The sequence below is a fragment of the Trichogramma pretiosum genome, unplaced genomic scaffold (genome assembly GCF_000599845.2).
Source record: "Trichogramma pretiosum strain Unisexual culture from Peru unplaced genomic scaffold, Tpre_2.0 scaffold103, whole genome shotgun sequence".
In the NCBI taxonomy this organism is placed as follows: Eukaryota; Metazoa; Arthropoda; class Insecta; order Hymenoptera; family Trichogrammatidae; genus Trichogramma; species Trichogramma pretiosum.
Window position 1 is genome coordinate 725 of NW_019640788.1, and position 138,791 is coordinate 139,515.

Below are 138,791 nucleotides of genomic sequence, written 5' to 3' on the forward strand. Positions count from 1 at the left end.
GATAAACGTACGAACCATTTGTCTGCAACAATTACCAAGTTAATTCATAAATGTATAAAAGAATCATTTGATTCCGGCTGTGTATATTTGTAATTTTATTTGTTTCGAACTTTTCCTGTAAAAAAAACCGCTGCCAATTTATTGGCAAAGAGCTTCCTCTTAAAAAATAATGTTAACAAAAGGCATCGGTTATTACACTACACTTCTATGTTAGCCAAAAGGCCGAGAAAAAAAAACTCATACAGACATTTGTTGGTAATTCAATGTAGTTTCCAAATATATAAACCAAATTGTTCTATGAGGTCTGGTTCAAAATCTCGTTTTCGAGCCTATCACAGAGCTCCCTCTACGAGGAAGCAAAAAAACAATTTTTCATTTCGAGTCGTTAATTTTGAAAATATTCGGTGAATTTCTATTTTTTTGGTCTTAAATTAAAGTTTGACGGCTCTGCTTATATTCTACCGTAAAAAAAATAAAAATTCTTTCATTTATACATGAAAAATCGAAAAAAAATTTTTTTTCAAAAAAAACCATTTTTCATCCCGATACAATGAAGCATAACTCTTTAACTACTCGGTGGATCCTAAAATAAGTTTTTGACGCTTCTTACGACACACAGATCCTTCAAAACGAGCCGAACAACTTCGCGCTGCGTGTCTCCGTTCAAAAGTTACACTGCACGGAGAAATATGTACACCAGTTAAGGGCTCTCTATACACACTCAGTCGATAAGAAGTGCGTAATTATTTTGTACCCATTTTTTTTATCCTCTGGTTAACCATGGAACTTGAAACTTCGTGGGAGTGATTATGAAACTTATAAAAATGTGCCTATGAAGCCAGTTTTCAATTAAATGACTGGTACTCTCAAACAAACTTGATTTTCTATTATCCCCCTTTCATAACCTAAAAAGTAACGCATTCTCAAACAATTAGTTAAAATGAATCCATTGAACATTTTATTGAAAACTAACTCCATAGGCACATTTTTATCAGTTTCATAATCACTTCCAGGAAGTTTCAAGTTCAACGGTTGTCTAGAGAATAAAAAAAATGGGTACAAAATAATATCGTATGTCGGTATTTGTCCCTCTGTATAGAGGAGCCTTAACGCGATGCACACCAGCACCCGACAATATGATGCGCCATCTACTCATAAAAGAGCGCCACTACATCAGAAAAAGCGGTGAGCGCCTCACGTAAATCGATGCCGCTGCTCTGCGTTTCTCAGCGCGTCCATGCTTTGCGTTTTAGCGTGCGTGCATCGCCTTTTTCGATGCACGCAGCTCGTACTACGATCAATTTATCGACATCGAGTCGTGTCAGATCTACGTAAAGTAAATATGGCCACGCGCGTACGGCTTGTTTAATCGATCGCGGCTTTTCTAACTCGCTAGCACTAGCACCACTGACGTTGGAAAAATATTTCGTATATGCAAATCGATAGATTTTTGCCTGCTCTTTCCGATGGTTACATGAATTTTCCCGAAAAATGTATTTTTCACCCGGAAAAGCGGTCTCAAAGTCAGACGTGTTTTCCACAATGTTCTTCCAAAATATTCCTTACTTATAATTTACATCGAAATGAAGAAAATCTATTCAGGAGTATTGCGTAAAAATGTCATGTTGGGGAAACCATGGACTCAAAAATGCCGAGCGCGAATGTGTCGAAAAACGTGGTTTGGTGGCCGCGCGCGGATAAGACGGGTACGACGATCATTCAGAAGACTCGCACGACGTACAGTTGTGAGGTGCGCACGCCGAAGCTTGTTTATATTATGATGTTGCACCGCGATTTCCGATGCACGCACGTGAATACGCCGCCCTGAACGCTTCACAATACGTGAAGCATACCCGCATCGTGTTTCGACGTGCTCGCCTTAAAACTTAACGCGCGCGCCCGCCCTCTCGCGTCGCCGCATCTTGTTTTGTAGTGAGAATATTTCTCCGTGCAGGTCACCGCAAAAATACGAGACTGAAATAATTTTTTTTTCATAAACGGTTCACAGGATTGAGTCACGCCCATAAGAACCAGAAATAATTTTTAATCAACTTTGGCTGGGACCCGCGGTGCCATGTTAACTTCCCAGGGTCCTTTGCAAATTTATTCAGCAATTACAAAAATGAAGTCGACAGAATTTCTGAATTTGGTACATCATCAGGAGATTAATAATTACGCTTTAATTGCGGTGACACGATCAAGTAAGTTTCACGTGAATTTTCAAAGAGCAAAACCAATAAAAAAGTGTCTGTAGCGCCCTGACGCAGAAAAGTCTTATAATAATATTCAAATGACAAGTGATTTATCATTCTAGATCGATACAGCCGATACACGTTCAATTTGGATACGATAACAGTAAAAAAGTACCGTCACCAGCAATGGTTATTCGAAATTATTTGAAAGTCGAAGCAAAATTTTACTCATAGACAATTTACAATGATTTAAAAAAACCGTATTTATGTAATCGAGCAATTTGTCAATTTTCAAAATTTGATACGTCGAGCGAAATCGCTATTGATAATTAAAACGGGCGGGCGCATCTATCGCAATTTTGCGTACACACAAATGCACCGAGGAGTAAGCTCCGCTCGACTGTTGCGATGCAGCGCCGAGCTTTGCTCGTGCATGCACGTTCGCGTTTATACATATACGTGTATGAATTATCGTTTACCACCCACTCTGCGAATGCAGCGCAAAAGAAAAGGTGCACATACAGGTGATCGCACGTATATGCAGTGTCGGAGGTGTATAAGTGGGTTTCCAAGCAACCTCTTGCCTTGCCTGTACGCCCGGCGGGGGTGCGAGTGCGCGTTCATACCCGCCGTAGCTGCTGGCACAATGGAGCGCGAGCCCTTTCGCGTACCAGCGCGCCGACTCGTGTGTTTTCCTCTTTCTTTCTCGGCAGAGCCGAGAGAAGGCGAATTTTCTGTACACAAGCCTGCGCGTGTGTTGGTGGTTGCGACCACGAACATGTCTGCTGCTGCAGCCGCGACGACTGCTTCTGGCAACATTTGTCGACAGGTACCGGTTCCGTCAACGTCGTCGCTTCTAGACAGTGGTAGTGCACCCCCGATATCATGAGTGCCCTCGCACGTGAGTATTGACCCTGCAATTTTCATTGAAAAATATTTGCTGTTTCTTTTGATTCGATCGCCGTTCGTTACTGCAATGCATTTTTTAGACATTCAGCGTACAACGTTTTGTTTCATGCTTGTGCATAATTGTCTTAACTTTAAATGATTATTATATATTTTATTAATTGAAAAATCTTACTGAGGAATGATCACGTTTGTTGTTTGTCAAAAAATTTAGAAAAAAGAGTATTAATAATTATAAAAAATTATATTTTTTATAATAAATTTACAAGTTCTAGTAAGATATGTTATTTAAAGAACGAGCTCATGCACTAAATAGTTGGAAATTTTCACGCTATCATTCACCCATGTTGTCAAACATTTTTATTAGAAAAAAATTTGTATTGATGTTTTTTAATTGACGAATTTTCATTAATTTACTAATTATATATTGTCATGGCAATTTGAATGAGGTCAACATTTTTTTTTCAAAACGCAAATCACAGTTTACTTTTTTACTCGATTATTGTTATTGCTGCAAATTAATAAATTCTTGTAATAAAATGATTTTAACGAAGACTATTACTAAAAAGATCGTTTTAAACAATAGCTGTAATTGCTTTTGCATCATTCGGGTTTCAATCATTCACTCTTTTGTAAAATAAAACCGATTAAAAAAATTGAAGGTTGTAAAAAAAAAATTTTCGTTACTTTACATTAGTTCAATTTTTTAGTTCAAACTTTACATGAAAAAAGCATTGCACTACAATTACCGATCGATCATCGTTAATTAGTTTTTTTACAAACGAGGATTTAACAAGTCATTTACATCTATGTTTAATATAATTGTTATCTCACTTAATGATAAAAATAATTGGCTTTTCACTTGTCGATATTTTCATACGACCGATTTTTTGTAGAAAGTATAGCGACAGGTACATTTCCGTATATTATCTAGGGTAAACATGAGCTGGAGCTAATTGGGTTATACGTTTCGATTTTGAACCACGAGTCGCATGAATGACGCGCGTTGCTAACAAATTTCATTCAAGTCCAGATGGCGTCAAAAATTATGCTTCCCAAAAAGCATTCAATGATTACACGAAACGTGCAGGTTTCACCGAAAATCATCGTTACATTGCACGAAAAGGTGTTCTCCGTCTTACTATCTTTTGCTACCAAGCGCAAAGTTGGAAAGCTGCCAAAGTTAAAGTTCTCTTTCAAGGAAATTCTGCAAAGTTAAAGTTCACTCGGGTTCATCAGATAGATTGGAAACTCGACGCTCTCTCTCTCTCTCTCTCTTTCTTCGGTGCACCTATTATATATGTGTACGTTTAATATACTTTCTGACTTGCCATCAGTTCACTTGGCTTGGTATTATATATGGATATGATATTGTACGAGCAGCAGCAGCAGCAGCAGCAACTGCACGAGGAGCACCTATCACACATGATACCAATAACCTATATATCCTCGAAAAGACTACGCTCGCGATGAGAAAGCAATTTTCTGTTTTGCATATATATGCATGCATATATCGTAAGTAAATTACATTGATTAGTACACATTCCTTGTGCTCTTACTGGCACACACATACATGCACACATACCTGCAAGACATGCATAAAATTGATGAGCTCCATTGTACACGAGGGTGAAAGGGGGAAAAATCGTTCATTACACATTTTCATTAAATGTAAAACATGTCTCAATTTTTTTTATTTATTCAGATACACACATACACACACACACACACACACGCGCACACACACACACACACACACACACACACACACACACACACTCAATCTTGCGCATAAATATGTGTAAGTAATCGCGATTTTGAAACAAGTATTATATAACGATTTTCAGTCATCGCCAGCCCAGAAACTCCTCTCGTGCGAGCGGCGATCGTGACACGTGAGAGAGTATGTGCATATGTACACACACGTGCCCATATGTGCATATACTACTTTCACACGTATGTACGAAGGAGAAAAGTTCGTTGCCTCGGTGCTCGCGAGCGCGTATGCACCCACACGTTACACATACGCATACACATACACTCTCACGATTTTATAAATCCAAACAGTAGCCGCAATTTTTTTACAACCTGTGAGCACGACTAATTTACATTTTCAGTATAATTACCCGGCTCGTGAAAAACGGTTTCCACCCTCCTTCTCCCCCCTTCCCTTGCGTACGCAAGAAGAAGGAAAAGGAGTCGGGGAAAATTAATTCATGCAGCAACGTTTGCTGTGCCAGAGACAGGAGAGAGAGAGAGAGAGAGAGCCTATAAATAAGCTCGAAAGAACATTAAAGAGCTTTTATTTTGTCGCTCAGAGACAAAGTGAATTCAGCACTATTCGTTTGAAAGTTCATTCGTGTGCAATGCCATTGTAAAACACTTATCTCTAGGCTGGTATAAGTATACGTTTTATGCGCATTCGCGAATCTTGAACTTGCCGTCTTTAATGTCATTTATACTATCTCTACGCGTACGTCACGAATATGTATAGGTCGAGCAAAATATCACCTATGTTACCCTGCAAAGTGCGGTGTTTTTATTTCTGACAATGACCCATAAATGCGCAAGGAAAGAAGACGAAAACGTTAATTACAAATCGTAACCGAGATTTTTCAATTTACGATGAACGGTACTAAGTACAGGGAAATATTTTTTACGACCCTTTAAGGGGCTCACTATGTATAGCGTGACAGCTGATATAGAGGCACGCGCGCGCCAGCAAATTGTTTGAAAAAGGGGAGAGGAGTAAGAGAGAGAGAGAGAGAGAGAGAGAGACAGAGTCTTCCACTTTTTGAACATAGGTAGACTTGAAATGAGAAACTAGATCATCGGGTCTGAACGCGGCCGGCGTCAAATCGTTATAAATTAGCTGGGCTTCTTTCTTTCTCTCTCTCTCTCTCTCTCTTTCCCTCGACACCCTGCATGTATGCGCGCCTTTGTGAAGGTGTGCGCGAGTTGCAAGGCACAAAGAGGAGTCGACGATTCATGCACGAATCGATTCTTTTCTCCGCTGTGTTACATATCGCTTATTCAGTGCGTGCAGACATTTTTTTGATTGACGCGACACGTCGGAAATTCGTGACGCTAAAAAATGTAGAATCGACTCTGGAATATAAAAACTTGAAGCGCTAAGTAATTGTTTTCGTTGTTTCATTTTTCATTACCATTATTACTTTTATTTTTTTCAAGAAGTAAGTAACGACGATGAAATGGTTTTAAGGAAATGACGATATTTATTTATTTATAATGCGCAAGTGATGTAACTACGAAACTAGGTCAAGTTTAAGCAAGACTGAAATCGATAAAAAATGACCATGCCATGTATGAGTAACGATTTTATACCCCGAGTCCGATAAATAACCTAAAAGTTATGATTTATCAAGTTCACAGACACTTGTAAGTCATATGCGTCGGCAGTAGTTACGGTAAAAGTGCAGTCAGACAAACGCGATACAACTCGAGAGTCAACCTTGTCGCTCGTACCAAGAACATATCGTTCGTTCGATTTGGCTATGTACCGATCTCGTGCTACGATGTATGCATGCATCGTATACAGCAAAGAGGCAGGAATCTAGGCGGGGGGGAGTGAGGCGGCACTCAAATCAGATGTAAATATACAAGCGAATAAATTAAGCCGATGCTCTAATAGAGAGGGAGGGTATTATGTAGGAGAGACAATTCATCGTGTGTCGTCGAGTCAAGGACGCCTTTAAGAATGGACTTGCGCCCGAGCTCGTGTTTTGGCGCGGTCAGCGTTGCCATGATAACAGCTGCTTCTAGCCGTGTAGCCCTCGCCTATAGATGTGTACAACGTGCACGTATGTATATCGTCTTAGCGGGTGGCCGAGTGAAGTCGAAAGTGTAATCTTTGAACGGCCACGTGCTCGAGCGCGCGGCACGCGGGACTCGTTTTCTATATACAATGTCGAGTATCGAGATCACAAAAAATTGCTCTTTTTTGCCGAGGTGGAACAGCAAAAAAAATAACAGCGCAAAACACCGAAACGACGAGCGAGGAGTAATGAGAAATCATTATGGTCGAATAAATTCGCTCCGCATTAACGATACGGTAATGTTCGCTAAGATCAGTCTGGCGACTAGCAACGATAAGCTCGAAAAATTTCGAAGAATATGTATACGTATATTAGTCGCCGCGGTCGGTATATCTACAGTAGAATCTTTTTCCGGCCAATCCCCAAGATCGCGAATTAAAATTCAAGGCCAGAAATAATACGCGTACGTAATAACGGGCAGGTGTGCTTTTTTTTTATTTCATCCATAATCTTCCGAAAATACCCCGTCGTATAAATGTGGGTCTATGCAGCACCCGTTTGTATAATAGTACTCGCGGGTTAATGGAGCTAGACATGAAATTTTACTAGACGCGGAGAGGTATAAAACGAAGGTCACACAAAGCACAACACATAAGATACCGATCGGTGTAGATATTGTGCGCGGTCCAAGAAAAAAAAAATTTTTCACTTCGATTAGGAGCACGAGTATGGGCGGTGCAAGATGATTTATAAAAGATGACGACGACGACGACGACGATGATAATGATGATGCACGTCCGATAATAAATCTTGAATAAAACATCAGTTTTCACCCGAATGCAAAGTGTGCGCCGCGCCGCGTGAAACAACCTTGAGCCGGTAATTTAAATTCGCTTTCTCTGCCTACAGGCCTACATTCGATATTTGTCTCTTTATCAGCTTAAAAAGAAAAAAAAAAATAAAACCTCACACCCTTTCGCCGTTCGTTCGTAGCCAGCCGGAGTTCGTGATCGGTGGTATTTTTCGTCGGTACCCGCGCGCGAGTCCACCGCCAGCGAGTGTGTAAAGCTTTTGAGCGAACCGAGGGATGTGTATACGCCCACACACACACACTCCTTGTCAGCTGCACTCTCACAGGCTTGCTTGCATTGAAATATCCGTAGCGATAAGGCCACGTATATACGTATATGAATGTGCCGACGAGCGATCGTTGTCCTACATCTCGGGAGAGCGAAAAAACGAAAGAAAAAAAAAGAGGAGAAAGAAAAAGAAAGATGGAGCACACGTGTATTTTGCTTTTGCTAAACAGGTCAGAGCAGTTGGCGGCCCACCTGCGAGTCCGAGTGAGAAACGTTTGGCCCGCATCTTCGACGACTACTACCGCTGCGACTGATATTTCGGGCACGACTGCGATCGAGCAATAGACGCGTACACGATGCGACGGTTCAGGCGAGGACTTCGAAGACGTCCAGGACGCTTGAGGCATCGCAGCTCTCTTCGCGGAAACTCGATCACGGTAATTTATGAGTCACGTCGCATCTAATTTTATGTTTAAAACGTGAATTTTCTTTAATGTTAGAAATGTCCAGGCCCGATGACTGGAGCAGTAGCGGCTGCTCGCAGTAGCTAAGCTCGCGGCTACCGATCGAGGGCATGGACGCTAGGGCACCGCCTATCATTGGCTCGACGAGATCAACGACGCAGGAGCAGAGATACCAGCAAAAATCCGGAGCAGGAGGAGGAAAGGCGACGAGCTTGGACGAGGGCGTGACGCTGCCGCCTTTGCCTCGCAGCTCGGGCCAGAGGACGAAATTCGCGCCGGTGCCCAACTGGCGTAGCACGGGTGGCAGCGCGGCCAACTCGGTGCCGCCCGGCATCGTCAAGCAGCAGGATCTGCAGCGACGCCGACCCTACAAGTGAGTAAAAGCTCACTAGATATCTCGCATAAAAGCGCCTATATATTCCCTCTCTCCTCGCTTATATATCTATACACAATTTCATTCGCCCCCTTATTATAAACACGCGCGCGTACTAACGCCGGTTACCATCGATATGACGATATACAGAGTCCTGGCGCTCGGAGCGACGCCGCTGATGCACGCCTGCCAGCAAGCCGATCGCGGCCGCGTACTGCGCCTGCTGCGCGACCAGGAGGAGACGATCGGCTACCGGGATCGAGGCCTCAGGAGCGCCCTGCACTACTGCATGGACGCGGGCACGGGCGGGGCCGTGGCCCAGGCGGCCCCGGAGCTCGTCAACGCGCCCGACGCCGAGGGCCACACGGCCCTGCATCTGGCCGTGATCGCCGGCGACGCCCAGCTGGTGGCGGTGCTGCTGGCCCACGGCGCCGACGTCGACGCCAAGGACCTCGAGGGACACAGCGTGCTGCACTGGGCTACCGGTGAGTCCGTGCACAGATATAATTGTTTCAGCGATGTATTTTCGTTATGATTTTCTTGGTCGCGAGAAAGCCGAGAGCTTCCGAGAAATCGCGTACTTGGAGAGGTTAGGAGGGTGTCTTTGCTGTGCTAGCTTACATTATGGAGCCGCAGGGATTGTGTTGCAGCCATGGCGTATATAAAACGCTTGCGTGCCGCTGCGTGCTTTAATAAAAAGTCGATAAATACATGGTAACAGACACTACTGTTACGAGTGTATATGAGCGCGTCCAGCATAAGTCGGCCACCCCGCGCGATTACGGCATTTTTGGCCGAAAGTGTCGTATGTTTAGCTCGCTCGGAAACGTTTACCAAGGGTCAAAAAAAAAATCCAAACCCATGGATCGATAGATTTTTTCCTCCTCTTTCTAGTGGTGTAACTCAAAAAATTCTTAAAAATTGATTTTGAGGTTAAAACTCGACTTGAATGTTTAAGTCGATTTATCCAAAAAATGTATCCTCCGATTTCAATTTAAACTGCACCAATCGAAAGAGGAGGCAAAAATCTATCGAAAACCATGTTTTCCAGGATGGAGAAATGATAAGAAGTATTAAAGATATCGAGATGAATAGCGCGGGACGGCGCGCGCGGACCTGTTTTCCGTGCGCCAGCGGCGGCACACACGCGGCGCCGTGTCTTTGTTTTTTCGACTCCCTCGTAATCGCTTAAAAAGGGCTGGAAAAATAATGTTAACACGTAAATCGATAGATTTTTTTCTCTTCTTTCTGATGGTGTTATTGAAAAAATTCCCAAAAATTTTTTTCATAGTCAAAACTTGACTTGAATTTTTAAGTCAATATTTCTTCTAGTATTCCAATTTTGACCTCAAAATTAACATTACCAATCGAAAGAAGAGGAAAAAATCTATCGATTTACATGTTTAAATTATTTTTCCAGCATTTTTTTAGCGAGTCGAAAAGACATAGGCAGGAAAAGAGGTCCACGCGCGCCGTCCCGCGCTATTCATCTCGATATCTTTAATAGTTCTTATCATTTCTCCATCCTGGAAAACATGGTTTTCGATAGATTTTTGCCTCCTCTTTCGATTGGTGCAGTTTAAATTGCAATCGGAGGATACATTTTTTGGGAAAATGGACTTAAACATTCAAGTCGAGTTTTAACCTCAAAATCAATTTTTAAGAATTTTTTGAGTTACACCACTAGAAAGAGGAGGAAAAAATCTATTGATCCATGGGTTTGGATTTTTTTTCTGACCCTTGCTAAACGTTTCCGAGCGAGCTAAACATACGACACTTTCGGCCAAAAATGCCGTAATCGCGCGGGGTGGCCGACTTATGCTGGACGCGCTCATATATGCTCAAAGCTGTATACAACGTTAACGTTCGCTTTTACGCTTGCAATGCGTAACTCGAAGGAATTCTTTGGTTTCTAAAAATATACATTTAAATAATGGTTTGACATAATTATTTTGTGCAACAAGCGCATAAAAATCGACACCTTTCGCTCGAATGTTCGCGTTGGATTATACGACAATGTGTGTCAAGCGCGACTCGATATATGAGCCACCTTCCCCGCCAAAATGTATAAAACACGTTGCCGAATCGAGATTCAATGTTAACACCTCGTAATAACAATATTACATTATGCACGAGCTCACGATATTATAATAGAAAGATCGCATGTTCGGATGATATATAAGAGCACAAATGACTTGCCATTCATGCACATCCTACAACTTATGTACACGATCACATGTACACGCACACACACATACACACGAACAGCAGCAGACACAAATATTTGATGTATTTATTCGCACGATCATTGCGTGTACTTGGGCGCCGATTTACATTCAATCTATTTTCCATCGCTCGATAATTACACCGATCGAGAAGGGAAAAAATAGGGGCGATTAAATTTTGAAATCGGTATGCTGTACACACATACATGTAACATAAATAGATATATACGGGCCGGTTCGACCTAGATTGCTGCACGACATGTTGCGCGCTGCCGCCACCAACACGACAATTACAAGTGCACCCCTTATTACTCGTGGCAGTGCAGTGTGACAAAATTAAAAGCCATCCTCCGTCATAATCAAAATTATCGTCGTCATTCATTCGGACCATATCTAGTCTTGCGAGACCTGCCGGTGCTCGTGCGCGTGCGTATGTGTGCACGATTATCGCGATCGCTCATAATCGCCTAATGTAAGAGTCGAGAGTCGCTTCGAGGAGAGAAGGAAGTAAATCGCCCGTTTCGTGAGTTAACTCGGTCTATGTGTGCATTAGGTAAGCGTGTGGTATGCATACATGCACATGCTCGCGAATGTACACGATGACGGTAGGTCAGTGGGTCACATCAAGATGACGTAATTCCAGGACGTTCGGACTCGAGGGTGGGCTAAGACTGGACACAAGCACGCGATCTTTTATAATTTATACATATAATAATATCGTGCGCACAGCTGTATACGTCCCAGTGTGAGTGTATGCGTGTGTGTGTTTACATACGGACGTCGGGGATTCGCGAAGAGGCAGAGATTATACTCATATAAAACATAAAGCAAACGAGAGCGTGGGGATTTATAGTAATTTTATAGTAATAATTAGTAATAATTTTATAGTAGTTCCTTAAAAAAGTCATACACGTAAAACGCGCGTATCAAAGCGACCGCTATACGCACCCAATTCGTCGTGCAAGTCTGCTTTTTATGTCTAGTTCCAATAATTCCACGCGATGTTATCCACGTATATTTCCGTAATTTTTCCTTATGCCGTTTCATTTTTCTACCTGCTTATGTAGAGTGTAACGCATTCTTCACTTGCGATACACTTACGGCTATAATTCTCAACGTTTTTATCCGCCGAGCAATCTTGAAAGTCCCATTCATATATTGGCTAGCGTTAGGCACGATGTTGTGCTGGCCGCGACGACCTATTTCCATGCCATTATTGTTTATTATATACATGTACAGAAGTCGTAAAGATTTCTCGCTCGTAGATTAACTCGAGTGGGTCCTGAATTTTCCGTTATTAAGAAAAAGATTGTCACGTTAATTCAACTTGATTGCGATAGTTCATGTCTTTTTGACAGGATAAAGTACAAATTACGAATATGAACTTGCATTTTGAACAAATGTTTTGGATTACTCATACGTACATATTGGTATTACCTTATTTTATACTATCTTCAGCAAGTAATAGCAGATTTTACGATATTTTTTATAATTCATGCACTTTAATTTTGAAAAAATTATTTTTGCAGATTGCGATGTATTTAGTTGTGTACTAGAACACATTAAAATAGATTTTTATTTCACGCAGAAAGGGATTAAGGGGACACATCTGTGTTTATGCCTATAAATGCAAAACATGAAAATTGAGGATTAATATTAAATATTTTTGTTTCTTATGTTAAAATATATTTTTACATGTCGTTTTATAACAAAAAATATGCCTGTAGTTCCTTTTATTATTCAAATTCATCCAGAATGCATATCTATTGATTTGTGTTTTTTAAGTCCTTGACCGCATGATTTTGAATGCAAAATTTAATTAATTGTATTCCTTTGGGTCTCAAAAGTTTTGCTATTAAATTCTTTTCCACTTAAGTGTAGCAGAATTTCAAGGAAAGGCTTGAAAAATTTTTTCATATGAAAGTACAAAGAAAATGACAAAAATAGCTATATTAATAACGCTTATTGCTATATTTGTAGATCAGTAGATTAAAAAAATTACTAAATCAAAATTCTGCTTAATGATGCCTCTCTCTATACATGTTTATACCTTAGGGGCCTGATAAAAACTTTTATCAATACAAAAAATCGATCTCTTTCTCACATACTGCCATTACGAGTCCGATAGTATTGGAAATTATTCTAAGAAAATCGTAGTTTCCTGAGGCTTTAACAAAATTTTATTATAAGACTTTGAATTATTTTTTTTTTAATTTTATAGAAAAATATTTTATAAATATTCACTTTTTTTTCGCCATCTTTTTAAACGAAGAACCTATTTTAAATAGTAAACTTAACGAGATAGTTGATCAAATGATAATGATTTTTCATATGATTGTTATTGGCAACAGTAAATAAAATTTATCTCAAAAACCAACAAAATATTTTTTGTTAATAATATCAATTTTACCTCAAGTAAATTATCTAAATTTTATCAATCGAATTAGGTTTTATTGTTTTGATAGTTCGCTGGAATACAAGAAAATGATAAAACAATAACAAATTCATAAATTTAATAGAAAAGTGAAAATTTTACGTTAGTATTAACAGTTGCCTTTACGCCTTGAGTCCTGTGAAGATACTGTCGAGACTTCGCATGGAGACAACATATCGTGAACTGCAGGTAGTTTAATTCACGAGCACGACGCCAAGATACGAGAGAAATGGTTCGGCACGCGATCTTATGCGCTCGTAGAGTAAAGTTAAAATATATGTCAGAATGACTTACATTTTTTCTAGTACCCCGAGCTTTGAAGTTCACATTAGCAAAAGCGTGACACTTTTAAGTCTTCAAGTGAAGAGAATTATTCCTTAACCAATCTTAATCAATTGCAGTCAACTTTTTTTGAGATAATGGAAGGGTACATTTTTTAGCACCTTTCAAAGCTTTTGTTTAATTTTGAAGCCTGAGATCAGGTTTGCTGCTAAAGCCCACTGGCAAACAATGTCCTCATTCACTCGTGCAGCCACGACAAGATTGGAAGAAGTAGAAAACGAACAAAAATAACCTTTTAGACGTTTTATGTGTTTCTTTTCCTTTTCTCGTTCTTTTGGCTATGATAAAATCCCAAAAATGAACATGATTATTATTTAGGAGAGCGAAGCCATGACAACTATGATCATTCATATGAAATGGCTAAAATTGAAGTTAAAACTAACTGTTTTTTCAGAGTGTTAATTGTAAAAAGCTTGCGTCTGGGTACAACATAAATTCTACCGTTTTTCAAATGCTTGAAAAAAATGAATCATTTAAGCTTGTTTTATGTTTCCTAAAAAATACCAAAAATCAATAAAAAGGTTATCTACTTATTATTTAATTGCACAGTCATTTATTTTCAATTTTTCAGCAAAAAAGTTCCTACAGTATTAGCTCTCACTCGCGATCCTTTTCTTGATATAAAGCATATAATGATCGAAAAGCTGTAATAAATGATATCGATCGTTTCATGACCTGTAAAAATAAATATTATAAGAACAACTAGTTTCAAGATTTTTTACAATAGAATTATCAATAAACTTACATTGCTGAATGATTGAAAATTCATATCTAACAGTGGTCCAGCTCGTATTACTAGAGTTTTCATTGCTTTCATCATAATCAATATCAAGATAATCCTAGATTTTGGAGGATGATTGTACCAATCAATACAATAACTATGTCAAATATTAATAAATTATAAGCAATTGCTTTTAAAATCATTTAGTAATTGATGTTGCAACTCATTTAACCTCTGATTAAATAAATCATTGCTAGCATTACTAATTAATTGACTTGGAATACACATACAAAGGAATGCAACCATCGAAGCAGAATAAGCAGTAAACATTCTCGCAGCTCCATATTTATCGTAGTCGAATAAAATTACCATCTTTATTAACAGTGAAAATAAATCGATGGAAAATGAGTCTATACACGAAATTAACGTTAAAATAATACGGGTTAAGGATAAAAATAAAACATATATTTATTGAGAAATGTATGGTTGATTTTCTTGAAAATTTGGAAACATAAATTTTTAACGTTTCAGTACAAAGCTTTTTATTCGGCGTATTAATTATTTTTATTTTGATATTTACCGCTGCCCCATCAAAAACGAAGTGAATCATGATAACCGCGGTTCCGCAAAAAAATATTACATTTCCTATGGAATTCATATCCTCATGCAGCCTACAACCGAAATAAAGAAATTCTCAGGTAAAACATCAAAACGATCAAAATCATATTTTATTGTAGATTGTAGAATTAAGTCTATAAAGATATATTGTTATTATCATTATTACTAATATTATTAGACAAGTGATTATATTTAATCAAATAAAAATATTATATCGAGATTTTTTGGTAAAAATTAACTTACTGAATACAAATTTGGTTTTGACGAACTATTACTTTTAATTTTTTACAAAGTGAATGGTTTTGTGGTTTTTTGACCATGGCAATACTCAATTTATATCGAATATCAATTTCTTGTAAGCTGTATCTAAATCAAATATAAAAATTAAATTAATAAATTTATTTAAATTTAAAAAATCAAGATTCGTCGGGCCTTAGTTGAAAAAATACAAAATATGTCAAGTTACTATTCAATGCATGAGGGCAGGGCATCTGAGTGTTGGAGAATTTGAGCGTCATCTAATTTATATGATGAAAGTCAAGTCTATTTGAGTGAAATATAAGCAGAAAATATTGTGAGAATGTGCGTTTGAAATGGTCGAGTTTGTTGGTTTTTACACATAAAAAAGTGATGTGAAGTCGTTTTATTCGTGCTGTGCTTGAATGCTCGATCAGAAATAATAAAACGTGTACGAGTGCACGAAATTGATCTGATAAATTTGAAAAAAATTGAATTTCTGTAATAGTTTAACAAAATTACAAATGAAAGATGATTTAACTGAACCAATCTGGGCAATCGAATGATGCATTTGTATATTCTTATTTTTTATTTAATACGCACCATAATAAATATATCTAACATCAACTGTTTCATTAAGATTTATGTAAATGGATTACAAAATGAAGAATTTGGGTGAATAGGTGTTTATATAAAAAATAATTAAAAATACTTGAAATACCTCAAACAACGAAGTTGACCAAAAATTAATCCAATAACCACACACTGAAAAAAATGAAATGATGCTAAGAACAAGGAAAGAAGTATTATCAGTAAACACTGATACGTGAAAATAAAATAAAAGTATTCATTTTCGTCAACGAAAAATTCCAATTTGAGAGGTAGAAATTTAGGAAAAATTTTATTTTCGGGTGATATCCAACTTAAAAGGATTGGAAAAACTACTGGAGTTAAAGTATAGCAACCAACGAACGTAAAAAAAGCCACTGTAAAAAATTCATCAAGTTTATTTTTAAAAAAATTTTTCAAAAAATTAAAATTGTTACCTTTTGGATAGTGTGTAATTTCAAAAGCTGCTGCAATTACTTTTGTAATTATTTTTTGTCTTTTTATATCAGCGTTATCGTATGCCTGCATGATTATCATCATAATTTTTGACACCTAAAAAAATCAGATAAAAGTGGTCTATCCTTTCCAAGTAATGATTGAATTTTCAGAAACAAAAATTAACCTTATCTGAATTTATGATTATATAAATATAAGTAACTATAAAGAATATTATCTGTGTCATTTGAATGATACATTGTCCCAAGCAGTTGATGTTGATGTTAACATTTTTAATTTCTTGAAACATCTTTATGCCCTGATAATAAAATCTATGATTAAAACAATCATTCACAGTTTTTTACCTATACTCACTGTACAAACGAAAGCTATGAAAAACAAAAGCAAAATTGTTAATCTCTTTATCCAATGAATCAATTTATTTTCACCCGGTAAGATGGAAAAAAATTGCATTATTATAAGATCGAGAGGAAATTTATATAATTTCAATTTTTTTATAATATTCGAAGTCAGCTCGTCTTTATCAACGTTTTTTATTCGCACCATGCTTATGACTGAAAAATTAAAAGCAACGGCTTCTTTATACTGATGTACGTAATATTACAATTATACACATTGGTATATTAAAAATACTTGAATATGAATGCTGAATAAAGAATTTATTATTTTCAAACAAATGCTTTTGTTTTTAAATCATTGTTGCTTTGATGCAGAGAAATTTTTTTGAAAGGGACATTATGCGTCTAAATTTAAAAAAAGTTTTTACTTTTACTCCATTGACCTTCATTACGTAAATAATTTTTTTCGATAACTTCAGTATGCATGATTAAAAGAAGAGTATTTGTCAGATTATTTCGCAATTTCAACTCAATAATTTAACATTTTACTTGTCCAAGAGAATTTTCAGGAAACGTTCTTGTTAAAAAACAAAAAGCGATGATCGATGAAAATTGAAATTCGTTTATTGTTTAAACAATATAATTGAGTAAGACTAAAACTTTTGTAGATAATCGTGCGGTGTGGGTTCTCAGACTTTTCGAATACTATAGTACATAGAAAAAGGTAGTTCGTATCTCTCCACACTCTGTATCGACGTCTATTTCGATTGTGAAATCGTTTTTGACCTAAACAATCTGAAAAAATTCATGAAAGAATATTTTAATAATGCGGAAAACTTTGAAATTGTGTGCACTCATTTTCGTCATGAAAATACACAACCTCGACGTTTTTCAATTTTTTTTAGAGAGGACGCGAAGTCTAAAATTGAAAAATCCCTTCTTGAAAAAATTTCTTGGAAGATATATCCAAATAAATTGACGGGGCAGATAATGGCAAAACGTAACGTACCACAAACTTGAGAATTGAAAGAAAAAAAACAAATTATTGATTAAGTAAATCATATAAATTAAATAGTTAAATTAAAAACTGACATAATATGCATATCTTCAACCTAGTTATGATTCTCGCTATGCAGAAGGCTGACCTTCAATGGCAAGCCCACTGTACGTTGTGTTATCGTATGTGATTTTTCGAAAACATTAATTCTTAATGTGGACAGATTATAAATAATAAAGCAGAAAAAAAATCTGTATAATTAAATATTACGTTCTTTAGTATACATGCTTGCTTATATGCACCCCCCTATGACCGAAAACCACATTCGGTACACTTATTTATTAGTAAGGATTTGAAAAAAACAAGGTAACTTTTTAAAGTAATAAAATAAGTTAAAATAATTGTAACTCTATCAAACATCATAGTAAAATACATCAGATACAGTTTATTACACAGTTGATTTGGAAACTATAATTTGAAAATGTAGGCACGGCATCTATTATTGTGTCAAAATTTGATTCAATAATAATTTATTCGTGTGTTTTAAGATTTTTAAGGTTTTTCGTTCTATGGTGAACCCTATGGGGCTTGGACTATTAGATACATTTGTTTTCATTTTAATAGGAACTTGGGTAAGCGTTAAAAGATAATGGTGATAATCTTAACAAATTCACTTCGATATAAATTCAGATGGTAATTTCACTGGCAAATTCGGACTTGACGGAAGTTGGAAAAATGTTTTTTGTATTTAATGCTGTTCTGGTTGTTATTATTGAAATATGTATTCTAAGTCAATTGGTGAGCAATGCCAGCTATAAATTTCTTCTTAAAAGGTAAAAATCAAAGAAATTATGCTCTATTCAAAAAGTAATTTGTATAATTTTCTCTCAGCTATGCATAAACTGGTATAGCTATCCGTTAAAAGCTCGAAAGATGTTAAAACTGATTATGGCAAGGTCAATGATATCTCTCACATTGACAGCTGGTCTGACAATCGTGTTGAATTTTTTCACTTGCAGTGCTGTAAACTGATACATTGTTTCATTGAAAATCAAAATGAGTAAAATCTATGTCATAGGTAATAAAAGAAACGATTTCGTACGTAGCAACTTTCTCAGCAAGTGGCACGTGGCAAGTTTCTCTCGTTTATTGTAATATTTTATGAATTGATATTATAAATTTAATTTTAATTTCATCATTTAAGGTATCAACGAGTAAACTGCTTGTTTTATTACAAAACATTGAAGGCTTGAAAAATTTTGCTGGATATCCAAAAACTTTTCAAAAAATTGTATTATTGCTGAAAAAAGATTTACATCGATGATTCACTACTACACTCTGTTTTCCCTTCCACAAGACACTTATTTATTGTCATAAATAAGTTCCACATTATTTATTTCTTAAATATAATTCTTATGACGATTATTAAAAGTTTTTGAACTCTTTTGCTATTTATTAAGAGGTACAGTCCCTTCAAGGTCAAAGTCATGCATTCTGCATTTTCATAAACGTACACAACAGCAATAAAGTTATACAGTTTGATCGGTACATAGTCTATCGAGCATATTCGAGCATATTACATTCCGTACCTATATTAAAGAGCCCGAAGAACAATTAGGTGGTATGCAAGTTGCGGTTAGTATGCGTTAGCGCGACGATGTGTGAAGTTGTGTGTGTGTGTGTGTGTGGCGCGGTCGTGTTGAGTATAAGAGTTGCTTGGTTTGAACGTCAGGCCCATGAATAAGAACGTAAACATATGACTGAAATAAGTTATTGCATATAAGGACAGTTCGAATCACACATCATCGTGACAGGGGAAGAGAACACTGTTTCATAATATATTTTGAAAGAGATAATAAGTCAAAATTTTGGACAAGACGCAAATGGATTGCGTGCCTATGTAATTTTCAGTCGAGACGAAACCGAAGTTTGATAATTGTTTAATGGAACTATATTCTATGACAAAATTGGTAAAAAAAGTGAAAACTATTTTTTCACTTCCAAGTGAATGAGTAAGTGTGATATTGTGGTGAGTCAACGTACTCTGAGTGCTCTGATTGGTTTTGGTAATAATTCAAATTATTCCTTATAATACTTGAATTTTGTGATCTTCGCAATTTCGACCCACTCGTGCGCCAATAATTGGGGATTAAACCATAGTCAGCGCCCTCTGTAAATTCAATGCGGCCGTCCCATAAGAACCGTAGGACCGCCTGTGATACAGCTGAAACAGTTTACAGGCGGTCCTAAGGTTCTTATGGGACGGCCGCATTGAATTTACAGAGGGCGCTGACTATCGTTTAATCCCCAATGATTGCTGAAAAAAGATAGAAATGAAACGTTATACAGTTTGTTATGAATAGAACTTACGTCGAACGAAGCTGCTTATTAAGCACAGCTAACATTAAAAGACAGAGCTTCTTTACATCATGGTAAATTGTAAAATAGAGTTTTCAGTATCGTGATAGGCTCCACTAGCACAGCACTATTGGGAAGTAATGCGAGTGCCCTAGAGGGGGAAAAAATCCAATATGTCCGCTATAGCCATGAGGTTTAACATAGGAGTGTATGGGAGGTTTACAGTTTTTCGCTCATATTTCAAAAAATATGCAAATTTTCGGAAAACTGAGGACATCAATCGATTCCTCGTCAAATTTTACATCGGAAATGATTGTCGACTGCAAAAGTGTTAGTGTAAAATTATTCACAATATCGAGTTAAACAGAGAAATTCGACTATGAAACGGGGCTCTCGCTTCGCTTTGACGTGATTTTTATTTGTTTAACTCGATATTGTGAATAATTTTACACTAACACTTTTGCAGTCGACAATCATTTCTGATGTAAAATTTGACGAGGAATCGATTGATGTCCTCAGTTTTCCGAAAATTTGCATATTTTTTGAAATATGAGCGAAAAACTGTAAACCTCCCATACACTCCTATGTTAAACCTCATGGCTATAGCGGACATATTGGATTTTTTCCCCCTCCAGGGCACTCGCATTACTTCCCAATACCTTCTCAATAATCTGTTATTCGCTCAACAGATGCAGTAAAAAAAGAATTTTAAAGAAAATTAAAGTCAATAATATTTTAAATGAAATTATTCAAATAAAGTGAAGTGGATTGAATTGTTTTTTTTTTCGTTCACAGTATGCGGCGAAGTCGAGTGCGTGCGCCTGGTGCTGGCCGCCGGGGCTAGTCCGTCGAGCGCCGATTTGCGGGGTGGCTCGCCGCTCCACTACGCGGCTCAGTGCTGCGGGGCGGCCGCCACCTCGGAACTCAGCGTGCCGAAGAAAATCGGCCTCAAAGTCCTGAATACTCTGCTGGAGTTCGGCGCAGACGTCAACGCTCGCGACGAGGACGGCCGACAGCCGATTTTATGGGCCGCCAGCGCTGGAAGCGTAGAAGCCGTCCTGGCTCTCGTCAGGTGAGAGGCATATCGCGATAACTTATGTCGCGCGTCGAACGTGTGTGTCCTTGTATCGCTGACCAAATTGGTGTGACAAAAATTATCGATACCGCAGTGACCTCTATTCCCAATAGCACACATAATAATCGTCTTACTCGCGCCCCGTGTAAAATGCGCAGGGCTGGAGGCTCGGCGGTCGCCGGTGCGTCGGACAAAGACGGCCTCACGGCGCTGCACTGCGCCGCCTCGAGGGGCCACGTCGCCTGCATCGAGGCGCTCATCAATCTCTGCAATGCTCAGCCCGATCACGTGGACGACAACGGCTGCTCAGCCCTGCATTACGCGGCCACACTCGGCCACGCCGAAGCCACGGCTCTGCTGCTGAAACTTGGCGCCGATCCCAATCGGCAGGATCGAAAGGGCCGAACGTGAGCATTCACTCTGTCTTATGCACGTGTGCGAGAGTACAAGCTAATTATATTTTGCATTGCGCCCGCAGGCCGGTACTGTGCGCGGCGGCCAAGGGTCAGCTGGAGACGCTGAAAATCCTGGCGCACGAGGGCGCCTTCCTGCACACGCGCACCGTCCGGGGCACGGGGGTGGCTCACGAGGCCGTCTCGTCGGGCCGGCTCGAGCTGCTCAAGTGGCTGCTCAAGCGCAAACCGGGACTGTTCGACGTGGTGACGCAGGAGGGCAAGACGCCGCTGCACGTGGCGGCTCTGCACGGCCACCTGGACGCGGCCAAGCTGCTCCTCGACAACGGGGCGAGAATCAACGCGCTGCTCAGATCGAGCAAGGGCGGCCTCATGACTGCGCTGGACGCGGCTCTCTATAAGGGTCATCGGGACTGCGCGAAATTGATACAGATGCACGGAGGATTGACGGCGATGCATCTGAGGAATCAGAAGAGCGGCCCGGCCAAAGGTATATCTGATTTTATGACCATGTTCTTTATGTTCTCTCATCTGTTATGAACTCGCTACTCCGTTTCGACTGTCATAGAATCAAGTACGTAAACAAGTTTGATTCTAGTTAAAAGTCAATAAACAACTGTTAAATAAAAAAAAAGCAGTCAGAAGTAAAAATTCAACAAAATCCTACACTAACTTTTAAATGCAAATAAATGAACAATTTTAAGTTAATGGTCTTGGATTAAAAAAGTACAACGTTGAGGGTATCAATAAAGCCTGAAAATATTTACAAATTTAATTCGTTTATAGCCGAAGCTCATGAGTAGGAAGAGACTGTGTTTTAATTCGTAAATGATTTAATTTTACTTTGATAATTACACATTTGGAGATACCTCTTACTTACAATAAAAAGGCATCGTACATTGAACTTGAAATTAAAATTCGATACGATGAACGCGTATTTAAAAGCATATGAGGAAATCTTCAGTTTATTTTGTTCTTTGTAAACTTGTTCATTGTCGTTGAAAATTGATGATTGAACGTAATTAATATTCTAAACAAATCATTTCTAAGATTTAATTTAAATAAAATTGAGCATCTTATCGATACATCGACATTAAAGCTGTTGTATATGATAACGATGTTTTCATGATCTAAGTCATCATTATAATTAGTTGACAAATGAATAATAAGTATAATATATTTAACTTACATTTCCGTACGTCTCGAAGTTTAGATCAGCTAGTGGTCCAGCCGGAACGACCAAAGTTTTGGATAGTCTCAAAATAAACATTAGAAAGAGTTTTTTTGCTTTTATTGGATAATCATGACAATTGCAACCATAACTAAATTTTTTTCACTGTTAAAAATGAATATTAAGTTCTGCACAATTAAATATAAAAACTTTACCATGAGTTGTATACGTAAGTGTTGCTATCCACTACAATTTGGCTTGGTAAACAGATAAAAAATAAAGAAATTGTTAATAGCAAAAATGCACAAAACATTCTGAAAGCGTCAGCTTTGTCTGTTTTTAATAAGATCACCATCTAATCAAAAATTACAGAAAAATGAGAGTTTAACAATATTGCTTCATAAAAATAAATTTCATTCCATACCCAAAAAGCTGATATAACAAGACACGTTGATGACAGCAGCATTATTATGATCATAAGTGGACTAGCAATTTGGTTAAATAATTCCATTATTCTAAAACATTTAGTAATAAGCTCTTTTAAATATTTTAATTTGAATAATATGTATAAAAAGTAATGCAATTAATACATATCCAACATATAATCGTGCTGACTAGAAAATCAATTTTATGCGGATAAACAATTGTTTTAGTTGTGTGATACTCAACTCTATAACATGCTGATGATTTTTAATCATATCAGTTACTGCTTTGGATATCATTTCAGATATTTCATTTTCAATCATCAGATCGCGATTAAGAAAATAAAAGTATTTTAACTCCTTCATTTGATACCTAAATCGATTAAATTGTTAAAATTTAGATTAATTATTTTAATGCATAGATAATAACACGATTTGTTGTGAAATTATAAATTTTCAAATGATTTTTATTAGATTTTTTTATGAATGATTTTAAAAAACCTGCTTAATTAGTAAATTTGAATAATATTAAATATTAGGTCACTTAAAATTCTTATAAAAATCATTCATTAGATAAAAAAAAACATTTAAAAATTTTCAACTATACACTCAATAACGTACACCAGGCATCTTAATAATGTTATAATGTAAGCTACACCACACCATTGGAAAACATTCAAGGCGTTCACTACCAATGAAAAATTAAGTAATGTAAAAAGTTGAACCAAGAAAAGAGTCACAAAATATTGATTTTCATTTAAGAAAAACTCTGTTTGAATTGGCAAATGTTGGGTATAAGTCTGATTTCCAGCCAATATATGATTCAAAATAGAAGGAATAACAACTGGAGCAAAACAGAAAGCAACTAAAAGTAAAGCCACCAGAACTGTTGGAATCAAAACACGTCGTTTATATTATATTATTCATTATATAAATTAGATTCAAATGTATTTCTTTCAATTGAAATTTAAATGTTTGAAGTTGATACTTACTAGATTGAAAAAGTGCAAATAAATAAACGTATCTTATCACTTTGAATAGTAAGGCTTTCTCATCAGGCTTTAATTCATCTACTTTAAAAAGTTGAGAATATATTATTTGTTTCACCTGCCAAACAATTCAAAAACGTTTAAAATCGTATTACAATTTATTAGTTTATTTTTCCAATAACCTGTTTTTCCTTGATTATCATGATGAAGTAGGTTGCCAATAATGCAGCCGATGATAAAATTTGAAAAATAATATCAACTAGAATATTTTGATTTAAATCTGTCTGAGAAAACGACACTGTGAGAAACTTGAAGACCTAAATTATAAAATGTGAGAAAAAATTTAGTTTATAAAAAGACTATGGTACAAATTGAAAGGTTCTAAGATTACTGAGCCTCCCAAAATGATTCCCAGCGACGAAGATATAAGTAATCGACCAATTGTTTTTCCATAAATATTCATAAATGGCCATATACAAGCGCACCGTAGAATTTGTTTGGTCCAATAAAAGTGACAATTACTAAATTCATTTGCACTGTTGTATAAAATTTTCACAGTTGCTTTATCAAAATTAAAATCAGCATGCATGATTTCTGATCAACAAAAATATTTATTCTATCTAGAGAACTGAAACAACCAAAACTGTTTACTGCGAAAAATTGCCCTTGAACACATATTCTACTGTATTCATTGTTCGCACAAAACGCCTCGGGCGAAAAAATATTCAATACCTTTTTCAATAATTCATGTGTCTAAATCACACTGAAGGTCATAATTTCAAGTTATAAAGTATCCATTTTTGTGGATTATTTAAAAATCTACTAGCTTTACTTTTACTTGGAACTTTTTCAGATCGATGTTAAAAACAAAAAATTCATTCAAAATGTTTCACTTTTAAATGCAGTCCTCAAACAGCTGTTTGTTTATTTTTCATGATAGTGTTTTCCTCAAAACTTCGAGTGCGTCACACCGACTCGGAATCGTCGGACTCGGAGCAATACGGCGATCGGCAAGACGCGAGCGAGAAAAAACGCGACGATCCGGGAGTCTACTACGAGGAGCGATGGATCGAGAAACGCTCGAGGCGCACGCGGGCCCATCAACGCGGGGACCACGAGCTGCAGCGGACGGCGATCGGATCGCGCCAGGACAGCAGTCGCAGCTACAGCGAGGAGGAGCTGCGCGTGGCCAAGTCGACGTCGCGAGACCGCGCGAGGCACAACAACGCCACCTCGTCGTCGTCCGTCCAGAGGCAGAGGCGAGCTCGCAGCGAGAACGCCCGCTACGACGAGGACGAGGATATTCTTGATTCTAGAGGTACAAAGGTATTTGTGTCATTGTGTTGAGTTTAATGCAAAGTAGATGGCTTTCTTTCTTTTTTTTTCCTCGAGTATCGCGCGTGTTTTAACGAAGCACGAGCACCTCTGCGCAACGCAAGCTCGTTTAACGCTAAAACCGACGGGTGTAATTGTATTCAAGGCAGGAGACGACGAAGGAGGAGCGCGAGGCCGTCGAAGAAGAAGAGAAAAGCCGAGGAGGCAGCATCAGCAGCAGCAGCGAGTCGTCACGGCGATCGCGAGGCTGCCCCTGACGCAGATCGCGGCCTACTCGTGCAGTCATCCAACGCGAGCTCGGAGTACGTCGCGCCCGCGTCGAGCAAAGCCAGCGACGACGAAACGAGTTCGTGTGTATCTGACGACAGTCTCGAGGTTGTAGTGGTCCGGCGCTCGCTGGAAAAGAAGACCGAGAAGATAGTCTCGGGTAGTAGAGAGTCCAAAATCGTGCGCGAAATGTCCAAGGACACGTCGACGGAGTCGCGCAAGATATGCAAGAAGAAGAGGCAGTCGTCCAAGAGCAAGTCGTCGAGTCACGAGGCGCAAAAGAGCCTGGAGGACGACAGCACCAGTCAAGAGAACGTCGAACGAGTCGTGGTGGAAGCCGATGTGCACGGTGACCAGCCGACGACGGAAACCGACGACGCCAAAGATCAGCCGCAGGTCTCGGACGAGCAGATGAGGAACAAGATGAATGACATTTTAGAGAAGGCCGACGAGCTGCAAAACTCCTTGCTCATCAAGGCAGCGGATCTGCGAAAAGATATGGAAGATATTAGGCAGCAAATGACTCAAAAAGTCGACGAGGTAAAGGACAAGAGAGAAGAAGAGGAGCAAGTAGATACCGATAAAAGAGACAGTTCGGTGGAAAAAGATCGGCAAGAATCGGTGGAACTCACTGACGAATCAAATGAAAAATCTGGGAATGCCCATGAAGATACTAACGAGCTAGCAAGTAAAGGAAAAAATGACGGAGTGGTTGTCAAAGATGAGGATAAAAGATCAGTTGATACAACAAAACATCTAGCGAATGAAGTAGGAAAAGTGGAAAAAGCTGCGGACGAGTCTCAATCGCCGAAAGACGAAGTCAAGGTTGAAAACGAAACGCAAGCGCAAGACAAGGCTCAAGCTCAAGAGAATGTACAAGCTCAAACTCCAGGTACAATTAATCAAAGGCAAAAGTGTCAAGTATGATTTAATATAAATTTTTTTTCTTTCAATAATCTTACAGGCTCAGAAAATGTCCACTTAGTCGACGAAAGCTCCTCGAGCTCGCCACCACATCCGAAAGCGTCACGTCGTCCGAGCAAAAAGCAACGTCAGAAACAAAAGCAGCAGCAACAGCAGCGTCAAAGCGACGACAAGGCCGAGAGTTCGAATGAACATTTTTCACCGGATCACAGTGCGATCGTCGCCGTTATCGACAACTCGAGCTGGGATGTGGTCAACGAAGACGACGAGGAGATCGACAAAGAGATCCAAAACGTCGTCGGCGAGCGCAACGAAGACGACGAAGAGGAAGACGCGGATGATTTGGGAAGCGACGACGGGGCGATCGTCAGGGTTTTACCGAGTACGAGCGAGGAGGAAACTGGCCAATCCGCCGGTGATTCTTTGCCGCAGCTTCGATCGCACGCGATCAAATCGTCGCAGCAGCAACATCAGCAGCAACAGCAGCAGCAAAAAGAAGTGCGGCTTCGTCAGCGTCGAGACAGCGGCGGTCGTGACAGCGGCATCGAGCCCAGCCCGCGGGTCTCTCGGATACCGCGTCGCAGCCTCCGATGCTGCCCCAACAGCGAGCGCCAGCAGGCCCTCAACATGGACACGATAACGCGCGACGTCCAGATCAATCTGCGACGCTACCATCTCGAGCGCAAGATCTTCTTCCAGCTGATGGAGCTCAAGAGGCTGCAGATACGGCACGGGCGCGCCAACGAGCAGGTCCTGGTGAAACGCCAGGTCGAGGCTTTTCACAGAGCCGGCATGAGCGGACCTGCCCTCGGGGTGGCCAGATACGATCAATCGTACACGTTCAGGTAGCTTGCGCACCATAATTATCAACGCTACTGATTTTTCACTACTGATTTCGATAATCCATTTTTATTTTTTTACTCAGGAGTTTCGAGTCATTTTTGTACGAGCAGCTGAGGCGATTACAGAAGCGACCGGCGTCACCCGACTGGTGCACCGAGGCCAAGCAATGCACCCAAAAGACTCACCGCTGTCATCACGCAACAAGTGCCTACACTTCGCTACCCATTTATACGTATTGTAAGAAAGGGCACAAATTTCATGACGCCTACTTTGATTAAAGCGATGAAGTTTGAATTTTACATATCATTATGTATGAATTAATGATGGATTAAAATTAACGTAGGTGGATCAGGCCACGAGAGACCGACTAGTCTTCTACCGAAGATCGATGGTCGAGGCAAAGGGCAGATGACGGTGAGTAATTATTAAAAAAGGAACCCTGATATAAATGCTTAATTTCAATGATGGCTTCTTGACCTAAAAATGACCATTCAAAATAATTTTTTGCAATATATAATCATTAATTGGCTTGTTGTTGGCGATTATTCTGTTACAATTATTTCAAAAATGTTAAGCGTGCTAAAGTTAAATGACAATTTAACTGTTTCAAAAAATTTAGACGAGTTTTCAACCACTTTAAATACAGTAATATTGCTTTAACTCTTCGCCGCTAGATGTCAAGTACCTTTATCTGTAAATCTGCAAGTAGTACAGTTAACATAATTGTATAAGTCTAATAAGTGTAAGCTGTTAATTAAAAGAATTCCATTGGTCGAAAACTAGGCACAAAATGTTGAGCTTTTCTGTCTGGGAAACAATCCATAAAAAACCGCAAACGTGCATGTGTGTATGGATAGTGAATAGGGCAGGGTCAATCCAGTCTGTGAGCTTTGTTTTTCTCATACCATCAAATTGATCGAGCTCTAATTTAATACTTAACCGTAAAATTGCGTAGCAAGAAATTTATTCGCCACATTCATTTGCATGTTTGAAGAGGGCTGGCTCTCGGACAGCTTTTTCGAGAACGAATAACAATCAAACGTATGTTTTGCTTCCGACACACAGGTGGAAGTGACCCACGGCGAAGAGAAGCAAGTGATCGCTTTACCCGCGGAGAAGCTCGATCGCACCAAGAGGTACTTCGTGACTTTCACGGTACGCGGCGACGCTTCGGCTTCGGAGTTGGACAACTCGAGCAAGCCCAAGACGAGCGCAGCGGCTCTGACCGCGACGTCGGTCACTCAAAGGCATACCAAAAGTGTCTGATCGATGTAATAAAAAAATAAAAGGATCGCGTGTAAATTGTGCTTTATATATAACTACGTATTTTCTTCCACGCGTGCTCACCACGATTGTTTCTATAAAAAAGACAGATTATGATATCAATAAATGTATACGCAATGTCCATGCGCTTCGATAATATCAAAGACACCGATTTTTTAAAATCAAAATTTTGCAAGTCAGCTCGACGACGTAACTGCCAATTGTTTGTTAATTATTGTATTTGTGTACGATGAACATACTGTTTATAATGTTTTACGACGGTTTTGGACTTTCTATGTACCCCGTATCTATTTGGAAGAGATTGCTGTAAGCTGTCTTAATTAATTACCAATCGTAGAGCAAATATTTTCAGAATAAAATTTCCATGTAAAGCTAAACCTAGTAACCACTGATAATTTTCCATTGCAATTGTTTCTAAGTGCAATAAAGATGATTTTATTTCTTTGTACAATGTATTGAGAATGAAATGATCGGCTTATTCCATGTAATTTCAAGCTGTGTTTAGAGATAAGCTCTGGTATCGATTCATTGATACCTTTATTTTTTATAGCTCTAGAACTGCTTTTTTTACGTTAACGTGAAGCTAAAATAATCCTAATGTAATAGTTTATTACCGTGATGCATTAATTGAATGTGCTAGAAAATTATACAATGATTTACTAATCTACTATTTTAATGAATAAAAAAAAAACAAGTCCGTCCTCCGTTGCTTTTTATAATCTGTAATATTTTACGTTACGATAAATAAATGTAAACGAAAAAAGAATTGAAAAGTTCAAAGCAATAAGGTAAACGTAAAATAATAATCAAGAGAAATAAAATATATCATTATTAAAAAACTTCTATAGAACTGATTTTTTCTTTTTTGGACCACTTACATTTTTCACAGTCTTTAACAATGAAATTACCATTTATGTTCTCATAAAAATGTCTTTAATCAAATAATGCCGTTACGTTGCAAGCTCATAAAATATCATTTTTATATGTTTTTCAACTTCTTGTCAGTAATGAACTCTATCATTATATTAATTTTTATAAAAGCACGTGTTGAAATTGATGAACTGTTTATTAAACGAGGCCTTTGCTTTTGTTTCAATTAAGGATCACTTAGCAGCGCGCGTTAAAATTGATGTATGTAAAGTAGTAGTGTGAGATAAATGAAGGCCTCGTTTTAATAAACAGTTCGTCAATTTCAACACACGCTTTTGTAAAAATTAATCATCGAAAGATGACTGAGTGCTTTTTAAAAGTGACAGATCTTTGTATGAATTGTACTTCCACTATTTTTTGAGTTTTCGATGTTTTATGTGAGGAATAACTCAATATCCAGTAAATGTCATACTTATATGAAATCGATGCATCATTTCAGGCAATTTTACGAAGCGCTACCGAGGCATCCACGGAAGTGACTTTTTTAAGCAGGACGCTCTTCGAATGCTAATTATAAATCACCAGCAAATTTTTCACTTTGTGAAAACTTGTCAAAGTACTTGAATACATTGTTAATGATTGCGAAAAAAATTAAGTACTTTATTACTTACTATTTTCAAAAATCTCGGTACAATCGTGTAATTTTTGGGACACTAGATGCGATGCTCCTCTTCGCCGATAATTCGGAGTAATCATATTAAATATTAAAATTTTAAAATATTAAAATTCTCCTTCTTGTACGATATCTTGTCTATTACAAGTCGGCAAATCAGGAGTTCGGTATAACTCGACATCGGTAACATTCATAGCCGATGCTCGTGTGTATAGCAACGAATCGATCGTTTTCAGCTCGCTTGTGCACGTGCAGTCGCGCATATATCGTCGGTAAGGAATATCTTTTTTTTACTATCCTCCCGCACGGACTGGCGGCGGAAATATATATCTCTCTATCCACCTGACAACAATAACAAGTTGAGTAAAAATCGATCGAGTCCTAGGCTACGCATTCGACGATGATATGTATACCGAAAGAAGAAGAAAGAGAGAGAGAGAGAGAGATGAGGCTCATTCAGTCGCTGAAACTTCGAACTCGGGCTGGGTGGCAACTATCCTATACCGTACACGATAATATTCGAAACAGATACATGTATGTGCGCGCGCGACCCGCCCCCGCGCGATGGATACGGTATACACACACGATGTAAAATATATAGCATGCAGCCGCGGCGCGACTATATGCACGAGCCATCGCGTATAGGTGCTGTATTTATGCTAGGCGATGTGTACCCATACACACACACAACATGTCGGTCCGACGATTTATACACGTTTTGGAAGCACAGCGACGAGTATAATATACACAGTACATTCTACGTAGCTTACCGTGTACGCGTGTCGTGTGGATACATACCTTACCTTTGATGGCGTGTTTGCATTATCATATTTGCGTGTGCGCGTGTTGCAGTAGCACAAGCATCGTCGGCTGCAGCCGCCGATAACTGCGAATTAGACGACGATGAGAGCGGCCCTCGCAGCACCTGACTCGAGCATCAATTAACACGCATGTTAATCGGATCGTCTTCGTGCATTTATGGAGAAATGGCTGCTTGAAAGGAAGCTCTGGCTATTCGGTAGTACTCTGCCACTGCTGCCTCGAAGGTACGCTAACCAATGGAGCTTTTTTCTCTGCTCCATCATTTTTTACTCGTTCGCATTATTTTTTTATTTTCTTAAAAATAATTTTAAAAAATTAATCAAAGAGTAAAAGTTGACGAGCGACCGGCATCATGAAGTTCAACTTGCGAGAACGTTCACGAACCATCATATCTACGCGTGTATAAATATGAGCTCGATCCCGCGCGCGGCTTTGTATACGTTTACTTGCCACAACTTCGTTGCGAGGCAACTTTTTTTTCTCTCGCTTCGACGTGTGCATTCGGTCGTTTTGACTATTCGATTTCGTTTAATAGGCAGTGGCGGTTTTTGTTAATTTTTTACTGCAGATTTTGCACACGCATTCGGCGAAATTAGCATTGAAATCACGCGATAAACGAGGTTTTAGTGCACTTTTGTAGTTTGTTACAGCCTTGATCTATTTTTATCCTTTTCCTAGCAGTACTATATGAGTACACAATCGGTCGTGTACGTGCGCGCATCCATCAGAAATATTTTTCTTCGCGCCTTTTGATCCATGATTATTCGAATCATGAGGAATGTGTAATGATTCATGTTTATAATTCCATTCATTAACGCTCGTGATTTTTGAAATTTTCATCGATTTTCATAACAGGATGTGCATTAATAATCGCCGCGTTGTTGAACAATTATCGGAAACGCTAACACTCATGCGCGCCTCGAGCCATCGCGTGTCAATTAATTATGCACCGCCACAATGCAGCACACGATATTTATTACGAATACGCGTGAGAAAACGGATAACGAAAGTCGAGAGAACGAGAAAAATTTGACCTTGGGTTAAAGCTCGCGTACACGCGAAGATCGTCGAAAGTAAAAAAGCCTCGCGGTATTACGTGCCAAAAGGGGTATGCGCGCGAAAACGAAATTAAAAGCCGAATGATACCATTTAAATACGCTATTAAGGCTTGTACAGACGATGATTGGCAAGGTCGTCACAGAACGAGCGAAATTAAAAAGCTCTCGAGCTCGATGCGAACGTAGAGAATTGATAGATCGTTAAAGCAGAAATTTTTTTCTTTTACCGATCATCCCTCGCGTTGGCTTATCTCTATTTTTCCATCTCCAACTCTATGAATTGTTTATTCGCTCCATTAGCGGAAACATCGACTTTGACATCGAAAAATTGCCCGGAAAAATCGATAAAACCTGGTTGTTATTCAGCAGCAGCAGCAGCAGTTTTGCGGGTGAAACAAATCAACGCGTCGCAAAGCTTGGCGTTACCGAAAGAAAACATATAGTGCAACGGTAAACTTCTCATCGATGCATTGTAAAATAAACAAAATTTCTACGATCTCGCAAATGACCTCGTCATTGGATCGGTTATTTCCTGTTACAACAAAGCACTCGCCCACTCCTCCCCTTTCGCCTTTTCGAGTTATTATTTCTCGGAAAGCTCGTGTACGCCTCGAGACTCTACTATATAAGCGAAACTGACTTACACTTACTCACACGAAGGCTCAGAACAAATCGAGTGCAACGTGTGTACATGCAAAAGGAATACAAGAAAAGAGACGTACTTACCCCCGAGGCTTCAAACGATTTTCACATAAAATTATAAAAGTTTCCACCTGGTACGAGAATATCGATTCTCTCGGCTAATGTTCGGTCCGTGTGTACCTCTTTTTTTATTATTATAGGTAAGCGTATACCTCCGAGCTCGCTCGCTCGCTCTGTATACACGTACAAATACATATTGTATAGATATATAGTGTACTTGTAACTTGTACAATATGATATCTAGTCAGTCGTTGGAGCCGAGCGGCGGGTCACATTTGTCGCAGTCCGCTATGAAACAGTGTTTAGCGAAACGTTGTTGCGTGTGCCCGCGGTACATCGTACACCGAGCAAGAAGAAGAAAATTCGCGACGTTCGACGTTTTACGACGTATCGGCTGCGTGCAGATGCCAAAAGTTTGAGTTGTCTGCAAAAATGAAGTCCAGCAAATAGAGAGAGATTCGCAATCGATCGACGATCGAGAGGCTCGAATGTGTCATGAATGCCCTACTGCAAATCTTGTATGTATTTAATCATTGATGTGTGTGCATATACGACTACGATAAACGATCGCGCGGGTCAATTTTCATCATTTTGGCGAACTCCTTTTTTTGTCGCGACATTATACCTGTGGCCTATAAGATGATGATTTTAAGTACACATCCTTTGCGTCTTTTAAACGGCCCTCATTTCGTTGCCCGTCTACCTTGGCCATAATTCATTAATGTATAATATCTGTGTAAAACTCACAACTCGAGTGTGTATAGCTGGCTGAGTCTATTATAATCCGTGTTCGTGGTTTCCTGATTACGCCCGGCCCGAACTATGTGCGTCAGTTGTTGGCCGATTTCTCGCTGTACCGCACACGGGTGGCGAAAAGTTTTTGTTTCGTGAAATTCTTTAAAAAGTTCGTTTGAATTCTGAAAATCCTGGGAAAAGTACACAGAAATTATGAACAGCGCAATCGAAGATGGTCAACTATGAGGTGATACATTTTGTTCGAAGAAAAAAAATAAAATAAACGCGACAACCAAGGTATAAGTCGAAATAACAAAAAAAAAAAGATGACACTTGTTCCGTGCACCGAGGAGCTTTTTTCGATTGACATTGGAATGCTAATTGAAAACCGCATGCATTTTTCAATTTCAAAAATCGATATAGCCACCGACGCGGTGACGATTACTGCGCTTGTACCCCTCGTACGCGTGGCCGTCGACACATTGTTTCTCGTCCAACGCACCGATAATAATATAACAATGACTCTAACCTTTAAAACTGTTGTCAGCGTTAAAAATTCTTGCAGTGTACCGCGCGCATCTTCGTCCACCTATTATCCTTTGTGTCCTGGCCTCGAGTTCATTGCGATCCTTAAAATTTGCAGTAATGAGTTTTCCAAATTTTCCCGGTATCGCGAAAATCGCCAAGATCCTCAACGACTTGTGCACGGTCGATTACGGTCGGTATGTACCAGTTTGGTGAGTCGAATGACAGATAATGATCGGTAATCGTAAGAAAAACGCGCGAGCGTATGTGTGAATTCGATTGCCGTATGATTTATTCAACGACGCGGCTGTGTTAGTGTACGCGTGTTTGTGTGTGCAGTATCGTTGTGCCGCGCATCAGCCCGAAGGTTTGAGGAAACCATTTTTCGTCCTTGGAAAATGAATTAGTGTGTGTGCTTGTATGAATATAACGTGACAACGAGGTGCAAGCTCGCAATGAGCTATAAACGAATCAAGGTGCTCATTATGCATGTGCCTTTATGAACAAAAAGCTCAGTCGTGTCGCGAGTCCGTTTCGCGCATGGAAGGTAAATTTCCGAAAACCAATAATTGTTCGGTCACGTTGTCTATTCGAGGTTCGTTTCTGTAACCGCAGTAATACATTAACATCGAACCTTTACACGAATTTGGCGCTTCTGCCGAAACGCGACACAATTCGGCAGGGCTGCCACTTTACACGTGCACGCAACACACTCGCACATATCTAAACTATACATTACATTAAAAGCTCGGTCATTCGAAGTCGGTCACGTGGCGTAAGCGACAAAACGGGTGCAGGTTAATTCAGGCGCGTCGTGCATACCTAAATGCATGTATAAATAAATTCATCGGCCCGACGTGTTGTGTGTGTGTAACATTTCACCTGGAACAAAAGCGTCTCTGAATAGGTAATGCGTCGATGTATATAACGAAATGGAGTCAGCCTTGTTTTTACACGCGTACCCAATAAAGTCACCGGCTGCAGTATTTAAATTTAACGAAAAAAGAAAAAGAAAAAAAATTCGGTTAAAACGTTTCGGGTAGTGGGATTATGATCGCATATAAATATACCCGATCGTCTAACGGTTTGTTATATCGCAAGAGGCGCGAAGGGAGCGCAAGCGCAAACGTCTCTTCAAGACGGCGGGCAGTGCGCGATTTTCTTGCTCTCCCTTTGGAGCGTGCGTCGTCGAGGCATATACCTTATACGCGGACTGACACGAAGGGGGAGCTTGACCCTTGGTCAATGGCGTGCAGCGGCGAGAGCCCCGAGCATTATTACAGTTTGCGGCAGTTGCCTACCAACGTCTCGAGCATCGAGAGCTGCATTATATCGCATACGTGCATAGTGCGAGTTTTCTTTGATCCTTTGCGCGTATATCATACAAAGTCGAGGGAACCGATCCGAGGAGAACACGATGCTGTTCACTCAGCAGTTTACTCTGCCCTGTTTAGCCAAGTACCGAAAGTACGATCGATTTGTCGAATAAATTTTTAAAATAATATCTAAATCAACATTTTTGACATACATGCCACAGCGGAATAAATTCAACTTTATTTGTTTTCTGTTCGTTTTTTCTTCTCACTTACTGTGGGTGCAGGTCGCGAGCACCGAGCAAAGCGATGGAGCGCTACGAGAGGCTGGGCAGATTGGGCGAGGGCAGTTACGGCGTCGTCTTCCAGTGCAGAGATCGGCAAACGGGACGACTCGTGGCCGTGAAAAAGTTTCAACAGACCGAGGACGACCCGCTCATCAGGAAGATAGCCCTCAGAGAGATCAGGCTACTGAAGGTACACAAACATAAGACTTCTTAATTTACATAAACTCAAAAAAAAAAGAAAATATTTTTTTTCTTCAACGAACACACGGTAGCGACGAATAGAGTACTTTTTCTCGAGTCTCAAGCGTCGGATGAAATGCAACGTCGATCGGGGGTATACACTGTATAGATCGGCTATATTATACAGCATTATGTACCGCGGCGTCGAGTAGCTTTATACGTATATAAAGCACGTGAACGAGGCTCGCGCGAGTCCGAGCACGGGGTGAACAACCCCCGGCCGAGCAAGCTCGAGCCGGACTCTATCTCAAGCTTTGGTCACTTCCGTCGCTCATTCGGAATTTATATATTATGAACTCGCGACACGCATACCCTTTCACGTATACAGCCCCTTGTATCCTCCGCATTAAAGTCTCTCGTGCAAAATATCGTTGGTTTTTTTAGCTTATCGTTCGTGAGCTTGTAACGTGTGTGCATTACAGCAGCTAAAACAGCAAAATTACGGGCGACTTTTTGTGCAGGCACATCTGTATGCGATACCGACTGTTTGAATATTTTATCGTCGTTACGTTGCCGCATTTGTACATAGTCTTCTCGCTTTTTTTTTCTTCTTGTCGGTTTCGACTTGTTGTAGAAATTTTTTTATCGAAACTACTGCAGTGAATTTTTTTTCCATTATCGCAGCGATCGATATGAAACGCGCGTGCATACGGGTACGATACAAGCACATATAGAAATTAAAATTTAACCATACGTCGGCGAAGCTTCCAGACGTCGAATTACCCCGTTGATGAACGTAATTGTAGCTTCGCCAGCAGAATCTTGATCGCCCATCCGACACGACGTATGAAATTTCGAGTGTTTTTTTTTTCCTATCCGTGCACGCCGAATCGATCTCTCGTGCATTCGAACGTCATCGTCGTACGATATATATCACCCGTGCGAAAAACGTCAAAACGCAAAAATACGTCATGGAACGAAAAGATTCGAATCAATCGTAATCGTCGATCATGCGGCGCGAGCAAATGAAACGTAAGAGAAAGCGAAGGAAAAGAAAACAATTGGTGCACGATAAGCTCGTTACGTGTGTATATTTACCGTCGACGAAAAGGGCGAAATGTTGGTATGGCTCGCGTGTGTTGCGCTGACGACACAGACCACTGGTCAATACTACTACTACCCGCGAGGGAGCGTCGGTCAATATTTTCGTCTCTAGTCGACTGCAAGACACGCGAACGTAGACGTGTGCATGTGTGTGTGTGTGTATAAAATAATCCATGGCTTTTAATCCTTTATCGCAACTGCAGTCTGCAGCGTTGCGAATTTGTTCCTGTATAATTTCCTATAATTTTGTATTGGAAGAAAGGCCGTTAAACATGAGAATAGCAGTAAAAATGTTTTCGTATCAATGATTTTTATTTAATCGTAAGTTTCATTGCCAATTAGAGATCCAATTAAACATCTCGATATCTCGAAGCTTCCAGAAAAAGCACAGACACATTCTCAATCTTCCAGCGGCCGACGCGAAACTTCGCGTGAGAGATACGCAATCTTACAAGCCAGTTTCTACGACATCGCTGCATACGCGATATTTCTTCGTCACTCCAGATGGATATATGCATACGAGGTTCGCGAAGATTCGAAATGTGCACCCTCTCGCATGTGGGAAATTAAATGCTATAAGGAACGAATAAAAGAAGTCCGCGCGCGGACACCATTCATTTTCGTATCGTAGTACGTACGAGGAAATACTAATAACGACGATCGATTTCGCGAGCCCTGCAATCTTGAACCTGACCCCTTCGTGCACCAACGGCGTTAATTTCGGTGGCGAAATATAACGAGCTCGTCTAGAGTCGACAGCTTTGAGGAGGGAATTAAAATTTTTAATGAACGCGTGATGATTAGTGCAAATTTTCCCCAGAGTGAATTATGCATTCGTCAAGTTGTTGAATAAAAATGTTCAACCTTGGGGAAAAACACACCGATCTTCTTTTGTTCGTGGAGGACGCAGAAGGATAAAGACTTTTTTTGCACCTGTCATGTCAAGCACAAAAAGATTTTATATGCATGGATAAATTATGCATTAGCATTGAATAAAGAAAAAAATAAATGATTAATGATTTTTTTTAAAATTCCTCCACCTCCGATGATATGCTCGCACAGAATCTCAAACATCCAAACCTCGTGAACCTGCTGGAGGTGTTCCGACGCAAGCGCAAGCTCCACCTTGTGTTCGAGTACTGCGAACACACGCTGCTCAACGAGATGGACAAGTACCCGCACGGCTGTCCCGAGGCCATGATCAAGCAGCTCACCTGGCAGATACTCCAGGGCGTGGCCTACTGCCATCGTCTGGGCTGCGTGCATCGCGACGTCAAGCCCGAGAACATCCTCATCACGGCCGAGGGCGTGGTAAAGCTCTGCGACTTCGGCTTCGCTCGCATGCTCAGCCCCGGCGAGAACTACACAGAGTACGTGGCGACGAGGTGGTACCGGGCGCCGGAGCTGCTCGTCGGCGATACCCAGTACAGCACCCAGGTCGACGTCTGGGCCATCGGCTGCGTCTTCGCCGAGCTCATACGCGGCGAGGCGCTCTGGCCCGGCAAGTCCGACGTCGATCAGCTCTACATCATCAGGCGGACGATCGGTGATCTGCTGCCACGCCACATGGCCATCTTCCAGCAGAACGAGTTCTTTGCGGGGATCACGCTGCCGACCCCGCAGACGCTGACGCCGCTGGAGAGTCTCATGCCAGACACGGCCTCCTCGTCCATACAGCTGGACTTCATGAAGAAGTGCCTGGACAAGGATCCCGAGGAGAGGTGGACCTGCGATCAGCTGCTTCAGCACGTCTACTTTGAGAATTTCCACTTCAAAATGCCCGAGACCGAGGCGGACGAGTACGAGAAGTTGAGGAGCGTGAGGGAGAGGTCGAGGGTGAGTTTAGTCAAACCATTATTATTACCTTACCAGACAGATGCCATAATTTCAGGATACAAATTTGATTATTTCTATTTTTCAGCAACACTCGAACTTCAGTCAAATGATATTGCCGCAATTACCGAAAGCTTCGGGCTTCGCTCACGCGATTGGTCAAAATAACACTGAAACGAATCGGCCACGAAGCTCATCCCTGCGTCACCAGCAGAGCTTCGATCATTTGCCCGTTATAAGAGGCTGATGATAGACTAGTCGTGAAATTTTAACGGACAAACGAAATAGACGCTAAACTGTGATGATTGTATAAAATATGACAAAAAAAGGCCTCGAGTGATGGTGTTTTAATCATTTGTACACACACTTTCGTATAACCGAGTGTTCTATCCTTACGGCAGATTACATATTATATAATATATTAAAAAATTATATAAATAGAAATTCATGATGTAAATGATGAAGGCGATCATTGTAAAATATAATTGTAACGACGTTGACGACACTTTTCTTAATATTCATGCAGTCGCACATCACTCATCGTTTTGTGTTTCTCATCGTATACAATGCAACAGTGACAATCGTTCATTTTTTTTTCACTCATTCATATCAATTGTACACGGATATGGTGATTACGTAATCGTAAGATATGTAAGGTATGTCCTTCATGCTACAGAATTGAAAGAACCTTCCTGCGCTGGGGCGTCCATATATAATGTATAAAAGCGGAAGTACATTATCTGAAAATTGAAATTATTTCTACTCGTTTTTCAACAAGATATTGCAAGATAATTTCACTCGCGTATTTTTTAACAAAATTGAATTTCCGACGAATGTCTATGGATATTATGGGTTTATAAAATTCAGCCAAAAATCAAAATTATAATCCGGTCCATTATTTTGAGTCACCATAGAGCCTTTTGAAGAAATATTCAATACAAGTTTCAGAAAATTGGATTGAAATTTTGATATTTTGGTTGACTTTTATATTTCCTTATGTGTGCAAAGCAATATCTTAATAATAGGACATTCCATCATGTCGATTTAGAGTTATGATGTCAAAAGAATTAATACTACCTAATTTGATAGCAATGAAAATTGAACAAGGGCTATGTAAAATAAGGGGTTCCACTTTTGAAAACAAATTTTTAACAGGTACAAAAAACATGATTTTTAGGCTCTAAAATTTAGTTGCATACGCTGTGAAAATGAAAGCAAAATTATTTTTGCAGGCATAATAGTTTGAAAATAAGAACATCTAAAAAGATGTGAAGCTTCTTTATATTTTTTTTGTAAATAAAACGAAATAAAAATCGAAACCAAAATAATAAAATCTAAGATATTTATGGAATTTTTTTTTTTAATTGATTCATTTTAATGACATAGATAATTGGCTTCATTGAATAACGCCATACATTGAAAATGCAGCAAATATGCTAATTAACATCATGATTTGTGAAGTTTCACCGCAAAGCAAATGTTGCATAAGTCTCGATTTTTTAGTTTCTCGAGAATTATTTCGCATATCTCAATCGGAAGCCGATAGTGTATCAGTCCCCAAAAAGGATCCAGTGCCCATTTTTGGAAAAATCCTCTCGATAGTTTCTCAAAGAGATGCAGAGTGCAAGCCTCTCTCTGCTGTTTGGAAAATTTATACAAATATTTTGAGTGCATGAATTTGAAGAAGTCCGAATATAAATTAATTTTTTTGGCCTCTTGAGGTTCTATGCGGGTCAAGTCGTAAAGTGAATAGCTCGAATTTATCTTGATCTTTCTCGCTTTCCTCGTAAACTTCTCGTCATCATACCAATATATTTCAGCATCTGTCGGTCTCTCGAGCTTTGATTTCTCGAACAATCCGTACGTACCGTATAATAATGTCATGATAGTTAAGACATCGCTTCGGTCCAGTACGTAATTTCTTTTATCAAGCTGTTGGAAGACGGCCAGAGCACCAAAACCAAGTTGCAATATCAATATTAAATTTTCCTCTTCGCTCGTGAACGATTTCAAACATTCGTCGAAATGACTCTGAGTGGGGAAAACGAAACTAGACAGATCGGCGCCACGATCCAAGAGAACGTCGACCACATCCGGCTGTAGACCCGCTACGGCCCATTGCAAAGGTGTTCGGCCCAACTTGTCCCGGGCCTCGATGTTCAACGGCTGATTTAATCCGTCATAGATCTCTAGTAACGTTTTCGTCAAGCCATACTCGTTGCCCATCGTGTAAATCAAGTGCAAAGGTGTCAATCCCTCTGCATTAGTTAAATTAGGATTAGCACCTCGGCTCATCAGCGATTTGACCGCCTTCTTTTTGTTTTGGCGCAGAGCGAGATGCAATGGTCGGTTACCCCATTTGTCCGGAGCATCGATGTGTACCTGTTGATTTAATTCGTCATTGACCCTGAAAAACACATCCACCATGTCATCGATGCGTCTGCTTCTTTGGCAAATATGGTGCAGAGGAGTCAATCCGTCCGCATTGGGCAGGTTCGGACCGGCACCTTTTATTAACAGTAATTTAGCCACCTGTAAGTTGTCGTATTTCAGAGCCAAGTGCAGCGGTGTATTACCCAAATTGTCTTGGGCATCAACCCACAACGGTTGATTAAATTCATTATGGATCTCGAAGAGTAGCTGCGCCAAGTCACGATCATCGTTGAAATAATCCTTGCAAATGCAGTGCACAGGAGTCAGTCCTTCTGCATTGGGCAGATTCAAATCTGCGCCCTGTCTCAATAAAAATAGGACCAAATCTTTACGACGACGAGACTCGATCGTGTGTGCGGTTGTCAGACCTGACATCTGACACATAGCTTTCGCAAAACAGATCGTGTGTCGGTAATGCTCGTATTCAGACCTCAGAGGATTTCCAAGGTATTTATCTTTCAGCGTTAAATTCTCGTGGGCATGGTCCAAAACCAAGAGCAATGGAGTGTTACCCAACTTGTCCTGGGCATTGACCTGCACTGGTTGATTATTTTCGTGACTGAGCTCGAATAATATCTTTGCCAAGTCAACGAGGCCTTTCGAGCAAATCAGGTGCAGAGCAGTCGATCCAGCCGCATTGGCTACATGCGGATCAGCGCCTCTTCTCAGCAACAATTCAACCATTTCCTTGCTTTCATTGAGCAGAGCTAATTGCAATGGTGTATTGCCCAACTTGTCCTGAGCATTGACTTGCACCGCCCGATGTTTATCATCGCTTATTTTGAAAACCATCTCCAAGAAGTCATAAGAGCAGTGACGACAGATAATGTGCAGAGATGTAGATCCTTTTGCATCGGTCAAATTTGGACTAGCTCCACTATTCAGTAGTAATTCGGCTACCCTCTTGTGGTTATGGTAGAGAGCCAAGTGCAATGGCGAATGAAGGAATTTCTCGGCCGATTCTTCAGGTAGGCAATCGGGATCCTGGCCGAGCTCGAGAAATTTCTTGACAATATCATAACACCCATGTGCGCAGGCTACATGGAAATGCGTTAATCCAAATTCGTCGGTATAATTCACATCGAACCGTTTGTATATTTTGAAAAGACTAGGGATACTTTCAGAAAGTTTACGCTCGCTCAAAACTCCGCACTCGTCTCTAGCCGCACGATGCAGTGGTGTGGTACGACGCAACAATGGCTCGCCGTCTTCGTCGACTTCCGGCTTGTCTCTGTAGCCGCTGTGGATCACGAGCTCAACAATCCGTTTTCCCTCATAATTTTCCTCATCCGTGTTAGACTTCTTCGCGGCCTTCCAGAGAAGATGCTCGATTTCTTCGCGAATCGAAAGAGGGCGATTAGAAGATAAGATAAAAAGTTCCAAGTTTGAGCGTTCGTTAAGGTTAACCTCGCAACCTTCACCTCGAATTCTGAACATTTTTTACTATGCGCTTACACTTCCAACAAAAAATCACTGATATAAAATAAAAATTTCACTTTGTTGCTTATTATGTAGTGTCTAGATGTGCACTGACTATTACACGTAGTACGATCTAAGCACTTGGTCGAAATTATTAAATATGAAAGATACGTAGCATGAGCTGTCGTATCTAAAACGTGGACGCGCACATGTGCAAGTGAGAGAGACAGATACACTTACGCGACGCGGCATAGATGATGTCATTATAGGCTGCTTTCACCGAATTTGGATATGGTCCAAGACTTGGTATAGGAATAGGAATTCGACCCGCATTGACGCGTGCGCGTCGTAAAAATCGTTACATCACTTATCTGACAACAATAGGGGAATGTCGGGTAACTGCAGCAGCGGGGGGTAACGCAGGAAATGGTAATTTTCAAATAAAAATGATGATCCAAATCATTTTTTTGTATTTATCACTGAAGATAAGTTGTTTGAAGAGATTGTTCAAAAAATACTGGAAATGTTGAATAAAATCAAAATCACTTGCAATCGGTACTCACTACCGAAATTTGAAAGATATCGAAAATATATATCAAAATTGTTTTGAAAATTGCAAAAAAATCAAATCAATTATCGGGCTGCGTTTTTTGAGACCTAAATTAAAAAGAACATCTAAGAAATTTGAGTAAATCTAAAATATTAAGGGGCTACTAATTTTTTTAAATCGATGGTACAATTACCGATGTCTTGGACAAATCTAACGCACTAGATCGGTTCATCCCACCGGCCCAAGACCTCCCTAGATCTGTCGTACCGCTATAAATCCATCCATAAACCATTTCTAGAAAAACAACAAAAAATTAGTTCATACTGTGAAACTTCAACAAAATCCTACAAAAAAAATTAAAATCCAAGCAAATTAACAATTTAATGTCAATCCGATGTCAAAATTGTCTATGATTCGATTGTTTACAATCAAGTTTCCGATTTATCTGCTTATACATATTTGTTTTTAAATATTATATAGAATTTCACATCACAGAGATATAAGTATTTGAAACTATGACTTAATTAGCATTGTATATTATTTACTTTTCGAGAGCGACGAAAAGATCTGCTTGATCTTCATGTTATATCGTATAACGACTTTTCTTTAATAGTCAATTACTACGAGAGTAAATAGGACGTTCCATTTAAGATTTTGAAGTATTAAAACTTTTCCCGCGATGAAAAGAAATATAAAAAGTGAAAATGATAAGCCAAAGAAGCTATGTGTAAATCGGAATGAAGAAACTAGGAGCTCTGAAGATTCGACTGGTTTAACACCAGCAAACGGTAAACAATACAATTTTTACATTTTGGATAATTCTAATTTATTTATATAAGACTAGTTTGATCATAAAAGTTATATTGGATATTGTCATAAGAAAATTATAGAATGCATGTGACGTTGCAGTTAGGAGATCTCTAAAAAAGTGAAAGACTTGTTAAAAAATTCATGCCTATTATTTTTTTTATTTATGAATTAATATTTCTCTCTTTTTTTCCTTCGAATATCCGTCTAAAGTTTCTGGTTTACTAAACGATGAAGCAGAATCGACACTCATCAATCAAAATAATCAAGTCGGTGCTCAGTCTGTAGATTTATTAGAACCTGCGGCTATTGCTGGGCCTTCAAGACAGTCAAGCAGCGAATCCACGGCGCAAAACTCTTCCAAAATAGAGGTGAGTTTACTTTAATTTATCTACAAAAATTATCTTTTGCTTCGATTGTATTTTGCAAAGATGATGTAGACTATTGAAACGCATTAAAAGTATAGTTATAGAAATCAGAAACGTTTGTTTTTTAGGAGTCGAGTAATAACGAGCTTCTTCACCTTCCAATAGAAGAATCGGACATTTTTATAAGTCAATTCGTGGAAGAGTTCCAAAATAAAAAAGGATCTTATGAATACTTCATGAAGGCTTTGGCCGAATATCGCGAGAATATAATCGGTTACATCGAGCTGAGGCGACGAATGTTTTGCGTCTTCAGAAATTACCCGAAATGGACAGAAAAAATTAATGAATTTTTTCCAAATTATTTAAAACTTCCAATAAATAATTGTAATCGCGAGACGGAAAGCAGTGATACCGATGACGAACATGTATAATTATTATAGTATCAATTTACTTGTAATTAGTTTAATATTTTTATTTTTTTTTTTTTACTAATATAAAATAAAATTAAAGTACTTCCACACAATGAAATTGTTATGCACCTGGCTATATGGTATATGTGTATTGCATTTGAGGGTATGTCGTATGTGAATGAGTATGCGCGAAAGCTCGACATATAGCATCAAGATAACAAAAGCTTGTTGCATGGCCGCGATACAGCTACGATATTGTTTCGCTTTTTCGCGAACCTACTCTCCTCGCTCGTGCATATAATATGTAGCAGCTGAAATGTACCAAGAGGAGCGATCCATTAAATTATCAAGTCCGCCACTGCTTATATATTTTACCGCGTACTGTATAAATTTGTTTCGCGGGCAAAAAGTAAGAAATTCAATGTAAAACTCGACGATCGACGATTGCAGTCTACGCGCGCAGGTGATTAAAATATTCCGCGAGTCCATGTGCTTGTGGCTGCAGCATCGTCGATGATAAAATGGTGACACATTTTAATGTCGCTTGATTTACATTCGCCGAGCAACTGGATCCAGTCCTCTCGAAGTCAAAGCAGCGTGTACGTATTACACCGTTCGAGAGCGAGCGAGTAAATATATTTTACATACCAGCGGGCCGAAAGTAGCATTTCGTCGGCTTCGCCTCGGTCGCTTATTTCACGTGCCCTGGAACTTTTCTGTTTTTCCCGGCCTAGGGCAGTAATATACTATATCGAGCTGCATAGGAAAACGTCGAACATTGGCGTAGGATATATAATTACACTTGTAAAGCGCGACAGCTCTCTGTAATCGGAGTCCGCGTATGTACCTATATATTGTACACAACTAGATAGGTATACTGCGCTGCGAGAGCAACATTTTTGCTCGCTCGAGTTTGTGGCGCGCAGGAAAATGGATGGATATCGACACGTGAGCTGGCAATGCAAGCTTGAGTAACCTTTGTGGGCACCCGTTAAGTTCAACAAATAAGTCTTTTCTTATGATGGAGGCTAAAATGAACATTATAAATATTATTTGTAAGCTTTGTAAAATAATTTAACTCATTAATTATAATTCTTGTATCGTATGCACCTTGAGTTCTCTAGTCGTATTTTTTCTAGTCATAACTAACATTTGTATTTAAATTGATCGTTTAATTTTTTATCAGCCACAGTTAAAGTTTTTGTTCTTAAAAATAATTCGGTTTTTAACGTAACTTCTGCACTTGAAATCTCGCGCTCCTCCACGCGTCCGATCGCAAATTCATTTCTTCGATTCTCATTTTTTTCAAACGTGAATAAAAAAAACCTCTATAGGTTAATGCTACGCAAACAAAGGTTTTATTTACCAGTATCTGGTAATTATATTTTCATTTCAAAGGAAAAGGTAAGCAATAAAGTATACAAACTATTATCATCCGAATCACGTAAATAAATGCAATATCGTGCTTGATATCGAACGAAAAAAATCAATTCAAAGTCTATGCATTGCATACCTATGCACGGCATCTGCATCCGAAACTCTCGTGTGTGTCTCGCTTACCCGCCTGCACGAATGTGTGCCGTGCATGTGCATCGCGGAGAGCTTGCAAGCTCGTGCGCACTGCGTCAAAGTGTAGTTCTCGAAGACACACGTACAACGACGAGCCGCTCACTGCACAGGCGCACGATCGTAGCTTCGAAGCTCTCTCAGGGTTGTGCCCGCTCAGCGTACTTGTGTGCGGTGCGCGTTTCCTATTTACGCGGAGAATAAAGCACATCTCTCGAGCTGAGGCTGTGCAGTTCTCGCTGGCGCGAATTCGCGACGGTATCATGAAGTGACCGCGCGACATTCGTTGCATTATTATAGAAGAGAGAGAGAGTTTCGATCGAGAAGTTCTTTCTCTCTCTCAGTTTGCTATCCACATAAGCCAGTCGATATAGAAAGGCGCGCGCGCGAGTGCATCGCGGTATATATGTCATACCTTCTCAGGTGGAGCGCTCGAACTGCAGCGCGACCTTGAACTTATTTTGTTCGCGCAACTGCGCGCGGGGAGACACAAAAAAGAAGTGCAACGTGTTCGAAGCCAGCGATATACCTTTGCACATCGGTGTGTGGCATCTTTTACGTAGCTGCATATAGTGCGCGAATTAATTGGTGGCTCGACGATCGATCATTTCGCGTTATAGAACGCGTTGGCGGTGGCGTTGAAAATTTTGAGCGCCGCGACGAAGTAGCTTTGGCAGCTACTTACCCTGCGCCTGACAGATACAGAGACAGAGAGCGTAATTTAACTAATTGCCTTAAACTACTTAGGATATAAATAACGTTAACATTTCATAACGCCGTTTACGCGCCTTATTATTATCACTGTATACAAGCTTATAGTTCGATTAGTCTGTGGATTTGTATAAACGTCTACGATATTTTTGATACTATACTCGAAATTATTAATCGAGACACGTGCGATCTCGAGAATCTGCAAAAACGAGTCGGCAGCAGCAGTACACGCGCGCCGCAGCAGCAGTTTGACATTAAAGCTCTGCCGCGCGCACCTTGAGAAAGCAGGTAAATCCGATACGCTATTTCGCACGAAATGTCTAAATAAAGCAGCTACACTCGAAGTCGCTCAAAAGCTCGCACAGTTATAATTACGTGCAGTACCTCTAAAAATAATAATCAAGCAATGACGTGCCCGTACTGATCTGCGTTATACGCGCGCCGATTTTCTCTGCTTCTAGATCTTCTGCGTCCACCCTGAGGCTGTGCGTGCCTCTTCTGCATAAGTGCGTGCATTTAGCAGCGCAAATGGCCAAATTGTCGTCCGGCTATGACATGCCGCTCGTCGGGCTCGGCACGTGGCAGGTATGTGCAACGACGCCGCGAACTCATTACATCCAACCTTATAGTTTTCGTAACGATGGCATTTTAATTTTCGACAGGCCAAACCGGAAGAAATGGAGCAGGTGATAACCACGGCGCTCCAAGCTGGTTACAGACATATCGACACTGCATTTAACTACAATAACGAGGAGTCCATAGGTAAGAGTCTCAAGAAGTGGTTCGCCGAGGGCGGCAAACGCGAGGATCTCTTCGTCACGACGAAGCTGCCGAACTTTGGAAATCGGCCGGCCGACGTCGAGAAGTACCTCAAGCTGTCGTTGGAGAAGCTCGGCTTGGACTACGTCGACATGTATCTCGTGCACATGCCGTTCTCCTTCGTCAAGGACGAAAATTCCGAGACTCAAGCCAAAGACGCCGAGGGCTCTTTCATTCTTGACGTTCAGGATCCAGTACAAGTGTGGAAGGTAAAAACAGTCGGTTCAGAATATCTGTCGAAAAAATTCTTAATGCGCTAATATATGCATTGTCTCTGCAGGAAATGGAGAAACTCGTAAAATCCGGGCGCGCGCGCTCCATCGGCCTGAGTAACTTTAACATCGACCAAGTGCAAAGAATTTTGAACAACTCCGAAATAAAACCCAGCAATTTACAAGTGCGTTCGAGAAAATTAAATTGTAAAACGTAGTGCCAATTGGATAGGAATAAATCTGGACAAAATTTGTAGGTAGAGTTGCACGCTTACATGCAGCAACGGCCTCTGCGCACCTTCTGCGCGGGACACTCGATCGTCGTGACGGCCTACAGTCCGCTCGGCTCGCCAGGTGCCAAGCAGCACTTCCAGGCCAAGTACAATTACAGTCCCGACAAATTCCCGGATCTGCTGGGGCACCCGGTGGTGAAGAGGATCGCCGAGGAGCACGGCAAAACGACGGCGCAGATCTTAATCAGGCACGCGGTGCAGGCCGGCGTCGTGGTCATACCCAAGAGCTCGAATCCCGAGCGAATCAAGTCCAACGTCGACGTGTTCGAGTTCAAACTCACGGACGAGCAGATGCAGGAATTGGACGGCTTGGATCAGGCCGAGAAAGGACGGATATTCGATTTTCGCTTTTTCAAAGGGTGAGGCGAGCGTTGCGAATCGTTACTTGGATAAAAAAGTTTGTATAGATATCTAAAATGAGCATATTTTGTGTTACAGCGTCGAGGAGCATCCGGAATATCCTTTCAAAAATGAGCTCAAATGAACATCAACGATCTCTGAAGAAAACAAACTTTTTTTAAGATATCGATATAGTTCATTAAAATATAATAAATTTTATTTTCTTATAATGAAATCTGGGGATTATTCTTGCAAACTAAACCAATAATTAACAAATACTTGTTTAATAATCTAATAACTTTTTATTACAAATTGTATAAATGCATAACTTTTAATGGAATGCATCATAACACAAAATTAGACTCTATACAAACAAAACTCAATTTTGTCACGTCGTAAATTGCGCGCGATACACAGCTTGCATTAATCATAATTTTTTTACTCAACATCTCTTTGGTATTTTGTTCTAGCTTGTTTTTTTGTTTTTAATTTTTTTTTCTAAATTAGTTTATGCTTAGCGGTTTGACCTTTAATTGAATTTTCGATCGGTTAATTCGACTACCAAAAGCACAAGCAAATTATTTTTAACGAGCCTTTATACCTTTCAAAGATATAAAGTCCCAATTTTTTCATACATTTTTTAAAGTAAAATTTTCATGTTTCGAAACTGAAAACTCCAGTATAGGCCAAGACATTCACTTATTTTTAACGAATACCTCGCTCTTAAAGGCACACACTACAATTCCATCTTCAGGAGGCTTTTATGTGCGTAATTTATTCTACGTTTTCGGTTTATTTTTGCATTATACTGGCCATTATTATGATTGAGTACACCCAATTCGTTTTGGAAACGAAGTAGAAATGCCACTAGGCCATCGAGAATAGTATGTTCAGTTACCCCTGAAGACTAACACTCGTTTTATTACCTCGCATCAATCATCTATCTGCCAAATCTCGTCGTCAATCGTAGGTGCAGTTGACTGAGGTTCTTCCTCTTCCTCTTCGGCAATAGGCTGCTCTTTTTTCGGCAATTTTACAGGTTTGACCGTCCAAAAGTGGACCTTATGTTTTTGATTGACATAAGTTACAATATTTGAAGGCGCTGGAGACGACAACATGGGTATACTGTCAGAGTCTAGGCCTGTCTCTTCCATTCTGTCATCCAGCCTCAATGAAGTGGAGACTTGGGCTTCGAGTGATCCCATTTTTTGTCTCATCGTTATGGCTTCGTTTTGTTGAAGTTCTGTCCATTCTGCATTTAGAAGGGCTTGAAGTTCAGAAACTCCTTCTTGACTTTTTGGTTCAAAATTTTTGCTATCTTGAGACATACTGACAATACTTTCTTCAAAGATTATAAGTTTTTACAATTTTTACTCAATTACAATGACTAGATAATTCATTGACTAGTTGACAATTTTAATACAAGTTTCAAACATTTTACTCAATACAATAAAAAGAAGAAACAGTAAACAACAAGGACCTATTAACCTAAAGTTTTAGTAGTAATACTTTTCTATTAGCAACATTTGTTCGTGGATCACAACCTCATTATTATACTGGCAAGGTATTGCCTTAAGCGAGACACCAGATAAAGTTTACTTATCTTTGTTTTGTATTTAAAAGGAATATTTCATAATACTGAATGTTCTGAAGAAATTACCTGCAAATCCTTTTGTACGCTACAAATTTTGAGCTACATTCTCTTGTATAGTCTATATACAATTTTAACAAATATAATTAAATATAAATAAGAAAAAATTAAGTTCTTCCTTCAGTGATGAGGTAACTTTATCGTAGACAAATTAATTTTCAAGAAAGAATAGTGTTTTATCAGCACGACAGATTAATGCAACACTTACTAAATACATAAAAAAAAGTTTTCTTAGGATAGAACCCATCAGAACGATGTGGGACCAGACAGACTGGTCCCACATCAAAAGACTAAAGTGACAATGAAAGTTGTTCACAATATTGATTATATTGCTGTACTTTAGCATGAAAAGGCAGTCCATATTATAATATAACAGCAGTCTATATTACAAGTACAACTGATTCTAGAGCTTGGTTTACAATCTTGACACTATTACAAGGGTTTTAAGAGCTTCATGATTGATTAAGTGAGTTAGATAATAGCACGTAATAACCTGAAAATAAATCAGTCAAGTTATCGTAACAATTGATCCTTTTTCAGAAATGATGATTAATTTATAATATTTACCATTCAACTTTTCACTAATGAAACGAAAAAATAAAAAAATTACATTTCTTCTTTTTCTATTGATTGTGTTGAGATCGTTCTATTTTTTGACAGAATCAGAAAATTTTAACTAACTAATGATAGACTAATAAAAATATTCTAAAACACTTTGTTTAGCACCGCAAAGAAATAAAAATTGTGCCACTAACGTGCAAACAGCATAATGTACTTCAATACATTTATCAAGATCAAAAGATAAAAAGTTAGGCTAGAATAAGCTTGTTGTCATAGCAGACAACGTTGTGCGCTCTACTGTCACTATCAAACTTGCAAGTTGCAAGTTGCAGAAACAGCTATGGACAGACCGATATCTGTTGTACTATACCTACGGCATATTCGTCGTTGGAAAAATCTTAGAATTAAATTTTTTTAAATAAGGAAATTATTGACTAAACTAATTAAATTATTGCACATAATTTATTTTTATAAAAGATAATTTAAATTTGTATAAATTAAGTACACAATAAATATTTCATAAAAATTTGATGCAACAAAATTTCTAAAAAATAGTAACTTATGGATAAAATCTCTTATGTAACATTATACATATTTTCATTTCATGAACATTTCAGTCATTTTTATTAAATGCAAAAATTAAAATGAATTCTATTTTCAACAGAGAATTTTTAAAATTCCCAAGAATCCAACCAATGTAATGAATGTAAAGGACTTTTTGGGTCAGTAGCCGGTAAACCCTCAATGCCATATGCCAATGGCGAAAATAAGTAGAAACTGTAAAGATTAAAAGAAAATAATAATTTAAACGCAAAATAAAGTATTCAAAATTTATTTAAATATGTTACCTGTAAATAATTGCATAGGCGACCAAACCCAGTAAAATGTGATAAATAGTTTTACCTATTTTTTCTGGTAGTATCAATAAAATACTATCTAAAATATAATTTATAGTAGTTCCTGTGAGCATTGAACTGTATATCAAAGCTGGAAAATAATGATGGAAATAAAGGATGCGAGTCATTGCCCAAAAAGGCAAGTAATGAAGTATCCATCCGATAAAAAGCCAGCTTCCCGCGTTCATTATGGTTTTTCGTTGGCTCACAAGGGCTGGATCTTCTTCAAGTCCTCTTTGTTCACGTATACATGCGTTCAAGTAAACGATCGCGAAAATTAATAGAAAACCGATGTTGGACCACCAAATGACTGGATTACCAAGAAGATAGATTTTAATGTTATTTCCAGAGAAAAACTGACCCTAAATAATTAAAATTTTTAAATTTAGTTTGCTGAAAATAATTCAATTCTTAACATAAACATATGAAGTAAATAATTTACCCTATAATTTATTGGCCACTGCCACGGTTTTGAAGTAACTTCACCTTCTTTGATTTTTAAATCTGAGTTACCTTGCAACATAACTGCATGAGATTCGAAAAATCGTTTCAAGAACCCTGGTGCATATACTTGAAAGCTGACATTTGGCACTAAAAAAATGTAGATAATTTCAATTTCATTTGAAAAATTAAAAATTTAAATAATACTCACACTTATCATAATTATTGTCTTCAATGTTCCACAAGGCATTTTTATCTCTTATGTTAGGATTGCAACTTACTTCCTGTTGACTGTAAGCCCTGTACAAAAACGTATTTTAATTTCAGCAAACTGTTCATTTAATAGTTATTTCTTTCATACTTGCCATTTGGGTAATGTTTTTCCACTTGATGTTAAAGCACAATGATTTAGATAATGAACAAATTTAAGTTTACTTGTAACTGTTTCTACCAAATCTCCTTCTTGACCATGATTTATGATTACTTTCCAGACATCATTCGCATCACCTTTCCCAGACTACAATAAAATAATATTAATGAATTTTTATATTTTTTCATTTTTGAATACTCAATTTTACCTCTCCGTATCCAGTTACTTGGTAATGCTTTTTTGACAAAGGAGCAAATTCTTTATGGGAATGTAAATTGCGTCCAGTAATAACATGTTCTAAGCGTACTAGATCACCATGTTTTATCAGAACAGGCTCTGATGGAATGTCTTCACTATCATATTTTTTAATTAACCAGAAATTATTATCATCTTTATGAGAGTATGTAGTAACTTGTTGTTGACGAGCACCAACCCCCTCAGGATATAGGTGCCAGTGGGAATGTAAATAACCACCACCAGTACGATGATTTTTCAAAGTGACTTTGGCACCATAAGCTAAATGTCTAGGCATAGATGCATTATACAAAGAATTTCCTTCAAGTAGAGACTGGAATTCTGAACTATAAAATCCATCCCCATTGCCACTGCAATTGAAAATATTAATATCATGATAAATTAGTAGATAAATAAACAAAAATATTTATTACCTTTTATTCAAGACAGCGAGATGTATATAGAAAAAAAGCATGTAGCACATTACAGGTATTATTATCAAACAAATTATTCTTGCAATTAAGTGCTTTGCCACAGTGATCTGTAAAATAATTTTTTTTTCAAATTCTATACATAAAATGAGCTATTTAATTATAATACAAATATCTTACCACAGATTGATTTAAATCTCCTAATTCCCTCCAAAGTTCATAAATTGTATAAAATCCTACTAATAAAACTACAAATAATCCAACAAATTTAACACTAATTGTACATGCAAGAGATATTCCAGTGAAAGTCATCCAAAACCACCATGAAAATGTGAATGGTTCTTTATACAAAGATCCCACACGTACCATGCCATACGTAGCACACATCATGAAGCACAAGAGAATAGGATCCAATAGAATATATTGATTCAATGTGAGTAAACCAATATCTGAAAATAAGAAATGATTGATGTATCATGTCTCTGAGTATTAATACATCTTACGAAATTGGATTTATATAAATCTTACCAAACAAAACTAAGCTAGCTGACAAAAATGCTGCTGTTGTAGATTTAGTTAGTTCCCATACAGTTAAAAATGTTAAAGGTACTATACTAGCTCCCAAAAATGTACAAAACTGTAATAATAGATAATACAATCAATATATTTTTTAAACATTCAATGCTCTTTATTTGATTATTAATTAAATGAAGAAAAAACTCACTATTCTCATGCCTATATAATTAACATCTTCATATTTATCACCAGGTTTTTCAAAAGGAAAAGTACCATCATAGCCTGTTAGGTACCCTGATAGTCCAATGAGCATCTAGGAAAAAACATTAAATTATTCTATGAAAAAATCGTAATAATTTTACTCAAATACACACTTTTCCCAAAGGTGGGTGTACGTCAAAGAAGAAGGTCCGGTTAATGTACCAACTACCCATTTTGCCAAAATGCGTTTCATCCCAACTGTAAATATATGAATGTATCAAATTTTATTTCCAACTGTGGGTCAAATTTTCATCAAAATTTTTTTCATTGCTTACCATACATGATCAGGTTCAGTGACCTTATAAAATCTTGTTGCCGCTGTCAGTAGAAGAATAATTGTAAAAAGAATCCACCAGTTTCTAAAATGATGCATATAAGCAAATCATGACTTTTCTTAATTTGACATTTCAAGTTGTACATTTTACTCACGTTTCATCCTTTTCGTTTTGTTTATCCTCTTTCAATTTGTCAGATTTATCGCCTTCTCTGGCGACTCTACCACTAATATTTGCCATCGTGCAGTCAATCCTTTTAAAAGAGAGGGCCGATTAAACTTCCAAAACTATCATTTTTTTGTCTTTATCAGCACAGCTACGTGTAACCGACTTTATCGTATTATTTCGAGTTTCTGATGTTTGAAACAGATTGACACTTCAACCTAACAACAGGTTGACACGTCTGCTCGGGTGTATGTATAGGATGCCTGTGCATACGCAGAGAGTACACGCCGCGAGTGAACATGGTTGGTGGTACCGCTATCCCCGTATGCTTTTTATCGCACCGAGTCAGTCTCCGCGATCGTGCAGCCACTCTAACTGTACATTAGCCGATCGTTAAATTCGCTTTCGAATTCTCTCTTCGCGGTTCGAACGTGTGCGCGACTGGCACCTTCGAGTCGCTGTCGTCAATTGTTTTTCTACATTATCAATAGGATGCCAAACGCAAGTTCATTTCATAAAATTCATGTAAAAACTTGTGTAGGACAAGGTCGAAAATAAACCGTCGACAAATGGAACGAATTTTTTCGTCCGAGAGATTGTAAACATTCGACGCCTGCATTACAGTTCGTACACACGTGTTCTTTGTTCGCGAAACGTTCATCCGTCCTTCTCGCTCCAACGTAAACAGTGCGTTGTGCGAACAACGCGATTTGCGCGCGCACGGTCGGGGGTTCAAATTTCTTCGAAAAATCACTGCGATAGTCCGCAGTCGTATAACCGGCTTTTTCGCAGCCGCACATTGTGTCAGTGTGTTTCAGCACGCGACAAAGAACTGTCGTGGTGGGAACGTAGTTACGTCCGTGTGCAAGATAAGCTGAATTGCCGATTTTGTTGCTTGCAAGTTAATATCACTAAACATTTTCTCTATTGAATATTAGCTTGAAACAGCTAAAATCTCTCGGAAAAAGACTAAAAATAGGTGAGTTAAATTAATATGATTAAGAATTCAGTGCATATCGAAGAGTCGACGGTTGAAATATATGAAATAATTTTCCGTTAACGAATGACTCGACGACAAAAGTTCGTTAAGAATCATGCTGTATTTTGTAGTTATGAAATGTTCGTTTTACTTATTAGTAACTTAGTTTTCGTTTGAAAACAATTTGCGTCTTTATGCAATATGCAATTCGATTGTTATAAAATGTTTAACCATTAATCACAAATTGTCATCATAATCTACAGATTTACCAAGATGGATCTTCTGAATTTATTTGATTCAAAGAAGGAATTTAGACGTGCTCCTGTAGCAGTTAGAAATAGAAATGATGATACTTCAAGTGAATATTCTGAGTATAATACCGTATACTCTTGTGCAACGGATTTTCCAGTTTATTCGGGTACTGACTATGCAAAACGATATCAAGAAGAAGAAAAAGAATTGATCATGCAAGTTCAGGTTTGTTTAGCCTAATTTTTATAATTGATTTGTAGCAATGTATGTCAAATTGTTTCAACTGTACATTTTTATATTGCAGAATGTTAAGATTAATGATCCCAATGATCCAATGGATCTCATATCAGAAGGGACCGTCCCGGTTAGTCTTGCAACTGAGTTAACACAAGCAAAAAGTATGGATCCACTTGATAAAAAATACGACTTTGAACACCGACCTTGTAATTTGCCTATTATGGAAAATAAAGAAGATATATTGAACATGGTCAATTCACATATGATAGGAATTATTGAAGGCTCTACTGGTTGTGGAAAATCAACTCAAGTACCTCAGTTTTTTTTAGATTATTGTCGTGAACATCATTTGAACTGTAACATTATTGGTGAGTGCTAATTTTTATGATATTGAATATATTCAGATAAGTAATTAAATTGTAATTTATATGATGTTTGTTTTAAAACAGTGACTCAACCCAGAAGAATTGCAGCTTTGAGTATTGCTAAAAGAGTTGCTAAAGAAAGGAAGTGGCCTTTAGGATCAATAGTTGGCGTTCAAGTTGGAATGTTTAAACTAGTCTCAGCAGATACAAGATTGACATACTGCACAACTGGTGTATTATTAAATAAGTTGATGCAAGCTAAAAGTTTAGCTGAATATACCCATATTATTATAGATGAAGTTCATGAAAGAGATAAAGATATGGATTTTCTTTTGCTGGTTATAAAAAAGTTAATTGCAACCAACAGTCGGAATATTAAACTTGTGTTGATGTCTGCAACATTTAATGTTGACAAATTCTCAAAATATTTCGCTATAGCTACTGAAAAAGGCCTCATGCCTGCTCCAATCACGTCAGTTGCAAAAAAACGAAATTACAAAGTATTTATTCATTACCTTTGTCAGATTCATGTTTTGGGAGCTGTAAGGATACATTTAAAATTAATATATATTTATTTAGCTTTTGAATTTTAAAAATTACAAACAAAAATTTTTTTTTCCAGGTCCCTGAAGTTAGTTTTGAAAAACCTGAAGTTTCACATCATATGATGCAATTTTGCATTCGGCTTTTAAAAATTTTTGATGAAATTGATTTGAATGATGAAATGGATGATGATGATAATACTGATAATAGGCAGCGCCATACTGTACTAATGTTTCTACCAGGAATTTATGAAATCGAAGAAATGCATGGTCTTCTATCAAGTTTTACTGACTTAAAATGGGATATAGTGGTATTACATTCTTCTATTACTCATGAAGAACAATCCAAAGTATTTACACCACCTCCTAAAGGATACCGGAGAGTCATTTTATCTACTAATATTGCTGAAAGTAGTATCACAATTTCTGATGTGAAGTATGGTAAGAAAAACTAAAAATTTTAATTTAAAAACTGTTTATACATTATACATTTATTCAAATCTATTCTAGTTATTGATTTCTGCCTATCAAAACAACTTGTTACTGATCAAACTACAAATTTTCAAAGTCTGGAACTTTGTTGGGCTAGTAAAGCAAATTGTGACCAACGTAGTGGACGTGCCGGCAGAGTAATGGATGGAAGGGTGTATCGTTTGGTACCTAAAGAATTTTTTGATGTAAGTTGAACTTTTCTAATAAAAATTTATAAAAATGTTCTTTTTCATAAAATTGTTGATACCCAAAGGTAGAATAAATAGTATAAAGTACATTGATTTTTCAAATGTTATCTTTATGTATTCATTTATAGGCTCTCAACCCAGAAAGTGAACCTGAAATCAGAAGAGCTCCACTAGAAAATCTTGTACTTAAATCAAAAATCATAGATTTGGGTCCTCCCAAAGCAATTTTAGCTCTAGCAATTGATCCACCAGATTTGAGTAATATCACCAACACTGTTTTACTTCTCAAAGAAGTAGGGGGTTTATTAAACAAACCATATTATAGTAATAAGCTAGATCTAGTTAGTAAACATCATTCTTATGATCCATTTGACGGCATACTTACCGATCTAGGTCGTATTATGGAAGCACTTCCACTGGATATTCATTTAGCAAAACTTATTGCTCTTGGTCATGTATTTAATGTATTGCGTGAAACTATAATAATGGCTGCTAGTATGGCTGTAAGAAGTATTTTCAGTTATCCTTTCCAAAAAAGAATGCAAGCTTATGAACATAAAATCGATTGGGCTGATGGATCTACTAGTGACTGTCTAGCATTTCTCAATGCTTACAGAGTTTGGCAAAGGCATATAATTGCTAACCATTTTAAACGTAAGAGCCAGGCAGAAAGAATGTGGGCAGCTCGAAATTTCATCCAAATTAAAGCAATGCATGAATGTGATTATCTTATTGAAGATATTACGCTCCGTTTACAAAAACTGGGTATTAAAGAAACTGAAGGTAGTGAAAAAGTTGTTATTGATGACATCAGAGGGTTCATATTAAAAATTGTTATTGCTGGAGCTTTTTACCCAAACTATTTTGTAAAAATAACTTCTGATGCCGAACACCAAAATAAAGAAGCTACCAGAACATTGGGTGGACTAGATCCTTCAAGAACAGTATATCTTAGAGGCTGGCCATTAGATCAACCAGGAAGGTTGTATGCAAAGGAAATTCAAAAACTTTTTGCACATGCTTTTGAAGAAAGAGAAGAACCAGTATGGAAAAATGCACTTGTAGAATTTGATTCTTCCCAAAGAATTTACGTCATGTTTCCTGATGATAATCAGACTAAAGAAAAGAAGCACTTTGAAATTCCTGGAAAAGTGTCATCTTATGTGTACAAAGCACTAAAATTGAGAAAATTGTTTGACAGAATGAGCGTAAAAGTTCCTGATTCTAAGACTAGCAAATTGGTAAGAAACAATATTGTAAATACATGAAAAGTTTTCAATAGTTTTAATAGATAATAGTTTCAATGACATTTTATTAATTATTACAGATAGCAGAAAAACAATATATTCCATTTAAAGATAGTTTTACATTTTACACCAAAGAAAATTACGATAATTTCGTTAAAATTCTACCAAAATTCCTTCCAAAATTGCCATCGTTGAATACAAAAACGATTCAAATACGAGTTATAAAGGATGAAACTAATTTTAAACCTAGTCAATTTTGGGCTCAGTATGATAATAAGGAGGCAAAAAAAGATGCTCAAAAAATTGAGGAATATCTTAATAGTTCAAAAGTATCACTTGAAAAGTTTGATGTACTTCCAGATGTTGGTTCACTTGTTGCAGCTAAGAAAAACGATATGTATTATCGTGCTGTGATTGAATATTATTATAAAATAAATAATAATGATGCAGCTAGAGTATTTTTTATTGACAAAGGATTTGCATGTCCAGTTGCTGCAACTGAATTGCGTGCAATTAAAAACCAAAATATCAGTAATTTACCTGCCTTAGCTTTTGAATGCAGATTGAGTGGTATTGAACCATCGGCAAAAAAAGATGTAAATGGAGATTGGTGTTCAGAAGCTCAGAATTTGTTTGATCTATACATGAGTGATAAATTCATTATTTTTGGGACTGTTTATTCTGTAGTTGATAGTGTGGTATCTTTAGATATTGAATGTGTTGATGGCAAAGAGAAAATTAAACTTAATAAATTACTTGTGGGGAATGAATATGCTCAAGAACGTGAAGAAAGTTACTTGTCTAAATATAATCATGATTTGCGTGAATCATACCAAGACTTCAAACCAGAACAAACAAAGTATTTAGAATTTCATCAATATGATAAAAAATATTTAATTAATGTTTACCCAAATCCACCGGATGAAGATATTTGTAGTCATGATATCATGCTTATGGGACCTTATTCGCCGTTAGAAATACATCTTGCAAGTCTTTCAGCAAGTGCTACTAACAAAACTGTTTCTATTGAAACTATATCAGTGAATTCCATTTTGCTTGATTCAGATTTAGAAAGCCCTTACGAAAGACTGGTGGTTTCAAGTGTTATAAATCAATCAAGAGATGGTTCCAAGCTTACATTAAGAGACACAACCCTTATGCCACTTGTACCAGGTCTAACAGCTTTAATTTGTTTGATTTTTGCTCCAAAAATTGAATTAAGAAGAAATACCAAAGGCAGTCATTATGTCGGAGCTCTATGTGGCTTAGGAGCAGACCCAAAAAGAGGTATAGCTCTAATGCCCGAACACGATATAGAAGTACTTTTCAACACGGAATTTACTATTGATGATTTGCAAAACGTAATTTATATTTATTTTTAATTATAAACTTTTTTAATATTTGTTAGTAGCTTATTTCAAATGTATAATTTTAGATTAACCGACTACGTCATTGGATGAACATGGGCATATGCGTGGCTCAGAATGAAGATGAAGACTTGGAAGAGCAAGCAATGATGTGTCAACATAAAGTAATTCAGTTTATAAGGACATTAACTGAACGGAATAAAACTTATCAGAAATCCGAAAAAATTGCAAACTTTGATAAATGGAATTTATATGATAAAACTCTTTTTATGCGTCCAACTAACAAAGTCATGAAAGAGGACAGTGTTTACCCATTACATTCAGCTTTAATGCTTGATGAAAGAGATGAAGATATTGATAATTTAGTGGACCACATTGAAGAACTGAGATATATGGCTGTTTGGTAAGTTTACTCAATTCTCTTGATTCATTTACTTGTTAAAAAATGAACTAGTTCTGAAAAAATACCTGGTTATTTTAGTGATCCAAGACAATCGAATAAAATTGATGTTGTTTGTCAACTATGTGACATGCAATTTTTCTACAGACATGATCTTAGAAATCATTTAGTAAGTGCAGATCATATGCGAGCAGAAAAGCAATTGCCAATGCGTTGATGAACAAGGATTAAATAAGAAATCTTCACTTTATTTTTTGACGAAGATTTTACAGTAGATTTAGATATTGGCCTTTGTAATAATTTAATTTTATTTTAAAAATGACGTTTTTTTTTTATCCAAGTCATTGAATATTTTAAGTTTTTATCATCAAATTACCAGTTTGACTTTTTATCGAGATATGACTAAAATAGTAAAATAAATGTAGCTCTTCCATTACTTTTTGATATAAAAATTCTTTATTATTCAAGTAATTTTTTATAACCTTCTTTAATAAAAAATGTCCCAGAAAAAAATATACTATTAACAAGATTTCGATTTTAATATTAGAATTACATGTTAAGTTTATTTAAACATCTAAAACAGCGACAGTCTTGAACGATTAAAATGATATCTTACAATTATCTAAATATACCTTCTTACTTTAGTCGCGCTGAAGATATCGCTGACTAGGTTGGGTATAAAGTAATCTTCCCGGTACATTAGGTGCACCTGTCACACTGACATAAGCACCGGGTGGAGGCGGATAAGGGCTTTGAGGTGGCTGTGGTGTTCTTACGGGATAACCACTCGTTATAGATCCCTTCTGCCCCTATAAATTTAATAGCAATATATTTATTTTTTTTACAATTTGAGCATAATATTAATTATCAACTAACCTGAGGCGCATGAGGCATAGGCATACTGTTGCCATGAACTGGTACAGGTCCACTTGCTCGAGGATAAAATTTTGGTTCCTCTGGATAAGGAGCTGTTTTAATAATGTTCTTATTAATCAATTTGTTGTTGCAAAAAAGGAGAAAAGAAATATTTTAAATGTAAAAGTTGTACTTACATGATGTTAATGTAGGCATTGGAGGTCTTGCTGCTGTCAAGTATACTGATTTTCCAGGCTCTGCAACACGGGTCAATGTTTGGGATGTTGGGGGTGGACCAAAGTCATACTGAGGTGTTGCTGAATAATAACTTGAACCAGGAAACTGGTTGGGCGTTTCTATTTGAAAAAACGATTATAATTAGTATAAAAAATAATTGAAGTATAATCAAAAATAATAATGAAATACGTACTATTCCACAAAACGACGCGAGAATCGCCGCTTCGTCTGGCATCTTCAGCTTCTGTATTAATATGAAGAATGAAGAATATAATATGATAGTTTAAGACTGGATTATTGAAGTACTTGTAAACATTACTCACTAGGAGGTCCTGGGATTGAATAAGGTATTGGAGGTGGTTTATAACCGTAACCTGGGTGATAAGAAGAGACAGTAGGTTGTGGCGGGGGAGACGGGCTATGCGTCCTTTTCAAATTTCCCTGTAAAATGAATGCCACAAAAATTTATTTTAATTCATGTTCAGTTGTGGAATACAAGTAATTAAAAATGTGCATTCTTTCCACTTACATTACTTATCATTTGATGTGATGGCGTAGTTTGCTTGACTTGATAAAGAGGAGCTCCTCTTGGCAGAGGAAGATACAGATGTGGATTTACAATTGTATTATGATCTAAATAAGTGACTTGTTGATGAGGCTCTTGCATCACACTACAAATAAATTCATTACAATTGATGTTTCTTACAATTAGGTTCAATCAATAAATGAATAAGCTCTATTGTACCTAGTTTCTTTTATTAGCCTCCTTCGACTATCATCCTCATGGAGAACTTTTTTCAATTGTACAAATAACTCATGCTTTTCGTGTTTTAAATTGGTCAATTCGCTTTCTAATGTTGCTATCTGTTCTTTTGTTTCTTCAATAGTCATAACAGTATTTTTCTGTTGTGTTTCTCTTTCTTTTCTTTGCCTTTCTTCTTCTTCATCTTGTTCTTTTTCTGGAAAATCAATCACAAAAAATTATCATTATTCAACCATTACAAAAAAAAAAATTGTAAAAAAAGTAATGCAGTGTACTGACCTTGCTTTTTCTGCTGCCTTTCCCTCATTATGTGTCTCTTTAAAGACTTCCATATCGGCTCCTCGGGCTGTGGCGAGCCTGCAACGATTGCTGGCATATTTTCAAATACACCAATTCGACAATCGTCTAATAATATAAAAAAATAAATACTATTCCGGCCTTCTCATACGACTAGCCACTAACCTAAACACACACTAACTTTATAAGTAAACACAGAGATTCAGACTTGAAATGAAACTTTAAAAATTCTTCTAAAAAATAGCACTACAGAACACTGGCTTCATACAGTTTACAAAGGTTTTTACTGTAAAAATTAATCTGTACTTCATCTGGTACCGTTACAGGTATCTTAGGTGCAATGAATTCAACTTCAATAATATATTTTTGCCATCGCAAACTGCAGGTTTCGGCCTATCACAATTCATATCACTAACCACAACAGTAGAGTGTAAACTGACATTTTCGGAGCGATATTGGCGCTTCGGAGTCTCGAGCGGAAAAAAGATGAGTTAGCCGCAACGATTAAAATCCTTTCCTTTTTTTATCTTTACGGGGAAATTTTAATAAAAATGCTGCAGGGATTTTTATTTGATACATTCTATGTTTAGATCGAATTAATTTGTTAAATTAGTATCGAATATTTTCTTAAACATTCCATTTGGAATTTTAAACAGCCGCATTTTATTTTTTACTTATCTATTCTTATAATAATTTGCATTGTCAGTGAATATTTTTATTGTACAATAATTGTTGATTTATTCAGTTGTTGATGTATTCCGCAAATCTAATACCTGCGAATCTGATTATCAGTGCAGACGTCAAATATTTCATATATATTAACAATATTGCAACGTTGTAGTAGATCTTTGAACCTTCAAACAAATTTTCATCATAAAATTGTTCATATGACCCATAACTAATTAGAATCATTGTATAATCTTTTATAATTTCAAAGATCTTACGTATGAAAATTCATAACTCTTTAATTGATTTTTTTCGAATAATCGTAAAAGTTTTTGCAATCAACATTTGGCAAAACATGGCAACAATGCGAAGTTGAGATCGCTGCAGAGTGCAAACTACAAATAAAAAAAAACATCGCGAAGTGCGGACGCTCCGGCTCGCCCCCGCATTCGTCAATTAGTCAAGCATCGCGTGATAGCACAGATTCCAGTTATTAACGTAAGTATGTAATATTGAACTGTAACATGATTATTCATTTGACTCCAATATTTATTCTGGAATAAATGTATGGTATTGATTCAGCTATTCCATTGTAATTACGCAATATTCATCGCGTGCAATTTTAATGCATTTAAGGTTATAACCGAAATTTATAAAAGAAAACATTTTTTTTTGTTTACATTTTCGATTTCTTCCTTATTCCTAAAATTTCCAATTACTATTTGAATTATTTAAACAGTAACTTGAAGGTTTGAACCATTGAATGATTTTTAAATAATCTTTGTACCTTCGTTTATTATTTTAAGATGCATTTAAAAACATGACAGTTAGTTATCCAAAAAATTTTTATTGTTATTTTTGATTTTAATTTATTACTCCTGCTATGTATGCTTATGTTCTGCTTTTAGACCCGCAACGCTATGCATAGACGAATGTACGTAACAGTAGATATTTAAATTTACAATTGTCACTTTCAAAACTGCTTGCTCTTGTTGTTTCTAGTTTTGACAACCTGAAAGTCATCATGAAAAAAATAGTCATTTTTGGCGCTACCGGTAATACCGGCTTGTGTTCACTGGAGTATGCTGTCAAAGAAGGTGAATTTTGTTTAATTATTTTCAATATTTTTTTTTCATTTTTTCTAAATGTTTATCTTATCAATATTATGAACAATTTATCAATGATGAGAATTTTCAATGCGCATTGTCGTCTTGATTTAAATACCTAAACTGTTACATAAATCGTGCGTCAATCCAAAGTCATGTATAAAAAATTTAATACTAGGCGCTATCTTGCAGGCTACAAGACTCGAGCTTTCGTGAGAGACGAAAAGAAAGTACCTGAAAACCTTCGCGACAAAGTCGATACCATCGTTGGAGATGTGACAAATGCCGAACAAGTCTCGCAGGCTATCGCCGGAATGGATGGAGTAGTCGTTGTACTTGGCACTCGCAACGATCTTGGTATTTATAGCGATTAATTATAAAATGTCAAAACAAACAAGGTGCGATCTGTGCTTTACAAATTATCATTAATTTTAAAGGTCCGACCACGGTAATGTCCGACGGTATGAAAAATATCATCGATGGAATGAAAAAGCACAACGTTGAAACTGTTTCTGTTTGTTTGTCAGGTAAACTTAAAGTTACTAAGAAAAATGTTCATATTCAACAGATATAAATTAATGTATGCTTTTTTTCAGCATTTTTGTTCTATGAACCAGGAAAAGTTCCAGTAATATTTAAAAATGTTAACGAGGATCATCAAAGGATGTTTGATCTTGTTAAAGCTTGTGGCCTAAAATGGATTGCAGTATTACCACCTCATATAGCAGGTACAATTTATATTGATTAACAAGAAAATGTCATTTGAACTTATTTGTAATTTCAATTTTGATTAATTTCAGATGCTCCAAGCTCTGAGTATAAGACTCAGTATGACTCTTCTCCAGGTCGTGCAATATCTAAACATGATTTAGGTGCATTTTTAGTAAAAAGTTTAGATCAATCTGAACATTATCAAAAAGTTTTGGGAATCGCAACGGTCACACAGTGATAAATTAGACATTTACTGAAGAACATTTTTGTAGCCTTTATGTGTGCCATACATAATTTGTTACAGTTTTGAAACCACACAGCTTTTAAAGGTATTATTTAAGGTGTATATAATATATGAGATATTTATACAATATATTTGACAAAAAAAATTGATTTTTCATATTAAAATTTTAATAATTTTTTACATATTTCGGTGTTAAGTATTTTACTCTTTTTACTTAGGTTATTTATACAAAAATAAATTTGTTATTTACATGACTTGATGGCTTAGGTTTTTATAACTTTCATCTTGGTTTTTTAGAAGATGTTAAAACTTTTTTCATAAATGTGCGAGATGGAGTTGTTAAACAAACTGGTGCTGGCATTAGTATAAGATCATTTGGCATTGGTGGGGGTGGAGGACCTGTTAATATAATATCTCCTTTATCTTTGTCTTCTTTATCATTGAGAAGTTCAATACTAAAATCCCTGTAATCATTCAATTGTCCAATGGGTGCGCAAGGTTCATAGCCATTTTTGGCATAGAATCCTTCCTGACCTTTGGTTAATAGATATACACTTGTAATGCCAAATCTTTTGACATAGCGTTCTAACTCTTTTAAGAGCAAAGATCCAAGACCTTGACTTCTGAATGAACTATCTATTAGAACTAAAAAATGATTCACTTGAATTATAGTTTATTCAAAATAAAACTTAAATTTTGATTTGAATTCTTACATGATTCCAATAACACACTGTCTGTTGTACCATATACCATGGACAATTTGCAATGACCTAAAACTTCATTCTGTCTCAACAGCACCAGACAAGTTGGGAAATATTTGTCTCTGCATGATGTTTCCAGACTCCTTACCCTAAAAAATATTTTTGTTCAGAATATGAGGTTCATGATAATATTTCAAGAAGAATAATGTAAAACAAAGGTGTTACAAAAACTCATTGAATATTAGCTTCTAACATACCGTGCAGTTTCACTTCGTTTCCATTCAGAGTTTAGTAGGTTGCAACATTGTGGAATTAAATCAGGACGCTCGTGTAGTGGAACTACATTATACCAAGGATCTCTCATAATCTTCCTGAAAAGCAGGTGGATTAAAACAAAACAATTAGTGTCAGTTAGATATAAATTGAAGAATTTATCATATTTATTATATTTTAATTGGACAACAAATGTTTATGAGGAATTAATTAAGTGAATACACAAGAAAATACTCTTGGGACTTTAAGGACTCACTTAACATAGGAGGTAAAATTATCTTTGCATCTTGGACCCCATAGAGGAAAATAAAATTTATCACAAACTAGTAGTTATTTTATCACAGGCACTGGCAGTAAATGTAAAAAGTATCATTGAATTTTCTCACTTGGTACAAGAAAATATTTTAAACAAAAACGAGTCATAATTTAAAGCGAGTCACGATTGCCCCCTCTGCGAAACGTTTTAACGTATCACCGACAACCTGTATGTATATGCGGTGTTTCAGAGTGCATCGGAGCAAAGCAGCCCACCCGCAAGTATTCGAGATCTATTTTTAGTGGACAACCATCAAATATATAGCCGTGTCAAACGTCAACATCACAAGTAGCAGACGACGCAGCTCAGCGGCTCTCTTGAATTGCCACTCATCCATGAAAGGACACACGCATCAGCTCTCGTAAACGATGAATTCGCGCGACGAAAAATCTTTCGAGATTGAAAAAATGCAAGCGAGACGTGCGTCGTTAGAAGCGCTCGATTTACAACTAAGTAAGCCAACACATTATTTGCATATGTAGAGACAGATATCTGCTGTGTAAGAGAGCGAGAACGAGAGACTCGTAGCTAGCGCAATAATATCAAAAGCCAAAAAGCTGAATCTTTTTATAGCCGAGCATCCAGTCATAAATCTGTCATTCTATTAATATTTTTTTTGTGCACACGCCGAGCACTGCCAGAGATATCGTATACCAGTCTGTTATTATGTAAATTATTATACATGTACACACGCGGTTCATGCATCTCGTATATTTTTCGAAAATCTATAAGTATACGTCTAAGCGTCTCTGCATCGAAGATGCGTAAAAATCGATCGATTTGAATTAATTTGAAGAAAAGAACTGCAAGATTCCTATATTATGGAAATTCAACACTCACTTGTTGGGAGAGCAGCCTCGAGCGCCCACACCGAATAATTATAATCTAATCATGAAACTCTCCGCTGGAGCGTCGAGAGAACGAACTGATTTTCTACAGAAGCTATAAAATTACAAAAGCCAATCTGGAGCTTCGAGCTGAGATTCTCGCTCCCTACCGAGACTTATGTTGGAAAATAAGCCGCGAGACGTCTTATATGCGGATTCATGTAAACGTATAAAGTATATATAGCTCAGCTGAGTATCCCCATTTAATCATAAACCTTGGCTGCTTTTCGCGGGTGCGTTCGTTTGCCTAAGACGCTTAAACGCCCACGCGTAACTTGCGACTTTTTACATATTTGTGCAAAAATTTAAGTGCTTCGAAGAAAAGATTGATTTTACACTCGTACACACTGACAAATAAACGAAATTTTAATGACTATAGAACGCCTAATCAAATTTCACTGTTCGTGGAAAAATAAATACTTTCTCATTTCGAAAGAACAAATTCATAATGCAATTTTGAAATTCCCGCTGTAGCGTCGAATCTGTCAACAGTCATTCGGGCAGGCGTGCATTTTTACTGTCATGTTGTCGTGACGTCCGTAACTCACTCACCGCAAAACTTATGTACATCTCTCTATCCAATGCGAGTAGAGACTCGCAGTGAGCCGCTGTTTGAGTCATTGATTCGTATGAACATCAAAAATCGCCTTTTTTAGATAGTTTTTTTTCAGAAAAAGAATATGATTCCCGGAAGATCAATGCCAGCACCAGGTTTGATATTATTAGTATTTTCATGAGTATAATGGACGTATATAACCTAGAATTATCTAACAATACAATATTTACAGAAAATCCTCTGGGACTTTCTTGGCATGACAGTGCATGGATTCCTATGCTCAATCCAGGCAACATTATGGATTACTTTTCTGAGAGGACTAATCCTTTCTATGATAGAACTTGCAATAATGAAACCATTAAAATGCAACGTTTAACAACTGAACATCTACAGTGAGTAAATTGTTAATATTATAAGTTTTCCATATTATTAGCTGTCATATTGATTAGCATAACTCATTTTATTACAGAAATTTGACGGGTATTGAATATACGTTGCTACATGTTCAAGAGCCCATTTTATATGTTATTCGTAAACAACACAGACATAGCCCTACACAAGTGACACCCATCAATGATTATTATATTATAGCAGGAGTTGTGTATCAAGCCCCTGATTTGGGTTCTGTTATAAATTCTAGATTGGTAAATATTAATTCTAATTTTAATATTTCTAACTTTCTTCAAAAAATTTAATTAATTCTATTGAATGCAGCTAACCACAGTAAATCACTTACAATCAGCTTTTGAAGAAGCTAGTTCATTTTCACGATACAATCCAAATAAAGGATATTTTTGGGATTTCGGTAATAAAGGATCTACAACGAAAAATGATTCTGTTGTCAAGGAAGAACCTAGTACACTATTTCAACGTCAACGAGTGGACATGTTGTTAGGAGATTTAACTAGAAAATTTCCTCCACCTGCCCCCAAACAAATACCAGTTGCTGCACAACCTACTCCGACAGCTACTGCTGTTCCCGCTGCTACTGAACCTAGTAAGGACTAATTTAATAAACTAAAATTGAAATGATTGAGAAAACTTATTTAATAAAATATTTTTTTCCAACAGATGCTCAAATTAAGACTGAACCTCAAACTGATAAAAAAGACATGAAACCACCACCAGAGAAAAAGATGAAATTAAAATAAGTTAGTATAATAAGTGTATGAAAATAAGGTTGTAAATATTGAGAAAGTTGTATATTTTTTGAATTGAGAAATACTAAAATGAAAATTTTTTGTGATTTACCATGAAATTTACTTTTTCTGTTGTTTACACCATTCGCAATCCGGAAAATCACAATCAGGCACGAATCGTTTGGTCGGTTTCTTTTTGCAAAATAAAAATCTTTGGTAGGTTTTCCAGATTTTCTCGCATGGCGGTCGCTTCGTAGGACATGATTTGGCGGATAGCGTCGGTTTTGTTGGACAGCTTTTGTGCAGTGTTCCACGAAGCCCAACACTTTGAGAAAATTGCCTAAATAACGTTAAAAATTTCATATTTCTTAACTTAAAATTTTGAACTTTGAATTTTGAAAGTGGAGATTTTAGTTTTGTGATGTTGAGGTGTTGACTGTTTATAACCTGACTATTTTCATTGTGTTAGTATCTATATTCATTTTTTTATTCGGCACAATTCGCGTTGTCGCTCAGCTGCTGTCAGTGACTGCATGTATATTTTGATTCATTTGACCAAAGAGTTTGAAACTCAAGTCGAGAGTAATCATGACCAAGAACCAAGTGGTCGGAGAGTATTATGTCACCTGGAGAATGTTTGTGTAACGAAAAATCGTCAGAAATCGGCAATCGGCTCAGCGTGATCTGTCCTAAGGACAGCGAGGATTTCATCCGAGAGGTCAGACATTACAAGTGCAAAGTAGTCAAATTAGCGAACGAGCAGATAACCAAACTGCGAAAAAGCAAAGTAAGCTTTGAAATCATGGCGCAACAATTTTGACAATCGGCTCCCGTGGAACCAAAAATACTTTTCTTTTATCTCATTAGAACGATGACTCGTGTGCAGATACTACTGCGAGCGACTGCGGTGGTAGCCCTGGCAAACGCTGCTCTTGTTGCCTGAAACCGTGCGAGGACGATTCGGGGATAGCCGACGATTGCACCTGCTCGTTGTCGTTCGAGCAGATCTGCGGCGATGACAATTTACTGCTTCAACTTTATACAAAAGCCTTGAGACATCCTGCGATCGTCTCGGCTCTTTTTATCCTATTTTTAACTCTTGTATACATTTACTGGCAAATTTGCCACGTGCTGGCTCGGTGCAGCAGTGGTTGCTCATTTTGCTTACCCATTGCCTTGACTCGGCCGTCCCGCGTCAAAGTCTTTTGATGAATATTTTATGATTTGGCTCTTTTTGTCAATAAAAGCAGAAGGTAATTTTTGTATTAAAGCTGTCTTCACATTTATTCACAATTTCTTACGCTTTTTTTGTATTATACAGATTTGTTTGGTTGATTTTTTATTCATTTTCTTTACAAAAAATCGATATCTTCGTCGTTTTCGTATTTTCTTTAAAAAAATTTTACAGTTGTTTTCCTGCATTATCATTTATCAATAGCGAATAAATTACACACACCCATGTTGTTATTTTTTAACTTTATATACTTAATAGCGTCACTGATATCGTGTCGATACTTCGGCGCTCAATTAAGCAGTAAGAAATATTCTACGTACGCGCAACATCATTCATCATTCATTGACGGGCATTTTCATGTATAATACATAGATTTACTTTTTTCTCCCTTAATTAAATTTCTATTTATAATTTATACGTAAGAGCTATTGGAGCAAATATTCGTCTAATGGAAACCGAGAACAAGAACCATCAGTTTGTCGGTCGAATAACTCAAATTATGCGTGTATGTATAGGAACTTTTTTATGAAAAAAAAAACGTCATTTATCATTCTCACAAGCACGCGAAATTCAGTCATATCCACACAATTACAAGAAGAATAATCATGGCAGTTGTAGTTTTTAGAAGCATGAATATGTGTTACATAATACGTCGATAATGGCAAAAGTATTATAAATAAACTCTCACCTCTCACCTTCGCATTCTCTCGGCCTCTCTCATCCTCACTCGTAAAACGCGAGAAAAGCATGATAATCGATAACTAACATCCCTGTAAATTTCTCAGCGCGTATTTTATTTTTATTCCTCTTTGCCACATAACTATATATACGTTTGCGCGTATGTAAAAACGAATCGCTCGGATTATCGCGTAACAAATGTGGTCCGAATGTGTGATATATTACGTGCTTATACGGTGATTATTTTACAATTTATTTTTTTTGAAAAGCAGTCTTGTTCTTTAGATGATATACATGTATTATATATTTATATTTATCATGCGCATTTTTTGTTTGCGAACACTTTCAAAAGTACTCGGTTTCATAAATCGATGTACATCATATAATGATATAATTAATCTAAATTGAGTTTTTGCATGAATTATGTGTGTGTGCTTTCTACGAAACGATCTTTCATTTAAGTTCATTATATCCCGTTAATAACTAACTACTTATGCCTTATATCACTTTACAACCCGCCTGATTAATCATTCAATCGCAGCTCCAGACACGTATAATGGAGAGAACTTTCTAGTTGAGTTTTTATTTATTTCCATGCTTATTTTTTAGCCTACGTTAGGATAATGAAATTTTTGCACGCGCTTATAAATCATTAATTTACACAATATAGAGTTCACGAGCTCACACATTGTTTACACATACAGACTCACTCATTCTCTCTCTACTTTACACGCACTATCTCACCGAGGCTACTACAATATTTGTTTGCGGCGTTCTACATCATTGAATCCAATGTGTGTGTGTATGATGTGTTGAGTATTTGTTCGATATGTGCGAAGGCTAAAAACTCGAATTAAATTCTTCCAATACTACACCATTGATTTTTAATATAGAGCAACGATATATATTATATTTCAGAAAATCAATGTGTGCTCAGTTGTGCGGGTCAAGATTTCATAAATAAAAAAAAAGGAGGCAGCCCGTCAATGAGTATGTGCACTTAACACTTCATCGAAAACGATGAGATGACAAAAAAAGAGGTTGAGCTCTTTTACACTCTTGGACACGCGTTTATGCACGGACACGCACGTAGACTTTGTGTTTGGACAGTATAACGTATATAATTTATGCATTTATATATACCTCGGGACTTTGAGAAACGAAAATTGTGTTACCGCCTCGCACTTATCTCGGACACAAAATAAATTTTCATCGTTATGTATATTGCACTCGGGTTTTCCGTAATTATTCATATTATTTATAACGTAACATTGTCCCCGTCGTTTCTCTAACTCTTGCATAATAATTTATTTTAAATATTTTCTATGCTTTATATGTATATCGTATAATGGTTCTTTTTCGTTCGTTCCGACTCGCTGCAAAAACCACTCGACGCGACATTATATATAATATAGAAACGATTTTATTTCGCGATGATTATGTGTGTGTGTGCGTTTTCATGCCATGATATCGATTTTCATTGATATGTTTTGTTGCGTTGCGTTGGGGAGTCCATGAATACAGGAAAAAGATATTTGCTGCCGGATGATCTATACGGATGCGTAGGCCATTTTTATGTACAACGATGCGATAAAATGGAGAAGAAAAGGGGGTCGAATGTACGCGCGTCATGGTCGAACAGCTACCGTGTGCAGCTAGCAACTGCGATCTCGTAGTTTCCTTTTTTTTGTAATATACATTTTTTTTTTATTATAAATCGTTGTGGTACGATGAGATTGCGTGCGGCGACCGCTGCTGCTGCGGATGCGTGCGCGACTTACACGCAGCTCTCGGGCCCCGGTATGGAATTGGCTATGATGATCTCCTTCATGAGATTGCGATCAGCTTTGAAGCTGATCGGTTCCCACAGCTTCGCCGAGAACGGATTCAACTGAAACACGCACGTATGCAATTTTCGGTGTTGTAAATAGAAAAAAATGAACGATAACGTTATCTCGAAAGTATACTCACGCTGCATCGATTGTTCTGCAAGCTCTGCTTGTGCAGGTCGTAGGGGGCGAACAGGGTGTCCGGCCTGACGGGCAGGAAGAGCTGCGGCTCCTTCTTCATCTTCTCCTGGTCGACCTGCGGCGACTGTATGATGTCCGGCTGATTGTTGATCTGGTAGTCGGCCACCTGCTTGAGGGTGTACTCGACGAAGTACGTGTGGTCGCCGTGCGCCACGTCCAGCATGGAGTTGTTGCGCGAGTCCGGCGGCGTGATGATGGGCTGCTTCATGTACGGCTCGATGTGGACCGGGGAGGTGCTGCCGCGGCGCCGGTACATCATCAGCACGACCGAGACCACCGTGACGGCCAGGGCCAGGATGCAGCCGACCAGCAGCAGGATCAGCGGGATCATGTTCACCGGACTCTCTGTTCGAGCGCGCGTTAATTCCGACGAGATTATAATTCACGCTACAACTTTTGCGCGCATAAACTGTACATAGTTGCGGCAAAGAGCCGCGCACTTACCGGCGTGTTTGTCGGGATCGCCCAGTACGACGTCCTCGAGTCTGACAACTTCGCTCCTGCCTTTGGCGTTGGCGGCGTAGGCGGCCAAGTAAAAGTGCGTCGAGGGCAGCAGCTCGATGAGTGGCAGCCGAAACACGGGACTGTCCGCGAGCGAGCTCGACATGTTCAGCTTAAGTTTGCCCGTCGATACTTCGTACACCTCGAGGCGAAATTCTTGCCTGTGTATACACGAGCCATAGATGGATTAGATTCGACGACGAGAAAATAAAATGTTCCTAACACCTATCGCATGTATAAGGGGTAAGCTATTATATTGTATTCTCTGCGAAATCGAATTGCCTGAATAATTTTTTTGCGGTGGCATGAAAAACTTGCGGTTTTTTATGTCATCCACCGCTGGTAGAAATGTTAAACATGTGTAATGGCTCTATGACTAAAAAATGACTATTTAGAATGTTTTAAAAGGTATGCCCATTAATTGGCTCGATTTTGGCACTTTTTGTGCTACAATCATTTTACGGATATTGAGCGCATTTTAAATCACCTGAAAATAACAAATTAACTGTTGAAAAAAATTTTGAACAATTTTTTCAACCACTTTATCTTCAATTACTTTCAAGTTCCACCACTAGATGGCGAGTACTTTTTTTTGTAAATCTGCAAGTGTCAAAGTAAAAAACTTGTATATGTCGAAATATTTCGAAACTGTAATTGCTATTAAAGTCTGCTGGATCAGTTGAAAGTGACTCGAGGAAAAAAATATTTTGGACCTTTTTTTATTTGAAATTGAACAAAATTTCATCAGAAATAAAATACTCCAACAGGGTCTGAGCCCTGCGGAAGCTGATTACTATAAAGAAAAACATAAAAGCCAAAATTTAATCAAGTTCGATCCGATGCAATGTCAACCAATACCTCAATTTACGTAATGGGCCTTCAAGTTGACGATCACGAAAAATGCGAGAGTACCAAAAAATGTGAAACCTAGCTCTCTCGGTTTCCTTTCATCTTCGGCCATTACATATTATAGAAGGGCAACGAGATAGAGGCGTTCTACTCACCTAAGTCCGCCGTCGTATCCGGCGATGCACTCGACGTCGAGTATCTCCAAGCTCCTATTGTTCAATCCAGTCTTGATGGTGCAATTGCTGAGCGGGCTCGGCTTGACCGCCGGTATGATCTGATAGACGCAGGGGGCGGCCTGCTTGCCGATGGGATTGCGGCCCCAGCAGGTGAGCGCGCCGTAATCGCGCTCCGTCATCGGCGTGTAGAGGAGCTCGCTGGTGGTGCCGTTGTTGCCGTCGAAGCGGGCCGGCGCCACCTCGAAGTTCTCCCCGGAATTGTTGAACTCCCAGACGAAGTCGACCTCGGCCGGGTCGGCCTCGACCTCGCAGCGCACGCGCACCGACTCCTCCAGCGAAGCGCCGATTATCGTCACCTCTTTGCTCTTGCAGATTGGCGCGACTGCTCACACACACACACACACACACACACACACACACACACACACACACACGTCAACAATTATTTACTTTTATTTTGTTGTAACGTTGTCGGTTATTGCGTAAAATTAGCGCTGTAGCGTGTCTAGACTCTCTCTCGAGAGAGACAGAGCGAGCGACGGACTCGAATGAATTCGTCATTTGGATATTTATTTTTGCTCGCTGCATGCCTCGGCGGTACAAGCTGCTCAGCCGTGTACACCGGAGTAAAAATAATAATTGAATATACTCACATTGTACTCGGAGCGCGACGGTCGGACTGCTCGTTTCGCCCCGATCGTTGCTGGCGAGACACGTGTAATTCCCAGCGTTCTCTCGCTCGATTCGCTGCAGCACGAGGCTCTGCGTGCTCATTATTATGCCGGCCGAGTAATTTTGCATCAGTGCGCCATTCTGTGGACGTGCATGTGTGTTGAGTTTTTTATTTAATTTTCATTTTGCGAACAAAAATATATCGTCGTTTTGTAATTTGTTTAATTACGTTCTATACGGCGGGGAGCTGATGAATGAAAAATAAGCCAGCCGGGCGGCGCGATGCGCGCGGCTTCGGGGATTATTGATTTTTCATTACACGCAATTCGGTGGCGAATGATTTAAATTATTAAAGGGAAATTTAATCATCGGAATTGAAAATGAAATTAATGCATTATTTTTTCCTTTGATTACACAATAAACTTAATAGCTGCATTAATTATCGTGCCCCAATGAGGTCTGTCGATATTTTCCGGTATCGAGGAGGCGAGAAAAAACATATTCTTCGAAACGACGGCGATCGAGCGCAAGAAAGGAGCGAGAAATAGAAGAAAAATAAGAGGAAGAAAAGAGCATTCGCGCAACACGCGAACAAGTAAAGAAGTAGAAAGAAGAAGAAGTGCAGTTGGCATTATAATAGAAAAGAGCAACGGTGGCTTCGGCGCCGTTCAGATGAGGCGGGGGTGGCTGGCTGGCTATATATATAGGGGGAGGAGGACAATTAAGACTCACATTGTGTCGCCAAGTGATCTTGTGATGCTCGGGGTTGGCGCGCACCTTACACTCGAAGTAGACGTCGTCGCCCTCCTTGATGTTCTCGGCTCGTAGCGTACTGCCAAGTTCTAATTGTACCTTCGGTGGAACTGCGAGAAAAACACACGTACAGACACACACATATATATAAAATAACACACGTGAGTTTGAAATTGTTGCCTCGTTTTTTTTTGTTGCCATTCACGCAGATAAAGAAGAAAAAAATCTCGCGCGCGCAAAAAAAAAGAGAAATTCCACATATATACGTAGCAGGCGATCGACTCTTTCTCTCTTTCTCTCTCTGGCGCGCGCTGTATATAAAAATGAAAATTGCTCGAGAGAGTCAGTCCATCATGTTGTACAAACTGTCTTGCGGAGATATAAACCGAAGCTCTCGCGAGCTATATAGAGTCACGTTCGAGGCTTAGAGATATATGAAAAGTTACGCGAGTGAGTGAGTGAGTGCAGCGCGCGCCAGAGAGAGAGAGAGAGAGAGAGAGAGAGAGAGAGAGAGAGAGAGAGAGAAAACTAAATGTTAGCTAAAGTTTTTCAAGAGCTTTTCGGACCGTACATATAGTGAATTATTTTTTTTTTCTGTTTTTTTGTTTCTTCTTCTTTATGTTATAGCGAATTGCATGCGCGCGTGGCCGAGGTACAAAAAAAAAAAAAAAAAAAAAAAAAAANCGCGCGTCACGATACAAAATAACAAAAAAAAAAAAAAAAAAAAAAGAAGAAGAAAAATGAAAAATCATGTATGCTCGTGTGTGTATTATATACTACTATACTCACAGACGACGTTCATGTGAAAAGAGTCTTCGAGATGAGGCGCTTGCAGCACGGGATTCTCGCCCCGGCACTTGAGTATTTTGCCGTGATCCTCTGGTAGGGGGGCGAAAGTCAAAGTGCTCAGCACCAGCATGCCTGGACCCTCGCTTCCGGATACCTGCATGATGCACATACACCCACACGCACGCACACAAACAGACAAGCAGACGGCGTTATATGTAGAATATATAGAGCACACATAGCTTGCGCCGCGTAGCATATATATATAGCGAGCTCCTTTTCTTCTCTACTCGAGCCAACACCTTTCAAAGATTCTATACGTCTATATTGTAAGTGCAGCGCGACGAGCTCGAGCTTTGTTGGTGTATAATCGAGGCGACGATTAGTCTCGATTGTCTTTCGAGGGTGTGCAGCGCGCGGGGCTGTATAAAGTGTAAGGAGGAGGTGTGACACGACGACGACGACGACGCTCCGCTGCAGCTCGCACACAGCGAGGGGCTTATGAATAACTGCGCGCCACGTCGGAGTCATTCACGAGGAAGTTCTTTTTTTCTTTTTGGCACACGGAGCGCATCGATTCACCTGATTTTTGACAAAGCGAGCCCGCGAGTGCATAACGGCGGTGCTTATCTATCGCTTCCATCTCTGCGGCTCGGCCGCGCGAGGAAGAGGAGCGAGAGAAAATAAAAACATAACGATGCTGCCGTCGCCGTTGGTTATTGAAAATTGCACGAATATACGCCACTCGGCAGGACATTTATATTTCAGTGCAGCACCTCTCTGATCGATCGCGTGGTCCGCGCGCACCCGTGTGTATACGAGAAGGACTCGTAATACGCGAAATAGCTAAGGTGTGAGCTGGATTAAATAATAAAGCCAACGGCAGCGGTTCTGGGTGACAATTTCTTACAATACCTAGAGGACGTAAGTATATTGTCGACTGTCCTAGATGTCTAAAAATAATATATTTACTATTCAAGAGGCATTTTGCGCTTCGATTCGGGGGTATATATATAAGATAAAAACGGACTCGATCCTTTATCGAGAGTACGTCGAGATATAGGCGAGCTGTCGGTTATTTTCCAAATTAATTGGACGTGTAATTAATAAAGCAGTGAAGGCATCTCGAGAGAGCTGACAATCGCTTCTCGAGCTTCGAATCTTCTCGCGTGTCGTAGCTCTCCTCGTCGTCGTCGTCGTCGTCGCCGCACTCGAAATCAATAAGACCAGCCCATAAATCTCTCGTCGTATATATCGTATAGCTGTATACGGGCTCTCTCGTGGCGCACGTATTATTTTTCTCCGCTGCGCGCGTAAACAATAAAGCCTCGTTAACCATCCCCCAGTGCGTCTCTCCCTCTCGAGTCGAGGCTTGGCCAGCCGAGATTATACGTATATAATAGAGTCATACGATATTCCTCAAACGTAGAGATACGAGATCATCGCATTTGCTGCTTTCTGCAGCTGTATGTATGTAAGCGATGCGTCGGAGGCGGCGGGGGCCGTGGACCACACCGCATCATATTCTAAAGGACTATATACGCGCGCGCGGCTACTGTTGCGCTCGACCCGTAAAGCCCTGCAATATACCGAGCTGTGTGCAGCAGCAGCATCGTCGTCGTCGTGCATGTATCTATATAGCTCAAAGCTCGTTGAGCATGCGTAACGTCAAAGTCTCTACTGCTGCGCGTACCTATACCAGTATATATATGCAGTACAACACAGAGAAGGAGCAGCGGCTCGTATACATTACACAAGATCGCAAGCCGAGGAATAATATACCAACAGCGAGCAACTTGCTCGCTGCTCTTGTTGTTGTTGATATAAGAAACTTACCCGGCCGTTATTGAAGGCTGTATGGCCCTCGAACCAGCTGATCTTGGCACTTGGATGGGATCCCTCGGCCTCGCACGATATCGAATAGTCCCGATCGGCTTCCATGACCGTCGGTTTCGTTAATATCTTCACCGAAACTGGTTTCACTGGTTGCATTTTGCGATGACGGCAGCATTTCACGAACGAGCGGAGAACAAATTTTAATTAATTTTTTTTATCAGACGAGCATTTTTTTACGCGTGCGCCAACGCGGATCATTCGATTTTCGCATTAGATACGAGCACCTCGAAACTACAATGGGAGTAATCCCTTTTTTGAAAGTTACATAATCGAGCGAAGCCTTTGTAAGAATGCACGCTAACAAAGTTCGTATGTAGCTTTGTTCCGAGCCGAGCTTTGTTACATTCATCATATTGTAAAAAGAGTAACGCCAATGAATTTCCAAAAAGAGGGAAAAATTAGCGAAATTTTTTTTCATTATCGCAAGCTCTATTTAAGAATAAAAAGAAATGTGAAAATTCAAAGTTTTTCTTTCTTAATAATATAGTCACGTAAAGTACTGCAAGCTCCACGAAGCTTGCTCGAAGAACAATCCTAAGGAAAGCGTGCAAAACTTTCGCGCGTTTCCACGCAAAAATCATTCGTTCGGGTAAACTCTGCTTGGCAATTCCTGGCGCTCGCCCGATTCCGAAAACTCGCGCAAAAGCGAAGAAACGATATCTGTGTATTATAATAGTTACGATAAACGTCGAGTCGGACGGACTGCTCGAGCGGCAGCATGAGGTTGACGTTGGCGTTGCTCGCCTGACAGCTGTAGGTCGCGTTGAGATGCTCCCTGCGCAGATGCGACACCTGCATCCGGTTCACGACGATATTGCTGCCAGCGGCCGTCGTGTCGAGCGAGCCGTTGAGCTCCTTGCCGTTGCCGTACCAGCGCACCTGGGGCCGGGGCTTGCCGCCGCGCACCTCGCACGTCAGGCTGAACTGCTGGCCGACCTCGTACGGGCCGACGGTCGTCTTCACCTGTGCCCCCGAACTGTCGTAGATCAGCAATTGATGGGGTGGAACTGCAAAAAGGAAAAGCCCGTCGTGCATGAGATTTGTCGTTCGAGTTTTGCGATTATATAGTTGATCGTATTTTGTACCCACCGATGACCGTGAGATTGACCTGATAATTTCTCGTGGGTGAATTCTTAAAGTCCACTCTGCACCTGTAGATGCCCTCGTCGTTGAGCTGGACGGCCTCGAGCTGAAGGGCCGCCGGCTTGGTAAGCGTGACGAAGTAGGCCCTCGGACCCATGGCGTTGTTGTCCGACCAATTGAGCGCCTTGTTGAACGCTCGGCCTCGCACGTCGAAGCTTCGAATCGAGCGATTATATTGTATATCACACGATGCACGTGTATGAGAACGCGAATATAATATAAGCGGCCGCGAGTACAGCAGCATGATAAATGTGTTATACAGCCCCGATATTGACACAGGTGCAGCACAAGTGCCTACATAGAGGAGAGAGATATTCGAGGTAGCTCTCGCGCAGAATTTCCCGCTTCTCTATACAATATCTATATCGGAGGATAAAAACGAGAAGCGAGAGGAGATAAAAGAAATAAGCTGACATTCGATACGTCTGTTGCTGCTGCTGCTACTACTGCTGTTGCTGTGTGCAAAGCGATTTAACGGGCAGAAAGTATTAAAATACATATCTGTATATGTATGATACATATGTAGCGATGGGGCCAGAGGGGTTGCCCACTGCCACTGCCACTGGACGCGCGAGCTGGATTGAGTTACACGGCACCGCGCATATATCGTAATAATCTTACACTGCCTATGACATGTATGAGTGTCATATATGTGTCACCTATACATACATACGTGTGTGCGTATATTTGGATTTTTCAAAGTGAAAATGTACCATGAATAACCTATGCTCCGACGCTCGGCGATTCAATAAAATTCAACCTGCCCCGACCTAGTGCGTTACCTTACCGCAGCAGTAGCAACAGTCAACGCACACGCATACGTTGAAAGAAAAACGATAAAGCGAGATAGAGATGGAGATAGAGAAGGGGAAAAAATCATCGCTTCCGCACAGTCTCTTCAAAGCGATGATCGACCGAGTAGTACTCGTTTGCTTTTTTTTGCTTTTTATTTCCAGCCAGCCCCCGATACAGGAGAGAGATATGATACATACACGAGATGTAGTATGTGTAGCGGTACGTACGTACGCGCAAAACTAGAGCGAGTTTTTAAAAGTTGTACACGCGTGTTATATTCGCATATACACTTTGGCAAAAGCATCCCCGCAGCAGCAGCAGCAGCAGCAGCAAGCATAGCAGCCTAGTACACGTTGAACGAGCGGCGATGGAGAGAGGGAGAGAGAGAGAGACAGACAGACAGAGCAAAAGCAGGAAAATAAAAAGAACGAATCTTTGCGATAGTGCGAAAAAAAGCTCCCGCGATTCGTGTCAGATTCAACTGGTTGCAATTTTTTTACCCTCATTCATAGGCACAGAGGGTAAGAGAGAGAGAGAGAGAGAGAGGAAGAGAGGAAGAGCCGAGTTTCTGCACATTCTGTATCGGTGAGTGAGCGATGCTCGTTTATGCATGTACAACATTGCTCGCGAGCGAGAGCGGGCGGGCGGTGAAAAAAAATTTCCTCCACGATAGACCCACACACGCGCGCAAGCGGGTGCATATCGTATCTGCGGCTGTAGCGCACACCGATCATCCGCGAGCACACGCACATCGGGTGAAAAGGAAATATTTTATGCGTCTGCCGGGATATCTGTGTGCGAGGTTTAAAAAGGCGCGATCGTATTCAAAAGCCGAGGATAAAGTGGAAAAGAAAATTTTTGGTTGCGAGCGAGGAAAAAGAAGACACGGTGCCCCACCGCGAGCTTTCAATACCCGGCGAATGCCCGCGCGCATAAAAAAGACCATTTTTATATGAGTGAGTGATAAAAAAAAGGAAGAAGGAGAGACAAAAATTACGAGACTCGTGTAATCGCTCGCGAGCTTGCAGTAGTACGAGAGAGACGGACCGAATCGCGCATATAATGAGACAACTTTCTTTTACGCTATTTATTCGCCGAACGACTTTCGATACGCAAGTATATTGGCATGTATATGCGCGCTTTGGTATATGTGTATGTATGTGTACGCGCGCAGCAAGTAGAGGACGGTGGAGGCGGCAGGACTTTTCCGACTGAATAAAAAAGCGAGTTAGTAGAAAATAAAAAGAAATAAAGAGAGAGAGAGAAGAAAAAAGGTGTGTATATGCAGTCATTGCCGAGGCGTTATTCTCTCTCGCTCTCCTTCTTTGAAAGTGCAGCGCAATAATTTTCAATCTTATTTCCTTTCGCTTTCTCGCTTCGTGATCTTTTTCTTCGTTCCTCGCTCGACCTCCCTCTCTTACTGCATGCGTCACTTCCTTCGTTTTGTACATACATTTCGCCTTCGTACAAATGCACTTTTTGCCGCCGCTGCTGCTGCTAGCTGCCATTGCGGAAGCGATGCTGCAGTTTATAATTTATCACACGTGCCTTTTGACAACAAGAATCGTGAAGAAAGCATAAGAAAAAGCTCTCACTCGAATTAGTAATTCGCGATTGCAGCTTGAACGAGCGTATACAGCTGTATACAGCTGTATACAGCTCTCAGCTCTGTGTCGAGAGAAAAAGAATTCTAAAAGAGAGCTTGCAGCGAGCTTGCAACTTGTCCGACGAAGCTAGAGTCGAGTTTTGCTGCTCTTGCTGCTGCTGTTGCGACAATTCTCAAAATTGATGTGCTCGCGCGCTTAATGCACTGCACAGAATATGACGACTCGAGCGGCGGACTAGAGTAGTGCAGCTCTCGTCTAATTTGACGACGTTGTTATACATACCTGTAAATCGGCTTGACTGATGTGTCGCGAAACCATAGGACCATATAAACTCGATCGTCTCGCTTGGACGGCTCGGGCTCAATGTCACAGGGTAAGGATGCCGTGCGGCCGAGCACCGCGCTCACATCGATCGTCGTCACTGCAACACACAAATACAAACACAAAAGAATCAGCGCTTATTTCCTCTTGCTTTCTCTTCGAATCGTAAATGAACATGTTTTGTTTTTCCCTCTCTCTCTCTCTCTCTCTCTCTCTTTCTTTTCTCTCTCGGGCGCGCGCGAGCTCAAGTGGGGGGAAAAATTGCATTTGACTATAACAAAGCCTTGTGCAGTGAGATAGAGAAAGGGGAGCTAGTAGTACGGGCGTATAAGTTGAGCGAGCTTGTACAATTTTAAAACATTATGCATAGCCCGAGCCAACGTCAAAGTTTTCGCACTTGTGTATATGAGCTTGAGCGAGAGAGAGAGAGAGTGAGCGAGAGTGAGCGAGCCGGCAAGAAAAAAGTTTTTCTTAACTATTAAAAAATGACTGCGAGTTTTCGAATATAATAAAGAAAAGAGGAAGAAAAAAAAGAAGCAAAAGGGGGACACGTACCAGGCGATGAACAAAGATTACACGCTTATACTCGTTCTACGCGTATTATCCAAAGATTTAAAAATATCCTCTGTATTATACCCGAAAAGGTCGAGTGTTCGATTCGATACGACGCGGGCTCGTTATTTAAAAAAAAAAGGCAGCGGCAGCTCGTAAACTAACCGAATTGCAAGGTTCTCTCTCTCGTGTATGCAGCATCATTATACGTGTCCGAGAGCATTACGGGGCCGATAATTATCGTCATTGTATTAATAATTTCATTTCTTTCTTCCGGCGCGCGAATTCAGCGTTGGTTGCGCGCACAAAGGATATCGTAATTTCATCTTCTGCAAAAGCTACGCTAGCACTAGGGGGAGAGAGAGCGAGGGCGCATCGATGTGCGTGATATTATCTTGCCCGTTCGATGTGCCCTATCTGTGTGTGTCTGTGTCCGTGTGTACATATATTCAAAAAGCTTTAATCGATTTATCGATCATGTACAAATATTTGATGCTATATATACATTATAACACATAGAGATTTAATAATTCATTATGCTGTCCCCCTCGCTCGCGCGCCCGACAACCCGGCGCTCAAAGGGCTATATAGCATTTATATGCGTATTACATATAAAGCGCGCGGGGGGGTAGATTCCTCTTTGTATCAGCTTACAATACCAATATTGTGCGCGCCGCGGCTCGTGCGCTCGCTTACATTATTTCAGGGTCGCGAGCCAAGAGAGCTATGCATCTATTATGAGGAAAATATTAAGTAGACCACGAGAAGCATCGCCGCTTTAACCGAGAACTAGGGAGAGACTTTGAGTGTTGTATAGGTACATACACTCGACACACACAGAGGCGCGTGGCTGGTGTTTTCATATAGGTGCTTGTTCGTAACCTGTTTATTTAAATCGTCAAATTATTACACAGAGCACACTGCTAGGTATAGCGTAACGCACGTGACACACTCTTTAGTGTACAATAGTCACGTGCCGTGAGCTTTATTATTTTTCTTGACGACTAATTGTATATGTATTATAATATACAGTCGAATTTCAGGTTGATTATACATCAATAATATCAATCGCGCGATCGAACAATATTCTAATCAAGCAATGCTCGTCGCGTCACAAATTATATACGCACGAAGCATGTGTGTGCGTGCGAGTATATAATGTATGGTATATCTCGCGGTGCAGACTCGATTGAAATATCTTTGGGAATTCATTAACTCGCGCGCGACGGGATATATAGCTATGTAACATGCACGGAACTCGACTGGTGCGCGCATATATATTAAAGCGAAAATCGACCGCACACGCACAATTGTATTGGCCGTTGATCAATCGCTATTATATATATACGTATGTATGTACGTATGTGGGATAGGGGCTAGTCGCTGAAAAAGACATAATTTCTCGATTGCGGTCCGCGCGAATAAAGCACGAGAGAGAGAGAGAGAGAGTTAGAGAGAGAGTGACGTCGACGCGTCGCGGTGCTGGCAATTCACTCGAGTAATGACATAATATAATCTTATAACGGGCCGCGCGCGCGAGCGAATAGCGAGTTACATTTCTCTGCTCTCGCAGCTTATATATACGTACGTATGTATGTATATAGCGTAGATAGACATATATATCCTCGTCGCGGAGTCATTGCATTTGGCGCGCGGGGGGGTGGTTGAACGAACTCTCGGCCATCGCCCAGACTATAATATCGCTACCTATAGGTGCTCTGCACAGCCGCCACTGCCAGTGCACCGTGCAGCTAGTGAAATTGCTGCTCTTTATCTCCGCTTCCTCCTCTCTCTCTCTCTCTCTAGCACTATTATACACGTATATGCGCTATGCTCTCCAACAATAGGACTCGATCGAGCGTACAATAATTAAGTGGCCCAGCTCGCGAGCTAGAGCTATGAGCTTATAGTTATGTTTGTCTCTCACCTGGATCGTCGTCGTCGTGCTCCCAATTGCCCGTGGCTGTCACCCGATAGGTCGGCACCACGATCACGAGCAGCTGCAGCCCGACCAGCAGAAAGACCGGCAGAACCGCCAGCGTACGCGTATTGGAGCGACGAACAGCAGCGGCAGCGGCGACAGGACGAGCTGCCGCTATGCTGCTGCCGGTGGTGAGGAGACGAGCTGCGGCCATGGCAGCGGCTGCACAACAATCCTAGTAATCGTCGTCGTCGTCGTTTTGCTACCGCCGGTGCTGGTACAACAACTGACGAATCAGCAGCAGCGGCACGACGAGCATCTGACGCTTGTTTCAGCAACAGCCTAGGCGAGAGCAGCAGCGGCTTATCGAGCATTTAAGGACTCGAGTCGCGGACGGCGAGAGTCGGAGCGTCGTCGCCGACGACGATGTGGATGCACTGCTGCCCGAACGCGAACGACGGGGCCACTCATCGACACGCACGGCCGATTCGGCACACAGGATATCGACGAGCGAGTTTCCTTCCTCCAATTGGAAAATCACAACAAAAAAAAAAAAAAAAAACAATGCACTGATACGCGCACTTTAAAGCACGACCATCGGCAATAATAGAGGCACAGGAAGCTTGCAAGCACAGAGTCTAGCGCATAGCCCAAAAAGCTCGCGTCGGTTGTTTCTTTGGCTGGAGCTTGCACGACAGCTAGCGGCACTGTTGGTACGTAAGGGAAAGAGCCCTAGTCGTTGCAGCGCTTGCAAGGAGGAGTTGCTAACTGGATCGTAGTACACGTTGATGCATGTCTCTCTTTCTCTTACTTGATACGTACGTACGTGTAGCCACCCCGACAGCAGCCTCAGCGCTGCGCGACTGCTATATGTACATACACACACACACACGCGGCGCGCGTATAACCCGCTCAAGACCCGACAAATAGCAATGATAAATCCACTCGAGACTGCATGCTAATGATCATACAGGTATATATATGCCAGGCTGCTGCTGCTGCTGCTGCTGCTGCTTGCAGAGAGGAGCTGAACGCAGCGAGTGAGACAGAGACGGAGACGCGGAGGTAGGCTGGCTGGCTGGTGCGCGCGACCTGTGCACCGTGCCTCGCTCGCGGAGTGTGCTTACGGAGACTCGCTCAGTCCCTCGCACATCGAGCCGCACACCCGCGCACTGCACACGCACGAACGTGTATACTACTCTATAGAAAGAGGAGGAGGAGGCAGAGTACGAGAGAGACACGCGCTGGCGCACACATTAACGTGCTGCTGCTGCTGCGAGCCTTGCTATATATGTATACCTGTATGACTTATCAGACAGTCAGAAGAGCCAAAGCTGAACTGGCGAAGCAAACTCGCGCGCACCGAGAGATGTGCAGCAGGATTTCTCTCTCTCTCTCCCACTCGCACACACAGAGTCGCTTTTGGCGCTCCGTATTCCTACACACGCACATATACGGCAGCAAGCGTTAGGAGAGAGAGAGAGAGAGAGGCAAAACGCTAGGCGCGCATGCTGCGCTATGCTAGGTGGTATAGGTGCTCCGCTGCTGGTTTTGGTGGTGGTGGTGGCGGCGGCGATCGATATATACCCTCGTGTGTATAGGAGCCTGTGCTGCTGCGCGCGCGCTCGCCTCCATTTGCCAAAGCGCCAAGCGCGCCGTGCGTTGATTCGTACTACTGCGCTGCCGCCGCCGCCGCCGCCGAAGCCGCCACCACCATCGCTGCTGCTGCTACAGGAATCGCCGACATCGTCGCTCAGAGGCACACGACGACGGCCGAGAGCTTTTACTACTACTACTACTACAACTACTACTACCAACGTTGCTATATATGCCATCCAAGAAGGGAGAGAGCCGGAGAAAGGGACTTTTTGCTCGTTTTGGATTCTCCGATCGTTGAGAATGAGCGAGAGAAAGGATAAATTATATATCTATATATTCGCCTACGCGTCTTTGTGTATAAGTATGTGTATATGGAATTTATATTGCGAACGTGTAGACGTGTGGATATATACGTACGTGCATGTGCGACGAGGATGTATTAGGTGGAAGGAGTTTGATGTCGACATGCCTGAAAAGAGAGAGACAGAGAGGAGAGAGAGAGAGAGAGGGTACTCGAAGGATGCTCCCTTTATGCTGGGCTCCTAAATATATTTAAGGAGAAAGGCATATGTACCGAAACTTGCGTCGCCTCCACCGCCTCCGTCGTCTTGGCTGTACTGCGCGCGTCAACGATCCTCGTCTCGAGCCTCTCCTTGTTTAATCACATACGTCTCGGAAAATCATGTACAATGGATATCGTCATTTTCGATTCATCTCTCAGCGGCGCAGTGATTGTCAAATCGATCGGAATAAGTGCTATCATGAACGAGACAAGAAAAAAAAGAAGAGGAAGGAAAGGAAAAGAAAAGAAAGAAAGCGTCACGCCGTATAATTGATTCGTTATGCTACGTTTGATTGAACATCGGATCGCGTATTATGTTATAAACCATATCGCGCGCGCACAGAATCGATATAGCGGAATAATCGAAACGTTCGCACGGGCGCGCGCTTCGAAATTCTTTTTCAGTTCTTATAATAAAAACGTAATGCCACGGAGCGATTATCCATCCGCACAATAAGCTATTTTTTTTCTTTCTTTCTTACCTTTTTTTTTGTGCACCAGCCCCGCAGCCGCAGCCTAAGAGGCTTATAATATAGACGTTTTATATATACGCGACGGCGACGTCGACGACGACGAAGAGCCTCGCTTACTCGCAAGCTCGCTCGCGTTACCGTAACATCGAGTATTAATCTTTTTCCTCTTGACTCGAGAGATAGAGAGAGAAAGACAGAGAGGGAGAGAGAGAGAGTAAAAGAGAGCACGACGACGCGATCGACGCTGATTTATGTATACACGCTTAAACTGCAGCCCTAAAAACGAGCAGCGCGAGAAGGAGGCCTTGTGTATCTCTCTTTTATCGGAGAAAAATACACGCGCTTTACTCTCACGGATGAGAGCTTTTGGATGGGCGACGAGCATCGAGAGACAGCAGCCAGCACAGAGAGATTTGTTGCAATAAAGTCAATCCGATTTCTCGTGAACGCGCGCGCTCGCGAGTTCGGGGGTACGCGCGCTTGGCGCGTTAAAAAGTATAAAGGAAAAGCCATGGCAAAAGAGCAGTTATTATGCGTACACATACAACAATGACATTTCGTACGTACAGCAAGACAAAAACAAAGAGAGAGAGAGAGATGCAAGAGAGAAAACTGCAATATAAAAAAAAAAGGAGATAACAGCTCGAGCTTGCAAGCTCCCTCTCTCATTATACTCCTCGCGCTCGGATACGTATACGTGCATGTGCGTCGCGTGGTATATCTCTTTTTCTCGCTGTACCTCGCGCGCTGCGACCCGCATAAAGTTTAAACAATTCACTTTGTTAGGCGACAAACGCTGCCTGTGCGTAGTCGGAGGGGGGTAGGGGGTAGGAAGGCCAAAGACTAGGAATACAAGAAAATATGAACAATGGGGCCGTATAACTGTTGAAAGTAGTGCAGCACACAGCGCGCGCGTATTATTCGAGCTTTCTCTCTCTCTCTCTCGCACGCGATGACGCGAAAAGAGTCGCAGCTACTGCGCTATAAAAATATAATATAATAAAAGCATAAATTTGCCTAGGCGCGGTTTTAAAGCGTACATAGACGCGTGCATAAATGTGTGTGTGTGTGTACGCGCGTCTTTGTCACAACTTTGGCCATAACTCTCCCGTGTGAGGTGCCGCGCGCGCTCGGCTCTGCGAGAGGTATTGTGAGGAGCAGTATATACATTTGTGTGTGTGCCTGCCGCTATATGTGGGCAAGCGTGACACGTCCTTATACTCGCTCGCTGCACTCCCCGACTAGAAAGTGTGTTATATAATAATTCTAAGCTTTATTATGCAAGCTCGATTATAATTATAATTGCGCAAGCTCTAGTTAGAAAATAAGCCGTACGTACGGCGCGCGCGAGAAAAAGTGAAAGTTTTCGATACTATATGCGCTATATCGCGTGTACCGTATTCTCGTTTCTTTTATTCTTCTTTTTTTTTTAGCGAGAACATAAAGCTCCGCCAGTCGACAAAAAGAATCAGTTCGTCGTCATAACGGTGCCGCATTAAGAGCGCGCGCGCGACGACGACTAATTCGAAAAAGTGCTCAGCCAGCCGGACTCACATATGTGCTGCAGCTAGCTCGCGTGAGCAGCTTATAATAATTTCTTTCTTTTCGAAGTCGCTGAATATAGAAAAAAAAAAGAAATGGGTGAAAAAAGAGGAAAATTCGTACACGACGATGCGCACGAGTAGTGTAACGTTTCAATCCGTTATAAATATGACCTTTTGAGAAAAATAGAGTCATGGGCGTCGTTTCTTTCTGCATTTAGCGCTGCACATATCTGCACACACTCACGTATGCGATATATGTATATCTCATTGTTTCGCTTGTATATCGTATACTTATGTACAGCCATTGTATAGCTTCGCATTCTTGAGAGGAGCTTATAATGACGATGACTGACGGGCACATACATGCAGCATACACGTATGCACACGAGCATAAACAAAACAACAAAAAAAAAAACAATATAACAAATATCAAGACTGACGCTCGAGTCAAAACACGAGGAGCTCATTAGTCATGGACTTGGCGCGATATAGATATGATTATTTGCTAGGGCCAGCGCGCATAGGATACACATACATCAAGTGTCTAAACGGCCAAAGAGGATCGGGCGTTTGCTCGGTCTCTGTGTGCACCTCAACCGCAGCAATATCACTGGCGTTTCTAATTTACCCCGTCTGTAGCGCGCACTTATAAGTAAATAAGCTCGCTCGAGCGAGCTTCGTGCGCGTCGACATTCGTCAAATTGAAAACTCGACGCGGCGTCTAGGCGCACTCGGATCTTCTCTTCTTCTCCCTCTCGCTCGCTCACTCACTCTCCTTTTTTTACCTGATTAATTGCCCGCAATGATAAACGAGTACTTTATCGCGGGTGCGCGCGTATACACACACACACACACACACACACACACACACACACACACACACGCACAGATAGATACCGGCTAGTGCAATTGCGTGTGCGTTTAAATTACTTTCGCGGGGGATATAGCTCGATACGATCAAAGTTTCATTAAAAGCCGCGAAGCTCTGCCGCTAGCATCACAGCAATAGCAGCGTGCACACTTATAAACAAGCGAAAAGCGATGACTCGACCGCGCGCGTTTATATTAAATATACAGTTATATACAGTAATGTGCACGCGACGACGTTACCTCGACGACGACGACGGGGTAGACTAGTAACCCGATCCGCAGGAGATGATATTGTACTTAAAGAGTGCGTGGTGTAACGGAGCGTATTTTTCAAGCTAATTTATGGCATTTTAAACGCTCGCTCGTAAATCTTCGTGTCGGGGTCGCCGAGCTTTTTTCCTCCATCCTCTCCAGAGCTCTTTTCTTTTTTTTCAGCGCGTATATATAACTCGGGTGCTTTGGGTATCAAGTGTATGATACACCACTTCTTCGCGCTAGTTAACTAAGGCATACAAAGGATTAGTTTGGAAAAAGCTCGACGATACATAACTTCTTTGCGCGCTCGCTCGCGGAGCTTTCCTTCCTGTTCCTTTTTTCTGCTCGTCGCGCTCGAATTCGTACAAAAACTTTTCTGTATATACTTTATAGCGCGCGCTAGCTCGGCTGCAAAAAGTTGTTGCGAGCGCACGAGATCGAAGCGTTTAAATTCTTGCGCTCTTCGCGCGAGATTTTTTTTTACCCCGTCATAATTTCTTCGATATAATGACGAGGTAAACGCGAGCATAAGCGCGGGGGCCGAGGGCTTTAAACACGGCGCATTAATGCACTTATGCGCCCTCGCCGTCCATTAGCATACTTACGCACTTTTGTATGAAAAAGTTTAAAAAATTTTCGCTCGAACTCGCGCGTAGATGTACACGCGTTTCGGGGCGAATAATTTTCTCGCGCACCCGCTCGCTGGTCCGAAATTATGAATAAGCTTGCGTGCGAGCGAAATAACGCGCCGCAGATGCACAAGTACGTATACGTAGTACGTATGCTCACTTTTGAGCTTGCTGCGTATATAACAGATCGCGCACTACGACTCCGCTGCATATATCTATACGTGTATTAACGTATTGTCAGCTTTGTTAAAAGGGGGGGCATATGGTATATATGAGCGCGCAATGCAGCAAGCGCTGAAATGCTAATTAAAGCGTACAGAGAGTAAAGAATTCGAAAGTAAAATTGCCGGCGATTAAATCGCTCTCTGGGCTGGAGGAGAGCGAGAGGAAGAGAGAAAGTCACTTTGAAGGGCTGACTTTATTGGTTCTCTTCTGCGCTGCACTCTTTACACACACACATATATATATGCATCGACGTGCTATAGGAAGCAGTACATATACACTATGCTTAATATGCGCCATGAGAAAACAGCAAGCGTCGGAAAATTAGTTTTTTATTCAAATGTATGTTAAGCGAGCTCCTGCTCCTGCTATTGCTGCTGCTGCTGCTGCTGCGTGGTTTGTTCAGGCTGCAACACACACAAAAAACAAGTTGCTGCCGGCCAATCACTGGATTAACTTTCTTAATATCGATTTTTAATTTCCAAACTCGTACTTAATTCGATGTAAAACTTTGCGTTCTTTTGAAAACCTCGTAAATATCCAGTAGGACGTCGAGTAGTTACGACGTATATATGGGTCAAATCCAGAATATTTTCAATAAACCTGCGCGCGGGGTCCTCGAATTTTTACCGAATTTTTAGTATGTAATAGGCCACGTCAAAAAGGATCGAAAGCTGTGATTATAGATTCATGATTTATTCCCAGAATCCAAACAGATTTTAGATTTTTATCGGTGCATGTCGACTCTGATCGTAATATTGAATCAAAAAATCTAACAAAATTCATGGAGGCACATTCCAACAATATAAACCAATTTTTCAAACCCCTTTGGTCCTTTGCAGCCTTTTGAAAAATCATTGAAACTTTAAATTATTTTATTTTTAATCAAACGGTTTGAAATACTATACCAAATATTTTTTGAGGACAAAACAAACAGTATGTATTGATTCATACTAAAATATCAAAAAATCCATCAACTCCATGAATTTTGAATAAAAAATTCGGAAAATTTTGAGGAGCCTGCGCTAAGTCATACTCAAAAAATGCTGAATCTGACCCATATGCACGTATGCATTACGTAAGGCGTTCACCGAGACGCTCGTGAATATTCCTTCGCCGCTAAATGCAGTTTCGCGCCATGTACACTGGTTCGTGTATAACGATGGCTCGTTTTGTGTAGCTCGCATAAGTTTACCAACCACACACACACACACACACAGCTACACATCGACGTTAGGCCGAGAGACCGCATGCAGATACGAATCTTTATGTATCGGCTGATTTTCTTTTTCTCGAAATGAAGTCAAAGGGGACTGTGGCCGCTCGCAGAGGGACTGCGACTTAAGAAACGTTCTATTTTTCTCTCTTCCGACTTACGAGCGACTAACGAGCTGAAAAAATATTTCCAGCTGCGAAAATAGCGTCGTGCGCGACGTTACATACGTGTACGTGCATCAAAGGAACCGCAATCGTTTCTACATGACGTTCATATACGCAGCCACGCGCTTGGTGATAATTTGAACTTTTACCTAAGCTTGCACGACTGCACGACAGACGCAATGCCACATCATAGACCCTATGACTTAGTTTTGTTGTAGCTTCCTCCCTTCCTCTCTTCCTTCCTCTCTCTCTCTCTCTCTCTCTCTCTCTCTCTCTCTCTCTCTCTCTGTTATTTCTCTCTCTCTCGGCAAATACGAGCGAGCGCGTAGCTTCGTTTGGCTGCAGAACTGCCAGGCAGAAAAAAAGGATAGGTAAACGAAGGCAAAAATAAAGTTGATGAACTTGGTTTGTGTGCACACGTACGTACACACGTAGGAAATGTTTGTGCGTGAGCGCGAGGAGCTTCGAGAGAGAGAGAGAGAGAGAGAGAGAGACGAACGCGTGACACACGAGCCGTTACGCTCGTTAACGACGAGCTAGAAAGAGAGAGAAATGCGACAAAATCCCGTACCAGACACACACCCTGCATAAGAAAAAACGAATACCTATACATAATACGCACATCGATATGCACATCGTGAAAATATAAAAACATCGTTTGCGATTATTGTAATACTCCTACACACAATTGCTGCAGCTGCATATATGTACTTACTTAGATCGGTAATAAACTTCCAGTCGATGGAGACGCATTAGGGCGAAAGTCGAACGTTTGCCAGCCGCTCGTAAAGAATAAACTTTTCCACCCGCATATATACAAAAGTCCTTTATCCCGTTTTTTAGGGCTGTATCTTGTACACACGATACACATGGCCAGCCAGAGAATGAGCGAGAGAGAGAGAGAGAGAAGTAGCTTGGTCCAGCCTCGGCGCGGCGTACCGCGCTATGCAACAGTTTCTACATTATGAGCGATAAATTCAGAAAGTCGAGTGCGAAAAGAGCTTCATTACGTGCTACTGCGTGTGTGCTCGAGAAACGAAAATAATAAAAAAACGACTGCACAGAAAAGTTTCTCGTTAACCGGAGAGTCGTTGGCGCCGCTGTGTACTGCCGCCTCCGATTATACTGCAATATAGTAGACCTCCGACAAATTGCACCTATATGGTTCGCAGCTTCGTACGAAGGTTCCGGTGTACGTATACGTCACATATTAATTGCGCGTTGATGTCATCGGTTTACCTTTTTCTCTTTCTCTTTTTTCTTTTTTTTTTTTTTCATATATCAATGCACGCGTACAAAAAATATCCGTGCGCTGCGCGTGTATTCGCAATTTTTCCAGTGCAGAGCGCGTACACATGTATAAGCTGCGAGGATGACAGTATCACTTTTGACACATCACTGCCGCATATTTACCGTATATACAAGGTACTACTGTACACATAGGTGCGGGTAGATGAACGCAGAGGAGTCGGGGGGCGAGTCGCGGGGGTGCGCTGCTCGAGTAATATCGTCGCGTTTAGAGAGGCAGTAGCTAGGCTGTAGGTAGTAGTAGTCTGTAGTTGGCTCGGGCAAAAGAAAATATACAGTCGTCGACTCGATGCGATGCGCTTCGTTTTACGCCCGACTGCTTTTCGCTGATAGAGGGAAAAAAAACGGTTTTCTTTCCCGATTGAAAACGCAGATATGCGTAACGCGTAGCAGCAGCAGCAACGATGCCCCGGCATTAAATTGCTTGTATAATATTCGCGGTGCGCACTGCCTCTGTATATAAGCGTTGGCTTATTTTTTCTTCTCTCTTCCCCCCCCCCCTCTCTCTCTCTCTCTCTTCCTCTGCCTCTTTCGCTCACTTTTTTTCAATTATAAACGAAATATGTTTCACTTATAACGAAAATAAAATTTTTTTCGTCCTTCCTGAATATGGTAGCTAGCTGTGGCCGTCGATGTATCATTACCGCGCGTATATATGCATATTTTCGATAATCAAATTAAGACTGCGAAAAGAGGAAAAAAAGTGTCGATGGACAATTGGACTCACAACAAAAATAATAATAATAGTGTTTTTTATAATTGATATTAATATATTTTCACCTATAATAGCCGTATATAATTAATGCATCATATATTATATTTATATGTATAATCGTTTATTATATATAATGGGCAGATTATTTATTTACAGAATACGCAGTGGTATCAGTTGTCATTTGCTTTTTTTTCTTTTTGTTTGTTACAGATCGATAATCACATGATCCATTTTTATTTTATTTTCAGCTTCTTTTTCATTTAATGACGATAAAATTTCATACACATCGTACGTAATTTACCATTGGCTGCAGATTTCGCCGTTTCTTCTTTCGTGCATCGTGATATCGGCTCGGCGTGTGTATACGTGATGTTATTGCGCGCGTGTAATGCTAAAATCAACAATCATATCGAGTGTTTCGCCTCTTTTGTTTCGACTGAAGTTACATTATGGGATCTATTGCTCGTCTTTATCGCATCATAACTGGAATAACGTCGGCTTAAAATCTAATGATAATGGAACGCAATAAACAAATAAATGGCAACTAACCATACACATATGTTTATAGTTTTAAAAAATGGCAAGCAGTCTACGTTCGGCGAAGTAGCTGAGAGATAATGGGATGCTGCATTGTTGTAGCAATAAACATGAACGATCTCTCTTGGGAGTGACGAAATTAAAAATAAATATAAAGCAAAGCATTTCTACTGGCGCAAGTACTTATCAATGCATAAATCAACGAACAATACTAACAATATAAATGTATAGGAATCAAATGAGCTTTGCGCAACGATACGATTGTATTGCGCTTACGATTAGTAAATTGGTGTGATTTCATATACATTTACAATGACAGAACTTCGGATTATCGTGTGTGTAAATGAATACAATCAATTATCATGTATGGTTTATTCGATTATCACTAGTTTGTATATCATTTATAAAGATACGAACAAAAAGAATGCCATTATAGTACAATGTAACAACTATACGCATACATTATTTCGAGACTCTGTGGTGGTAATAAATAATAATAAACAAATAAATCACCTGTATAATTTGTGTAATGTTGCGTGTTCTCGTTTGTGTCATATGGTAAAGTGAATAAAAAGATCGAGTAAAACTTGTGTTTTCATCTTTTCGCTCTTGTTCCACACGTTTATTTCATTCGTACACACTCACTCACATAGATATTCTCGCGCTCGCACGAAACTGCAGTTGATTCTCGTATTGGAATCGATCCCTTCTATCTATATATTCCTGTGGCTTTCGTCTTATTACAAAAGAAAGGAAAAAACAAATGTCGGGGGTGGAAAAAATGTGCGATCGCATTCGATACGTGATTTTTTCCAATATACACGTACATTCATTTATATATTGTATCTGTTATAAGGTATACGCGGGCGGAGGCAAAGAGGAAATAGATTTACACCGTATTATATAGTCTTACGCATGCACACACATACATATTGCAACTTACGAAACGATATAACAATGTGTGTATGTTTTACACGACGAAAAAAGTAGTAAAAACAATAACGCACGGAGACCACATTGCAACCTCGTGTGTAGACAATATATACATTTATATCGTAACAAGTGGCATTCTTTTTTGTTGACGTCGTCGTCGTCCGATTATATGCGCGCACACACACACATTGACACACATACCGCACACACTCGCACTTCCGCACAAAGTACCTGCACTCGCGCAACTGATTTCCTTTTTATTTCGTTTTTCCTGTCTCCTGTATGTATGTGTGTGTATTTCGTAATAATATCGATCATTGCCCGGTCGCGTGCAACTGCTCCTTTTTCTGCATTATTTGTTTTTCTCTCTCTCTCTCTCTCTCTCTCACTGCCCATACGTACTATAATAACGCCTTTAGCGCACTTTTTGATCGTAAATAACAGTACAAATGTATGCATACTTTATATACTCATTTAACCGGAGTTGCGTGCCACACATGTTGTACGCACAAAAAAATTGGCTCTTTTTCGTTTCATTAAATCTTAATTATTGTTAATATCATACACGCAGAGCATCGAAATGCGCGCTATGCGCTCATTTCTATCTCTCTCCCGTTCCATATCCGCACAGTCTTGCTTTTCTTTGTTATTTATAATTATTTTTTACCGCTCCTTCGTTTGACGATTTGATTATTATTCATCACCATGTATACAATTATATCAAGATAATAATATTTTTTTCCACTCTCAATTGTGGTAAGAATAACTCACAGGCGCAATCCCCTTGCTGACTTTGTCATTGTACTCGATTTGTTTCCTCAAAGTACGTAACGTATCTGTTTTTCTTTTTTTTTAATTACATAAGAGAAACGAAGGGTCACGCACGAACAACAAAACGAGTGTGTCAACGATTCATGTACGCGCACTGAAAACGTTTGACGTGCACTTTTTAAGCCACTAATAAATTATTCATCTTAAATTTATGACACATAGATGTTCTAACGATTGATTTTTTCTGTTATTTGTGAATGTTTATAATACGGTTGTGTAAGTCACGCTAAATGATGAAAACTGTGTATATTTTACAAAAAACACTGTACAAAAAATACAGAACACATTTATGTACATTTCACATGCTGGCAGAGGATAAATGTAGTTAGATTAACAATACATTTTTTCATTGTTTTTTTTTTACAATGAAAAGAGATGCTTTGAGTAAAGATAAAAAAAAAATATAATAATGAGAAAGTCTTTTTAACAGGGAAGTTCATCAGCAGTTTTTGTATGACAGTTAAGACAGAGACGTTTAAGCCCTTGAAATACAATAGCTTTGATCGAGAACCATGCAATCGCTATTTATCGCATTTGTTGTAAAATTTAATTCACAGATGCTGCCAATGCGTTTTAAAGCCGTAAATAAAAATGTTCAATGTCAAAATTTAAAGAAAAAAATTAAATAAAAAAAATTCAACACTTTTTATTGCAAAAATCATTATTGTTGTATATTTATCATCAATAATGTTAATTTTGGTACAGTGGAATTCCAATAATAATTGAATTATTCGTAGTTATACGTTCTAACATTTTACACACTTTAAATAATTTCATCTAACATAAATAATAATAATACATTTTGAACCGAAAAAATCAACACATGAAAATCATTTAAATCTAAAGAATAAGCAATTAATGATTGATATTTAAATAAATCGACAGTCAAATATTAAAAAAAAATAGTTGTAATATTTCACTTTTAGAACATCGTTTAACAAAATTGGTTATAAATTTCGTGAACAAAATAATACAAGGTATTTTTTTAGAACACTTTTTGTGAAATTAAAAATAAAAATTTCGATCGAAAGTTTAACTTGTATCTATGACCGTCGAAATGATAACGATGATTAAATAAACTCGTGTTGATTACATTATCTTAGTGAATAAACTGGGAACTTTTTATAAGCGTATACAACTCCCAACAAATAATGTACAGTAATCCAAATGCAAACGCAGTATTTGTGAAAACAAAAGCTCGTCAAGAAAAAAATTAAAAATCATTCGAGACAAATTTTCATCTGGTAGTATAAAAAGTTAATAAGAAAATACGATTGAATAAATGTCAAAAAGTAACCGCAAATTGCACACGACTTATAAACTCCTTAGCTGTTCACACTTGGTTATTTTATATACTTATTATATATGACACTGCTGTTTTGCACTAACAAGTACATTCACTTATAACATACATATAGATTGACCTAGAGCAATAATTATGTTGAAACATTCAGGAAACCAGTTGAAATAAAATTAACATTTGTGCCACCATAATGAGAATACACAAGAAAAACCATTCACTACTGGCAGTCTTGAATGTTCCATTTTGTGATTTGCGAATTAACATTTGCATTGCTAATGTGTAAATGAGTCCGCGATAATGATTGCCTCGTATATTGAGGGCTAAGAATGATCTTTGAAACGTCTTTTGTAAACTAATAACAATGATTTGTGTTTAGAGTGAACTTTACTAAATCTGCTCAATACGTGCTCGTGTTTACTCGTTATCACTAACGTAATTTTTCAGTTAAAAAGGTGTATCAGCTTATGCTTAACAAGAGTTCAAAGGTTATTAGTTTTAAAAACTTTATCAGTGGACAGCATCTTTGAAAATACACGAGTATGGTGTATTTTTAAACTTGAAAATCCTAAATTCACATAGTCACTAATTGCATTATTACTAATCACCGATTAACGTCTTTGTTTTTATAATTTATTATTATATTAATTACATTTAATTTTCATAATCACCTTTTCATTGCTTACTATTTAATTACAAACTTTACGCATTCTTAGGCGGTTTTAGGACCATCGTATCGCAAATTATCGTGATGCACAAAATAGAATTAGAAAATTATAATTTCTTCAGACAGAACGATAATTCATGATACAATATTAATCACGATAATAGTATTGATTATTACGGCAAAAAATTACTCTTACTTATTCAATATTATTATTTCTGATTATACATAGAGTATATCACATTCAAGCGTGTAATAAAAAAATTTCAAAACTTCGATCGTTTCTCGTTAAATTTACATTTTGAAAACGTACATTTAAATCTGTAGCAGCACGTCAGATGAAGTGCATCGATTACTTTTCAGTGGTAGAATTAAAAGTCATACTCAAAAAGCTTATATTTTAATTAATACCGATCGGTGTGTGTCAATTTCCTTTCGTCTTTTGTCTCAGTTTTGTTTCGATCAGTCCACTTCAATTTTTTGCTTATACACAAATTTACATATGTGGCACATAAGTCAGCGTGATTGCGCTTGTCTAATAATTATGATTAACACCGTACACTTGGAAAAATTCATTAAAATGTAAATTCATACTCATGCCCTAAACAGTAAGCTTAAAGCAATAGATCGATTATAAATGATACATACACAAGTAGTTTGCTCAATCACTCTTTCTTTCCTACTTTCTTAAGCTGTACATTTATTTTGTTAAAAAATAGCAATGAGTTATAAATAAAAATTATAAAGATTTTATAATTTAAAAAATTTCGTTTCTCATCGATACAATATTTCAAAAGAAATTTGTCATATGATATTTGTGTCACTTAGTAAACTTTACGTGCTGTAAAATTTGATTAAACTTTTTTGTTTTATTTTTTCTCTTCTAAAGACAACATACAATTTACTACCGTAGTTTGATAAGAAAAAATCTCTGATAGTCATCTATAAGTACAGTTCGACGAGTAAATCAGATTCAACGGCAGATTTTTTTACTTCTATGTCTTGCACGTATCATGCGAATCGCAAAGCTATTTGTTTTTTGCATAATAATTAATTAACGCTTACGTGCCGAGACACTTGGGTGCGTGTGTACACAAGTTGTACACACGTACGTGATGTACGTACATTTATTTATACGTTCACATACGTATATTCTTTTATTTATGTATATTTATAAAAGTGTAAGTGTAAGTGGTTTGAAAAAAATCAGATGTGCGCGAGAATCTCTGCAGTAAGCATACACACAACGTTTTGCTCGATAACGTGTTTGCACGCATAATTATTTCTCGTCAATTCATTTTTGTCGCAACTTATTTATACGCGAATGTCGATAAATTTTTTCGTTAAGTGTGTATAGTATTTTACGCGCCTGTTGTAGCGTGTGTTGAAGACTTAGATAATGTAATTATAATGATTTACGTTAGGTCCTAGTTGACCATAAGAGTGTGCGATTCCATGGGAGCTGCACTGTCGTAAAGAGTGTCAGTATCCTGCGTAGGTTCACCTTGCAATTGGCATTGATTACTCAGTGTTCCAGCGCCACAGTCGCAGAAGAACCTGTTGACAAAAAATTGATTCATAAAACTTTTCTCTTTTTTTTATTTTACTAACAGACAATCCCATTTTTACGTTGATGCTTTTGTAATATTTATCAACTGTTCTGAGATTTTTCAATCGATGTTATATTAACAACATTCATATTTTTGCTTAATAAATTGATTATTTTACCTATCGTGTCGAATGAATTCCACATCATGTCCTGCGTGACAGGTTTTAATACAGTTGACACAGATAGCGTTTCGATCCGTAGTGTTACAAGTTTGACAACGATAAAAGTCATGCATTGGAAAAGACGTATAAGACGATATTTTGTAAAGACATTGACCATTACCGACAGCTTTTTCGACGGCGTCTTGATTGTCGAAAATTTTGTTACCTTAAAAATAAAAAATTTTACGTTGTAAAAAAACAAAGTTTGTGAAATTTCAAGTAAATACGGTTAATAATTGTGTACCTCTGACAATCGGTTGCACTCCACTCGCTAAACACAAACCACCAAATCTATTATGAAAAATTTGATTAAACTCTAATATGGCAGTGGCATTATTCGTTATTTCAACGCCAGCAGCAAGACCGTCAAAGATTCGATTTCTTCTTAGCACCGGGTGCGACTGTGTTGAGATAAGCACTCCAGCCTGCGCGTTTCTAAATATATCGTTTTCTTCTAACACGCCTAAGAAAAAAATGGAGAGAATAAATGTTAAATGTTACTTGTATAAGAAGGGGGGTTTGTAAAAAAGTCATTATCATCACCTTTGCCACCGTTAAAAATGCAAATTCCTCCGTCTCTGCCATCAAAAATTTTGTTTCTTTTCAGCGTTGGATTACTGTCGGTCTTGATCCATACGCCAGCCATTGCATTATCGAATATTTCATTTTGTTCTAATAAGCCTAAGCCACTATTATAAACTAAGACTCCGCCATTTTGACCACCCCAAATCTTGTTACCACGAATAACAGGATTACTTCCAGTTCTGTGAGCAAATAAACAAATACAATTAACTCATTAATAATCATAGGATATAATCAGATTAAATAAAATAAAAACAATTCTACAATACAAAACGTGGCAGTTTTATAAGTTAAAAAAAAAAATAAAAAAACATTCATTTATTTTAGTCCTGTCTTGAAAAAATCAGCAATTTTATCAATTTTAAAAAATTCAAATAGAAATTGTTACCAACATTTGTTATCATATCAAAAACCGTATTCTAACATACGCACTGATACCAATGATACATCAGCACAATGATAAATTATTAAAATTAACCGCGCCTATTAATCAGTAATCATATGGATAGAAAGATGCGATAACATACCTAATTTGAACGCCAGAGTACAAGTGATTGAAAATGTCATTATCCTCAAGTTTTCCGTGTCCATTGTCATAAAAGTATACACCGACTTGTTTGCCACTGTGTATCCGATTCCGTCGTAACACTGGTGTGGAACCAGTGGTTATCCAAACTCCGGCCAGTGTATTAGCGAAAACTTCATTTTCCTCTATCAAACCTTGGCCCTTTTCGTGCACGTAAATTCCACCATGCTGACCATGATGAATTTTATTGTGTCTAACAATAGGATCAGAGTTCGTTCTGATTTGAATGCCAGCCAACGCGTTGCCGTAAATGTCATTGTGCTCGATGAGACCTCGACCCTCTCCAAAAATGTAAACCCCTCCTTGGTGTCCGTTGTAAATTTCATTGCGACGGATTGTCGGATTCGAATTCGACGTTATCCATACACCCGCGAAATTGTTAGAATGAATTTTGTTGTCGATAAACTGACCCATTCCAGATTCATGCACATAGATTCCACCAGTTTGACCATGATGAATTTCACAGTGTACAACTGTTGGGTTAGCTCCAGCCTTTACTTCGAAGCCCGCAATTCGATTATTGTGGATATCATTGCTTTCGAAATAGCCGAGGCCATTGTCGAACGTAAAGATACCGACATCGCGTCCGTGATGGATGTGATTTCGTCGCATTATCGGATTTGCGAAGTTTTTCACCCAAATGCCGGCCAAAGCATTTCTTGAGATCTCATTATCCTCATAGGTACCTTGTGCGTAATCCGTGACATACAATCCAACGTTTTCGCAGTCTGAGATATCGCAATTTTTTACGATGGGATTCGCCCCCATACCGGACACGCATACAGCAGCACCAACTGTAAATAAAAATAACAAAAATTTGTAATGGAAAAGTAAAAAAATAAAAGTCAACGATTCTCTCGCTAATTTTACTCACCAACACTAGAGCTCCTAATAATACAATGATCGATGGTGGGACTACAATTTTCGCCCACCTCGAGGCAGTAATGTTTGTGATGAGTTACCGTGCTTGCTGCATCAGGAGTGAATTTTAACGTCAAGTGACCGGCGTAGGCTCGTTTCGCGCCCTCAACAAATGTGACGGTCGATTCACTTTCGCGTTCGAGGATCACGGACTCAGCGACGTTACCCGACGCTGCGCCTATTAGCGCTACGTCACTGTCGATGACCAAAAATTCACCTCGGTACGTGCCTGAATGCAAAAATACCAGATGTTGTTGCGGCAAATCATCGTTATTGTTAGAGGTGTTGCTATTGCTACTGCTGCTGTTGCTGCCATTACTGTTGCTGTTGTTGCTGGCAATACTTGCGTTGCTTCCAGAACTGTTGAGATTTCCGTTACCTGCAATAAAAATATTAAAATATGCTGTTTATTTTTGTGGCCATTCTATTCCATCCCATATATGCTTTTATACACAAAGGCGGCATAATTAGAAAATTACATAAGTTTGTATAATTGTAAATACGACAAAGCCAGAATGTAGGCGTGACGTAATCCCTCGTAATTTGCAAAAATTAAAAAGAAATATGACTACGTTATACATCCACATTGTGTATGCACTTGTATGTGTGCGTATGCGTTAAAAAGTTTTCTGAAATTGCTCAACTTTCAATGAATACACAGATGTGATACATACAGTCAATGAAGCAATTGGCTAATTCAGATAAAAGATGTATTTGAAAATCTTTGACAAATTATTTGTATGAATTATTCGTGACTGTGTTTACCTTGGTTGTTACCACCATTGCTGTTACTGCTTGGACTCGATACATTGCTGGCGGTATTACGGAATTCTTCTATATAATCTAGAGCCGCTTGTATGGTACCAAAACAGGGAATTCGCGGCCTCGGGAGAGAGATCGATTCTCTGTTATTAGTTGAATCACGATGCGATGTCGTTGGTGACGATGGAGGAGGTGGTTCTCGATAGCCTAAACGTACATGAACGCCTCGATAAAGTTGCCTAAAGCTCTCTTTCCACGGGTTCGGATACTCCGAGTCTTCAGGTGCAATAAACTCGAATTTGCACGTTGCTGGATTGTACAAGGGTAAGTCATACTCGTAAACCCTCTGGTACAATGATTTCCATAATTCAGTGTCATTGGCAATCACTTGAAAACGTTTGCAAACTTGTGACACACGGCATAGGTCCTGTTCCGTCAGGTAATTGAAAATGGATAAAATGACCTCATCGGGGAGTTCATACTGAAGATAATGAGCTGCTGTTGGAGAATTACTTAAACCTATTAAAAAACAAAAGAACATGAGGTTTCAAAAATGAAGTTTGATAACTCATTAGATAAAAGCTTGAAGTTTGATATTTTTTAGCAATAGTTTTATTAATATCAAACTGCTTCTTTTAAAATACACACCATCTAATGATGTTGAACACATCCGCCTGGGACGCTTTCTGGCAGGAAGAGAAGAAGACCCACATGCTGAAGAAACTCCTCCTGAAGGAGGTAATGCAGAACTTGTACCTGGTGCTGGGTCAGGATGAGGTGGACTTTTACGTCTCAAATCATAAGGAGATGAATGTGAAGGTGAAGGAGATGGAGCAGCTACTCCCGACACGCTGGGAGATGATCCTCTATTTCCATTACCAATACCTCCTCCACCTGGAGGAATTTGATTTGCTCCTCCAGCACATGGTAAGTCACACGGTTCAGCTAAAAATTAAAAAGAGACATACATAAGTAAAAAATTAAGTTTTTCAACGTATATCGTTACTGCATACTTTAAAATGATTAGTAATTAGGAAGGACGAAGTGGTAAATGTTTAGAATTTCACTAGATCATTTATTTAGCAATAAAAATTTTAAAAGATGCCACAACGTTGGAAATTATAGAAATAGTTATTCTGTATAAAAAAAATTACTAAATCATATTTATAAGCAAAATTATAAATTGAACTACTATTTTCTGTTGTTATTTCAGGCTCAAGTTCTGACATAATAGTACTTGTGAGCACACTTCTAAATTTGAACATACACACTCCCAAAACATTGATAACACTGATACGCGTCTTTATTACAGCTGTCAGAAAGTTATTTTTATCTTCAGTCATAGAATGCACAGTTGGATGGTTGGCCCTGTCTATTCGTAAGTTTTTTTTTTGTTTGCATGCGAAACTTACTCAAAATTACCACATCTTCGTCTTTCATTGCAGAATGCAAGTGTGTTACATGCATTAATCATAAACATATTCGCAAATGGCGAATGCAAAATGTGCGCAAGTCGTAAAGATATTATACTCACACACGTACTCGTGTGACGAGATAATGAGAAGTGTGTAGGAACGTTTGCAAGTTTTATATGCTTTTTAAATGCCAGCACTGTTTGTCATTGATTATCGTCGTCGTGCAGGTAGGTAGTGCACTCGCTTCCGTTTAATTCTGCGACTTCGAAAAAATGTAAATACAGCGTTGTAGGGGTCGCCCTTGTGTTCAAGTAAACGTCAATAATAACAATAACATCAAGGGCTATCGTAGGCAGAGTCCCTTACTTCGCTTACGCATTTATATTTTTCGGTGTTGCAGAATTAAACGGAAGCAAGTGTACATATCGTTACTGCACATACGCTCTATACACAGTGCGCCATGTTACGCACTCGCTCTCTCTATGTCTCTCTGTCTCTCTCGCTCACTCATTCCGTTTCCAGAGCATTTAAACCTGTATGTAGTGTTTTCACATAGCGCTGGAGCAAAAGAAAAGATAGGATTGTCATTATCGCTGTCGGATGGGTAGCATTGCGATTCCCGTTAAGCATGGGTAATCCGACGCAGACGTGAAAAGCATCAATTCTCCGATTAGAGCGTACGAGGTGGTTTTGCACAAAAGCGAGCGGCGCGCAACATATTGGCCGAAAATGCCATCGGATATGTTGGTGCATTATACCAGCTGGTGAGAGTTTTTATAAAACAGAGAAAGAAAACGATTACGGGGCGCCGCGTCCGGGAAAAAAGGCACCCAAGTGTGCAACTGTGTATGTGTGTGTGTGTGTGCACATGTGTGTGCAGAGACATGCATACACACTTGCGCGCACACTTGCATGCACATGCACACGCAGACAGACAGACCGACCAGAGTCGGAGCAGCAAAACCGAAGTGAGTAAGAGAAAGAGAGCCAACGCGCTGCGCCGAGTAGAGAGTGAAGAGGGAGAACCCTTTTGGCCATCAGGCCTGCGAGTCTGTGTGAGTGCACGTATATATATATATGAGTGAGAGCATGCGAGTGTGCGCGTATGTGTAAGCACTCTACGTTCTCACGGAAAGAGAAAACCGAATGCCAAGTCTCTATATATCAATACAGATTCGAGTCAAGTACTTTAAATTTAGCACCGAAAAGCCACGTCCAATGCTTGGGGAGAAAAACTCCGATGATTACACGGGCTCGAGCGTAGGAAATATTTACAAATGATTAGATACGTTTAAAAAACGTATGATGATTTTTCGAGTGTGCGAGAACCAAAAAAAAAAAAAAAACAAAGCCTCAAGAGTCTACATGCGCCAGTGTGTGTATGTATATTATGGCATACCACCATGCACACCCAAACATAAAATCCGATATATACATGTTTATACGGGTCCAACATAGCAGCAGCAGCGGCAGCAGGCTGCATTATGTATCGTGAAATTCTGTCTCTCTTTCTCGCTTGGGCTTTGGCATGACTCTCTGCTGTGCGCTGCAGAGGGAGAGGTGCGCACCAGAGGGGGATAGAGGGGATCATACTGCCTTCTATATGCCGAGAAAGAGAGAGAGAGCGAGCGAAAGAGAGAACACACACAAAGGGAGAGTGGATATATAGCAGTGAGGCGAGTTTTATATACACACGATGGTATATACGTATATATACAAGGGAAGCAAGCGGAGCAGAGAGAAAGAAAGAGAGAAACTCCCTGGAATCGATAGCTGAAAAATTTTTCTTGAAACCGACGAAAAAAAAATGTTTTATCGAACTCGAACGCGATTGCGATGAAAAATCATTCCTCGCTAATCAATAAACATGTATTCGTTTGCGTGAGTGTGCAATGAATGTATAAGTGCATACACCGCCACTACTGCAAAATCCCCAAGCGACGCGCTGCTGCTGCTGCTGCTGCTGCTACTTGTGATAACTTTTATACGCCTATGTGCGTGTGTGTGTGTGTGCCTGCATGTGTATACGCGCCCGTGAGTCTATATTACGCATGACATACGATAGGAAAATATTCATGCAGCCATACAGATGTGTGTGCGTGTATAAGTGTGTATGCACTTGACGTGTGTGCGGCTCTGCACACACGAGAATATGCTGCTGCACACATATACTTACAGATAGAGGGAGAGAGAGAAAGATAGAGGGAGACTTTGCACAAGTAGAGGGGAATTTCATGGGAATAGGATGTAGTGTTGACGATTAATAACGCGAAAGAAATAATCTCGCGGTGTTTTTTTTTTCTCGTCGTTTCTTTTTAATGCAAAAAAACGAGTGACTTTTAAAATTGATGCTTACCAGAACTAGTCCTGGACGGCAAAGGTATTCTGTTGATGCCTTTCCGCCTGGATCGCCTGACGTAGCTCCTAGACGACGTGAACGATGCGCTCGGCATGATGATCGAGTTTTTCTTTCTCAATTCGATGATCGCACCTCAATTATTGTTATTGTTGTTTTGTTGTTCAAATACGCGTAGAGGCGTAAAATTTGGTCGTGCTAACCGAGCGCAGCTGCAGCTCGCTCTCTCTCTCTGTCTCACACACGCGCACACGTATACGGTGTATAATAATGTAAGCACACGAACACTTACGACGACGAGAAACTCGCGAGCGAGCGAGTTGTCACACGACGCACAATTGGAACACTGCACGACATAAATACATGCGTACACGATATATGTATTGCTCGACGAGACGTATAGATATGCTGTGCACAATCTCTCGGATAAAATGCTCCGTGTCCGTGTGTTTTCTGCAAAAAATGTTCTTGGTCTGCGCCTCGATCGTTCGAATATCACCTCGGGAGTACGAGGAGAGCAGCGAGTCAACTAGACCGGTGCAGCTGAGCTGCTGGTTGGTGCTCGGCCAAGAGCTCTATATCTAATGTGCACCGTCCCCGGGTCGCAGGAATATTGCACTATCTCGCGCACTCGAGTTCTCTCGTTTTTTTCTATCTTCTTTTTACGCTATTTTTCTTCTTCTTCGCCGCAGACAGTAGCAGCAAATCCCAATGGTTGCAACAAGACTTTCGGCTTTTGGAATAACGAGTAGAGAGAGAAAGAGAAGAAAACTTATCACTGATCACTCGAATAGGCTATATATACTTTGTGCGTTAAGCGTATACACAATATACTTTCGCAATTTCAATGGAAAGTCTTTTGTCGTAACACGCTTTCTGTGTTTTTCTTTTTAACGCCGTCCCTTCGTCGAAAAGCCGTCGTCGATTCTTCGCATGCAAACATCAACTCTGACGCATTTGGATGCATATGCGCGTATATAATTTACGTCGATGTCGAACGTAAAAAAGTGCAGATTACAGATGTGGCGATCGGATAGGTCGTAAAGTACAATATAATGCTACGAGTGTGTGTGTGTGTGTGTGTGTGTGTGTATACTATATACACACTACGGGCACTTGATCAGAGAGCGAGAGAAAGAGACAGAGATGTGGAATAAAATAGTGGTGGCTGCTGCTCCGAAACGATCGGATCAACAACGGTAAAAATGTCTGCTGCTGGATCTGGCGAAAAATGAAAATCCTCGGGCTGTATATTTTCTCTGCTAATCCTTCGGCTCAGTCTGATATCAAGTGCTGAGAGCTGTGTAGTGTCGTGTTACGTCCATGCATCCAAGGCCTCGATACGGTCGTCGGCCATCTTCTCTCTCTCCGCTGGTTCGGTCTGCAGGCTATCTATGCGAAATATATAAGCGCAGCAGCAGCAGTAGCGGAGTAGCAGCAGCAGCGCACTAGCTCTCGCGGTGACTCGCGAACGCACACACTTGCATATTATGTATATAGTAAAAATATACCCTATACATATAGGCGCACGCACACGTATATGTGTGTATATATATGTATAATGTAAAGCGCGAGGACGAGGCACTGGCGCGGCTCCGCTATATACACGGAGCTATGTGTATATATATAATTCGCGCGACAGTCTATACGTCTGTGTACTGCGTACGATGTATATACTATATACGTCGGAGTTTATATACAAAGAACCGACGCGATGCCTTCGCCAGCCGCCGCTCAACTGCGGCCAAAAGTGTAGGCTACGTACTACGCTACCACTGCTCTCGTGATTCCTGCGCCCATAAGAGCGAGAAAGAGAGAGAGAGAGAGCGAGTCACGGCGCGGTAACAGTAATAACGACACAGGGAGGTCTGCACGGCCAGACGACTGCGAAAAATTCTGCGCTAGTTCTTCGGACCGCCAGACCGAGGGCAGCACCGCGCAGAAGCACGAGTTTTCCTTTCCCGAGTCTACTGCAATTTTGCGTGCATGTGCAGAGGTATCGCTCCGAAATGTGCGAATACGATATGGCAATAACTGCGAGTTATCGCGAGGAGCAGCACAGCCTACGACGGACAGAATTTAAACTATTTTTGCGCTCTCGGCTACTGCTGCTGACTCGTATACGAGCTGCCCGACTACACGTCAAAGATGTTTTTCGCGGATCGGAATCGCCGAACAGCGGCGCTTTCTATAAGTGTGTTTGTGTGTATACGTTATACACACTGACACATCAATCTTGTTGCTGTGTGCGATCGTGGTTAGCAAGAAAGAGAAAGAGAGAGAGAGAGAGAGCGCGAGCGAGCGAAAGAGAAAGAAAGAGCTTTCGGACGACGAGCGGCAAAGTGGAAAGAAAGAAAAGCATTTATAAGTTTATTCCTTTGTGCGGACCTTTCGGACTATATATCGAAGAGAGCGAAGGGTCCTTGCCTCGGTTACACTTTATGCATGCCTCCTTCTTTTTTTTCGTTTCGTTTTCCTTTTTTTTCTCCTCTTTCTCATTTTCGTTCTCAGCTGCGCGTAACGAGAGTTCGATATACTCTGCTCCGCGAGACGGGCCCTTATACTCCCTCTATCCCTCCTTAATACTGCATCGCGTTCTCCTCCTCTTTTATTATAACAGGCTCTCTTTGTACTGCGGGCCTGTGCTATGCTTTAAAACTCGCTTTCTCTCGTTAAATTCGATTAAAAGTCTCTCTCCCGAGCCGATTCGTGGGGGAGAGAGAGAGAGTGTGGTAGAAATGCCACCCACGTGCAAAAATTACTATCACTCGTAGCTGCGGGATACGTTCGGGCTTCGTTATCCAGTAGTTAATAATGTCTTAACATCGACAGCGGCTCGTATTTATACACATTAATGCACGTTACGACGCATTGTAAAGCTCTCAATGAACGGAAGATAAAAACCAGTTTCGTTTTATCGGCCAGCTGTTTTACACATAAATAATAATATGTACGAAATTGAGCGTCGATCGGATATAAAATCGATTCAGATTTACGTATCATTTCGAAGAAGATCCGCAGGTGTAACACTGGCCTGACATGTTTATGTAGTCGATTGCGATCCTCTGTTTACATACGCAGGTAGAAATCTTCTCCCATAGGATATTATAATTCATATTCCTCGGACGTCCATTCTTTAAGATGTATATTTTCCATTTTTTTATATTCAAATATCGAAGTTAAAAAGTGACGACTGACAAATCCAAGCCCACATACAGAATTCACAAGTAGCTGGCTCTAGCGGCCTGTCGTGTCGTCTCATCCCGTCTGGCAGCTGCTGCCGCTCCGACACACGCAGCATAGAGGCACAGTAAAATACACCGGCAGTGTAGCAGACTGATCGCCGCTAAACAGTAGTAAGGTTATTTCGTTCGATCGCGGGCACGCGCGGCTACATAGCAAGCCTGCGTGTATACATGTGTGCAGCGGGCAGTCAAAGTGTGCGGCTTTAAAAGAGCGAAGGGCGCGGGTGGATGCGACGACGAGAGCTGGTCTATATAGGGCACAGCAAGATATCGTATACATCGTGTGTTCTGCACCATCCATCCATCCATCCATCCGACCATCGTTCGAGTGCGATACACACTGCGCACAGCATAGCTCGGTCAGTGCGTGCGCTGTGTTTATATTCTTTATAACTTCCTGTTGTATACGTAGTACTGCTTATACAGGAGAGATCTCGAGATAATAATAGCCTGCTCGAAACATATCGTAAAATATATAGGATAAAACATGAGTACGTTCGAGCGTGGCAATTGCACGTCGAGCGTGCTGGCGTGTCTCCTGCTGTCTGTTATCTACGTCGCTAGCCTCTACGTCTGGAGGCTCAATCATCTCAACAGGTACTTGTATACATTTTTATAAATCAGTGCGAAATATCGCGTCGATAAACGGAACAAAAAAAGATCGCTCGTATTCGATAGCTGTATCGTGTCATGTGGGTGTGTTTGTGCAGATGACGTTCGCGTTCTGTTTTGTTTTCTTTTTTTCTTTGTATGACACCCACGCATTCGTGCTGCTGCTGCTGCTGCTGCTGCTTCGATTTCGTATATGCTCTTATATGGTAGCGAAAATTTTCAGCTTGACAATTCGGACCACGTGGTGTACTTACACGTAAAGCTGCGATGTGAACATTACAATGTGCGTCTTCGATTTGTTGAGAGATTTGTCGAATTGGACCAATGCTTGTGTTCATAATGCAAACTTTTTTGCTTGCTATACTAGAATGAGAAAAAAAGATGTACAAATAGTATATCTAGGCCACATCGAGTATCGCGAAAGCGGAGTGTCAATATGACAACGCCTCTCGCGTTCACGCTGTGCGCGGCAACCCTTGGCATGCGAAAACGAAAATCACGATCGGAACTTTTTAAGAATTATTACATTGTCGGTATTTCAAATATTTCTGATGAAAGGTTAAAATAACGAAATTTTGTTGCCATTAACGGAAATGAAGTGTAATGAACGTGCATGATTCATTTTTCAAATCACCCACATAAGCTCTGGAGTCTGAGGCAACCCGTATTTACCCCTATACGTGACTTGTTGTTTGAGACTCGCCCTTTGGAAATTATTTCATTTTGTCTCTAATTTAGTTTCTTCATTCTCATCGTCAAGACTATATACTTATAAGCCGTTAAATAATAAATGATTTGATAATTAACGTGTTCAAAATAGATAAGTACTTAAATATTCCTTACTTCTAATTTTAGGGACCATCCAAGTGTGATTAAACGGCGTTTCTTCAGCGTCTTTATAATTGGCTTGCTCTCTCCGATAACGTTATATCTTGGAATAAATGAGCAATTCTATCCAGAAGTAATTACCTTAAATATCATTAAACTCTCAATGAGTTCACCATCGTAATGATACTGATATTTTTCTAATACTTTTCAGGCATCATATTGGCAATTATTAGGATTAAGATGGTCCGGTTTGCTGCAAGCCATTGTCATACCGACGTGCCTTACGATGATTCTATTTCTCGGACCACTTTACATGCAAGGTGTTAACGGTCTATGGCAAATGTACATGGGTAAATGATCTAATTTTTCTCAATTCACTAAAAGTTTGAACGAGTACTTTCATTTTTTTCTTGTCTGTTTCAAAGAACCAGCCTACTGGCTCAGCAATATGAAAACTCTGATTTGGTGGAGAAATCACGTAGTAGCACCTTTGTCCGAGGAATGGACTTTTCGAGCTTGCATGCTGCCCTTACTCTTGCAATGTTTCCAACCAAAGACGGCCATTTTCATCTGCCCGCTGTTCTTCGGAGTGGCGCACTTCCATCACTTCGTCGAGAACATGAGGAGGGGAATGGATTTGAAAATTGCCGTGTTTAGCTCGTGCTTCCAATTCATGTACACGACGGTTTTCGGAGCTTACGCGTCGTATCTGTTCGCGCGAACCGGCCACTTTGCCGCTCCATTCGCTGCCCACGCCTTCTGCAATCACATGGGCTTTCCCGACGTCTCGGAGATTTTCGTCTACGAGGATTCCATGAAGAGAGCGAAGATCATGTCGGTCTTCGTGCTCGGTCTTGTGGCTTGGTGTTTTCTACTTGGACCAATGACGAATCCAAGCTGGTTCAACAATGCAATACTGTGGAAAAGTGAAATCAGCGCTGTTGCATGAGAGACTTTCCGGGCTGCGCTCGAGTCGCAATCTCTAATGATCAACGCCTTTTTTTTGATTGACGAATGTATAAAGAACAGTAGCGTTTCGCAAGAATAACTAGAGCAATTTATAAACCACTAGTGCCTGAAATGTCTAAAGCAAACTGTTACTTATCGAGAGGCTTTTTGTTGCCTGTTTTCTTGTACAGTTCTGTGGGCATACAATAACGAAATGTGAGTATTATATTATAAGTAACGTTTGACATTTTTAAAAAATTGACGCGTTGTTTTCTTTTTTGTACTTTTGTACGGTTGCGTATATTTTATGCGTGGATTTTGTGTCATGTCCTCAGCAGTTCTAGTCCTTAGCATAAGATAAAAGCATATTGAAAGTATTAACATTTGTTAATAAAGATTTTTGATATTTTATGAATAAAAATGATTTAACCAACATTTATTTGGCTTTTTTACTTTCACATGTAATAAAAAGGCATACATTTCATTTCAAAAAAGTTATTTTTTAATAACTTCGAAACGATAATTTATAATATCATTAAAAATTTGATAAACATTTTTTTTTCAAATCACAGTAATGATGATTTTGTCAACAATCACGCAATATCATTTCACGAAGATCAAACGTAACAATAAATAAAACAATATTTAATCATCTAGTTTCATCTGTTATATACGTTCGCAAGTTTCACAATTTTTTAGAATAGTAAAATATTTTTTTTCGCGTGTTTCGATGAACGCGACATTGACAAACTTATATTTTGAAATTTTTTTTTTCATATGTACAAATTAAATTATTTAAATGCACTAAAACTTATAAGAGCTAATTTTTAAGATTGGCTAGGTCCACCGAACATACCGGTGTTATTTTGAGATTGATTAAGGAATAAAACATTGCTCGCTTTGATCCTCGGACCAGAGGCAATCAAAGACGGTGATGGGCTGATACATGGTGTCGTGCAATGGCTATTGCTCAAGTCGCATTGATCCAATAATTTCCATAGCTCGTCCGGGGTAGGACCTCCGGAAAATTCTTTGGCTACAATCACATAATTCCTTTCAACAATGTGTTTCGGTAAAAAATATTTTGTTAATTTTATGAACCGATGTTATTATTACCAGCAGTAGAATTGAAAGAAGGATCTAACGCCGTAGTGAGATCCCACATTTGTATAGTGCCGTTGGAGTGTCCGGTAAATATGAAGCGACGAGGCCGCGAGCCCATACGACTCGAGCCTTCGCACTCGTGCACGCAAAAGGACGTGATGACGCTGCCGTCCACCGACTGAATGACGCAGACGCGTTTGCCGTTTGATGCCAAGCGCACGAACAACTGATCGGTTTCCGGTACAACCTTTTGAACGAAGACCTGCTCGTCGTCTTGCTCACCAAAAGGGCCAAAATCATTGCCGGCGTTGTAACTGATGCATGGCTCGATCGCGTCTAGAGATACGATTTTGAAGCTCGCCTCGGGCGTCGAGCCCGGCTGCGTCGAGATCATACCGCGGAAGCGCGTCACGGCCCACGTTCTCACGTGATTGTACTCCGAGCAAACAGATACCAAATACTTTTCTGACAGTGTTACCTAGAATGAACACGATAAAAGTGAGCGAAAAAAATTATATTTTGCCTTAGAATAGGCTAAATACAAAGACATTTTATTACCTTCGTTACACTGCTTTGATGCACTGTAAACGTTTGGAAAAGTTGAGGTCCGTGTCCAACAGTTTCCGGATGTTGAACGATGACTCTGACGCTACCGGACTTCGTACCGTAAGCGATTTCAACCCAATTTCCACAGAGGCCTGTAATAATAAATAAAATAATGAGATTAGTCGATTGTTTTTATTGCATTTTAAATGCACAACATGGTGAGTGAAATTTCATAACACAGTGGATTATATTTTTTCTGATTGTCAGAATGTATGATACAGAAATGATTGCGTGAAAGAAAATTGAGAAAGAAGGAAAAAATACTCTTATCAATCAACTTATCATGTTATTGATTAAAAAATAAATACATTTCTTAAAAATTTTATTGTCTTAGTATGACATCATTTGTTAATATTAGAAAAAAAGAAAGCGATATGTTTGGAAGTCAGTCACAAAATTATGAAAAATTATCGTGGAAAAAGAAAAAATCATTTAAGAAGTAATTGAATATCATCCATGTTTCCACTGTAAGTACAACTGGATGCATGAAAAGTAGATGCAATAAACTAATAATGAGTTGAGCATAGAGAGACTGAGAGTTTATATTTTAGTTTTATTAAAAGGGTAAAGAAAATACACTCTACAAAAATCTACTGATGTTTAAAATGTAGTGTAATGTGTTAATGATATGCTACTTTTAGAAAAATGCATGGTTTTAAATTATGTATATGCTAATACTGTGATGTTAAATTTATTACAAATATACCCATACTTGCCTTGTGCTATGTATCCAGTTGTACGGTACCAATTCATGAAGCAAAAAATGTTATGGTAAGTTGATATAAATATTTTTATGGTATAATACAGGAAATCACACATAAAATTATTATTGAATTTTCAAAAATATTCATTGAATTCTCGAAAATTTAACTGTACTCAATAAAATATTTTTCAAAAAATCAAGTGGATCAAATAAAAGTGTCTTAAGACAATATTCTTTTTAACTACATGAATTGGAATTATTAGGTGTTATTTTGTCCATAGCTTAAATTATTTCCACTTATATCCACTAAAATCAGAAGAATTAGTATAATGACATTAAAGATAAATAATTTTGAAAAAAATTTCATCTGACCAAGTTTAAAAACTTTGCAAGCTTTAAGAGTGTTTAATTGTTGCATTAAATAGGATGGGAAAATATCTATTGAATGGTTTGATTATTTCATAAGTAATCTTACTTGTTTTTGGTGTTAAATAAACAGATATCGCTGTGATAGGATCTTGACTTGGATCTCTGTAAAGTTGAGTTACTAAAAGATCATTGTCTTTCATTCTTAAAGGAAACTTCTGCATATCTGTAAAAAAATACATGCATTAACAGTTATTATTGACTCATTATCTGCTTTTTGACTTGATGCTGATTATAAAATTACCTATATAATTTATAGAGCCATTGTTGCAACCCAACAATAGGAAAGAACCAGCTGTATCAAAAGACGAGATTGATACTACATCTTGAATTTGCCAGTGATGAGTCATTGCATGCCAAACACCAATTTTACCAGTAGGTGATAGTGCAACTAGTTGGCTTCCAATAAAGAATAAATATTCTACTCGTACATTCAAATTAAATGTACCAATGTTAGATTTGATACCATCTTCTGTGACACCCCAAAGTCTAACTTGGCTACCATAAGAGATAGCAACCATTTTTCCATCTGCTCCAATTCCCATTTTTGCATTTATAGCAACTCGTTCTATCACAGATTCTACATGTGGACTAGTAAATACATGCTGCCATCCAAATGAATCTTTTAATCGGTAACATGTTATAAAATGTGCATATGCTATTGCAATCCAATTATGATGAGCCTTAATGATATGAACTCTAAGTGGATCCACCCAACTTGAAACTAAAATTAATTAATCATCATTTAAATGAATTTTTAATTTTGCAGTTATTTGTAAGTAACAGTTTACCATACCATTTTGAGAATTAAATACTAGTCCAACATCGTTTTTAAACATTTTATTCAAATCTGCAGAGCTATTCCTTACGTGTCTGAGATCAATGGATGGTGTACGAGAATGTGAATGTCCTCGAGGTGGTACACGATGATCTGTTTTTACAATTAAATTAAATTTAAAAAATAAAATAAAGAAATATCAACTTTGTATGCATCAATGAAAACATTACTATTTGCAGCAGCCTGAGCTGGGTTATTAGGATTTGACACATTTGGTTGATTTGAGTTGGCTTCAGATCTGGGAGGAGGTGTTGCATTTGATCCACTTGGTCTGTTATGCACAGACACATCTGTAATACTGGTAGATGCTGCAACGGGTTCTTGCAAAGGAATGCCTACAAAAACACAAGTAATTGATGTGAAATTTCTAAATCATCTTTTTTTCAATTTAAGAATCGAGTGAAAGTAACTGTACTCACTAGGCGCAGGCAAGGAGCCGTAAAACAATATATCTCCGCAGGAAGATTGAGTCAGATCTTCGCAGAGCATCAGTCTTTTAACGAGAGGCGTTATGCCGTAAAACTCAGCCTCGTGCTTCAATGTGCGAATGTTGACACCTGTCAAGTCGATGTCCTTGGTGCGCAGGTAATTGAGTATGACGGAGAATATCTTCGGGTCCCGATCTATAAATAGGGCTCCGCTCTCGTCGCGTCTGCTGGCTATGCGATTGCTCAGTAGGGCGGTAAAAAACGAGTCGGGAATCCAAGACAGGGTCTGCCGCGACGTCGAGAACCTATAAGAACAGAGACGCAAGTGCAGGGAAAAATAAATAACGGAGACTTTACATAGGTGTCTTGTGCGGTCTATAATCTTTGCAAAATTAATGAACTCGAAGCTGGCGCGATATTTCACGCGCGTACAGAATCGATAGGAGAGGCTATATTTAGATTTTCCTCCAGCGAAATCGTACGCTTTCAAGCGAAAAAACGTAAAAATGGTGGAAAGTAAGGAAAAGAACTGGAAGTGCAGTTAGCCGAGCAGAGGTGCGTCAACACAGAGGACGATCGGGTACACTCACCTCGTACCGCCGACATTGAGATGGACGATATCGCCTACGCTAAATAAATGCGACGCCATGGCCATGGATATTTCGCTCGGCTGCACTTTATTCGATCGTCGATGATTCACGATCTCGTCATTTTCGTCGATTGCCCTCCGTGTTACCCACGGTGCACCGTATACATGTAGGCGCGAATTTGCGACGTGTTTACACTGTTGCGTCTGCACGAGAAACGTCAAACGACATGATGGCTTTTAAGCTGCTCGAGACGTCAGACGAGACTGCCGAATCGAGCGTTGCTGCTGCTGCCTGTGTGTGCGTAGCCCCCGCCGTGCCGAGATATTGGCGTCGCGATATGTTGCTGGCAACACACATAATCGGAGTCGCTCACTATACGCCATTGATTGGTAGACGCGACTTCAATTATGCATTCCGTGCTCTAGCGCCAAGTTTGAATTGTTTTTTTCAAACTTTTTTCTGTTATTTTTGAATGCTCCAACAACAATTGCATAACGATGTAAAACTTGGTTCTTTATTTTTAGTCTGCATATCAAAGTCAAGATGTTTTTCATTTTTAAAAGTGGATTGTTGACTTTATGAGCCAAAACGATATTCTCTCTTACAAAATATTATTCAAAGGAAACTGCAAAACATTTTCTGTGAAAATTTGTTATGATGATAATGGACATTTCCAAATTTGTAATTAGTTAGGTGTATAGAAAACCATAAATTATATTATACATACTCAGTTATTCAAAACAAATAGTCTGGTCATTTTTTAAATTCAACATAATAACATGATAAATAAAACTTTTTATGCTAGTATTATATCGTGGTTTTAGATATTATAGGACGTAGATTTTATAAATTTATTCGGTTGTGATGCGCAAGGGATGCGCCACATCGATGAGCCCTTATGTGTTAAAAACTTTCAATATATTTATCGCATGCTTATGTGATACCACAGTGTTGCAAATTTTATCAATTACTACATTAGTAACTGCTAGTTGAATTATTAAATTATCTGCTACTAATCACGTAACAGCCAACTGAATAATTAAGTTGTGGCTTTTTAAAATAGTAATTCATAATTGAAGTGTTCACTTACTAGTTTTTCAAGTAGTTACTAATAATTGAAATATTCATTTACGAGTTACTTGACTAGTAACTGAATAATTGAATTATTCAGTTACCTTTTTCTAAACTAATAATTGTTTGTAAAATTATTCAGTTACCATTGTTTTTTAACTAATTGAAAAATTTCGTTACCAATTATTTCGTTAAGTTAGTGATATATTTTCAGTGATTTTAGTTTTATTTACAATCAAAATTTCAGTGTCGAATAATATAGAGAGAAAATAAAATGTAATAAATATGAGTAATAAAATTAAATTTCTTATATGAAATTTTACATATTTATGTGAAAAGTGAGTTTTATCATCAACTTAGTCACCACAAGAAACCAAGACTAGTGTGTACTAACATTCAAGTGAACTATATATAAAATAAGTTAAAATTGTCTTTGTGGGTCTGATGTGTTGAAAATGTATATTTAATTGCTGTTTTTCCATTGTTCAAAAAGTTTGAAACGGCCTCTCAAGACTTTAGGCTTGCTTCATCGAGTAGGTTCTATGATGACAAGGACTTCAATTTGCATATTCCAGAGTGAGAAACTTTTGAAAGAATTGAGGAAAAAAATTTTTCCCTCTAGGGCTCAAAAAAATTTGAGCCATGTTCAAATTTCGGAATGATAAATATTAGGAATTATGAATATTCGGAATGTGTAAAATTCGAAATGTTCGAAAATCGGAATATTGAAAACGGCACATAAAAAATTTGGAAAAACTAATTTTGGGAATATAAATTTTTTGAAAAATTAGTTTTTATAGTCTACATTTTGCACTAAAAATTCTGTGGATTCCGAAATTTCATTTTACCGGAATTTTTTCATTCCGAAATGTTTTTATTCCAAAACTATGTTTTTTCAAATTTTTCATGTTACGTATTACAATATTCCGATTTTCAAACATTCCGAATATTCATAATTCCTAATATTTATCATTCCTAAATATAAACATGACGCCTCGACCAGTTGGGTTACTTGGGTCACTTGGGTTACTTGGGTTACTCGGCAAAAAAAACTCCCCTCCATCAGTTGGGTTACTTGGGTTACTTTGGTTACTTGGATTACTTGGGTTACTTGGGGTTACTTGAGTTACTTGGGTTACTTGTTCAAAAAAACTTCACTCGATCAGTTGGGTTACTTGGGGTTAGTGGGGTTACTTGGGTTACTTGTCCAAAAAAACTTCACTCCATCAGTTAGGTTACTTGGGTCACTTGGGTCACTTGGGTTACTTGGCCAAAAATACTTCCCTCGATCCGTTGAGTTACTTAGGTTACTTGGGTTACTTGGGTTACTTGGATCACTTGGGTTACTTGGGGTTACTTGGGTTACTTGGGTTACTTGGGTTTCTTGGGTTACTTGGGTACTTGGGTTACTTGGGTTACTTGGGTTACTCGGGTTACTCGGGTCACTTGGGTTACTTGGGTTACTTGGGTTACTTGGGTTACTTGGGTTACTTGGGTTACTTGGGTCACTGGGGTTACTCGGGTTACTTAGGTCACTTGGGTTACTTGGGTTACTTGGGGTTACTTGGGTTACTTGGGTTACTTGGGTCACTTGGGTCACTTGGGTCACTTGGGTTACTTGGGTTACTTGGGTCACTTGGGTTACTTGAGTTACTCGGAAAGAAAAATTCCTCTAGATCAGTTGGGTTATTTGGGTCACTAGAGTTACTCGGCCAAAAATGTTACCCTAGATTAGTTGGGTTACTTGTGTTACTTGGGTCGCTTGAGTTACTCGGCAAAAAAAAACTCCCCTCGATCAGTTGGGTTACTTGGGTTACTTGGGTTGCTTGAGTTACTCGGCTAAAAATGCTACCCTCGATTAATTGGGTTACTTGGCGTAAAATGCTTTCCTCGACCAGATGGGTTTCTAGTGTTACTCGGCCAAAAGTGCTGCCCTCAATTAGTTGGGTTACTTGGGTTACTTGGGTTATTTTGGTTACTTGGGTTAGTCGGCCAAAAATACTCCCCTTGATCAGTTCGGTTACGCGGGTTTTTTTTCAGAGGAAAAGGGAATCTTTAGAAAAATATGTAGAGTGCTGTCTTAAAAGGCCTGTTATAACTCGCTGGAGCACTCTATATGATATTTGAAGGACCACTTCCTTCTACATTAATTCTGGATAGTCTTTTGGAGCCAATTCGTTTCAAACCAAAGCAATTCTGATTATATAGAAGAATATATGAAATGGTCTACCGCACTGGCCAAGGCAATTGACAAGTTACAAGCAGAGAATAACTTATATATTGGATGTGTATCGTTGACATTATTAATTTTAAAATCACAGTGCTACTCAGCAGATGTTACTAGAAAGTTCAGATACCGAATTGAGTAAACCACTATTGTCTGATCTATTTGAAAATCTTGAGGATCGATTCACAGATTATTTTAATGTTCGTGGACTAGGAGTAAATGCTGCTAAATCAGCCTTTTTACACCCGCAGTTCAAGTTGAAATTGCTTTAAGCTCTGAACGATGAAGCTAAAAAAAAAGTTTATTTCCTTGTGACAAGTCTCATATCACAGAAACAGATGGACGTAGAGGTACCCTAAGAAGCAGAAGTTCCATATTACAATTCCTAAATCAACCCCGATGGAAAAAAAATTGTTCAAGAAAGAGTAAACGTAGAAGTCAAAACTATGGTATTAAATTGTAATATTTAATAAAACGTAAAAAAATGTAAAATAACTAACCAACGATTTTGGACAGCCAATGCATTTTAAAACGCGGCATAAAATCACATTTTTTAATACTTTTTTACATTTTCTTCAATATGCTATACGCGTGTTATTGCATCGACCGCAGCAAGTGATTTTCGTGAAAAAAATGTATTGATTTTTATTAATAAATTAAGACAAATTATAAAAGATATGTATATAAACAAAATTCATTCATCTCAGAAGTGTACATCTATGATGATTTTATAATGCTTTCTGCTGCATTAGAACGAATTGACTTTTTTCGTGAAAATCACTTGCTGTGGTCAATACGATTATGTGCGGGTTTCAAATCAAGCTCCGTTAGTACCTGAAATTGGTAAACTGACGACTTATTACAATATTTGAATCAAAAGTCAAATCGTTTAGAGCTTTTACAGAACTTTTCAAGGGTGCAAATGCTATTTATACAGTACAACACATTACTTCAGCGCCTGTGAAAAGACTGTTTTCGCATGCTACATTATTGGACCTCCCAAAATTAAATCGATTATCACAAACAATGTTTGAGAAGCGAGTCCTCTGTAAAGCCAATAGCACAAAACTTTTTTGTAAAAAAAAATATATCATATTTTATTTTCTATTATTATAATAATTTAATACTTGGATGTTTAATACTTAGATATTAATGAAAATAAATAAATTATATAAATAAAAGACATTTTCATGTCATCTTTAACTAAATTTCGATTTATTTATTCTTTATCATTACTGTTATATGTGGTTTCCATTTTATAAACATTTTATTCGGATTTTTATGATAATTAACTCAGTAACTGATAATTAATAACTGATTGATTCAGTTATCAGTTACCAGTTTAGTAATTGATAACTTAATCATTCATTGGTTAATTTATCGATAGTAACTTATAAGTGAATCAACCGGTTACCTGTTATTTATCTGGTAAATAATAACTAATTCAATCAGTTATAAGTTAATAATTGAGTAACTTTTAACTGAATTATCAGTTTTCAGTTCTTTAATTATGAACTTATAACTGAATTATTCGGCAGGCTGAAGATCGGGTTTCTCTTCAGTCACTGAAATAAGATAGATAAGATTGCAGTAACATCAAGAATTTTGTTATAATACACTCGGCAACAAAATTATCGCAACAAAAAAATTCATCGAAATTTTGTCAAATTTCAAATGCTTCTATCTTGGGCTAGGTTCATCGTATCGAGACGCTTTTGTTTTAATTTCTTGAACATTTTGTCCTCTTTAAATCTACATAAATTAAGATAAGATTCCAGTTAATGTAGAGTTACTAGTAGTATTTGAGCGTGACACTGAAAATTACTGAAAAAAATGACTGTTTGAACGTGTACCAGTACCACAGTAATTTTCCTATCGAAATCTAACATACACCATTGTAAAGTGCTCTTTTTAACGAGTAATTTAGAAAAATAGGACCTCTCTACGATTTTTTAACGCCCTGTAGATCGTTTTGAAGATATCATTTAAGGTACGTAAAATTCCCCGTTTAGCTGAAATCAAGACGATTTTCTGGGCATTTTGCGTACACAAACCGTACCTTCAAATTGACCTACAGGGCGTTAAAAAAATCGTAGAGAGGTCCCTTTTTTTTAAATTACTCGTTGAAAAGAGCACTTTGCGATGGTGTATGTAAGATTTCGATAGAAAAATTACTGTGGTACTGGTACACGTTCAAACAGTCATTTTTTTCAGTAATTTTTAGTGTCACGTTCAAATACTACTGGTAACTCAACATTAACTCGAATCTTATCTTAATTTATATGGATTAAAAGAGGACAAAATTTCCAAGAAATTAAAAAAAAACGTGTCGATACGATAAATCTAGCCCAAGATAAAAGCATTTGAAAATCGACAAAATTTCGATGAATTTTTTTGTTGCGATAATTTTGTTGCCGAGTGTATTTTCATGGTTTAATCTTCACAAAATCAAATTCACCTGGCACCATCTTTGAATAAATCACTCGATTTCATCTTTTTCGCTCAAAATTTTACTATCAGTTGATCTTTCAGTAGCCATCGAACCAGTTAATTATGCCTAGCAAATTTACAAATATGTAATGCCTAACAAATTTAAATGGTTCATAAATTAAAAAAATTACATTGTAAGCAACCTTATTTATCTTGACAAATGTCATCGCCTCTCTAATAGTCAAATTAAATACCATAAGAAAATTGTAATTTTTTGTTGTCACGCAATGAGAGCGAAAAAAAATGTCTACTCTTCACGTCGTTGACAACCATCAATTGACCAAATAAGCAACTTGGTAAGGCTCAGCCCAGACTAACTATGAGATAGACAGGGAGAGAGATCGAGTGGATTGCTAAAGTTCGTACTTCTAGCTCGCGCTGATTTATATGCACAAAGTTGGAGAAACTACGATGCAGCTCGACGCTTTAATCGACTTGCTCGACGATAGGCTGAATCTCCAGTCGCGAGCAATTATTCTGGTATAATTTTAAAACTTTTTTTTATTCGTGCCATACAGGTACGCGCTGATGCATCGTTATCTTTCTGACACTTGCCACAGTAAAAAGTGATAAAATCTTTTTCACTCGTTGACAAAAGCAGCGACGCATACAACATGAGAGGGAAAAAATTCTCGAGGGCCGAGGAGAAAGAATATGCGAATTTAATTTGGCCGATGAAGAGTGCCTTGCGTATGTGCGCCTGTTGGCCGAGCGCGTCGCCAGTCGACGACACTTTGCCGGTAAAATTATATCGGATCCTCGTCAATGTCTGCGTGACGTTCGTCTGCCTCGGCGGAGCCCTCGAGATCTTGGCCTTCTGGGGCCAGGTCGACATGAACGAGACCATCGAGTGCAGCCTCGTCGTCAGCGCCCTCAGCATGGCCACGATACGCCTCATCGTTTTCAATCGCAACGCCAGGGAGATGTTTCAGGTGCTCGACACGATGCGCCAGGATTGGACCGTGAATTACACGAGCGCGGAGGATCGCGCCGTCTTGAGGAACAGGTGCAGATTGTCCTTCAAGCTGGCCAAAATTTTCATCAGTAGCGTAGTGATCACTTGGGCGCTCTTCTCCGCCATGCCTTACGTCGAGGTTCCGTACATAAAATATCGTGAGATTTTCGTAATGTACCTTCGACGAGTCCGTTCAATTTTTCAGGCACTTCACGGGCACAGAAGAATCCTGCCCTTTCGCGGCTATTATTTCTTCGATCTCGACACAGCGTCCAGTCCCGTTTATCTCGGGGTTTACGTGATGAATTTCACGCTTGGCGCGTTCGGATGTAGCACGATCGCGGCTGCCACGAGTTTCAGCCTCATAGCCACGATTCATGCTTCGGCCAAATTCGCCATAGTAAAGAAAAAATTCGAGACCATCGATTGGAACGAACCCGAACAAGTCAAGATGTGCGTGCAAGACCATCAGAACTGCATCAAGTAGGTTGATAGTGAAATGCACGCGTTATGGCAGTATATTGTTTACCAGACAAGCGAACTCTTCGTAAAGAAACAGTATTTTTTATATTATTTCACTTGAAACAATTATTGTTAATCAAAGGGAAAACTAGTTGGAATTCTGAAAAATAAAGGTTTTTCGACCGTATAAAACATGCTACAAAACGGACAGCGAAGACTGTAATATAAAGACTCTGACTTATACAATTATTTTTACTTCGCCACTTGCAGATTTTGATGTTGTGATTCTCGTCATCTAGCGGTAGAAATTGGGTTTCAGTGTAATTGAATTTTTATAATACTTGAGCAAATAGCGCAAAAACTAAGTCATTGCTAAAGCATTAATTTTCTACTAAATGATAACTTCAAAATAAAATTAAACAATTTTCATTTAATTTTGCATTTAAAATAATGTGTATGGATCAAATTAATACTTTCTTACAAAACAGTGCACACCTATGCCACCGATCTAGATGTGCTTTTGATGCGTTAAATGACATAAGAAAAGAGTCTCAAAACCCAAATTTTAGACTTTTAGATCGCGTGCTGCTTCCAAACTGGGGGTGTGGACATCTATTGCTTCCTCATAGAGGAAGCTCTGTGATAGGCTCGAAAACGAGATTTTGAACCAGACCTCGTAGGACAATTTGGTTCACATATTTGGAAACTACTTTGAATTACCAACAAATGTCTGTATGTGTGTGTGTGTGTGTGTGTGTGTGTGTGTGTGTACGTCTGGTGGTCTGGAACCAGTATAACTTTTGAACGGAGACACGCAGCGCGAAGTTGTTCCCCTCGTTTTGAAGGATTTGTGTGTCGTAAGAAGCGTCAAAAACTTATTTTAGGATCCACCGAGTAGTTAAAAAGTTATGCTTTATTGTATCGGGATGGAAAATGGTTTTTTTTGAAAAAATTTTTTTTTCGATTTTTTTTATGTAAGATCGCGTCTGGTAGTTAAGACACTAGAAAGTCAAAAATACGAATTTTTGTGTTAATAACCGATGCGTTTTATTCTTATCATTTTTTATGAGGAAGCTCTTTGCCAATAAATTGGCAGCAGTTTTCTCTATTTTAAGAGTTTGATATCGGCTCCATTCGTAAATAAATTTTCATTGATTTTTTTCTGAAGCTCAGAAGCATCTAAAAAATCTGAAAAGGTTGCTTTTATTGTATAAATGTACCTTCATGAAATTGTCATATTTTATAAGTTAAAAATATCTTCAAAATCGGTAAAAATAAAAAGAGGCATCCATATGAAGTTTGGAAGGTGCGAGCGTCTTAAGGGTTTCAAATTTTGACATTAGGACTGCTTAGTTTTACTATGTATTATAAAGTATCATAAGTGTATTCAAATCAGTGACATATCTGTGCGCAGTTTTGTGAAAAAGTATCATTTTGACCCATATAAATGAATTTGCCTCCATTTCTTATGCAGTTTTATGAAAAAAATTAATTCGTACTTACACCTTAATTTTCAATGAAAATTTTACGTAAACTGTACTTATAAAATAAACATCAGTCTCGATTACTTTAATCTTAAAAATTCGATATATTAACCCAAGTTATCAGCTAAAAATTTATATAAAAACGGTTTAAAAATTAAAAGGCTCGAATCTCTTTAAAATTACTTGATGTGTCTACGAAGGTATGCCGAAAACGTCGAAACCGTCATCAACATTTTAGCCCTGGGCCAGTTCGTCGTGAGTACGGGGCTTATATGCTTCGCTGGCTTTCAAGTCACTACGGTACGATTCAAAATAATAATTCGAACTGCTGCACGGCAAAGATATCGCAGTCGTATATATATTCGTGGACTTTCAAATTTTCCAGATGATGAAGGATCACGGCCGATTGATGAAATACTCGTCGTTCCTGCAAGCGGCGATAATGGAGCTATTCATTTTCAGCCTCAGCGGCCAGCTGATGCAGACCGAGGTGCTAAATTGTGGATCAAATTCAATGCATTCCATTTTGTTTGTCTAAAACGCATTATTGCAGAGCTTGGAAATAGCCGAGCACGCGTACAATAGTCAGTGGATCGGCTGCACAAAGTCCATCAACATCAGAATGGTCATTACGCGCTCCAGAAAAGCTTGCACCATCACGGCTGGCAAATTTTACGATATGTCCCTCGAGTCGTTTCTAAAGGTACAAAATAATCGCATAAGCCCGACGACGATTTTCGTCGATTAAATTCCATTATATGGAAGCGATGCATAATACGAATTGTGACGAAACTCGTTGACGGGCTTAATCGATTTTCGTCATTTTTATTTCCAAGCAAGTCGAACAAATTGTTTTAACTTTCAACAGGTTTTGAGCTCGTCTTTCTCGTATTTTACGGTTCTCATTACCGTGAAGGATGGATAAAAATTGCATAATTCCAGCGGCTCGTATAGCTATCAGCAGTTGTAATATTCATTAATTTGTAAACACTTAATCCTGGCGGCACGAATACATTAATACAATATATTCATACATATTGTGAGAGATACGAGATAACGAGCTGAATAATTTCTATAAAACGACCCCTACTCGCAATTGCCAATGGATTTATTCTCGAAAATGACTGCGATAGAGTTCAGCGAATCGTATATACACACTTAATCCAAAATGTTTACTCGGTGAACTAACCCGTTAGCGGCGAGCCTGTATCCTGATATAATCCTGCCTATTTTCGGATCAGATCCGAATATATCCGCGATGACCGTTTTAAACGAGGCAGGTGTGGCCCGTCCGCAGTCCGCGCGCGCGCGCGTCGATATACGAATTGACATGTATTACGACAGGAAGCTCGGGTAATTAATTGAAATGAATTCTATACCGTACGAGAGCGTCGACTATTAGCCCGATGAATTGCGCGTCGATGAACTTTTTAAAGAGAAATTGAGAGTGTCTATATAATATTATTATTTTGATGTCGATCGAGGTGTTGTTTGTAAACGCTATAAATGAATTTTACGTCATTTCAATCATCACGTCATGGACGTATTTGAAAATATGAAAAAAACTGCGCCGTTAAATGAACTTGGTCGCTTCGAGGAGCTTTTAAAGTTGTCAATGCGTCGCGGCACAAGTACCGCGTGTTAATGAAGATGTTTGAATATGTACTCATTCGAGAAGAGAAAACAGAGTCCGCTGAATTTCAATTTTTTTTCTTCATTTTGTGGTTTTTTTCTCGCTCAAATGAGATGAGAGCACTTTAATATTTCTATAAGGACAAGGTGAAGACGAAATGAGAAAAAGTTCAATACTCTGCACTTTATCGGGTAACATCAAGGACTCGATATTATTACGAAAGGATAGTTTGGCTTTCGACCAAGGATCACTTTAAAAGAATTAATTTTATGAAAATGTTACCTGACAAAATGTTTTCATACCAATCTCCATAATGATTAGCTGAGTAAATTTTAGCATGCACGCGATAACGAGCAATATTCTCGGAAAATAAATGAGACCGTATAATCGATTCTTTTGAAACGAGGAAGAAATAAATGCCGAGCTTTGATAAAATCTAAAAATGAAAATATTCATCTCGGCTAGCTCAAAGCTGAAAGCTCGGGTCTCGATAAATATTATCGTTTGAGCTTGCCTTATACGCGAGCACGCGTCTATAGCGAGCATAATTAAAGCTCGGATGTTTTATGTCACTCTCTCTCGGTCTCGCAAAAAAAAGGTGGAAAAAATAACGGAGAGATATAAATTTTACGCTCTCGAGCGCAGCTGCCACCACTGCTGCTGCTGCTTCACCGAATGCTTACGATGATGTATATTATATTGCGCGCCGTGTGCCAAAGCGCATAAAATGTATGATAATTAAAATTACGACATATTAGCAGAGAGAAGCTTTTTAGCGAATTGCAATAGCTGATAAGTATACACCCGAGCGCAGAGCAGATGAGCGATATTGAACGAAATCTCAAAGTCCGGTTCGTGTATAAGGCGAAATTGGAAATGGTCTATATTGGAAATGCAGCCGATCGATAGAAAATCTCGACAGGTCGAGTAGGAAAAATCGTAGTGCAAAAGTGCACTACACATTTATATATATCACACTCGGAGAGCTCCGAATTGCTTATGGATATATATATATAGGTATATAGCGCACGGTACTCGGTGTATACTCGAAAAAGCAGAGCACACAATCCGTTTATCGTCCGTCGCGTTTCATACATATATATAGACCTCCGCTGCTGCTGCTGCTGCTGGCAGTGCTCTGTACTGCCTCAGCCGCTCGCACAAAGACACATTCGCGCGCACAGTCACAAACGCTCGCACACATACACACACACACACACAGACACACTTTAGCAAGTATTCGCTCGATCGAAGTATATACGCAGTTTGCCCCCGTGCAAGGCAGCTGTGTGTGCTGTGTGCGCAACACAAAGCAGCAGCAGCAGCAGCAGCCCAGCTCAGAGCAAAGCAGCAGAGCTCCCCAGTTTCAGCGACAGCGTCCGTGTGCCGTGCGCGAGGCGCATTTATTCGTCCGCGGCAACTGCTCCAGGCAGTCGCAGCTCAAACGTCAAAGCGTCGAGAGCTCTCTCCGTGCACAGCTCAACTCGCGTGCGCAGAAAAAGCTTTTTTAGCTAGTCGTCCTATCTGTTTACAGTAAGTCACGACAACGGTGTAATATACGGGCTGCGGATTGTTTAGATACGCGATAGGCCATTGCATCGAGTCGCTGCAGCCAAGAATAGTCATCCTCGTTCGGAGCAACCATACAACGAGCATATAGTACTGAGCTTATAGCTCGTGCTCGTCGGTGTTGTCGTCGTCCAGCGCGATAACATGGCAGCAGCCATGAGCTGCTGGCGCGGCGGACCGCTGCTGATGAGTGCGCTGCTCTTGGCGGCCGTTTCCTCGCAATACTGGCCAGTCTTTGGCACGGCGGCGGAAAATCTGAGCCTCGACCAGGTCGACGGTCTGCTGGTCCAGAGCGCGCTGGGCTATCTCAGAGACAAGCAGCCCTACTACAAAGCCGAGCTCGTCTCGGCGCAACGATCGGTTAGTATATCATCGTCGCAGCACATTAAAATACATTCGTCACACGCTTAACGCGTGCAATTTTCACGAGCAAGATCGGTACATGCTCCGTGCACGAACTCGCTCTCGGCATTCCCGCAGTTTGTTTTCGTCGCTGTTAATCGAGAAAATGCTAGAAATTATTACGCTCGCGGCTCGGTGGCGGCGGGGGATTATTATGTAAAAAAAAAAAAGAATTCGAGCCGCCTATATATAAGACATCCGCGTACTTGCACGCCTGGCCACATATACGTGTCCGTACGTTTGTTTTTGTATCTCTCTATCGTTCATATATAGTGCATATACGTGTGGCATGTACTACGCGCGCTGCACTGCATGGCTTTCCAGCGAAATGGAAAGTGCGTTTCGCGATACATATGTAGCATAGCGAGTTGACATTATGTGTTGTTGAGTGCGCTGCCGCCGCCGCCGCCGCTACCATACGCGTAGTACAGTGGGATATAATATAGTGCAGCACGCGGCCCGCGCGACTTACAAATAGAGCCCAGCAGTCGCGCACGCATAATTTCGCCAGCTATATTTCATATATATATGCGACCTGTAACACGTATACCTATGGCATTTTATATTATGCGGCGGTGTAGTGCAGTGCTGTATACGCGTATCGCGAACGCGGACGCTTACGCTACTACGCCGAGTCAGCGCGAGCGGCAATTTCGCATGCACGTTGATAATGTGCCGCGATATTTGCTCCCCGCATTATATGTGCCCAGGTGTGTGTGTGTGTGAGTGTTTATAAGTAATTATTCGTCGGCCTAACAGTAAATATCAAAGCTGCGTCGTAATTTTTTGATTATAATTTTATAATAAGAGTCAAAGTGTGACACGCTGATTCGGAATTGAGCATCGAGCCGCGCGCGAATGTCATACACAAGCGCATTTTTCTTTCATCGTCAGCGCGTTTGTCGCTTCGACATCGTCGCAGGTGCCGATTGATTAATAAACAATGTCCCGGCGGTCGAGAATCAACGCACGCGAAGATATACTTATTATGCGCGTTTGTACATCGAGTCAGTTGTATGTCAGCCGAGCTTTGTTTGATCGAAATCGACTCGAGTAGGATCGGATGTGAAAACCGATTAAGCTCGCGATCGGTGCCTCGCGCATAAATACGATAAAGTGCTTTGGAGTTCGTATAGACAGCTGCGTCGATATCGATCGGAATAAATAGGAAAGAAAACGTTCTCAATGCTCTATTGTGTGCAGACACAAAAATTCTCACCAGCGCTTTTCAACGTTCACGAATTACATGGGAATTGGCAAACCAAAAGACATTTTTTTTCGACTTTGATAGATTACTAATGAAGAGTAGTTCATGCTTTTGTATATTATTCGAAAAGACATTTAGACAAAGATTTTTGGTGCACAAAAGAGAGTATTGTTTTTGTCTATACGGATTATACGCGTCGCGATAAAAAAGCTTAGACGAGGGATCATATTTCAGCTGCGCGATCGATACTCGTCAGACAGAGGTCAATAGATCGATTCCGTTCGCGCGCGCGCGACCGATCGATCATTATACCGCACACGTACAGCACATATATATATTTTTAGCGCACGCACGCAGACCTTGACACTACTTCGACGCTTGATATTTATTTTCTTTTTCTTCTCTCTTCTCTTTATTTACCTTATATTATAACGTTGCGTCTCGTTGCAGGAATGGCCGCCGTTCGTCATTTATCGGCTGACTCTTCTCGTCTATCCGAGCTGCAAGGCCACGGACGAGTTCTGCGCCGTCTCCGAGTGCAGCCTCGATGTGCGCCAACGCGAGCACGAGCCCGGCGTCATCGACATAATGCGCGAGTCGGTGCACTGCCGGCCGGTTCGAGCCGACTCCAAGAGCCCCCCCGCTGCCGAGTCGGTCATCGCCGAGCTCGAGAAGCAGATCAGGACGACGAACGAGCCGAGCTTCGACAAGGAGGTGCACGAGCACTCGGAGCAGGACAGGCCCTTCGTCGCGGTCCGGGCCAATCAGTCGCACTACTGTCCGGGCTGCCCGTACGAGCTGAACCCCACGCTGCCGGGCTTGTTGGCCTTCGGCCAGCAGGCCATGCGAGCCATGGACGAGACCGGCCAGAGCGACTTCAAGCACAAGGTCGTGGCCATCATGAAGGTGACGAGGGCCGTGCCGCCGGGCTCGAACGTCGTCAGGTACCAGCTGCTCATGGACATCGGCGAGTCCAGCTGCCTCAAGAACTCCCACATCGAGATATCCGAGTGCAATCTGCAGTCGAATCTGCCGGTGCGATCGTGTCTGGTCACCTACGAGGAGCAGCCCACCGTGAAGAATAGCCGAAAGATCACCGCTAACAATTGCACCGATCAGCTGCTCAACAACGACAACGAGATCAACGCCGACGTGCACCTGAGCTCGTCCGCCTCGCCGGCGGCCGTCACCCCGACGAGCAACCCGGTCGACGACGAGACTCAGGCCAAGACCGAGTACTACGATCAGATAGCCCAGGAAGCCCAGGAGGTCTTCCACATGGACCTGTCGAGCAAGGACGTCGAGGCCGCTCACAGCAAGATCTTGCTGGATCGCCAGAGCAGCGACGACCAAGAGACCGCCAAGTTCTCCGACAAGGTCAAGGAGTTCGACGAGTTCCTCAAGGACTTCGACGTGGCCATCAATCCCGAGGCGTCGAGCACCAGCACCGTCGCCTACTCCGGAGAACCCGTGACCGAGCCCGCCATCGTCAAGGAGCAGGTGCCCGAGGAGGAGCCCAAGCTCGTGGCGGACGAGAAGCAACCCCTGGTCGAGAACATCCGAAGCAAGCGATCGACCAAGAGCTTGTTGGAGAACAACAAGCCGTTGCTGAGAAAATTAGCCACGAAGGCCATCCAACAGATCGACGAGCTCGACGAGGACAATCTGAAGAAGCGCCTGATCGACGTGACTTCCACCGAAAGAGAGAGAAAGGACCACGCGATCGTCTACTACTTGACGCTGGAGGTCGCGCCGACGGACTGCTTCGAGAACGACGAGTCGACCGAGTGTCTGGACGAGGTGACCTTCGGTGGGCGGCAGTCGTGCAAGGTGAGCTTGGCCACCGACGAGAAGAGACCGCTCGAGTCGCCCAAACTGCTCAACTACGAGTGCAAAATCGTCGAGAAACCCGAGACGGAAAGGTTCAAGAGACAGACTCTGGGGGCACCGCAGACTCACAGTCCGGACGATCCGGAGGTCCAGAGGTTCGCTCACTTGGGTCTGACGCACCTGTCTCAGAAGCTCGAGAGCGACTTCGAGCCGATGCTGGTCAAAGTCAAGGACGTCACCGTCCAAGTGGTCTCGGGACTCAAGTACAAGATCCGCGCGGACATCGGAAGCAGCACCTGTCGCAAGGGCGAGAAAACCGGCTGCCAATTGGAAGCCAGCAAAGAAGTCAAGGAGTGCCTGATGGAGATCTGGTCCCAGCCTTGGCTGGACAAGGGTAATCCCAAGATAATCAGCGTCACCTGCGAACCGTCCAAACGCAGGAGGAGGCGGCGATCGCTCAAGGGCCAGAACTACAGCGAGAAGATGAAGCAGCAGTACAAAAAGTGGAAGGAGGAGGAGAAGAAGGAGAAGCAAGCCGAAGCGTCGAGCGTCGTCGAGAAGAGCAGAAAGAGGCGATCCCTGAGGGGCCAGCACTACAGCGAGCAGATGCTCATGCAGTCGAGGCAGTTGAAGGAGGAGCGACTGTTCAGCGAGTTCGTGAGCAAGTACAACAAGACGTACGAGACGGAGAACGAGAAGGACAGGCGCTTCGAGATCTTCCGCAAGAATCTCGACGTTATCGAGGAGCTGCAGCGCAACGAGCAGGGCACGGGCCGCTACGGCGTCACCCGATTCGCCGACCTGACCAAGGACGAGTTCCGCAGCCGCTACCTGGGCCTGAATCCGGCGCTGCGCTCCGAGAACGACATCCCGCTGCCCAAGGCCGAGATCCCGGACATCGAGCTGCCCAAGGAGTTCGACTGGAGGCAGCGCAACGCCGTGACCCCGGTGAAGAATCAGGGCCAGTGCGGCTCGTGCTGGGCGTTCTCGGTGACGGGCAACGTCGAGGGCCAGTACGCCATCAAGCACGGCCAGCTGCTGTCGCTCAGCGAGCAGGAGCTCGTCGACTGCGACCAGCTCGACGACGGCTGCAACGGGGGTCTGCCCGATCAGGCCTACCGGGCCATCGAGGAGCTGGGCGGCCTCGAGCTCGAGTCCGACTATCCGTACGACGCGCAGGACGAGAAGTGCCACTTCAACAAGAACAAAGTCCGGGTGAGCGTCGTGTCGGGCCTCAACATCACCAGCAACGAGACGCAGATGGCCCAGTGGCTCGTCCAGAACGGCCCCATGTCCATCGGCATCAACGCCAACGCCATGCAGTTCTACTTCGGCGGAGTCTCGCATCCCTATCACTTCCTCTGCAGTCCCGACAATCTCGATCACGGAGTCCTGATCGTTGGTTACGGAATCAAGAGTAAGTACACATTATATCGACTCGATTCGGGTCAAGTTAGAAAAACAAAATGATTCACTTCTAACCGAAACGTTTCACTTTTGCAGCCTACCCGATTTTCAAGAAAACCATGCCCTACTGGCTGATTAAGAACAGCTGGGGCGAGCACTGGGGCGAGCAAGGATATTACCGGGTGTACCGAGGCGACGGAACCTGCGGCGTCAACAAGATGGTCACGAGCGCCGTCATTGCTTAAGGACAAACGCTTATACAAGCCGGCAGGATAAACGATTTTCTTTGTTATTACGGAAGCGTTGATTGTGTATAAAAGCGATGAGGAGACAAGTTGACAATTTTAAGAAAGTTTTCATATCGATTATTAATACTGTGTAGCTCGTAAGAAAAAAACGAAACAAAACGATGTTAATTATCAGCGAAAGTAATAACGGCATATAAAAAAGGTAACGTTTTTCGAAACAAAAAAAAAGTAGAGCCGACGATATCAGTCAATTGTGCAAGTGTCAAAACCAAAAAAATATCCTTCGTTAAAAAGCATAATACGAATAATATCCTCTACGACGTAACATATATTATTATATCATACAATTATACATGACGCAGAAATTTTATGTAATTTTTTGCCCCGATACTTTTGTTATTAATTTTTACGTTAATTCTATCAGCGTATTAGGGTCTTAGGATTAACATTTACCTAGAGAGTTTATGACATTAATAATTATTTTTGTAATTTTCAGAAGACAAAAATTGTATAGATTTAATAATTGCTCAACATTGATTTTGCAATATTATATAATAATATTATGAAAATAATAGCAATGTGCCAAAACTCGAGATGGGCTCATTTAATATACTCGCGCGTGCATTTAACAACTGAAATTACGGACTTTTTTCACGACGATTATTTTGTATTTTATAATAGTGATTTCGTTCGAACTCAGCAGTTCGAAACGACACGTTATAAAGAAATAAAAAAAAAACTCAGCAAAAAAAAAAAAAATGGATAATAGAATGTGTTGTGATATTTTTTAAAACAAACTCGAATAAAAATTTTATTGAACGCTAAACGCAGATCACGATATTGTCGAGTTATTTTATACCTCAACACAATCCTCTTCCAATGTGACTACGAATTTCATAAAAAGCCCGGGAAGTCAACTGTCATCGGCTCTGTATACGGCAGACGAACAGGCCACAGGCGATACTTGCAATGGGTTCAGCGAATATTATTCGCGCACGGCGCGGCGGCACTAGCAGAGATCACGATCGTAGAGCAGATCGTAGCGCTGCTCGACTGATTTTTCGGGAGGCGGCGCGTTAGTGAACGAGGCAGCACGGCATCGAACAGACGTCTTTTAACAAGCAACACTCGTTGATAATTGCGAGCTGCACACGATATATAGTTTTGCCGGGCGTGCGTGCGTTACACACTAAAAAAAGTTTACACAGAGGTGAGGCGTGTCAGAGACATCGTCGACGAGGAGAAGCTCGTCGGTTTATTTTTTCGTTATCGCAAGCCAAGCAGTAGCGCTGCGACCTAGAGGGACAATGTCGTCGCTCAGTGGTGACGAGAGCAACGAAACGGCCGGCAACGAAACTGGTGAGCTCCATTATTAACTCGTGCTTATTACGAATACCCTTTATGCCGTGTACTCAACCTCGTGCACCCAAGTGTAACGGGCGCCAATTCTCCAGTGTATATCTGCGCCATTCGGCTATACACACTCACTCACACACGCACATTATAACATGCATACATGTAATATGGCGTCCCTGAGTTTTATGCTATGGCTGCGTCTTTTATGAATGCACTTGTGCGCGTATATAAAGTGCAAAGCTTGCTTTTATATTCGCACGCATGATCGATGCCAGCCCGACCATCATCGCCAGCCGCGAATGCTCTTTTCAACAAACACGCTATACTTATGAATCGATCTGTAATTATTATCATTAATTCATCGTTGCGGTCAGGCTCTATACGTTGCCTGACGGTCACTCGTATACACGAAGTGTTAGTATTAACTCGAGCTTTACTTATTTTCATTGCTATTTTATTTGTCATGGTGATTGCATTGTTGTGCATCGTTGAATTGTCATCGTCGAATCATAATAATAAAGCCGTTGATTCTTTCCTGTAGCAGTAAGGAGAACTCGTTCGGGCCGAGCTGTCAAAGCTGTGAGCACCCCAGTGCCGACAACAAAAAAGACTCCCATAAAAAAGACAACAAGATCTACCCGGGCCTCGAGAGCTTTTCAGGAGATCATTGACGAGGTTGGACATTTTTCAATTGTTATTATTTTTAAATTTAACAAAATAATAATATAGGTTACTGCAAGACCTTGTTTTGTTTTTTAACTTGAGCATGTTGCAGTTTAAATATTGTACACAATGTAGGCATTCTTTAATGTTTTGCTTAATTTTTATTTGTCGTCGTGTAGGAACCTCCTGTAGTTCCACAGCAAGCTGAGCTAGCTTCTGAAAATGGTGTGCAACAAGAAATCTTCGCCGAAGAACTCCTAAGTATAAGTGAAGTTCAAGATTATAGTGAAGTACAAGAAAGTAATCCAGAAGCCTTTGAAAGTAACGGTGAAAATATAGCAGAAGTAGCTGCAGCTGCTTATCAGGCAGAAGTGATGAATGAAGACGAAACAATGGAACAAGATCCACTAGCTTCTAATCAATTAGTAGAACAACTAGAAGAAGAAGAAAACCAAGTAATGATGAATGAGCAGGCTGTGGTGGAGCATCAAGAAATGGAAGAAGTACCACAAGAAGCTGCTCCAGAGGACAACATCCCTGAATTTGATCCTGAAGAAGTTGAAGATGATCAGAAAATGGAAACAGAGGTTCCAGCCCAAGATAATCCTGATAATGCACAAATGATGGTAATTTTAACTTAGAATCAGTTTTAGTAATCACGAATTATTTAAATCATGTACAAATATACTTGTAGGTTGATAACGATGATAATGATGATCAATGTATCCTGATTGAAGATGACATAGATCCAAACTATGGATTAGATGAACATATTGAAGGTAATTGGTCTTTTGATTATTCAACTTGTTATGTATGGTGATAAATAATGTACTAATTATTTTATTTTTCATCCCAGAGAGTAATGACAGTGAATCTAAAGCCAAAGAAAATAATCAAGAAGTCATTGAAATTAGTGATCAAGAAAGCGATCTGAAGAAAATAGAACCAGATACTGAAGCTGTGTCAGAAGATGAACTACCAACTGAAACTGCTAAGGTATGACTTTTTCCATCGGGTCACTTTTGTGCAACCATTCATCATGCTTCACATTTGCTTTTATAATAATAAAAGTCATTTCTCGTTCACCCTTGATTTCCTCATTAAATGTGTTGTATACTAAACATGCTTGTGAAGATATTGAAGATATGTCTCAAGATGATTTGTCATTCAATGAGACTGCATTGCAGGTACAAATCCCATTTTCCTATCCTCAGACTGAGTGGTTCTCTAATAAATGAATTACAGTCTTCTGGTATTTCTGTACTAAACTCATACTGCACATAATGCATAGCTAAAAACTATAAGTATTTTGAAAATGGTTGAGTATTGTCATTTATTTTAAATTAATAATTAGGAACCTGAAACCGAAGCAGTATCAGATGAAGAGTTGCCTGCTGCGCAACCTGCTGATCTTGGTGAAACTGAATCTGTTTCCGATGATGAGCTACCATTAGAAAGTGAAAAGAAAAAGAAAGGTGCAAAGTCAGTGAAGACTCCTGAGAAGAAGACCAAGACCAGCACAGGAGGTATGTTTTTGTAAATTTTTTTAACAACTGTACTAACTAAGGTTCTCATTTTATAATCCTTTTATTTTCATTTTTAGTAAAAAGAAAGAGAACTCCTCAAGGTGAATACGATCCCTGTTCACCTACTTCTGAAAATAATGATGAAACCCCTGCTAAAATAAAAGCTATTTCAGCTGACACCTCCAATGACAAGGATGACAAGCCATTATCTCCCAAAAAGAAAATGTTACCTGAACTGGAAAAGTACTGGAAAGCTGTCATTGATGACCCTGCTGATTTCACAGGCTGGACTTATTTGCTGCAATAT

At 39.7% G+C, this 138,791-nt stretch overlaps 18 protein-coding genes across 30 annotated transcripts in view; 11 read left to right on the top strand and 7 right to left on the bottom strand.

Annotated features, from left to right (window-relative positions):
* The first annotated feature begins 2,913 nt into the window (after positions 1-2,913).
* On the top strand, positions 2,914-29,653 carry LOC106653835 (ankycorbin-like). 2 transcript variants are annotated; one of them, XM_014373424.2, is made up of 13 exons: positions 2,914-3,093; positions 8,184-8,390; positions 8,454-8,790; positions 8,941-9,275; positions 20,921-21,197; positions 21,359-21,607; positions 21,679-22,103; positions 25,136-25,513; positions 25,676-26,689; positions 26,762-27,566; positions 27,647-27,801; positions 27,908-27,978; positions 28,630-29,653. In XM_014373424.2, the coding sequence occupies exons 3-13, from the start codon at positions 8,528-8,530 to the stop codon at positions 28,828-28,830; spliced, it is 4,173 nt and encodes a 1,390-aa protein (XP_014228910.1). In that variant the 5' UTR covers positions 2,914-3,093; positions 8,184-8,390; positions 8,454-8,527; the 3' UTR covers positions 28,831-29,653. The 2 variants fall into 2 exon arrangements, with proteins under 2 accessions (XP_014228910.1, XP_014228911.1); XM_014373425.2 differs by having other exon boundaries at positions 8,464-8,790.
* A 1,513-nt stretch (positions 29,654-31,166) lies between these two features.
* Positions 31,167-40,267, top strand: LOC106653844 (cyclin-dependent kinase-like 1). 5 transcript variants are annotated; one of them, XM_014373436.2, is made up of 4 exons: positions 31,167-31,437; positions 35,834-36,023; positions 38,180-38,953; positions 39,039-40,267. In XM_014373436.2, the coding sequence occupies exons 1-4, from the start codon at positions 31,370-31,372 to the stop codon at positions 39,195-39,197; spliced, it is 1,191 nt and encodes a 396-aa protein (XP_014228922.1). In that variant the 5' UTR covers positions 31,167-31,369; the 3' UTR covers positions 39,198-40,267. The 5 variants fall into 5 exon arrangements, with proteins under 5 accessions (XP_014228922.1, XP_023314831.1, XP_023314866.1 ...); XM_023459063.1 differs by lacking the exon at positions 31,167-31,437 and adding an exon at positions 33,266-33,491 and having other exon boundaries at positions 35,825-36,023; XM_023459098.1 differs by lacking the exon at positions 31,167-31,437 and adding an exon at positions 33,266-33,491.
* Positions 40,268-43,735: 3,468 nt separating this feature from the next.
* On the top strand, positions 43,736-45,092 carry LOC106653867. The gene is made up of 3 exons (XM_014373462.2): positions 43,736-44,140; positions 44,373-44,530; positions 44,656-45,092. The coding sequence occupies exons 1-3, from the start codon at positions 44,032-44,034 to the stop codon at positions 44,956-44,958; spliced, it is 570 nt and encodes a 189-aa protein (XP_014228948.1). The 5' UTR covers positions 43,736-44,031; the 3' UTR covers positions 44,959-45,092.
* Positions 45,093-46,668: 1,576 nt separating this feature from the next.
* Positions 46,669-49,094, top strand: LOC106653845 (alcohol dehydrogenase [NADP(+)]-like). Its single transcript, XM_014373439.2, has 6 exons — positions 46,669-47,502; positions 47,676-47,799; positions 47,877-48,242; positions 48,314-48,430; positions 48,503-48,897; positions 48,977-49,094. The coding sequence occupies exons 2-6, from the start codon at positions 47,743-47,745 to the stop codon at positions 49,020-49,022; spliced, it is 981 nt and encodes a 326-aa protein (XP_014228925.1). The 5' UTR covers positions 46,669-47,502; positions 47,676-47,742; the 3' UTR covers positions 49,023-49,094.
* A 62-nt stretch (positions 49,095-49,156) lies between these two features.
* LOC111693509 lies at positions 49,157-51,367 on the bottom strand. Its single transcript, XM_023458245.1, has 2 exons — positions 51,096-51,367; positions 49,157-51,021 (listed from the first exon to the last, which is right to left on the bottom strand). Exon 2 carries the CDS (start codon positions 50,203-50,205, stop codon positions 49,810-49,812), a length of 396 nt encoding a protein of 131 aa, XP_023314013.1. The 5' UTR covers positions 50,206-51,021; positions 51,096-51,367; the 3' UTR covers positions 49,157-49,809.
* Positions 51,368-51,739: 372 nt separating this feature from the next.
* On the bottom strand, positions 51,740-55,102 carry LOC106653846 (protein O-mannosyl-transferase 2). Its single transcript, XM_014373440.2, has 13 exons — positions 54,668-55,102; positions 54,514-54,597; positions 54,352-54,436; positions 54,186-54,290; positions 53,990-54,098; positions 53,642-53,910; positions 53,465-53,571; positions 53,005-53,401; positions 52,792-52,943; positions 52,638-52,726; positions 52,428-52,576; positions 51,938-52,347; positions 51,740-51,866 (listed from the first exon to the last, which is right to left on the bottom strand). The coding sequence occupies exons 1-13, from the start codon at positions 54,751-54,753 to the stop codon at positions 51,761-51,763; spliced, it is 2,148 nt and encodes a 715-aa protein (XP_014228926.1). The 5' UTR covers positions 54,754-55,102; the 3' UTR covers positions 51,740-51,760.
* Positions 55,103-55,462: 360 nt separating this feature from the next.
* LOC106653894 (probable ATP-dependent RNA helicase spindle-E) lies at positions 55,463-61,183 on the top strand. The gene is made up of 10 exons (XM_014373538.2): positions 55,463-55,657; positions 55,921-56,134; positions 56,214-56,514; positions 56,596-57,053; positions 57,134-57,494; positions 57,564-57,730; positions 57,862-58,974; positions 59,061-60,341; positions 60,416-60,750; positions 60,829-61,183. The coding sequence occupies exons 2-10, from the start codon at positions 55,931-55,933 to the stop codon at positions 60,962-60,964; spliced, it is 4,356 nt and encodes a 1,451-aa protein (XP_014229024.1). The 5' UTR covers positions 55,463-55,657; positions 55,921-55,930; the 3' UTR covers positions 60,965-61,183.
* Positions 61,184-61,248: 65 nt separating this feature from the next.
* LOC106653895 (leucine-rich repeat extensin-like protein 1) lies at positions 61,249-63,353 on the bottom strand. The gene is made up of 8 exons (XM_014373539.2): positions 62,882-63,353; positions 62,585-62,798; positions 62,369-62,510; positions 62,163-62,280; positions 62,033-62,083; positions 61,800-61,958; positions 61,624-61,715; positions 61,249-61,556 (listed from the first exon to the last, which is right to left on the bottom strand). The coding sequence occupies exons 1-8, from the start codon at positions 62,976-62,978 to the stop codon at positions 61,389-61,391; spliced, it is 1,041 nt and encodes a 346-aa protein (XP_014229025.1). The 5' UTR covers positions 62,979-63,353; the 3' UTR covers positions 61,249-61,388.
* Positions 63,354-63,614: 261 nt separating this feature from the next.
* Positions 63,615-65,784, top strand: LOC106653900 (flavin reductase (NADPH)). Of its 2 annotated transcripts, none has more exons than XM_014373547.2 (6): positions 63,615-64,067; positions 64,568-64,662; positions 64,864-65,028; positions 65,109-65,198; positions 65,268-65,399; positions 65,472-65,784. In XM_014373547.2, exons 2-6 carry the CDS (start codon positions 64,590-64,592, stop codon positions 65,618-65,620), a joined length of 609 nt encoding a protein of 202 aa, XP_014229033.1. In that variant the 5' UTR covers positions 63,615-64,067; positions 64,568-64,589; the 3' UTR covers positions 65,621-65,784. The 2 variants fall into 2 exon arrangements, with proteins under 2 accessions (XP_014229033.1, XP_023313601.1); XM_023457833.1 differs by having other exon boundaries at positions 63,616-64,063.
* A 24-nt stretch (positions 65,785-65,808) lies between these two features.
* LOC106653901 (N-acetyltransferase 6) lies at positions 65,809-67,933 on the bottom strand. 3 transcript variants are annotated; one of them, XM_014373549.2, is made up of 4 exons: positions 67,757-67,933; positions 66,585-66,698; positions 66,340-66,476; positions 65,809-66,271 (listed from the first exon to the last, which is right to left on the bottom strand). In XM_014373549.2, exons 2-4 carry the CDS (start codon positions 66,689-66,691, stop codon positions 65,907-65,909), a joined length of 609 nt encoding a protein of 202 aa, XP_014229035.1. In that variant the 5' UTR covers positions 66,692-66,698; positions 67,757-67,933; the 3' UTR covers positions 65,809-65,906. The 3 variants fall into 3 exon arrangements, with proteins under 3 accessions (XP_014229035.1, XP_023313810.1, XP_014229034.1); XM_023458042.1 differs by lacking the exon at positions 67,757-67,933 and adding an exon at positions 67,083-67,350; XM_014373548.2 differs by lacking the exon at positions 67,757-67,933 and adding an exon at positions 66,857-67,075.
* A 70-nt stretch (positions 67,934-68,003) lies between these two features.
* On the top strand, positions 68,004-69,609 carry LOC106653899 (mediator of RNA polymerase II transcription subunit 6). The gene is made up of 5 exons (XM_014373545.2): positions 68,004-68,514; positions 68,592-68,751; positions 68,829-69,003; positions 69,074-69,356; positions 69,431-69,609. Exons 1-5 carry the CDS (start codon positions 68,484-68,486, stop codon positions 69,508-69,510), a joined length of 729 nt encoding a protein of 242 aa, XP_014229031.1. The 5' UTR covers positions 68,004-68,483; the 3' UTR covers positions 69,511-69,609.
* A 1,154-nt stretch (positions 69,610-70,763) lies between these two features.
* On the bottom strand, positions 70,764-86,361 carry LOC106653828 (hemicentin-2-like). Its single transcript, XM_014373406.2, has 12 exons — positions 85,419-86,361; positions 82,901-83,039; positions 80,163-80,371; positions 79,754-80,080; positions 79,014-79,159; positions 77,181-77,334; positions 76,371-76,501; positions 75,620-75,779; positions 74,946-75,348; positions 73,885-74,102; positions 73,382-73,785; positions 70,764-73,301 (listed from the first exon to the last, which is right to left on the bottom strand). Exons 1-12 carry the CDS (start codon positions 85,624-85,626, stop codon positions 73,188-73,190), a joined length of 2,613 nt encoding a protein of 870 aa, XP_014228892.1. The 5' UTR covers positions 85,627-86,361; the 3' UTR covers positions 70,764-73,187.
* Positions 86,362-97,925: 11,564 nt separating this feature from the next.
* Positions 97,926-109,365, bottom strand: LOC106653889 (F-box only protein 11). The gene is made up of 9 exons (XM_014373525.2): positions 107,627-109,365; positions 104,504-104,800; positions 103,859-104,374; positions 103,047-103,472; positions 102,114-102,966; positions 101,548-101,768; positions 101,249-101,467; positions 100,963-101,170; positions 97,926-100,791 (listed from the first exon to the last, which is right to left on the bottom strand). Exons 1-9 carry the CDS (start codon positions 107,721-107,723, stop codon positions 100,662-100,664), a joined length of 2,967 nt encoding a protein of 988 aa, XP_014229011.1. The 5' UTR covers positions 107,724-109,365; the 3' UTR covers positions 97,926-100,661.
* Positions 109,366-110,687: 1,322 nt separating this feature from the next.
* LOC106653850 (CAAX prenyl protease 2) lies at positions 110,688-113,684 on the top strand. Its single transcript, XM_014373443.2, has 4 exons — positions 110,688-111,468; positions 112,339-112,444; positions 112,523-112,661; positions 112,737-113,684. Exons 1-4 carry the CDS (start codon positions 111,359-111,361, stop codon positions 113,258-113,260), a joined length of 879 nt encoding a protein of 292 aa, XP_014228929.1. The 5' UTR covers positions 110,688-111,358; the 3' UTR covers positions 113,261-113,684.
* Positions 113,685-113,781: 97 nt separating this feature from the next.
* On the bottom strand, positions 113,782-118,203 carry LOC106653843 (BTB/POZ domain-containing protein KCTD3). Of its 2 annotated transcripts, XM_014373435.2 has the most exons (10): positions 117,955-118,203; positions 117,356-117,669; positions 117,107-117,271; positions 116,895-117,029; positions 116,343-116,822; positions 116,148-116,264; positions 115,686-115,691; positions 114,922-115,061; positions 114,376-114,841; positions 113,782-114,295 (listed from the first exon to the last, which is right to left on the bottom strand). In XM_014373435.2, exons 1-10 carry the CDS (start codon positions 118,017-118,019, stop codon positions 114,087-114,089), a joined length of 2,097 nt encoding a protein of 698 aa, XP_014228921.1. In that variant the 5' UTR covers positions 118,020-118,203; the 3' UTR covers positions 113,782-114,086. The 2 variants fall into 2 exon arrangements, with proteins under 2 accessions (XP_014228921.1, XP_023314937.1); XM_023459169.1 differs by lacking the exon at positions 115,686-115,691.
* Positions 118,204-124,403: 6,200 nt separating this feature from the next.
* LOC106653827 (odorant receptor 13a-like) lies at positions 124,404-127,639 on the top strand. Its single transcript, XM_014373405.2, has 6 exons — positions 124,404-124,836; positions 124,903-125,180; positions 126,844-126,943; positions 127,029-127,133; positions 127,197-127,346; positions 127,512-127,639. Exons 1-6 carry the CDS (start codon positions 124,417-124,419, stop codon positions 127,566-127,568), a joined length of 1,110 nt encoding a protein of 369 aa, XP_014228891.2. The 5' UTR covers positions 124,404-124,416; the 3' UTR covers positions 127,569-127,639.
* Positions 127,640-129,644: 2,005 nt separating this feature from the next.
* LOC106653919 lies at positions 129,645-135,702 on the top strand. Its single transcript, XM_014373581.2, has 3 exons — positions 129,645-130,205; positions 131,905-134,701; positions 134,788-135,702. Exons 1-3 carry the CDS (start codon positions 129,990-129,992, stop codon positions 134,934-134,936), a joined length of 3,162 nt encoding a protein of 1,053 aa, XP_014229067.1. The 5' UTR covers positions 129,645-129,989; the 3' UTR covers positions 134,937-135,702.
* Positions 135,703-135,986: 284 nt separating this feature from the next.
* LOC106653880 (pre-mRNA-processing factor 39) overlaps positions 135,987-138,791 on the top strand; it is a 7,938-nt gene continuing 5,133 nt past the window's right edge. Inside the window, exons 1-8 of one of the 4 annotated variants that reach the window (XM_014373494.2) lie at positions 135,988-136,298; positions 136,837-136,970; positions 137,138-137,584; positions 137,653-137,737; positions 137,815-137,954; positions 138,313-138,484; positions 138,562-138,585; positions 138,658-138,791. The exon at positions 138,658-138,791 is cut by the window's right edge and continues 12 nt beyond it. In XM_014373494.2, the coding sequence (XP_014228980.1) occupies positions 136,247-136,298; positions 136,837-136,970; positions 137,138-137,584; positions 137,653-137,737; positions 137,815-137,954; positions 138,313-138,484; positions 138,562-138,585; positions 138,658-138,791 (1,188 nt within the window). In that variant the 5' untranslated portion in view covers positions 135,988-136,246. Of the gene's footprint in view, positions 136,299-136,737; positions 136,762-136,836; positions 136,971-137,137; positions 137,585-137,652; positions 137,738-137,814; positions 137,955-138,312; positions 138,485-138,561 lie in introns of those variants that run through there. The other 3 variants (XM_014373493.2, XM_023458345.1, XM_014373496.1) reach the window with 3 other exon arrangements.

Coding starts and splice junctions, on each gene's coding strand:
- LOC106653843 (XM_014373435.2), bottom strand. CDS start 118,019: ATGGCCATGGCGTCGCATTTATTTAGCGTAGGCGATATCGTCCATCTC. Junction 117,030..117,106: donor AGCTCAGGCTGCTGCAAATA/GTAATGTTTTCA, acceptor TTGTAAAAACAG/ATCATCGTGTACCACCTCGA. Junction 114,296..114,375: donor TTCTTTCAATTCTACTGCTG/GTAATAATAACA, acceptor ATGTGATTGTAG/CCAAAGAATTTTCCGGAGGT.
- LOC106653827 (XM_014373405.2), top strand. CDS start 124,417: ATGAAGAGTGCCTTGCGTATGTGCGCCTGTTGGCCGAGCGCGTCGCCA. Junction 124,837..124,902: donor CCGCCATGCCTTACGTCGAG/GTTCCGTACATA, acceptor TCAATTTTTCAG/GCACTTCACGGGCACAGAAG. Junction 127,347..127,511: donor CCCTCGAGTCGTTTCTAAAG/GTACAAAATAAT, acceptor AACTTTCAACAG/GTTTTGAGCTCGTCTTTCTC.
- LOC106653828 (XM_014373406.2), bottom strand. CDS start 85,626: ATGGCCGCAGCTCGTCTCCTCACCACCGGCAGCAGCATAGCGGCAGCT. Junction 83,040..85,418: donor GCACGACGACGACGATCCAG/GTGAGAGACAAA, acceptor TGTGTGTTGCAG/TGACGACGATCGATGTGAGC. Junction 76,502..77,180: donor TTTTCACATGAACGTCGTCT/GTGAGTATAGTA, acceptor TTTTTCTCGCAG/TTCCACCGAAGGTACAATTA.
- LOC106653901 (XM_014373549.2), bottom strand. CDS start 66,691: ATGAGAGATCCTTGGTATAATGTAGTTCCACTACACGAGCGTCCTGAT. Junction 66,477..66,584: donor AAACGAAGTGAAACTGCACG/GTATGTTAGAAG, acceptor AATATTTTTTAG/GGTAAGGAGTCTGGAAACAT. Junction 66,272..66,339: donor CAGTGTGTTATTGGAATCAT/GTAAGAATTCAA, acceptor ATCATTTTTTAG/TTCTAATAGATAGTTCATTC.
- LOC106653846 (XM_014373440.2), bottom strand. CDS start 54,753: ATGGCAAATATTAGTGGTAGAGTCGCCAGAGAAGGCGATAAATCTGAC. Junction 52,944..53,004: donor AAGTAACTGGATACGGAGAG/GTAAAATTGAGT, acceptor ATTTTATTGTAG/TCTGGGAAAGGTGATGCGAA. Junction 52,577..52,637: donor AGACAATAATTATGATAAGT/GTGAGTATTATT, acceptor ACATTTTTTTAG/TGCCAAATGTCAGCTTTCAA.
- LOC106653919 (XM_014373581.2), top strand. CDS start 129,990: ATGGCAGCAGCCATGAGCTGCTGGCGCGGCGGACCGCTGCTGATGAGT. Junction 130,206..131,904: donor TCGTCTCGGCGCAACGATCG/GTTAGTATATCA, acceptor GTCTCGTTGCAG/GAATGGCCGCCGTTCGTCAT. Junction 134,702..134,787: donor CGTTGGTTACGGAATCAAGA/GTAAGTACACAT, acceptor TCACTTTTGCAG/CCTACCCGATTTTCAAGAAA.
- LOC111693509 (XM_023458245.1), bottom strand. CDS start 50,205: ATGTCTCAAGATAGCAAAAATTTTGAACCAAAAAGTCAAGAAGGAGTT.
- LOC106653845 (XM_014373439.2), top strand. CDS start 47,743: ATGGCCAAATTGTCGTCCGGCTATGACATGCCGCTCGTCGGGCTCGGC. Junction 47,800..47,876: donor TCGGGCTCGGCACGTGGCAG/GTATGTGCAACG, acceptor AATTTTCGACAG/GCCAAACCGGAAGAAATGGA. Junction 48,243..48,313: donor ATCCAGTACAAGTGTGGAAG/GTAAAAACAGTC, acceptor TTGTCTCTGCAG/GAAATGGAGAAACTCGTAAA.
- LOC106653867 (XM_014373462.2), top strand. CDS start 44,032: ATGAAAAGAAATATAAAAAGTGAAAATGATAAGCCAAAGAAGCTATGT. Junction 44,141..44,372: donor TGGTTTAACACCAGCAAACG/GTAAACAATACA, acceptor ATCCGTCTAAAG/TTTCTGGTTTACTAAACGAT. Junction 44,531..44,655: donor AAAACTCTTCCAAAATAGAG/GTGAGTTTACTT, acceptor TTTGTTTTTTAG/GAGTCGAGTAATAACGAGCT.
- LOC106653889 (XM_014373525.2), bottom strand. CDS start 107,723: ATGCCGAGCGCATCGTTCACGTCGTCTAGGAGCTACGTCAGGCGATCC. Junction 102,967..103,046: donor TATTAGGAGCTCTAGTGTTG/GTGAGTAAAATT, acceptor TTTTATTTACAG/TTGGTGCTGCTGTATGCGTG. Junction 100,792..100,962: donor GAATTCATTCGACACGATAG/GTAAAATAATCA, acceptor TTTTGTCAACAG/GTTCTTCTGCGACTGTGGCG.
- LOC106653894 (XM_014373538.2), top strand. CDS start 55,931: ATGGATCTTCTGAATTTATTTGATTCAAAGAAGGAATTTAGACGTGCT. Junction 56,135..56,213: donor AATTGATCATGCAAGTTCAG/GTTTGTTTAGCC, acceptor TTTATATTGCAG/AATGTTAAGATTAATGATCC. Junction 56,515..56,595: donor TTTGAACTGTAACATTATTG/GTGAGTGCTAAT, acceptor GTTTTAAAACAG/TGACTCAACCCAGAAGAATT.
- LOC106653895 (XM_014373539.2), bottom strand. CDS start 62,978: ATGCCAGCAATCGTTGCAGGCTCGCCACAGCCCGAGGAGCCGATATGG. Junction 61,716..61,799: donor AATGCCTACATTAACATCAT/GTAAGTACAACT, acceptor TTATTAAAACAG/CTCCTTATCCAGAGGAACCA. Junction 61,557..61,623: donor CTATGCCTCATGCGCCTCAG/GTTAGTTGATAA, acceptor TTAAATTTATAG/GGGCAGAAGGGATCTATAAC.
- LOC106653844 (XM_014373436.2), top strand. CDS start 31,370: ATGGAGAAATGGCTGCTTGAAAGGAAGCTCTGGCTATTCGGTAGTACT. Junction 31,438..35,833: donor CTGCCACTGCTGCCTCGAAG/GTACGCTAACCA, acceptor CTGTGGGTGCAG/GTCGCGAGCACCGAGCAAAG. Junction 38,954..39,038: donor GCGTGAGGGAGAGGTCGAGG/GTGAGTTTAGTC, acceptor TCTATTTTTCAG/CAACACTCGAACTTCAGTCA.
- LOC106653900 (XM_014373547.2), top strand. CDS start 64,590: ATGAAAAAAATAGTCATTTTTGGCGCTACCGGTAATACCGGCTTGTGT. Junction 64,663..64,863: donor GGAGTATGCTGTCAAAGAAG/GTGAATTTTGTT, acceptor GCTATCTTGCAG/GCTACAAGACTCGAGCTTTC. Junction 65,400..65,471: donor ATTACCACCTCATATAGCAG/GTACAATTTATA, acceptor GATTAATTTCAG/ATGCTCCAAGCTCTGAGTAT.
- LOC106653850 (XM_014373443.2), top strand. CDS start 111,359: ATGAGTACGTTCGAGCGTGGCAATTGCACGTCGAGCGTGCTGGCGTGT. Junction 111,469..112,338: donor AGGCTCAATCATCTCAACAG/GTACTTGTATAC, acceptor TTCTAATTTTAG/GGACCATCCAAGTGTGATTA. Junction 112,662..112,736: donor TCTATGGCAAATGTACATGG/GTAAATGATCTA, acceptor TCTGTTTCAAAG/AACCAGCCTACTGGCTCAGC.
- LOC106653899 (XM_014373545.2), top strand. CDS start 68,484: ATGATTCCCGGAAGATCAATGCCAGCACCAG. Junction 68,752..68,828: donor TTAACAACTGAACATCTACA/GTGAGTAAATTG, acceptor ATTTTATTACAG/AAATTTGACGGGTATTGAAT. Junction 69,357..69,430: donor TCCCGCTGCTACTGAACCTA/GTAAGGACTAAT, acceptor TTTTTCCAACAG/ATGCTCAAATTAAGACTGAA.
- LOC106653835 (XM_014373424.2), top strand. CDS start 8,528: ATGGACGCTAGGGCACCGCCTATCATTGGCTCGACGAGATCAACGACG. Junction 22,104..25,135: donor GAAGAGCGGCCCGGCCAAAG/GTATATCTGATT, acceptor TTTTCATGATAG/TGTTTTCCTCAAAACTTCGA. Junction 27,802..27,907: donor GCTACCCATTTATACGTATT/GTAAGAAAGGGC, acceptor AAATTAACGTAG/GTGGATCAGGCCACGAGAGA.